The sequence below is a fragment of the Arvicola amphibius genome, chromosome 3, assembly GCF_903992535.2.
Source record: "Arvicola amphibius chromosome 3, mArvAmp1.2, whole genome shotgun sequence".
NCBI lineage: Eukaryota > Metazoa > Chordata > Mammalia > Rodentia > Cricetidae > Arvicola > Arvicola amphibius.
The window spans coordinates 44,170,923-44,295,687 of NC_052049.1; the positions used below are offsets into that span (position 1 = coordinate 44,170,923).

The following is a 124,765-nucleotide window of genomic DNA, read 5'->3' on the forward strand; positions in this document are numbered from 1 at the left end:
GGCGGGCTTTGATCATTTGGCTGTGCCTCTTTAGAGCTGGGATATGTATCAGGACAGGCTCTAATTTTTTATTTTCATTTTATTTTTATTTTTTTAAATACAAGACCTCAGTGAATAATACTGGTTGACTTTAAACTTGACATCCTACCACCTCAGCCTCTTTTTTGTAGTATTCTTGTGTCTGCATGTTAAATAGTTAGTTAAAGCTAACTTTGAAGATACCAGTATCAAAGTTAATTGAACTTATAATAATGACTTGGGAAATGACATTTAATTTTATAACATTTTTATTAAAAGCTATGCATATTTTAAAACATAACTATTTGAATTTAGGAATTTTAAACTTTTTCTGTCTGTACTACTAAATGCCCATTCTTATTTCTGTTTTCACATTTTGTATCTTTGAGTCTTCTGAGAAATTATCTATCTTTTGAACTTGCAAGATATCCCAAGTACATGTACATGCTATTAAGTTCTTGACCCACCCTCACCCAAAACAATATTTGTATGCATGTTTGATTGGAAGGGTGTTGCTGGAGTGAGCATTCTACTCCTGATTTACACTCCTAGCTCCCTCATATATAATTAATAATAATTATTATAATAATTTAAAATACTTTATGTTGTATTTAACAAAATCTCAATGGTTCAGTTTTACCAGTAAAGTCTCGGGAGTTAGATGCTAGCTCAGAGTGACAGAGAAAGCTGACCATCCTCCTCCGTTGACATCCTAGAACCTCCTCAAATTGAATATCCCTCCCTTCTACTTCTTGTGTGTTTCTCCATCCTCCTGACTCCCTCTCACTATCTATGTTTATTTCTTAATAATCCTATGTTTCTGTCAGCTGGTTGCTTGCTCTACCTTTTGACCTATGATTGACTTTATTTAATCCTTTTACAGTATTCAATCCGAAAGCTGTATGTTCTAGGGTCAAGTCACACCACAACTAAAAAAAGGTTTTTCCAGTAAATATCGCAATCTCAGGATTCATAGTATGATCAGATATCCTGCAACACACACACACACACACACACACACACACAGCTTTTTGAAATTTATTTTTGTTAGCATGATGTCCATGCTTGTGTGGGTGGAAGTGGGGGAGGAGGGAGAGTTGTTCATGAGATCAGAGGAAAATGTTGGGTGTCCTCTATCTAACTCTGCCTTATTCCCTTGAGACAGGTCTTCATCCAAGCTTAGAGCTCAGTGATCCTCCTGTTTCCTTCTTCTGCAGCTCCAGGGTTAAGGTGTGTATGGCCGATTGTCTTTTTACATGGATGCTGGACTGGGAACTCAGGTCCTCATGCTGTGCAGCATGGCCTGAACCTACTGAAACTCTCTTCTGCATTCTCCTTTCTAGTCTTCCTGTTTATATTCTCCCATAGAAATCAGAACCATTCATTCAGTTTATTCTTTTCTCTCTCCCTTCTTTCCTCCTCTTTCATTCCCCTCTCTCTTCCCTTCTTTTCTCTTTCCAGCAGCACTGGGAATTGAATGTAGGGCTTCACACATTTTAGGCAAGTGCTCTAAGCTAGGTTCCTGGATCTTTTTAAAATTTTTGCTTTAGACAGTACTGTTAACATACATCTTGATCCCATACTTGTTTTGTAGCCCAGGCTGGTCTTGAACTTGGGTTCTTCCTGCTTCTGTTTCCCGAGTACCTGAGCCTGTGCCTAGTATTCTTTCTCTTAATCATTTTAGTCCCCTTATTAAATGGGGCTGTTGGGTGGAGAGTTGTATGTGCAAGTTTTAGTTTAGAAAAGGACTCACTTTAGTGCAACTGTCATTGCTTGTGGACTGCATTGTATTCTCTTAGTTCACCCTTGACTTTTAATCTCATTCATGGGAATTGATACTATGAGAAATCAGGCTTATCTGAGGCTGGACTTCCTGTCTCAAACAGGCTTCTTTCTTTTCTTTTCCTTTCTTTCTTTCTTTTTTTCTTTCTTTCTTTCTTTCTTTCTTTCTTTCTTTCTTTTTTTTTTTTTTTTTGCCTCAATGACTTTGCTGTGGGAACCCTGGATTAGAAAGCAAGGAGGTGGTAGTAAGGAAGAGTTAAAGTCCGTAGAAGCAGTTCTGCTCCTGTCTCCCACTGAGAAGAGCAGTAGATAAGAGCTTCTTATTTATTCTCTAGGTAGAGAGTTCAGAGTAGCCTTGTGTTTTTCTATGCAGGTTTAAGGGGAACAAGCCCCTGTTCCATAATATGGAAGACTTTGATAATATATGATTCCTTGTATTGGGATTTACTCTATCCCTGCCTTACTTTTCTTGCTCTGCCAGCTAATTTCTCAAACACCAATCTTTACATGTTCTAGTTTTAGCCAATTTGAAGGACAAGTTGGAACCCAAACAAAGACAGCATTCACTTGTATTTATTGTTATTTTTCAATTAAATTACTTTTGACTGGTACACAAAAACATACAGTTGTGCATATTAATGGAGTAATATGATATTCTGATGTGGCAACACTGAATTTTGTTAAGTTGGGTTAAACATATCCGTCTCCAAACATTTATAATTTCATTAGAGTTAAAACCTAAAAAAAAAAAAAAAGCTGGGCGGTGGTGGCGCACGCCTTTAATCCCAGCACTCAGGAGGCAGAGGCAGGCGGATCTATGTGAGTTCTTGGCCAGCCTGGTCTACAAGATCTAATTCCAGGACAGGCCCCCCAAAAGCTACAGAGAAACCCTATCTTGTAAAGCAAAAACAACAACAACAAAACAACGTAAAAAAATTTTCATAGCTTCATGAGTACTTAGTATTTAGAAAATAAATAATCCAAACCTTGAAATTGAGCGATTATTCTGGTCAGGTTTGAGTACATGTAAAAGAGAAATAAGATTTGTGTTATGTGTTAAGAGGTTGATTTTAAAGAGGATCAATCAACAAGCAAAGGAGACTTTGGCATGTTCAGGTGTAGTAACAGAACTAGGATGTGTGGATAGTTTTAATAGAAATGATAAGACAAAATGTGATTGAGGTTGGATTAAGAACAATTGGGTGGCAGTGGTGCACACCTTTAATTCTAGCACTCAGGAGCCAGAGGCAGGTGGATGATATCTGTGAGTTTGAGGCCAGCCTGGTCTACAAGAGTTAGTTCCAGGACTGCTAAGACTGTTACACAGAGAAGCCCTGTCTTGGGAAAAACAAAAACAAACAACTAGGGACTAGAGAGTGCAGAGATGGCTCAATGGCAGAGTGCTTACTGCTGTTCTGAAGGATGTGAGTTCAGTTCCCAGCACCCACATTGAGTGTCTCACAGCTGCCTGTAATTCAGGATACAGGAAATCTGATACCCTCTTTGGGGCTCTCTGGCCTCTGCAGGCATGCAGACATACATGGCACATATACATACGTACATGCACAATCCTTTTAAAAAATAAATTTTTAAAAAAAGTATGACGGAAAGAATAAATGAAGATAGTAAATGTAGACAACTCCTTGAGGGATTTTGCTGTAAAGGGGAGCAGGATAAAGGTCTGAAGATAATGTAACAGTTGTTTTTGAAAGAGATTCTTTTTTAAGATGGAAGGGAAAATATGTCTTGTTTATGTTGCATATGATCAAACTCCTTTTGTCAGGTACAATTTAATCGGTTAATTTAAATGTGGTACTGAAGCGCAAATCCACAATCCAAGGTCTTATGAATGCTGAGCCTAAGATCTGCACCTGAGCTAATTCTCCTGGCTCTCTTTAAAAGTACTTCCAGTTATCGCTGGGATGATAGTCTTAACATTTTTCATGATTTTAATATAGTCATCTGGTTTTATTCTCATTGACTCTTCCTAAATCATGTTTGATGAATCTTAGAAGTGAAAACAGTTTTTGCAGGTTACTAACAGAAACAAGATTAAGAATTACCTTGGTGTTGTGAGGAGGCCGCTTTTTGTCCCTACCGCCCAGAACCTAAATAATCACACAGAAATCATATTACTTAAATCACTGCTTGGCCAATTAGCTCTGGCTTATTTGCTAACTCTTACATCTTAACCCATCTCCATTAATTTGTGCATCACCACGAGATCGTGGCCTACCAGCAAAGTTTCAGGACATCTGTCTCTGGCAATGGCTCCATGACTTCTCTCTACTCTGCCGTTCTTTCTCCCAGCATTCAGTTCTGTCTTCCCCGCCTACCTCTGCTCCACCCTGCCATAGGCTCAAGCCAGCTTTCTTTATTAACCAATCATATTCACAGCATACAGAGGGGAATCCTACATCACTTTGGCATAGATTTAAACACTAGAGTGTAAAGAAAATTGAAGGCATTTACATAAAGAATCCTGGATTTTTTACTTATCTAAGAATCGCAGGATTCTTACTTATGGAGAATAAGCTAATGTCAAGACTGTAGGAGAAGGCCATGAATAAACATCTTTCCCATGGTAAAGCATTTACTTTGTGAATACACATTTGCGATAACATTGAATAAAATGTCTCTCTGCCTAGTTGTTGTCAACTGGATGCTGAAAACTCAGTCAGCTCTGATAGGAGCAGGTGTACTGTTTCTCCTCCCCAAGTTTGAGCTGTTTACTCCCATTTATGCTTTAGGGTTGTTAGAATGCTCTGGCACAACCCTTTAGTAGCTAATTTGCTTTGAGATAGTCAGTATCGTAATTGTAGAATGAAAGACTTTGGAAACTAATTGGAAGGTCTTTTGTGCCTTAAAGTATATCAATCCTCCTAAATTGAGGTGGAGAATTCCACAGATTCTTCTACACTTGTCAGAGTAAGCCAGATAGTATTTCTCCCATTAGAGTATTTTTTTTTTCTGTAAATTGAACTGTTTCATTTGTACTGAAAATCTATATGGAGATTTCTACTTCTGATTAGGCTATAGGAAGATACAAAAGAGCATTGGTTACTAATATCAAGAAGAATCTAAAAAACAAAAAATGTAAATCACAGGTACAAAAAGTAGATCTAGAAAAAAAATTAATGGACTTAGGACCAGAAGGATGGCTTAATGGGGTAAGAGCACTAGCCATTCTTCCAGAGGACCTGGAGATTGAGCCCAGGGCCTCATTAATGCAAAGCAAGCTCTGTCTTTGAGCAATATGTATCCCCCATTCTGGGTGAATTTTAGCCAGCTAGTTACAAGGTTTCGCCAAGGGTTTATTTTGTTGTGATCCCCCCCTTTTTTTCTTTAGTAACTTTTAATGGCAGAGGTTTTGCTAGTGCAATTTATGGATGGCTACCCATATCCTATTTATAAAGTTTATAATGGGCTGGAGAGGTGGCTCAATTATTAAAATAAAAAATTAATTAAAAGTGCATTTGCAGAGGACTGGGTTCTGTTTATAGTATACACATGAGGCAGCTCACAAGTACATATGACTCCAGTTCTTGGGGGATCCAACCTTCTCTTGCATCCATGGGCATCTGCATTTACATGGCACACATAAACTTACTCAGGCATATACTGCATATACTTAATAAAAAATAAATCAAAAAGGTCTTTTTATTTCTTAAAAAAAGTTTATAATTGGCTTCTCTTGTCCAGAGCATGTATATATTTGAATATGACACAATGACACTCATTGCTTTGTACCACTAATTTGTGTTCATTTAACTAGACTTTTCTTCTTTGCCTCCAAACTCACTGTGTATCTTTTGATGCATATTCTGTTTTGCCAACTGGCTTTTTTTTTTAAAAATTCTGTTTTAAGTAAAACTGCCTGGTTGTGTTTTGAATGTCCAGTTTTGCCCCCTTTCTTCCGTGTTGGTCATTGAACATAAAGCTTTATGCGTGCTAGCAGATGCTCTACTACTGAACTAGGGCTATCACCTTCTCTTCTTTCTTAAATGCCTCCCCCAACATTTATTTTTCCAGTAAAAGTGATTTTGTTGAGATACTCAGAGATTGTTGTTTTTGACAGATTTTATTACTCCATCTACCTTGAAACATTTTTTCATTTTGCTTTTAGGCAATCACACTTTTGCCTGTGTTGTCGGGGTTTCTGTCTACCCAGTTCCTGCAATCATTAAGTCCCAAAGAAAATCACACAGAGTCTACATTAGTTATAAACTGATTGGCCCATTAGCCCAGGCTTCTGATTAACTCTTATAACTTATATTAACCCATTATTCTTGTCTATGTTAGCCACATGGCTTGGTACCATTTTCAGTGAGGCAGTCACATCTTGCTTCTTCTGTGGCAGGGTCACAACTGCCGAAAGAGCTTCCTTCTTCCCAGAATTCTGTTCTCATTCACCTCCTTCTACTTCCTGTCCAGTTGTCCTGCCTATACGTCCTGCCTGGCTACTGGCCAATCAGCATTTATTTAAATATAATTGACAGAATATAGACATTTGTCCCACACCATTCCTGGAATGCAGTCTTGTCTTGCCCGAGTTGACCATACTTCAGAGTCCTTGGCTGGTTCTTTTTCTTGACCTGTGTAGTCTCACAGTGTTGTGGAACTCAGTTATTGACCCTCTTTTCTGTCTGTCCTCATAGTCCTGATGATCTCATCTCATTTTTTACTGTTTTAAGGAATAACTATAAATAAATGTCTTACAAATTTATATCCTTAGCATGAGTCTTTTCCTTATATCTCTGAATGCCTATATCTGGTTATCAGCTTTGGGTCACATTCATGTATCTCTAAGGTACTTTAGGCCCAACTTTTTAAATACAGATACCTCATTTTTCTTATATCCAAGGACCGATGTGATCTTTGCCATTTTAGGTTACAGCAAGCTCCATTCTACCTGCTTATACTGCCACATCTGGACAAACACTGATAAGATTTAGTGACTATCTTTTTTTGTTTGTTTTTCAAGACAGGGTTTCTCTGTAGCTTTTTGGAGCCTGTCCTGGAACTCCCTTTGTAGACCAGGCTGCCCTCAAACTCACAGAGATCCGCCTGCATCTGCTTCCTGAGTGTTTTAAAGGCATGTGCCACACGGCCCGACCCATCTTTGTTAGCTTATACATAAAGGTATTGTATGTCAGTGGCATGCAATATATGAAGGTTAAGTAATTCATACCAAAACCATTTGCACAGAGATTAAATAGCTTTTTTTGAATAGAGCAATTGTAAAATTAGAGAACATACTATGGATATCTTCTGTTAGTCTTTTTTTCTTTTTTTATTTGCACTAAAATTTTTTGATTGTATTCTTCATTGATCCTTTGGTCCTACTTCCCACTCTCTGGTCATCTTCCTGTTCTTACATAGTCTCCCTTCTTACGTGTGTGTGTGTGTGTGTGTGTGTGTGTGTGTGTGTGTGTGTGTGTGGTTGCGTGCACATGGCAGAGATCAGAGGACAACCTTGTGTGTTGGTCCTCCTTGTCTTTCTACCTTGTTTGAAAATAGGGTCTCCTGTGACTGCTTATGCAGACTAGCTGGGTGGGGAGCTTCTGGGAATATTCCACTTCTGCCTCCCATCTCCCCCATGGTGAGAATAGTACAGATGCTTTACGTGGATTCTAGGGCTCTGAACTTCCAATCAGGCTCTTGCTGCAAAGTCTTGTACCCATCAAGCCATCCCCCCACCCCACTTTATTTATTTGAGAATGTTTTGTTCTATGGTTATAGTTGACAACCTGAAACTTGCTATGTAGACCAGGATGGAATTGAATTTGGGACCCATCTTTCTTCTCCCTACTGAATTTGGGGATTACAGGCTTAAATTATCATGCTTGACTTACCTCTGTATTTTGTGGGTTTTTTTTTATTCTAGATTCTGTAGATGAAAGAAAACATGCAGTGTTGGGGATTTAGATTGTGTTACTTAATCATCTTTGGCTGCATTTGGTGTCTGACAGTTGTTTAAGCAAATAGATTAGTTTCAGGACGTCCTGAGACATCTAGAAATGGTATTGGTTCAGTTACTCAGCTCGACTGACTAAAACTGTTGTTAGCCACAGAGTCGCTGAATGTTGTATAAGCCATTGATTGTACTTATGTCCTCTTTCTGTGTCCGCCTCTTTTAGTCTAGAACACTCAACCCATTTAACATCAGTGCACTGAATAGTGGAGATTCTTAAGAGCAGTAATAAATCCTTTAAGCTATTAGCAGTACTTATCGCATAGAACCTGAAGTCTGCTAAATTGAAATATAGTTGGTGATTGAAATTTATTTGCATGGAAAAAAATTTTATTTTTCAGTAAGCTCAAATGACATTTTAGTAAAAAAAATATTTGCTTTGTTTGGTTTTTTGAGACAAGGTTATTGTACACTGTAGCCGTGACTGATCTGGAACTCACTATGTAGACCAAACACTTTGAACTCACAGAGATCTGACTCTTCCTCCTGAGTACTAGGATTAGGCATGTGCTATGTCACCTAGGCATGCATATCACCTGGGCATTTATTTTGATAGATGAAGGCTCCCAATAGTTTACAAATATATGAACAGTTTTATTTAAGAAACTAGCCATTTCCTTAGAAATAAGCAAATTTGTGCATACAGATATGCCCGTGTATTTTTAAGAAGCAGTAGCAGTCTTGGTAGATACGTCTTTGTTGCCTGGTCCAGGAGGCTGTTGAAATGGGAACTTCCTCCAGCTGGGAATGAAGCCTTGTCTAAGCATCACCTGAACTGGAACTCTTAGCTCTAGAAGATACAAGCTTGACAACAGGTTAAAATGCAGGGACCAAAAGTAAGATGATTGCCAGTGGTCCTAGAAGTGTAAGCAGCCTGGACAAGTATAACCATTGGTTTTAAAAGTCGACCAATGAAAGCCTCCTTTTGTTCCTTGTTCCTTCAGTCACTTGCACATTTGATGCTGTTTGGGAGATTTTGTTTTATATGTCTAGATTTATGGATATAAAAGCAGCAGTCTTATTTAGTCTCATACAGGTTCTACTTTGAACAATAGCCACAAATCAAAGACTTAGATTTTGAAGCACAGTTGCTGCAAATAAATTTAACTGTATTTGTATAATAAAAGTTCTTGGATGTATTAAGTTTCATCCAAATAAAAACAAATAGTGAGTTCTAGGAATAGTCTTGGAGCTGTAAAAGAAAAGCAGAGCAATAGGCCTGACAGAAGAAAATAGTTGTTTTCTTGTATCACGGGAGCAGGAAACCTTGTGTTTTATAAAATTCCAGGGAGCAAGAGAAGAGTCAAGATAGGAGACATACTTAGATATGGCCACTTAGTGTGTACCAGTAGCCCACTTGTGTGCTGGGAGTTCTTTTTTGGCTGGCCAAAGCTGGTTAATTGAATGATGGCCTGTTTTGGTCTTTAGGAATACTAGGTATCCTGTCAGTAAAAAGTGAGAGCTGTTGGCCCAATGTGGTTACCTATCTGGGAAGGCTGCCAAGTCCACTGCAGCTGATGTGTTGGTTTGGTTATTTGATTATATTTTCAGTTTATGGTGGTCAGCATTTTAAAATTTCAGTTTAGCTTTTGTTGTAAATTAAGAATTAGGAAAGATGGTCCTTAGTTATGAAAATATATTTTTATTGTTAATTTTGGTTTTCTTTTGCTTTTTATAGAATGTTGGCTCAATTAAAAAACATCAGGGAGATAAATTCAACCCAGTGGTAAGTAGAATTTCTTTTTTGTTTGATTTGATTCTTTTTATATCCCCCACCCCCACCCCGCCTCCTTCACTTATCAAGCTCTGTATGGCTTGGAACTCAATAGGGAAACCAGGTTGGCATCAAAGAGATCTATTTCTACTTCCCAAGTCCTGGGGTTAAAGGCATGAACCACCATGCTTGGCTAGATTTAGTTTTTGTTAGAAAGTTGTCAGTTTCTTATGCTCTTTTTCTGCGTTAACTACTTTTCTTCCTTTATGATTAGAAGATTCTTAACTCCAAACCTGGCGGTGGTGGCGCACGCCTTTAATACCAGCACTCGGGAGGCAGAGGTAGGTGGATCCCTGTGAGTTCGAGGCCAGCCTGGTCTACAAGCGCTAGTTTCAGGACAGGATCCAAAGCTACAGAGAAACCCAGCCTTGGGGGGAGGGAGAAGGAAGATTCTTAACTCCATTGTCACCTCTGGTTTATGTAGTAGCTTTTCCTAAAATTCCCATTAGCAGTCCATCAATTTAATTGTGCATCACTTCTATTCAGTCTGGTTTGGGTGTCTTCCTTGAGGATAACTGTCTTGTCTTATGCATTATGCCTTGTATTATTATTGTATTAGGTAATTTTGCTTTCCGTTTATACCTTTCTCTCAAGGATTAAAGTCCCTTTAGTTTTTCTTTTAAATTAGTTAGCAACTTTCATTCCATGCTGTCTTATTTGTAGACCTATGTAGAATTCAGATCTATTTTTGATATTGGCTTTGTGATCACTCAGTTCTGTTTGAGGACTAAGAGTCTGACATAATGGCAAATGCTTGTAATCTTGACTTCTTTTGTCTGTGTTTGTTTGTTGTCTCGAGACAGGGTTTCACTGTAGCTTTGGTGCCTGTCCTGAAACTCACTCCAGGCTGACCTCGAACTCACAGAGATGTCCCCCTTTGCTTCACAAGTGCTGAGATTAAAGGCGTGTGCCACCACTGTTCGGCATAATCCTAACATCTAAGACTGGATGCTCACTTGACTCCAAGAGGCCAGCCTGAGGCAGAATGAGGCCTTGTCTCAAACAAAACAAAAAGACAGAAAGAAAAAAAAGTCTGAATTTAATCTGATGTTTGAATTGCTCTCTTTGTAGCTTTCATGCACAAAAGTTTCCTTTGAATGTGTACTCTGTAGCTTCCTAGAGCAAAGCACACATTTATTCTTCCTTTTCTGAATTAATTGTCCTGCTATAATTTTTTGTTTATTTGCTCTATGAAGGAAAATCTTGGGGATTTTCAATTTAACAATTACTTTATAAATTACCCTGTACCTCAAGTGACCTACATCATATACAAAATAAATATGCTTTCTTTCAGATTAACATATATCAGGTAATAACATTTCATGCCATTCATTTATTAGAGTCCTAACTCTGGAATGGTTTCTGGGACATAAATTTATTTTAAGTCATATCATTCAAGTTCTTACACACTGTCAGATTATATGTCCAGACGTATTTGTTAACATGTAGCTGGTGAGAGTCGTAGTTGAGTCACTGAAGTGGCTCTGTGCAGTTGAAGTTTCTGTAATGGTAGAAATGGTTTGATTCACTTCGGTATCCCTTGTATGATGTGGCATTTGAGCGTTTGAACTAAAATGGAATAAAGTAATAGATTTTAGATTTTATTTGATTTAATAAAAGTTTAAATAGCACATGTATCTACTGGCTACCATACTGGATAGAACAGATAGCAGGTTCGTAAGTGGCCTGACTCAATTTCAATTTAAATGAGAGATCTCTTATCTATTTTGAGGATTCATTTTTTTATTTAATATAATTTCTTTATTGATTCTGTGGGATTTTCACGTCATTCCACTCATTTTCTAGTCTCTCCATATTTGCCCTTCATCCTTGCAGCATTTCCCCACCACCCAAGAAAGTTTTTAAAAATTTCAAAACAAACAAACTCACTTTGGTTCTCTTTCTTGCCACTCTAACACCTCTTTATTCATTTTAATGGCATTGGGAGTCACAATATGTCATGCAATATATTTTTGTTTTATCAGCTTTACTTTCAGATGTTCATTGCAGTAAGTCACTGGTCTGCTTCAAGGCTTTCAGTGGCAGCTGAAGCCATGGACATCAGTACAGACCCCAACTGGTGTAGTGACACAGACCCAGACGTGGCCCTTGGTAGCAGCTCAGGCTGGAACATTATCAAGGGCCCTAGAGGCAGTGCAGGCCACTCAAGATCATCATGGCACAGCTGCAGCATGACTCTTGGACACCAACATTGCCTCAGGAGGCAGAACAGACCCCTGGCATCCCTATGGCCTTTGCTTGTAACAGGAGCCAAAGACATCAGCTCAGATCCTGACTACAGTAGTACTGTGGACTCAGACATGGCCTTCAGCTGTAATTTGGTCCTGGATGTCACCATCGCACAATGTGGCAGTGCAGGCCACTCAAGATTAGTAAGACCTCTATGGTGGCCTGGCCCTCTGACACCTGTATAACCACAGATGGTAGCCCAGACACTGGGCATCCTTGTGGCCCTTGGTGGCAACATGGGTCACAAATGTCAACATAGACTCCAGCTTCAGTAGACAATGATCCAGATGTGGCCCTTGGCAGCAGCACAGGCCTAAACTATACCATGGCCCCAGGAGGCAAGCTGGCTACCCATAATCCTGCTCCTCATCCATCACCTTTGCTTCATCTGTTCTACCTCTTGCCACAGCAGATGAACCATTCTGCTTCTCCCATTTCACCCAGTGTTAGCCCCATGTTGGGTGTTACTTTGTAAATAAAGACTGAACTTTTGCTTTCCAGCTGCCTGGATCCAAATAATCACACAGAGGCTATATTAATTATAATACTATTTGGCCAATGACTTAAGCATATTCCTAGCTACCTCTTACATCTTAAATTAACCTATTTCTATTAGTCTATGCATTGCTATGTGGCCATGGTGTTATGTCATTTTCTACATGTCTTTTTTTCTCAGGGACTGACTGGCATCTGCTTAACTCCACCTACTCTCTATCTATCTCTGTTCAGATTTCCTGCCTGGCTTTACTCTGCTAAGCCATTGGCCAAAACAGCTTTATTCATCAACCAATAAAAGCAACATATATACAGAAGGATATCCCACATCAACGTTTAATTCCTTTAGCAGTTAAATTCTTTATTGAATGAACTGTTATTTCTGTTGGTAAAAATGTACATCTCTTTAGACATAGAATTGTTAGTAAGAATTTAGTATGCTTCATTTTTTATATTTCTTTCTAGACAAAGAGTTAGATGTAAACCTTCTGGGTGTGTGATGCTGGGGTTCTAAACGAGGGTGAGCCTAACATGGCTGATAAGCAAACACTATATCATTGCACTGAACCTTCAGCCTTTGGTGACACCATCTGATGCTTGACTGAAGGTCCAAATGAGGAGCAGAAGGAGGGAAAACATGAGCAAGGAAGTCTGGACTGCAAGGAGTGCTCCCATCCACTGAGATGGTGGGGCTGATCTATTCGGAGCTTACCAAGCCCAGCTGGACTGGGACTGAAAAAGCATGGGATAAACCCTGAACATGGTGTACAATGAGGGCTGCTGAGAAGCCAAGGACAATGACACTGGATTTGGATCCTACTATGCATACTGGCTTTGGGGGGGGGGGAGGGGGCTGGCCTGTTTGGATGCACACCTTCCTGGACCTGGATGGAGGGGGGAGGAACTTGGACTTCCCACAAGGCAGGGAACCCTTACTGCTCTCTAGACAGGAGAGGGAGGTGGAGTGGAGGGGGGAGGGGGGTAAATGGAAGGTGGGGAGGAGGCGGAAATTTTTAATAAAAAATATTTTTAAGTAGACCTATTGATACTGGATTTTGAGGATCTAGTTCAAATGTATATCACGTGCTTTTACAAAAACCTATAAGTATGTGTAGTTCTAAAAAAGAAAAACTAATTACTGCCTTAAAGATCTTCCTTTAATTTTTGGCTGTTGTTTCCTAGTTTAAACTCTATTTCTCTATGAAAACAATAGGATATTCCCTAGGAAATTGTAATACAGAAAATATTAACATACTTTACCCAAAGAATTTTATCATGGTGCCTGATGATTTAGTAAAGTCATAGTGTGGGAACGACTATAAGGGGAGTGCTTACCCTGCCTATTGTCAGACATTCAAGTATCATAAAGTGGGGAGTAGAACCATTAGTGTAGTGCTTTGCAGAACCATATTGGATCCTGAGTCAAAGAAAAAATAATGCTGATTATGTCTTTACTTAAACATTGACATTTTACTCATCGATTTTCAGTAGTTAAAATTTTAAGGTTATTTGTCTTTCTTACTGAGTTTTTATTTTTATATTTTGTATCTGAAGTCTTAATGACTAACTCAGATTTGGTGCTAGTTAAAAGTGTTGTTTCTGTGCAAGAATTGTATTTTTATACAAAGAATTACTTCCCAATTGGCAGTCATTCTGTTTATATTAACTATTACTCTGCTAGTTTAATGTTTGCTTAGTTGGAATTTATACACAAATCCTTAATAAAATTGACTTCGTGACTTTTTACTAATTCAAAACCAGCTTTCTGTTAACTGAAAGACTGTATATTTGAAGTGAGTTTAACTCACATGTAATCTTAAAAAAATTTAGAATCTTTAAGCTCTTCTAAAAACTATAGGCTAATATTTGATTGAAACAAAATTATACTTGAAGTAGATGGGAATTTTTATGTAGGAGAATCATAGTGTCTTAATTAGGGTTTTCAGTGCTGTGAAGAGACATCATGAACATCGCAACTCTATTAGAAAACATTTAATTGGGTGGCTCACTTACAGTTTCAGAGGTTCAGTCCATTATCATGATGGGGAGCATAGTAGCTTGCTGGCAGTTGTGGCGAGAGACCTCAAAGCCTGCCCCCACAGTGACACTCTTCCTCCAACAAGGCCATACCTCCTAATGGTACCATGATAGGAGGCCACTTGTTTGTTTCTGGCTGTGCCCAGACCATAAAATAATCACTCAAACTATATTATTTGCAATACTGTTGGGCCAATAGCTTAAGCGTATTGCTAACTAGCTCTTATATCTTAAATTAACCCATTTCCATTATCTTACATTTTACCACGAGGCTCATGGCCTACTAGCAAGGTTCCAACAGCAGCTACATGGCTTTTCTTCATCTCCTCCTTCTTCCTCCCAGCATTCAGTTTAGTTTTCCTGCTTAGCTCTCTTCTGCTAAGCCACTGGCTGAAAAGCTTTATTCATTAACCAGTAAAAGCAACATATATATAGAAGGACTTCCCGCATGAGTACCACTCCCTTTGGAGGCCATTTCTTTCAAACCACCACACATAGGAAAGTTAAATTGGGCTTGATTCCTACTGGGTGGTTAAGAAGACCTGAAAATTTCTATGTAGTCATTTCCTATTCAGAAATTCATAGAGTCAATTCTTCCCCAAGAAACAACTCTTAGAGCCAGAAATGAGAGAGAAATCTTTTATTGTTGCTTTTGAGAGTTAAGCAGAATTCACAAAGCACGGCTTTATAAAAATATGGATGATTATTTCTTGGATTGTTTTGTAAAGTACTGGAGTGCTTGAGTTTAATTTGAAATCCAGTAGGTAATATAAATATAGATACTAAAGCAATCTTAAATAGGCTCCATTGGGTGTGTATGATGATGAGGAAGTATTTTGTCTGTGGCATATTGTTGAGCTATATGGATGGTAATTTGTTGGAAAAATTGTTATAGTGTATATAATTTGACTTGTTTTTATCTACATGTTGCAGCTTTTAAAAATGACTACAAAACGAAGTTTGTTTGTGCGGTTGGTGCCATGTCGCTGTCTACGAGGAGAAGAAGAGACGGTCACTACTCTAGATTATTCTCATTGCAGCTTGGAACAAGTTCCCAAAGAGATTTTTACCTTTGAAAAAACTTTGGAGGAGCTCTATTTAGATGCTAATCAGATTGAAGAGCTTCCCAAGGTATGCTAATACTGTTAATAATTATATTAGATAATGTCTCCATAGATGTTTACATTCTTAAATTGTTTTATATATATGTTTCCATTCACGGATTTAGTCCTACTCTAAGCACAATTCAAAAAGATACAGATTTTACTTCTGTTCAAGTTGTTTAAGTACTCGTTTTAAAAACTTTATTCTCTTTTAATTGAAGCATATTATAACCATCAAAATAGATAATGCATCAATATAACTTCTGGAGCCATTAGATTTTACTAGTCAAAGAAATGAAATTTTACTTATTGTAAATTCTATAAACCCTTTATATGCAGTGTTATAATTGGGGCTAGTTGTTATTTCAGCTACCACATCATGCATTTATGGTTATATAAGTTTTTAGAGGTGGGATTCTGCGTTCCTCCATTTTGTCTGGAATTGATTTGGAGAACATGCATCTTTGAAATCTCATAACATCTGGTGGGAAAATATTGATATTGTAAAGTTCTTTTTTACGTTACCATTTTATTAATTTTTTTAGCATACACTTACTTATTTTTCTCTTATTACCTGTATTTATTTTCATATTTTATGAAAAAACTGCAGTAGCTTTAAATAGTTTCTTAGGGGCCATTTGAATGGCTGTTTTCTGTTTGTTTCAAGGCAGGGTCTCACCTTGTAGACTAGATGGTCTTCAGCTCTTAGAGAGCTCCCTGCCTGATGTGGGAGTCCCCTCTGTATGCTGTGATTACCATTAATGAATAAAGAAACTGTTGTGGACCTATAGCAGGGCAGAACTAGGCAGGGAAAGCTAAACTGAATGCTTGGAGGAAGAAGGAGGAGTCAGGGAGAAGCCATGGAGCCGTTGCCAGAGACAGATAAGATGTGCTGAAACTTTGCTGGTAGGCCACGACCTCGTGGTGATGCACAAATTAATGGAGATGGGTTAAATTAAGATGTAAGAGTTAGCAAATAAGAAGCTAGAGCTAATGGGCCAAGCAATGGTTTAAATAATATAGTTTCTGTGTGATTATTTTGGGGGTCTGGGCAGCCAGGCGGCCAGGAAACAAACAAGCAACTCTTGCAACACCTGCCCCCTTCTTCCAAGGCTTGTGGTTAAAGGTGTGCATCACCATGCCCTTTGAAGCTGCAAATGGAGTCTTGAAATTGGTGGCTTTAAAAATTGGTTAGAGCTGAGCATGGTGGTCCCTAAAGGAGAAAGATCTCCAATTCAAGGTCAATGTGAGCTACACAGTGAGTTCTGCCTTGGCCTGGATCATAGGTTTAGTGAGACCTTGTTTCAAACTATCCAACCACATCCACCAAAGAACAATTTAATATGTGTTATCAGAATTCTGAAAAATAGACTATAATTTGGACTGTGAGATTTAGAAAATAAAATTATAGGAGACTTATTTAAATAAGAATTTCTGATGAACAAGAAATAATTAGTATAAGCATGCAGTATGTAAGATATAATTATACTAAAAAATTTATCTGAAATTCAAATTTAATTGGGTATCCTGTATTTAATCCAGCAACCCTAACTGTAACATAACAGAAAATAGAACATGTTGCTTATAAACCTTGTTTCATGAAATAGTTGGTTTAGATATTTGTATGTTTTTGAACATCCTGGATGACAATATACAAAGGCGTCTAATCTTGATGACCAATATTAGAAGCATTGGAAAGCCAATGCTATTGTAGGTAATTATTTTTTATAAATTTTATTATGACAGAATCTCACTTTGTATTAGCTTCAAACTTCACTGCAACCCTCCTGTCTCAGCTTTCTAGCTCTGATCTCAGCTTCCCAGATCTGGGGATTAAAGGCTTGAGCCACTAAGCCCAGTTTATTCTTGATAATTTTGTGAAGTCTTTAATAGCTGTGGAAAAAGGTTAAACGTTGCCAGTTACCTGATTGTGAATCACACCTACACTATAATTGTAGTGTACTTTGTAATTTACTGTGTACTCCAACAATTCTGTTACTTGCCATGGCTAGTTCTCTGACAGAATATGGAAAACCTAGGTTAGACATGGATTAGGACCTCAGTGCGGAGGCATGAATAAGAGAGATGCTGACTGTAACTGCAAGTAACTGAATACATACCTACCACAGACCCAACACTTTGATGGTTTTCAAGGAATGCTCTTCAGTATGGCTTTCTTTTTGGAATAAGGTTGTTTGAAAGACAAGCTTACAATTTGTAACGACCACTTAGCCTTTGATAGCTTCAACAAAGAATATAGCCATATATTTTATATACTGGTTCTCACTGGATGGAGGCTAGAAGTATAAATCATTCTAAGTGATTCAAGTTTATTCAGATTCACAATAACATAGAACAATGTGAAGCCTTTCTTAGTGTTAATGTAGCCCGAACTCATTCAGCTTTAATATGGATATTTATCATATAAATTAGTCCATGAAATAATGAAAGAAAATGTAAAAGATAATAGAAATCCTCTCTCTTTTTTTCCCTAGCAACTTTTTAACTGTCAGTCTCTACATAAACTAAGTTTGCCGGACAATGATTTAACAACATTACCAGCATCCATTGCAAACCTTATTAACCTCAGGGAACTGGATGTCAGCAAAAACGGTAAGTCTTCCAGATTCTCATCCTTTGAGACTTATTTCATTGGTAGGATTTCTGTTTTCCAAATGTTTAAAAGTACATTGTAATATATTAGATTCATCTAGAATCTATTTTACATAAATATAGTAACATTTTTCCCATTCAAAAGTGTTTTTTGTTGTTTTTTTGTTGTTGTTGTTTTTCGAGACAGGGTTTCCTTGTAGTTTCTAGAGCCTGTCCTCTTGTAGACCAGACTGGCCTCGAACTCAGAGATCCGCCTGCCTCTGCCTCCCGAGTGCTGGGATTAAAGGCGTGCGCCACCACCACCTGGCCCATTCAAAAGTTTTGTTACCTGCTTTATGTCAATTACAATAAAATTTAATGTCATATTTCAGTTTAGAATTGTTTATAAATATAAAATCAGTGATACCTCAAAACAGCTGGAAAATAAGCAGATTTTAAATACATTATTATAGACCATGTTGTTCAATGACCCTCTCAAATGTATTCCTCCTAACTGAAAGATTTTACTTGGATCAACATCTTAATCACTCTACCCCCTCACCCTGCTTTCTGATGACTACCATTTGGCTTTCTGCTTCTGTGAGCTTGCCCATTTAATATTCAGTATTGGAGAACTCAGGATGTTCATGTTTTTATTCATGATTTCTTTTACTTAACCTGGTGTTTTTTAGGTTCATCCATCCTGTTGCAGATGACTAGGTCTCCTTTTTTAATGACTGAAGAGTGTTTCACTATACATACATATATACAATTTTTTTCTTTATTGAGTCTTTATTTATGGAAGCTTAGGTTGAGTCCATATATTAGCTATTGGGAATAATACTGCAGTGAGTATAGACATGCAGACCTTTCTTTTTTGTCAAGTTGTATGGCTTACAAACATTTTCTCCCACTCAGATAACTGTATCCCTGACTTGTTTGGGTGTGCATAGTTTTCTAGTTTTATGAAAACTGGTTTATTTTTGTATTTGTTATTTATCTTTTTGGTGTCATATTTTTAGAAAACCATTGTATAGGAGGCTTCTCTTCCTCCCCTTTCCCCTCCCCCTCCCTTTCTCCCCCCCCTCCCCCTCCCCCTCCCTCTCCTTCTCCTTCTCCTTCTCCTTCTTCTTTTGGCTTTGTTTTGTTTTTCAAGACAAGGTTTCTCTGTAGCTTTGGTGCATGTCCTGGAACTTCCTCTGTAGACTAGGCTGGCCTCAAACTCACAAGTATCTGCCTGTCTCAGCTTCCTAAATACTGGGATTAAAGGCATACACCACCATTGCCCGACCTTTTTTTTTTTTTTAAACAATTTATTTTTGTCCATTGGTGCTTGGCCAGCTATATGTCTGTGTGAGGGTCAGATCCCCTGGAACTGGAGTTGCAACAGTTGTAAGCTGCCATGCGGGTTCTGGGAATTGAACCTAGGTCCTCTGGAAGAGCAGTCAGTGTTCTTAACCACTGAACCATCTCCCCAGCACCTGTAGCAGCTTCTTCTTAAGAGGTAGTTTTACAGTATCTGGTCTCATATTTAGAATCCTTTGGTCTACACAATGACATCTGCTTTCCCCATCCCACTGAAGAGACCCTCCTTTCCTTGTGATGTATGTAGGCAGATTTTTCTTTGAGCTGCCTGCACACAAAAAACAATATGAAGACTTTAATTATGAAAGCTCCACCTTAGCTTAGGATTGTTTTTAACTAGGTCTTATTACTTAAATTAACACATATTTTTACATCTACATTCTTCCACACACTCGTTACCTCATCTCCATTATACTTACCCTGATTATTCTGCATCTGGCTGGCGACTTTCTTCTTCCTAGAGCTCTCTCTGTCCAGAAGTTTCTGCTATACCTCCTGCCTAGTTATTGGCTGTTTAGCTTTTTGTTAAACCAATCACAGTGACATGTCTTTACATGGTGTAATCAAATATCTTGCAACAGATATGTTCTTGGTAGCATTGTTGAAATCAATTGATTCTACATATGTGGGTGTATTTTTGGCCCTCTGTTCTGTTCATTGGCATTTTTCTATTATACCAGTACCATATTCTTTTGTTGTTAGAGCTTATAAGTGAATTTTGAAGTTAAATGAGGTGAGGTCCATAGCTTCGTTCTTTTTTACTGAAGATCGTATTTGATTGGAGTCTTTTGTGATACTCTGTTAGGATTATTTTCTTCTGTTTTTGTGAAAAATGCCATTAGAATTTTGATAGTGCATTAGATCAACAGGACACTGGGAGGTTTGAATATTTTTAACAGTTCTATTCCTTCTAATCTGGAAACATTGGGAATCTATATTTCCATTTATTTACAGTTCTTGCTTCTTTCATCAGAGCTTTGTTGTTTTCAGTGTAGTTCCTTTTTTGCTGTTAGGTATTATAAATAGAATTTTGCTTTAAAAGAAAAAATGTGGATAGATTATTGTTAGCATATAAAAGTATGACTGACTTCTATATGTTCCATTTTAATGTTGATCCTTTTCATTTCTTTCTGTTGCCTAATTGCTCTAGTTAGGACTTAATACAGCTACGCATAACTTAATAACCATATATTTACAAGTTTCTCTGAGAAATATCACAGGTAATTGTGTTTTGGTAAATATTATAGAGTATGGTCTTTTAAAAATCCTTTTATATTTTGAAATTATATAATTTTCTTCCCCCTGCTTCTTCCCATGTAACTCTCCTCTCTCAAATTCATGGCTTCTTTTTCTTAATTGTTCTTACCTAAATATAAATACATACTTTCTCAGCCTATGTGTTATTTGTATTTATACAACTTCAGGACTGATTATTTAGTATTGGATAACCAATTTGGTGTGCTCTTCCCTGGGGAAGACTATTTCTCCCACTCTCCATATTCCTTAGTTGCCTGGAGACTTTTTTGTGTATGTGTGTTGCGGGAGGTGGTGTTGAGAGAGGGTCATTTTACATAGCCCTGGCTTTCCTAGAACTCACTGTGTAGACCAGACTGGTCATTGTGACCAGACTCAGTGAGGTCTGCCTGCCTTTGCCTCCCAAGTGCTGTGCTACCGCACCTGATCCCTTTAGTTCTTTGTTTTTATGAGGGGTGAGGACTGTGCTTACCTATAGGCACAAGGATAAATATTTAGACTGTAGTTCTAGATCAGGCTGGTTTATTAACCAGGTGTAGGTTCCTTCAAGATCCATGACTTAACTAGCCCTGGATAGTTGTCCGGTTTTCCATTATCAGGGATGATTTTCCTCTTGTTATGTAGGTCTTAAGTCTAATGAGAGAGTCCATACCACCAAGGTATGAGTGCTCTTGCTGCATCCTTAGAGTTATCTGCCATTCTGGTAGCTTATGTGGTCTTGATGTAATCAAGCAATAGTAGGCATAGGGTGCATGAGAATGTGACTTGGATTGTACTACAGTAAATGTTTCCTTAATAAGTAGGAAGAGCTCTGTGCTCTTTCACTGCTGACAAGATTGTTATTGACTCAAAGTTTTGCAGTTTGAGATACATATAGTTTCGCCTCATTGCTCTCTGCTGGTGGTACAGTGCATCAGAGCAGGTTGTTGGGGGTCCCATCATCCTATGGGAGACAACAAGCAGACAGAGAACGGAGGACTGGTGTTACATTTTTTTTCTTCAAACCGTGGTCCGACTACCTGACTTCCTTTTAGAAAACCCTACCTATCTGAGGGTCCCACTGTTTCCTAACAACCTTAGAAGTTGTCAATAAAACTTTTGGAAATATGTAAGGCCCAAATCATAACAAGTATTCTTTAAAATTATTACAACAAGTAACAATATATAACAGTAAATATACAAACCAGTGACGTTAAACTGGCTTATATAGTGTTTATAACTGACAGAACAGGTTTGTTTACACCAGTATCACCACATATACATGAATAAATGTATTGTACTTTTAAATACTGGAGCCTACTGCAGCATTTGAGAGTAGGTTTCAACTGCAGTGTTGTAGATAGCCATTGCTTGTGTGGTTAATAGTTGAATGAAGCATTTTGTGGTGCTGAATAGATGTAGTAACAGTAGGGATTTTTTTTCTTGTTCCTGATGTAGAAGGAAAGCTTTGAACTTTTAGTTGTTGAACATGATGTTAGTTGTAAATTTATATTAGGTCTTTATTATGTGGAGAAATAGAGCTATCCTTAATCTGTGTGACTTTTTAAAAAGTTACTAAAAGATGTTAATTTTTTGTATTTGAAAGATTTTCCTTCCATATTCTACTAATGAAGCATGCACAGATTCCTGAATAATGAATTATTAACAAATAAGGAATAAATTTGTTTTGCATTGTATACCTAGTATAGAAGATAACAATTTAAATTTTAAAATCTTTCAGAGAGGCAGGAAGAGAAGAAAAAAATGAGCTCTTAAAAATTTTTAAACATATATTTATAATTACAAAAAAGTGACTCTCATGAGAATAACTTTTTGATACCCTATGTCTCTGTCATATATTGCACATTTGGAAGCTGCTTGATTGCACTTCCTGCCTAATACTATCTCCCTTCCCAGGCCTTCAATGGTGTTGAAGATTAAATAGTCGTAGTTACCTTCCTCTTATGATCTAGCCATGCCACTTCCAGTGCAAGATTTAGACTCTTTAGGATAGAATGTTTATTAAAACATTTTTAGCACATATTTCTTACTTAATATTGTTTATGCTGGTTGTAATTCTAATTTTATATTTGATATCTGTTCCTAGTATATATAGTTTTCTATTAGGTTTGGAACTCTCTTATTTAGACAAAAGGGGGAGGTGATAGGGAACCTCCTTCAACCAATGACCTTTAAGAGGCTGGACCAGGTTGGGGTGTGACCTTTTGGGTATCCAGAGAAAACACATGGCCCACCCAGCTCACTCTGCTTTCTCTCTCGTGCGCTCTCTCTCTTTCTCTCTCTCTCTCCCTCCCTCCCTCCCTCTCTCTCTCTCTCTCCCTCCCTCCCTTCCTCCCTTCCTCCCTCCCTCCCTCCCTCCATCCTTCTCTCTCTTCCTCCCTCTGTCTCTCTCTGTCTCTGTCTCTGTCTCTCTCTCTCTCTCCCTCCCTCCCTCCTGGTGGGTGGGTGGAGCACAGACACTAAACTGAATGCTGGGAAAAAGAAGATGGAGTCAGGGAGACGCCATGTAGCTGCCAGAGGGGAAAGACGAGTTGCCAGGTGGAACCTTACCTGTAGGCCACGAACATTGTAGTAAATTATAAAATAATGGAAATGGGTTAATTTTAGATGTAAGAGCTAGCCAGTAAGAAGCTAGAGTTGATAGACCAAGCATTGATTTAATTAATACAGTTTTTGTGTGTTTATTTCGGGGCTGAGCAACCAGGAACAAACAAGCGGCCTCCTACAACACTGGTCTGCATGTATGGCTCCAGGCCAGAAGAGGGTGCCAGACCTTACTGTAGATGGTTGTGAGCCACCATGTGGTTACTGGGAATTGAACTCAGGACCGTGGACGAACAGCCAGTGTTCTTAACCGCTGAGCCATCTCTCCAGCCCGTAGAGTTTCTTGTGAGATACAAATATCTTTTTAGGTTAGAGCTGTGAACTTGGTTTTACATGTTTAGGCCGTAAGCATGATTCATGGGTATTTTAAATATTCTGTCTTTATAAAAGAAATATTGACTATGTAGATAACCATTACAGCAAAGTTCCTTAATGTTGTTGGAACTTTTGACTCTGGACTGGTTATCTTAAATCTTAAATCACAGCAAAGCAGAAGTTACTATCATCTAAATAAAATCATTGTGAAAGGGATGTTTGTCATTTTGATGACTTTGGGGTTTCTTTCCTTTGTCCCTTTAATTTTCCCTGTCTTTCTTTTCTGCTTCAGACTAGATAATACTCATACTTTGAAGGTAAACCTCTTTGGGAATGTCTTGAAAAAGTAAGGAAGTTTGCCATGTACATATCTGAAGTAAGTGCACCAGAAAGAGAAAATAGCTAGTGTACTAACATTTATAATGTTCTAGTGTCCTTAGCATGTGTGATAAACTCAGGGACAGCATAGTAAAAACAGAGTAATAAGCTAATGGATTATATTAGAAATAAAAGCAGAGGTTGGGATTTGTATAAGCTGATAATGTAGGCCTTGTGGGCATTTGTATGAACTTTCATATTTAGGTTTATGAATGTGTATGAAGAGTTTGTGACTACATGGGTGGAAAAGCAACCAATTCAAACGCAGTTTTAGTTTGTGGAGATAATAGTGGTAGAGATGAGTGTAGCAGACTATGGATATCCTTGAAGGTAGAATCAGTGTTTGGTGATGGATTGCGTTGCATGTGAGAAGAGAGTTGCAAATGACCTCGTTGATTTTATCTTGCAACTGGAAAGACAAATTTGCAGCCAGCTGAGATGGAGGAATTGGTAGGCACTGCAATTGCAATTTCAAGGGGCAACTCAGGAATAGTTTTCAATTAAATTACTAAATACCAGATTTCCTTGTAACATTTTCAAACATCCTTTTGTTTTGGTTGATCCTCCTGCCTCCAAGATACTCTTTTATCTTATTGCCCCTCCTTTCCCCTGCTTGTATTCTATTGCCCACAGTATTCCCCCTTCCACATTAATAATCTATATTCTGTTGTCTCCTCCCCTTCCCAGGCAAGGGCCCCTTTTTAGTTTCTTGCCCAATGGTCATATTTACTTCCTCCTACATGCACAGGTTTTACAACTAGAACCTAGGACTTGGCAGGTTGTAGCTGCTCACACTAATTGAATATGCTGAAGAGAAGGAAGCAAGAGGCTCACTAGTTAGAGGCCAGCCTGGCCCATTTTTGACTGGATAGAGACTTATCTCTTTTAAGAGCATTGGATGCTCTTCCAGAGGACCTGGGTCAGTGCTCACAACTGCTTTAACAACTGTTCTCAGGAAATCTGATGCTCTCCTTTGGTCTCTAGACACTAGGTATGCATGTGGTGTACATATACACATACAGGGGAAAGACACACCCACACACGTAAAATAAAAATTAAATTCAAATATGCAAGAGAACAGATGGTGCTTGTCCTTTCGAGCCTGAGTTACATCACTTAATGCTTTCTAGTTCTTTCCATTTCCTATAGATTTCCTAACTTCATTTTTTTCTGTGTGTATATGTGTGGCTGAATAAAATATCTTTGGTTTATATTCTATGTTGTCATTATCCATTCATTCATTTGCTGGTGGACATCTGGGCTGATTCTGTTTCCTTTCTGTTGTTATCAGTGATAAATATGGATTTACAAGTATCTCTGAGTATGATATAGCCCTTTAGGTATATGCCGTGGAGTGTATAGCTAGTTGTATGGTAGTTCTGTTTTCAGTGTTTGGAGAAGCCTCCACACTGATTCCTGTGGTGACTGTATCAGTGAATAAAGTTATTATTCCTTTTTCCCCATACCCTCCCCACATTTATCTTTCTTGACTGTAGTCATTCCGACTGGAATGAGGTAGATCTCAAAGTAGTTGTAATGTATGTTTCTTTGATGGCCATACATGTTTTCTATGAGAAGTGTTCAGCTCATTGACTAATTACCTTTCTGATTGCAGGTTTGTATATATGTGTGTATGTATTTAATTTTTGCAATTCTTTATATATTCTAGATATTAAAAACTTGTCTGAAATATAGCTGACAAAGATTTCCCCCCATTTTCTAGGTTATCTCAGTAACTTGGACTTTTTGTTTAATTGCTTGCTTGCTTTCTTGTTTGAGATACCAACATCTCACATAGTTATTTGTAAGAGTTTAGAGTTAAATCATAAAAACAGTTCTAGAGGAATACATTTGAAAGTTGTCACCATATGGGTGATATGTCAGGACAAAGATTAGGTGCATTCACTAAGGTCATAACTTTAAAGGAAAAGCCCAAAGAATGAGACCTGATTGTACCTTAGAACCTTAAAATATCTGCAAGAGTAAGAAAAAGGACAATAGATAAAAAAAGAACTTTACTAGAGTAGGAAGTACCAGTATGATAAAATCATTTTCTTTACTACATTGATGTGTGCGCATGCCTGACTGTGTGCATGTGCGAGTGAGTGTGTGTGTTCCAGCCTGGTTGCTTACCTGTCTTATCTTGTCTGTCTTTGTACATGTGTGATCATGTGGAAGTCGTAGGTTGAAGTCAGGTATCTTTCTCAGCAGCTCACCACCTTACTTCTTTGAGACAAGGCCCTTAAGTGAACCTGGAACTGACTGATTTGGCTAAAATAACTATATATCATACCCTTGGCTGCTTTCTTCCCCCACCTTCCCAGAGCTGGGATTACAGACATGTGGTTCCATGCCCAGCTTTTCTGCACAAGTGCTGGAGATCCAGATTCACACAACCTCATTCTAGTACTGCAAGCACTTTACTGACTGAGCCATCTCTCCAGACCACTTACCAAATTTAAATTTTGATAAAGTTCTAGTATTTGTAGTTCATGTCTTCCACTTTGTATTTGGAACATGTTTGCTGAATAATAAATATATTTTTGAATTTGAGGTACTTGAACAAAGCCTAATTTTTAAAAAAGTGTTAATATAACATTCAGACAAGGATAAGAATTATAAAGTTTTGAAGGCTAAAAGATCTCTTACATTATACAGTTTGGTAGAATTTAGCACATTTTAAATTTTATTCCACCATTACCAGTACCTATATAGAATATTTTCATTAGTCTATAAAGAATTCCTGTCTCTTTCCTAGCATCTTCCAAGTTCTCCTGTTGTGTGTCTTTTTCCTATGGAGATGTGGGTAAACATTTTTTTTTTTCTCACCTCAGATAGTGTACCCAAGACAGACCAAAGAAATTATTCCAAGGTCTAGTGTTCTAAGCCAGTGAGTTTACTGGGATTGCTTACCCAGAAGGACAGCTCTATCACCAAAAAGCTGGTGACAGCTCATCATGATTTGTCTGCTGAGCTTGTAGGGAAGCTCCACTGGAGTCTCTTCTTTCCTAGATTGTTTACTATTTATATAATCTTGGGGAGAGGTTGTGACTCTTCTGAAGTTAGATGAGCCTTCTAAATCTGTGAACCTCAATTTTAAGTTTCAATTTGGAGGAAGTAGCTGCACAATACCAGATAACCTCTTATCTGCTTTGTTTCTGCAAAGATTTGTTTATTCTTGGTTTTTCAAATAAATAAAACTTTATGACCTTTTATGTCCAGCTTCCTTCTCTTAGCATATTTTCAGTACTCATCCTTGTACCATATATTGATATTCTATAGTGTGAACATACTATATTATGTTCATTATGCTTATACATTCATTTATTATTGATGGACATCTGGGCTCTTCTACATAGTATGAGTATTCATGTATAACATTTAATTTGAACATATATTTTACATGCTCATATATATATACATACACACACACACACACACACACACACACACACACCTAGTAGTGGAACTTCTGGGTCATTTATAATACTGTATGTAACATTTTGAGGAACAACCACGTTTTCTATAGTTGGCTATGTGCTCTTATCAGCAATATATATTCTCAGCATCCATATTGGAATTTGTTACTTTCATGTGCTACCTTTAGTCAGGTCTCATAAGACAGATTCCTCTTCCTAGTTCCTCGGACTTCCTTTTCTTCCCGATAATTTTTTATTATACTGGCATTTCTTTAAAGTTCTCTCAATGTGAGTTTTTTTTCCTTTGATGCTTCCCATCATTAAATTCAAGTTGTATGCCTTTGCATTCTTTTCTCAATTGCCACATGATGAGACGAACTGGTAACTGCTAATAAGTCCAAAACATGTCATTTAGGAGGTGCTCATCACATTCAGTTATTCTTCGTTATTCTATAAAGTATCTTGTAGGGGAATCTCTTTCACTGTACTATATTTTTACCTACTAATTTTGGCATCTCTTGGTGATTTTTTTCTTTGATGATGCTGGGGATTAAACCCAGGACAACCTTACATATGTTAAGCACACATCCTATCACACCCAATTCATTGGTGAGTTTTGACCAAAATAGTATGCTAGTTGTGTTTGCATCATTCATTTTATCATGTAGAACTCCACACTTGGTGTTACAGTAAGTTTGTTGTTTGTTTTGTTTTGTTTTGTTTTTTACGTAGGATCTTGTGATAAAATTGATATGGTCTTAAATAACCCTAAAGTGACAACCCTGTTGGATCATTATGATAATGAAGGAGACTATATAAAATTCATTCTTTTCAAAAGTTCCTAATTAGTTTCCATTTAGAACAGAATAATGCAAGTAATTAAAATTGATCTGTGGTTTGCTGCCAATCACCAATTATTTCTTCCTATATTTTTGGTATGATAAATTAATGAAACTAAAATTTGACATCACAGTAATTTAAAGGTATATTACAAATATACAGGTATATAACAGATTGGAAATTTTTTTTTAAAAAAAATCCTTTACTTCACTGGTCTGAAGAACATGTAGAAACCAAAATGCCCAGTAGGTCTCTTGAAACATGATAGTGCACAGAAATCACTGTGGCCCTTAAGTAGTTACATTGTAAGTGTGTCACTGGATTATGTGAAGTAAGAAGGTTCGAAGAAGAGGGAAGTGAAAACATGGGACGATATGGGAAAACGTTTATATTAGAGGTGGACAGCACTACTGCCTTAGGGTACATTTTAGGGTATATTTTCCATCCTTTCCTCCTGCAGGTTTGTTTGCAGCTCTGTTTCTTTTGTACACATAGGGGACCAGCCCAATCTGGAACCCTCCATTTTAAAAGCTGTTTTCTTTTTCCTGAGGAAAAAAATAAAATGTTAAATGTTTTGCCTTTTGTACCTTTTATCCTTAACTAGTTCATAGGAAAGGTACTGATTTCCAGAAGTGCTAAGAAAAGGCAGAAAAACTAATCAAAGTATTTAGCAGCTATAGGGAGGCAAATGAAAGAAAATTAAAAGGGAAATAGACAAATTGTGGTGAAAGTGGCCTGATTTGCATTGATGTGTCCATTTCCTGAGTTCTTGGTTAGTTGGTAATTAGTTTCTGAATCTCCACAATGTCTTTATTATTATTATTTTGGCCTTTGTAATACCCTTCTTCCCCAAGACTTACATATCTGTAATATATCCTATTAATTTGGTTGTTTGTTTTCTAGGAATCCAAGAATTTCCAGAAAATATTAAAAATTGTAAAGTTTTGACAGTTGTGGAGGCCAGTGTAAACCCTATTTCTAAGTAAGTCTTTCAGTTAAATTATAAACTGCTTTCCTGACTCTAAACAATTGCAGAGCAGTAGTAGAATGTAGTTTGTTTCTTTAGACACTTGAAGAAAAATTGGATCAATCTTAGTTATACAGAGAGTCAGGGTTTTGTTTGTTTCTTTGGTGCAGGTGCGTGTGTGTGTGTGTATTTACCTGATTGTATGTCTGTGTACCATATGTGCTTCCCCCCCCCCCCCCCGTGTGTGTGTGTGTGTGTGAGAGAGAGAGAGAGAGAGAGAGAATATGAGTATATGCAAAAGTGTTTTGCCTGCATGGTCTATGTACCATGTATGTGCCTGGTATCTGAGGAGGCCAGAAGAGGGCTCTCAATCCCCTGGAACTGAAGTAACATAGTTTTGAGCCATCTTTGTGTTCTGGGAATCAAAACTGTCTTCTCTGGAAGAGTAGCCAGTGTTCTTAAACTCTTAAGTTGTCTATCCAGCCTCATGGAGATTCAGTTTTAGACACCTAATAATCTTTCTAACCCGTATACTACAGGTATAAATTTGAGATCCAAAAGAAAGAATGTGAGTGTTCTAGGTCTTACAATCAAAGTAAAAAGTGGACTAATATATGCATATATCATGCAATGAGGTGGAGCACTTTCAAAACAAACTAAAAGAAAACTGAAGAAAAATACAAGTGATTGGTTACAACATGTACCTGAGGTTATGTGTTCTTTTATGATAGTAAAGTCTGTAAACAGTTTTCTTTGTACCAGAGCTGTTCAATTTTGCAAAATTGTAATGTTAGTGATGCTAAAGGTAAATAGAATGAAGCACAGCTTAATCTAACCATGTTGAAAGTAAACCAGAATACTCATTCCATGTAGTTTCACCAAAAATAGAGCTGCCTTACTTGGTATTGAAGATGGTGGAATGTTGTGAGTAAGGGAAAAATAAACAGGTCAGAGTCTGATACGTCTTGCAACATGGATTTTATGCTTGTCACAATCCAGTACAAATATTTAAAGATGAAATAGATACTCATTTGAAAATATTTTTTCTAACATCAAGTTGTACATCAGTAACTTGTTTATGAGCATATGTAATAGAAGTATAAAGAACATGTATTCTTATCTGGCCTTAATCTGTCATTCATTGCTTCAGTTTCTCCTATGCTCATTATAAAGTTCTACAGCCTTAATAATTCATAGGCCAAAACTTGAAACTGAAAATAATATAAACCTAGTGGTTCTTAACGGTTGGCTCTTTAATACTAGGAAACATATGGCATCCTTGGAGATTGTGGTTTTCACAGTGGGCATGTGATTGTGTGCGTGTGTGTGTGTGTGTACTGATGCTACTGGCTTCTAACTGTAGCATCAAGGTTTATAGCTTTACATCCTACAGGACCAATTCTCAAAACAAAGAATTATTCATCTTGCTACATTATTAGTACTTAGAAATTCTTTATATAGTTCTTTTAGTTTATGCTGGATGAGATAGATTTGAAAGGTACCTGATGATTCATAGTTATGTTCTTCATTCTGTGTTTTTAGCTCATTCTAAATGTACTATTTTGTGCACATTTTATGATACTAAAACGAATTTTATCTTCCTTTGTAAAAAAACATGCAGTTACTAGTTTTACAACAGATAAGTTGTTAGAAAAAGAAAGCTTAATGTAAAGAGCACTAAAAAAAGCGAAGAAGTAACTATCTTTATTATACCAATTCTGAGTGAAGTTTTTGGCAAGAAACTGACATTTTAAATATGCACTTAATTTAATTCTTTTACATTTTACATAGGCTTCCTGATGGGTTTTCTCAACTGCTAAACCTGACCCAATTATATCTGAATGATGCTTTCCTCGAATTCTTACCAGCTAATTTTGGCAGGTAAATTACATTCTAAAGACATTTATTTATATTGTTAGCTTCTGTAAAATTCACACGACTGCAAAGTACTTTACTAACACTCATTTCATAAACCTTTCGTGATTATTTCCAAGTGTTGCAATTCTTGTAGTTCCTTTGAATTATTTCCACTTGGGTTTACTATCCCAAATAAATAGTAAATACAAATTTAAAGAGAATAAATGTTCTTAAAACTGGCAAAAACAGATGTTTTTAATGGGAGTAATGTCTCTATATTTGAGATACTGAATGCTGTGTTAGCATTTATGAAACTCTAAAGTGACATAACAGTTTAGCAGTTTTCCCTTTAGAAATCAAACTTTTTAAGAAAGGGGAATCTATTTCTGAGGTCTCTTTCATCTTTCTTATCTACCCTCAACTGTTGAGTGTTTTTCCTTTATGGTCCTTAATGTTCTCTTATTCATATAGATATGTATTATTGTCCTATAATCCTGGAGTGGTAAGTAGTTTTTTAGGTATTTTCAGTAAAAGACAGAATTTTTTTCAGAATTGAAAAATTAGGGATAACCACTTTGTTCCTTTGAAAATGTATTAAAGTGGCTTACCTAGTGCCAGTGAGAAGGCTCAGCAGGTAAAGGCACTTGCTATGCAAGCCCTGTATCCTGAGCTGGACCCCTGGCACCTATATAAAGGTGGAAAGAAGGAACTGACTGCATAGAGGTTTTCTTTGACCTTTGAAAGTGTGCTGTGGCACGTGAACACACACACACAAACACAGAATGCACATACAGTAATCAAAAGCAAAAATGTTTTTTTTAAATTGTGCTTTTTTTTCTTTCTTGATTTTGAGGAGCAGTCTGTTTTGTTTTAATCAAGATCTTACTGTATAACCCCAACTGCCCTAGAACTTTCTATGTAGATCATGCTGGCCTTGAACTCATAGAGATCCAGCTTCTGCCTCTAGAGTGCTGGAATTAAAGGCTGCACCTCTATGCGTAGCTCTATTAAAATTATTTTTCTTCTTTCACATTTAACATTACATGTAGTAATTTGTAGTTGATGCTGCTTTACTTTAGAATATGACAAATGTTAATGCAGTTCCTTATATTTGATTCTTTTGTCTTGCTTTATTCTTTGTTTTACAGATTAACTAAACTCCAGATACTAGAACTTAGAGAAAATCAGTTGAAAATGTTGCCTAAGTAAGTCAGTATGCTGCTCTTTTAAAATCCAATTAGAGTTTTTAATCCTTAGGTCATAAAACTAATTTTACTTAAAATATGAACATACATTGTTTTGAAAGACATGTTTTAATATAATTCTTGGTATTAAATATAAAAATATATGAATTTGTTGGTTTTAAGTATGGTAGTATGGTAATACTGATTTCATTCTTCTTTGAGCCACAATCTTATTTATATGTGACACAGCAGTGAAAATATCGAGTAAGGAAATCTGAATCTCTAACAGAGAGATTCTGTTTGAGAGCTCATACTTATACATCATTCAGAGTGGTTTGTGAGATCTTCATGTGACGTTTTGTAACTACAGAACTTTATTGTATGGTTATATAGTCTGTTGTAAATCTAGAAATGAACGATTGGTTCTCTAATTTAAGCTGACACCAAGAAGAAAGGGCTTCATAAGAGCAAATAGTAATATAAGAGTATTTAAAAGACCGAACTTCCGATTCAAAATAGACTGTAGCTGTTGGCCAGTTACTGAATAGAGAACCTTGAATGCATTGCTGTATAGTTTAGTAGTTAGTCTATGGTTAAATATATTATACAGTTTATATTTAGAAATAAAACTTCAGTGGAATACATCCACAGTTATTAAATTTTCTCTGGTTGCCTTTTCTTTTCCTTTTTTAGAAATTTTAATGTATCTTTATTTCTATTAGACCCTTCTCTGGTTAACATGTGTGCATCATGCATACATACCCCTACCCCCACATGATTATATGTCTTTGAGGACAGAGACCATATTTAATTTTTATTACAAGTGACTATGCCAGGGCTGGAGAGATGGCTCAGCAGTGAAGAACACTGGCTACTCTTCCAGAGGTCCTGAGTTCAATTCCCAGCACCCCACATGTTGGCTCACAGCCATCTTGTAATGAGATCTGGTGCCCTCTTCTGACTTGGAGGCATACATGCAGGAAGAACACTGTGTATATAATAAATAAATAAATCTTAATAAATCTTAAAGTGACTGTGCTAAGCCTAGTGGTTGGTTTTATTATGTGAATAAAGTTTGTGGTATGCAAATGAATGTAAATTAGAGAATAATTTATATTATGATTTTTATGGGATATATTACTGATTTGGTCCTGGCCTAGTTCAAAGTTTTTCTGGGTAAGAAGAAACGTGAAAAAGCTAGATAAAAATTGTAATAGCTAATGACAAAAGCTAGCTGTCTGTCACTGTGACAAAATGCCTGATAAAAACTTTTACTTTATTCAAATATTTTATCACAGTAATGAGAAAAGTAACTAATATAGACACTTCCTACCCAAACACTTTGACAGAAAGCAGTTGTGCAGTTTCCACTTACTGTTCATATTCTCTCTCTCTCTCTCTCTCTCTCTCTCTCTCTCTCTCTCTCTCCTCTCCTCTCCTCTCTCCATCTCTCATCTCTCTCCTCTCTCTCACATTCTGTGTGATGTGCACGCATGCGCACATTCTTGTGTTCTTTATGCCATTGATTGTGGGATCAGAGGACAGCTTACTAGAGGCTGTTCTTTTCTTCCACCATGTGGGCTATGCGAGTCAATCTCAAGTCATCAGGCTTCGTGGCAAGTGTCTACCTGCTGAGGCAATCTTGTTTCTGTGATACAACTTTTAGGGTTTATTTTAGTCTTAATGTTGTTGATCCCTTTTTGGCTTTTGGGGAGAAGCAACACGCTTTGTGAGGAGTGCAAGGTGCTCACCTTGTGACATTTTAGAATTAAAGAGAAAAACCATGAATGGAACAGAAGGGTCCTTATGGCCTCTTCTTTACTCCCCACCCAGTCTGACTTCCACTAAACCCCTTTCTAAAGCATACTTCTGAGTATACTACATGCTAGGGACCAAGCCTACATCATATAGGCCTATAGGGAACATAGAAGATGCAATCTGTAGCCTGTGGACTATCTGATACCTGATGGACCATTTGAATTTTAACTCTTTAGAGATTCAGTCACGTTGTATAAATGAATTTGTAAATATATTTTTCTTTTTTTATTTTGAAGCTATATGATTAAAATGTTTGTAACTTTATAAGATATAAATAGTTTTTTTGGTTTTTTTTTTTTTTTTTTTTTTTTTTTTTTTTGGTTTTTCGAGACAGGGTTTCTCTGTAGCTTTGGAGCCTGTCCTGGAACTAGCTCTTGTAGACCAGGCTGGTCTCGAACTCACAGAGATCCGCCTGCCTCTGCCTCCCGAGTGCTGGGATTAAAGGCGTGCGCCACCGCCGCCCGGCTAAATAGTTTTACTATTAAAATATTCATGTACATTTAGATTATATAACCAGACTTTAAATTTAAAAAAGTGTTGGATGTAGTGGCACATGCCTTTAATCTCAGTGCCCAGTAGTAGAGGCAGGCCATCTCTGTGAGTTTGAGGTCAACCTGGTCTACAGAGTATCAGGACAGTCAGGGCCACACAGAGAAACCCTGAAAAAGAAAGGAAAAAGCCATGTGTGCAGAGTGAGAGGAGCCAGTCCTCCTTTGGCAGCTGGGCCCTGGGAGTAGAACTCAGGTTGTCAGACTTGGCTGCAAGTGTCCTCACCCACTGAGTCTTCCTGCAGACTCAACTTTTTGTGATGAAAACTTGTTTTACATATACACTTAAGTGAAACTTAATATTGCATAAAGGAATCTGAAGGGCACTGACAAATTTTGAAGGGCTTTCTTAATTTTCCCTTGAATTAGCAGACATGTTCTTATTCTAGTATGCATTTTTTTCTGTGGCTTCTGAAGTATACAAATAGATCCAAAGTTGCTAATAGCAACAGAATTAAGTGGAGATTACTTGCAGTGGGTTTCCTCCTTTTGTCACGTATCTAAATTCCTCACCGTTCTAGGACAGTGTCTGTAGTGGAGCTTTTCCAATGCTCTGCTTTTTGTTTTCGTACCCTGAAATGAAAGTAGTAGGTTTATTTTCTTCAAACAGCCCTCCTGTTTATTATGTATCCTGATGCTACAAGTAAATTTCCGTCACCCTGTCGGTTTGACAGTGTCAGAACAGGACTTGGTCTGTGTTCTTCGGGTGTCTCCTCCCAGCACCCATTTTTTCTCAGATCCCCACCTGCACAGTAGTTTGAAGATAGCAACTTGATAACAGAGCATGTGATTTTATAATATGATAAAGACCCTGGAATTTCTTTGTCTGATTTATGAAGGAAACTAGAACTTGTAAGCTTTATAGACAAAGGTCAACATGAGGGAATGAGGGAAATAGATTGAATCCCCTGGAACTGCGATGGTGGATGGCTGTGGGTTCTGGGAATTGACCCCAACTGTCTTGCGTGATGAATAAGTGCTTGTAACAACTGTGCCATCTCTACAACCCATATTGCTTTAATAAACTTAATATCTAATTCTGCTTTAATTCTTAACAAACCCTTACTTTGAATTGTATTGATTTGGCTTGAGAATGTGAGGAGCAATTTAACATTTGAAAATTGCCTTTTAGAGTTATAGTTGTCTTTAAGTTTTACAAATGTATAAGCAGCCCAGAAAAAAAAGTCTTCTTGAAATTATGGTGGTAATGATTATGCATCTGCCAAATAGTCTAATTATGATATCTTATTCTATGAAAAGCTGAAATTAAAGTGACGAATTGACAGCTTATCTTATGTAGAAATTAAAAAAACTTTTTTCTTTGGAAAATAGTATGTTGAAAAGTACACACATCATATAAGTATGTTTTAAACTATGAGATTTGAAAGTGTTATGTAATTCATGTTTTTATGTTGTTAATTCTTTGTTACTCCTTGTCAATAGAACCATGAATAGACTGACCCAGCTGGAAAGACTGGATCTGGGCAGTAATGAGTTCACAGAAGTGGTAAGCCCTCACCCGCCCTCACCCGTCGCACCAGTCTTTAGTCTTGCATTTGTTCAGGGGCACAACGCAGAATTAAAATGAGGAGAAATGCACATGCTTTTAAAGAAAATTCTTAACCTGAACTTTCCAGTCCATGAGAAAAGTTGACCCAAGGGAAATCTGGAAATGGGTAGACAAAATAGGAAATTGTTTTTAAGTTTACATTGAGGTCTGTTAGTTGAATTTGATCTTTGTGTTCTGAGTGAACTGTGGTACTGGATTTATAAGGAGTGGAGTAAGCATGTAGATTTGTATCTAAGTAAGTTCTCAGAAAGTAAGCCAGATGGGTTTAAAGAAGTATTCATTAACTGAACTCACTTTTAAAATTTTTGATTGCAAGTCTGTTGTTCAAAATTAGGGCATCTTTCAAATGATAACGTTAAAAATAAGAATTTTTGTTGTGGGTTTTGTGCATTTCAACTGTAATCAGTATGATACTGTGGTATTTGACCTTATAACCTTTTCTAAAGTACTTTTGCATATCCTTTTTGAAAAATTTATTGAAATTTTTAATTTTATATGTATGGGTGTTTTGCCTTCATGTGTGACTTGTCTACCATTTGCATGCCTGGTGCCTGAGGAGGTTGAAAGAGAGTGCTAGATCCCTTGAACTGGAATTACAGCCAGTTAGAGCCAGCATGTTCTGGAAATCAAAACTCAAGTCCACTGAAATAGCCGCCAGTACTCTTAACCACTGATCCATCTCTCCAGCCAACTTTTTCATATTCTAATTTAAGATGGTTTTTGATGGATTTCACTGTATTTGCAGAGTTTTACCTTATTGTGAAAAAGTACATGCTTTGCTTCCTAATTACCCTATATGACATTATCTTTTATTTTTTAATGTATTAATTTTAATATAAGCAGTGTGAATCTTGTTTTACTAGTTTTGTGTAATTTTTAATAATCCTATTAGCTTTCAAAAATCTTTTTTCTTACCCATTTGATCTGTATTAATATCACACATGGGGAAAAATAAAAGCCAGGTGGTGGCAGCGCACGCCTTTATCCTAGCACTCGGGAGGCAGAGGCAGGCTGATCTCTGTGAGTTCGTGCCCAGTCTGGTCTACAGAGCAAGTTCCAGGACAGACTCCAAAGCCTACAAAGAAATCCTGTCTTGAAAAACCAACCAACCAAACAAACAAACAAAAAAACCACACACACCACAACAAACTTAATAGTAGAAAGACAGGCTAGGTGATGTATGCTTGTAATCCCACCATTTGGGAGATGGAGTCAGAAGGATCAATGTAAAGTCATCCCCTGTTATGAAGGGCCTCCAGTATGTCTCCAAAACAAAGCACACCCATAAAACTTACTACTGGGTTTGCAATGATAAAGACTTACAAAGATAAAAGGAAGTTTCTCTTTATTCAAATTATGCTTATATGTCTTACCTATACTTATTAATAATAGATCTGAATGTGTGACTTGCTGTGGTGAGTAGATATGTAGTACCCTTTGCCTTTGTGTACTTATTGATTGCCATGACTCTTTAGACTGAAAGAAGTAACAACTTCAAGGAGACATTCAAACCTTTAGCTCCAATGGCCAGTGCCCAAAAGCAGGTTTACCTGAATACCAAGGTTCACAGAAATATAAGGGGGTTAGTGAGTGCACCAATATAATTTCCACTATACAGTTTCCTACTAGTTCACATAATAATATACTCTTGTTATGTTCCTCTTTCAATCAAAGGACCGGTTTGTGGTTCCCAGCACCCACATTGGGCAGCTTACAGGCACCTGTAGCTGTAGCTCAGGGAGATCCTTTATGCACATATGCATGTGTCTGCTGGTGCACATACACACGCACACACATGCACATACACACACAGAGTAAATCATATGTTGCCTTTTTTTTACTTTTGAGCTTTTTTTCCTAAGATTTTCTAAAAGGCTATGTATATCTATTAATAATGAAGAAGAATACTTTTATTACACCACTTTTAAACAATGGGTCCTATTTTAGCTTTTTTTAATTAACTGTATAAATTCTTGACCCAATTGGGTAATCCAGAAATTTTACAAATCTTTCTACCTTTGTGGATGGTTTTCCCAGTGGTAACAATGGTGCTGTGCAGAAGCACACCCCTTGTGGTGCGTCCCTCTCCTCTCTCCTTTAGTGTTTTGATTAAGATTATTTTGGAATTCCTGGGCTTTTTCAGCCAGATGTAGATAGTCATGTAAATTACTGAATTCTTCTGATTCTGTCCAAACAGCCTAAGTACTTGAACAACTAGTGGATTGAAAGAGTTTTGGATGGATGGTAATAGACTGACTTTTATTCCAGGGGTATGTGAAAATTTCAGTAGCTTTCCATTTATTACTGTCTCTCTTTTTGAGTATTGAAATGCACATTTAAAGTTGTTTAGTCATTTAAATGGTGAATTTTTACTTATTTTTTTATTAAGCAAAAGTTTGAAAACAAATTGTACTTTTTAAAAATCATGCACACATCTGAAAACGTCCATAACAAATTGTATTAAAAAGTCTTTTACTACTGAGAACATATGCATTCTGTTAGTACCAGTCAGAGTTATACTAAATTCAGTCTTTCCAGGAAAGTTAAATTAAATGGTTTCTGTTTTATCACCTGAGAAATGGTATGCTTCCATATCTAGAGAAAGACATAAGAGAATTGCCATTTCATAGGAGGTGATCATATTTACCTAAGAAAACTATCATTCTGCTTGAATAAAATTATTTTACATCTCATTATTAAATATGTCTGGTGATTGAGAAAACATTCACATTCAATTATTATGGTATTATGCTTATTACTTAAATTTTAAAAATTATTTGATCCTGGCCATAGTGGTGTACGTTTTAATCCAGCAGCACTCAGGAGGCAGAACAGGCAGATCTGTAAATTCAAGGCCACCATGATCTTTTTTGGAACTTTCCAAAAAAGCCAGGGCTACACAGAGAAACAGTCTTAAAACAAACAAAAACAAAATTACTTGATATAATAATGGCATTCTCTGTCCTTTACCTCAGTTTATTGGTAGTTTGAGACAGCTGACATATTTGGATGTTTCTAAAAATAATATTGAAATGGTTGAAGAAGGAATTTCAACATGTGAGAACCTCCAAGACCTCCTCTTATCAAGTAACTCCCTTCAGCAGCTGCCTGAGACCATTGGTCTGTATTTCTTTTAAAACAATTTCTTTTAATTATTAAAGACTTCCTTTTTACTCAAATCTTTCATAGAAACTCAAAATCTTTCTATTAATGTTTTATTGTACCACCACTTACAACATATTACTTGAACTTTCCCTGATGTGCTCCATTGTACAGTTTACTACTTTACTGTTGTTACTATTTATATTTATTCTAAGGAAATTCTGTTTTATAACTTTAATAAATTCTTGACAAAGACGCTAGCCTACTCATTTTCTTGGATCCCTAGCCCTTATTTGGAAACTGTTTTCCATTACTATACTATTGATTGATTGATAGGTAAGAAAACAGGAGGCTTTTAAAAATCTATGATATATCTACAGTTCGTGCTCAATCTATTTTGAAGTTGTTTGTTTGATAAAGTATGAGGTAGATAGGTCACTTGGGATGAAAAGTCTCAATGCTTAAATCTTCAAGGTGATATAGAAAAACTAAATTATCATATTTCTCAGTTGAATTTCACCAGTGTTAAAGATATGACACATTTTACATTTTAGAATTCTAATCTAATAAGTACTTTTGATTTTTGAGTTGAAATACAGTTATTTACATACTATTTTGTTATGTAGTGACAATTCACACTGCTGTGTTTTTATTAATTTAACAGATTGTGATTAATTCTTTATGTCATGACTTTGTTTTTAGAACAAGGATATAGAAATGAACACTGGAGACAAAATGTCTGTCTTCTTAGAAAGCTTATATTTTACTTGGGAGTTGGGTAGTAAGTTAAACAGTACAATGGGGGCTGGAGAGATAGTCAGTAAAAGACTTGCCTGCCAAGTATAAGGACTTAAGTTTGATTCCAAACACTAACATTAAAAGCTGCCTTAGTGGTGTGTGCACTTCTTTCCCAGCATTGAGCAGGCAGAATCCTGGGGCTTCCTAGCCTGCCAGCCTAACCTAGTAAATGATCCCCAGGGTCCTAGTATGATAAAATGAGGATGGTTCCTTTGTAAGGACACCAAGGTTTACCTCGGGCTTTCACAAGCATGTTCATAAACCTGCACACGTACACACATGTAGACACATACACACACAGGTGAGGTGGGTGAAAATAGAAATATTGGGTGAGTAAGAGTGGGTGATGGTAGGGTGTAGTGTCTTTTGTAAGTAGGTTTTATTGGTAATGTCTTCTAAATGTTGTCAAATCTAATGTGTTTTGCATTGATTCATGAATTTGCTTTGTAATTTAAGCTGAAAATGATTTATTACTTCTTCTCAATAGGTTCATTGAAAAATGTCACAACTCTTAAAATAGATGAAAACCAGTTAATGTATCTACCAGACTCAATAGGAGGGTGAGTTGTGTGTGAATGTGGTAGACAAAGAAAGTGCTGTTATTGACTCAGCTTGTATCTCTGCATGCATTTTATTTACATAAAGAACATCAAAGCAGATTTCACAAACATTCAAAATAGTAATTTGCATAGTTTTGTTATTATATAATAGTAATAAAATATACTCATTTATTGTTGATAAAGTTTAGCTTTACCAAATTTCATTATTTGCTAATTTCATGTTGATGTGTTCTTAATATTGGGGTAAAGTGTAGATTTTAAAAACAATGTGTTTTTATTTATAATTATAGTCTCAGGTCTATAGAAGAACTGGGATTGCAGTTCAATGAAATTGAAGCTTTGCCATCATCATTGGACAGCTCACAAACATAAGAACAGTTGCTGCAGATCACAATTACTTACAACAGTTACCCCCAGAGGTACAGTATTTTACATTATGTCAGATTTTTTCTTCTTTTAAACATATTTAAGTATGTTTTATTTTCTTCTAGAACATGTTTATTATTCAATTTATAATCTGAATAATAACAGGCTAAGGCAACTTTGAAGCTGTTCCTAAACACTTTCCTTCTTAAAGGAAAGTTAATAATTTAAAGAGAGTAGTTAAGCTGGGTGGTGGTGGTGCATGCCTTAATCCCAGCACTGTGGGGATTAAGAGGCAGGCATATCTCTGAGTTGAGGTCAGCCTAGTCTCGAGAGTGAGTTTCAGGACAACCAGAACTACATAGAAACCTGTCTTGAAAAAAATCAAAGAGAGAGAGAGGGTGGGAGGAGAGAGAGGGGAGGGGCTGGGGATGGAGAGAGAGCAGGGTGAGGGATAGTGGAGGGAGAGGGAGAGAGAAGGGAGATAGAGGTTAAATTTACTACAAAAGTATACTTTTGTAAATGCAATAATTACTTTTCAACCACTTTCAGATATAGTTAAGATAATTTTGTTTATTGACCTATAGGCCAGGTTTGTGATCTCCAGTTTGTTTTTCTTTCAGATTGGAAACTGGAAAAGCATAACTGTGTTGTTTTCTCCATTCTAATAAACTAGAGACACTTCCAGAGGAAATGGGGTGATATGCAAAAATTAAAAGTCATTAAGTTAAGTGATAATAGGTTTGTAATCTTCTGTTGGCTTATAGAATACATTGACGTTAAAATTTGATATGAAATATACTATGCTAGCTGGTGTTTATTTCATTTTATATATATTTAAATTTTTTAATTGAAAAAAATAAGCAAACTATCTTATGTTACTTACTGTGATCGTCATGGTTTATTTTGAACCAACATAATTATACAACCTTTATTCTTTCATTATTATATAGCCTTTTAATTCCTATAATTCCAAATTCACCTTTGTACTGCTGCTGAACAAAGCCACTTTTAAAATCTAATCTTTGCTTATGTTTTTCTAAGGCAGAGATTCATTCATACAGCTTGGGCCACAAAAGCCAAATTACAGAGCAGATTGATTGCTCTAGATTCCCAGACTGGAGTAGTGATTGCTGGAGTGGAAAGACTAAGGTTGGTTAAAACAATAGTTGCAGAAAGTTATAGATGGAAGTTTCTGCCCCGCCCAATCTCACAGCCATTTAGTCGCAAAAAAACACACAGAGGCTTATATTACTTATAATGGGTTTGGCCTATTAGCTCAGGCTTATTATTAACTAGCTCTTATAGACTTAAATTAACCCATAAGTCTTGTCTATGTTTAGCCATGTGGCTTGGTAACTTTCTCAGCAAGACATTCTCATCTTGACTCCTCTACATCTGGATGGTGACTGACTCTCTGCCTTTCCTCTTCCCAGAATTCTCTTAGTCTGGTTGTCTCACCTATACTTCTTACCTGGCTATTGGCCAGTCAGCATTTTATTAAACCAGTATGAGTGACAGATCTTTATAGTATACAGGAACATCAATCCACAGCAGAATGTTTTTTATTTTGGGTAATACTTTACAAAATACAAACATAATCCTTTTGTAATAGTACAATAGATTTCTCTCTTATGTTGGAGAAATTTCAGGCTCACATAGTTTTGTAAAGTAGAACTTTAAGTACAGTATTCTGACTGACTTTCAAATGTCCTAACAGCTACAGTTTACTTAAGAAAAACCTCTGTCTCTGTAGTTAAGTTTGTTTCGTCTCATCATTTTTTTTTCCAAGTGAGAGTACCAACTGTTCAAACTCTATCTTCAAAGGTATGCACAGAAGTCCTAGTTAGGTTTAAGATAGCAAGGATAAAGTAAAAGTATTATTTTAAATAAAATCCTATTTTAATTTACTACTCTAATAAGTGTTTGTATCATTTATTTTAACATATTATCATCTTGAAATAGTAATAGCTCACTAAGATGTGGAGCAGCATAGTGTTGTTACAGCATTAGTTCTTTCTAAATCCAGAAACAACAACAGTTTTGTGAGTGAGTGAGTACTCAGGGTGGCCTTACCTTACTTTATGGCATTGACAGTTGTTATTTTTAACAGATTTATTTTAACATACAATAAAGATTGTATAATTATATTGGCTCAAAATGAACCATAACATTGACAGCATGATAAGTAGCATCAGATAAAGTTTGTTCATTCTTTCATTTAAAAGTATAGATGCTCATATTGGACAGGTTAATGTGCCTATCTTAAATAAATTGTCAGATAATCTGGAAAGTCTTATACTATGTTAGAGAGTGGCTTTTCGAGTCTTAGATTGTTGACAATCATCAGGAAATACAGCTGCCTTTGGGGCTGGTGCATATACTATTTTTGTTTTTGTTTTTGTTTTAATTTTCATTATTTGACTGGGTTATCCTTTTATCTGCTGAATTAAATCAGTTATAGAGAATTGTGTTTTTAAAATTAGATAATGCTTTTTGTCTTTTTCTCCTATATAAAAGTGTGTATTTGACTTTACTTTTTATGTTAACTGCATATGCCAGTATACAGCAATTGTTTAAGATGACTTATGTTTTCATTTTAATTATTTTTTGTGGTAGCTAGGAGGTAGGAAGATAGGGGTCCACGCTAGGTAAGCACTAGACCACTGAGCTACCTAATGTAATCTCTTAGTCATTTGAAATATTCTCATTTTAAGTATTAATCTTTGTCTTTCCAATCAGATTAAAGAATTTGCCTTTTTAGTTTTACAAAGCTACAACGTTGACTGCTATGTGGCTCTCAGATAAGCAGGTGAGTATTCTGAACTAGTATTTGGCTGGACTTCCAATTGTGTTTGTACTTATACCCTTTAATTTATATAGTGCCACGTAAGAGCAGTTATACCTTTGTTCACATGTAAAGATACATTTTTGTATATATGAAAGAAATATATTACCATATTTAGAACCAATGTTTAACACAGATAAAGATATATAAGTGATTTTGTTGTATTTTAGCAAGTTTTCAAATCTATAAAAGTATAGAGATTAGGAAATCAGACTCAGTTCTACCCTAACTTTTTATATGACTACTACCATTGTCACTTATTTTGAGTGCACATAAAAATCTGTTCTCAGAAATTTGTGAGCATAAGGGCATTCAGAGCGTTCTTTGCCCTATTCTTTGCCTCTCCTCAACCTTAAACCTCTCAGAAATGCCGTCCTGTTTGTTCTGAGAACAGCATAAGTGAATGCCCCATGCTCTCTATCTAGTACCCTACACCTTATCAACTTGTAATTGTGTCTGTTGTAATAGCCTGTTTTGTCAGATGTTTATTACTCTTACATACAGCAGACTTGAGAAGTTAGTGTACATACTTGTTTTGCTCTGTCTTCTGTTAGTGCTTTGATATAAAATATGTTAGTATTGATGAATGAGTGATTTTAGGTTTCAGAGGAAGAATACTAACAGGTGACATCTTGAGTTTTTTATAGCTAGAGAAATGAAGGAGTAATCTAAATTAAATGGAATTAAAGAGTAGTAGTAAGACAGTCAAGCTATGGGAAAAGCTCAGTAAACTAATTCTTTTCTCTGCCCAGATTACTCCATAAGTAGCAGTAGTTATAAATTTTAATGAAGTATAATTCATATGCCATTCATTTCACCCGTTTTAAAATATGCCAATTTTGATCTATGCAGTGGGATTGTTTAAAAGATAATAGCAGAATATTTTCAGGAAAATTGGTTTTTAAACAAATGTCCTAGATAATTTTGATACTGCCATTTAAAGGGGCTGCTTCTTTACACACTAAGAACGATTGGACCAAAAGTTTATCTATGTTCTTTATATTTTATATCTGTTGAATTACCTTTGACTGTGGAAATATTTAATATAAGAGGAGAGAGCACAGATTGAGTATCCATATTGGATGCTTGGGATAAGATATTTTGGATTTTTGGATTTTTTTTATTGTTGTTGTTTTTGGTTTTCAAGACAAGGTTCACTTTGTAGCCCTGGCTATCCTGGACTCTCTCTGTAGACCATTCTGACCTCAAATTCACATAGATTCCCTTGTCTCTACCACCCAGATTTTTTAATATTCACAATTAAAAAATAGGAACAAAAATTTAAATATAAACTTTATTAATGTTTCATATATTACATATTATGAAACTATTTTATATAGAATTTAAAAATTAATTTTTAGGGGTTTTTTAGCATAAACTTTCTCTTGATGTCAAATGTGTCCTGTTCTACTTAGGACAATCATGTCAGTGCTCAGTGTTTTCAGATTTGTAATATTTAGAAATATTTTAATTAACTATGCTCTGCCTGGGGTTGAGAGATTGGTGGATAATACAGAGATTGAATTTAGAAACCAGGATGATGTGTGCAGGACTGACTAATTTACATTTGACGATAGACCAGGGTGAGCTCTCAGAGGCAGTGTTAATACTGTCATCTCTGTCCTTCTTGTCAAAAACAGTGTTAGTGAAGAATCAGCCTGTCCTTGGAGATTTCAAGGAAGCAGATTTTTAGGAAAAAGTAGGCTTACCACTTCCATTATTTGAGGAAGTCAAGTAAAATAGAAGATTTGAGACTATAGAACAGTTTAGTTTTTAACTAGGTGGAAGTCATAAAATTTTTAAGTATTTGGGAGTAAGATTTCAGAATGGAATCAGGTTTTCACAAGAGTTTATTTGGAGAATAAACTGAAAGATAATATAGAAGAGAAGACTGGGTAATTCCTACCTACTTGGAGTTATTTAAGGCTCTATAATGGTAGAATTTTAGGTGAGTATATTAAAAATAAGAGTTAGTTTGTATTAGAACAGGATGTTGATACTATTTGTTAACAAATTAGAAGAAAGATACTAAGAATGAAGTCTGAAATACCTGTTGGCTCCACCAAGTGTCTTGTTGGTGCCATTATGGAAACAGAAGAGAAGCAGTGTTCAACTTACTGATTACTTTTAAGCACTGTCTGTTTAGCAGATAACTGGAATAAATGTTTAGATAACTAATTTTAAACCTTCTAAATGGTTTTTTCCTTAAAAAAGCAGTTTACAAAAGGATATACTAGAGACAGCAAAATAACATATAATGGGAAAACGTTTTATAACCTTTTTAGTAAAATCTCTGTAGTAAATAATTCATAGGCTATAGGTATTCTTGGCATGTTGAAATATTTTATAATTGTTTCAGTGATAAATAATACATATTGAATTTGCTTTTAAAATTTATTTTAATATTTTATATTTTAATATTTCTATGTGGTTTTCAAATGAATGCTCAAAAGTGTTGTTTTGTATATATACAAATTTGTTTTTGTAACCTGTACCTTGTGTAAAATTGGGTGGATGGTTATTTGTAGGGATTATTAGATATGTATTTTTCTTTTATTGAAAAATTAAAGGTTTATTAAAAATTAACCATTTGTTTTCTTTCCCTAGTCCAAACCTCTGATACCTCTTCAAAAAGAACTGATTCAGAGACTCAGAAAATGGTGCTTACTAACTACATGTTCCCTCAAGCAACCAAGGAACTGAAGAAGGTAGGAATTAAAAGACTTCCGACTTCCTCCCCTTCCCCTTAAGTGCCAGGAGAAGTTTTAGCTCCAAAACTTTTTATTACTTCATTGGAATTTGGAATATTGATCAGAAAGTTTTCAGGAAATAAGTGGATAAGTAACATTGTAAGTTGAATATAGAGGTGTGGAAATGTATTGTGTGTCTTTATTTATGTAACACTGATAATGTTTATCAATTGTAGCACTTCTTACTTCAAATCACACTTGACTAAATGTTAGGAATGCTTGTGAAGCATTGTGTGATTAGAAGTATTCAACCAGGACATGGTTTGTTCTATTGTATATAATACCCTTGGAGTCCACACACTAGATCAGGGTCATCTGTGAAGCTACAATCTAGTCACTACTAAGTTACTTTCCTAGGTTTTGCTAAGGCAAGTGAGAATATATTCTTAAATATACTTGTGTACTTGTGGATTATTGTGTGAGACAGAGGACCAAATTTTTAAATATTTTTGTTGTGTTCTGTGTGTGTGTAACATTTTAAAAATTACACTTAAATGCCTTTTTATATATGCATTAATCTTTCTGAAGACAGTAAGCATATCTATGGTCTAAAGTTACTTAGAAAGTAACTCAATATAAAATGTTAAAGAAAAGTGTAAATTCATTGTTAGTCTTAATGATAATTAGGGGGCTGGAGAGGTAGCTCAGTGCTTAAGAGCATTTCTATTCTTCACAGAAGATCCAGATTCCTAATCTTAGCACCCACTTGACAGCTTATAATTGTCTGCAACTCCAGTTCTAGGGTATATGGTTCTCTCTTCTGGGCTCTATGGGTCCCATGCATGCATGTAACACACAGAGATACATGCAGGTAAAAAGAACACACATAACATAAAAAATAAAATAAACATGGTAAGTTAAGTGAGTTTCCATTTTCCTCATTTTTAAATGAATTTAGCAATTCCATTTGAACCAGCTTCCAGTCTATACTTGAGTGCTAGCAACAGAAATATTTCATTATATAGCGTTTACTGTAATAGTAGGTTAGTTTGTGAATAGAAACATTAAAAATGTTTTCTTCTCTGAACTAAGAAATACTTTCCTCTCTTTCCTTACAAATGTTTTTAAGTACTATACTAACATTCTTTACTACCAAAAGGACAATTAACTTCATCACATTGTATAGCAGGTAGTAGTTACAGGACTCCTCACACCTTCTTACTGTGTCAATCAAGCTTAACATTGTTACAATTATAGAAGAGGAGAAACAAGGAAAGATGTATCTTTAGAGATCTCATTTCAAGGTGTCACAGAAGCAGAGGAAGAGGTTGGGGACCTGGGTGTTACCCTTAGAGGCATGTTTCCTCCAGCACAAGCCCAGCCCTAAGGTTTTCACAGACTCCTAGAATAGTAGGACCAACTAGAATAGAATACTCCTAGAATAGTAACTGTTCAAATGTGAACCTGTGGGAGGTATTTCATATTCAGACCAATACTTAGTGCTATTTCCTATTTTCATAAATATTCAGAGATCAGGAAGAATGAAAAAATTGAGATGAGTTCTGATGAATAAAAGCAAGCAAACAAATATTTTGTTGACATGTTAAAATATTTGGTATCATTTTCTGTACTGTTCTATTAGTACTATAAGTATATTTGCCCATTTACCTTTTCTGTCTGTTTTATGGTTTGGTGATTGAACCTAGACATTACAAATGGTAAGCAAGCACTGTACCAGTGGGCTATAGCCCCCACCAGTGTTGCACATCATTAAATTTAATTCTGTTTTGTTTTTTGAGACAGGGTTTTCTGTGTAGCCCTGACTTTCTTGGAACTAGCTCTGTAGACCATGCTGGTCTTGATCCATCTGCCTCTGCCTCCCCAGTGCTGGGATTAAAGGCATGAGACACAACTGCCTGGCCAAACTTCATTTCTAACATGCAGAATTTGTATTACGTGTGTCTTGGAGTTATACTCAAAGCACTATGACCAAAAGCAACTTTCGGCAAAGAGAAGGGTTTATTTCAGCTTACACTCAGGTTACACTCCATCACTGGATGAAATTCAAGTCAGGAACTCAAGACAGGACCTAAAGCAGAGGCTGTAGAGGAATGTTGCTTACTGGCTTGCCCTCCTGATGGCTTGCTCAGCTTGTTTTTTTTTTTTTTATAACGTCCACAGGACCCACCAGCCCAGGAGTAGAACTGCCCACAGTGAGCTTGGACCTCTTACAAACCACTTATCAATCCAAGAAAATGCAGCCTAGACATATCTGACGGGAGCATTTTTTAAAACTGAGGTTCCCTCCTTAAATGACATGAAAGTAGTCACACAACAGTTTAGTCAATGTTTCAGTACTAACAGTTTAAAAATAAGTTACACTAGTTCATTATGGAAACAGTTCTATGTTTTATAATTTTGATAAATGAAGTTAGAAGTAGATTTAAATACATGGAAAAGAGATGTATCTTTTAAGTATATTCTTAGAGCTTTAAAATATAGACCTTCAATGAATTTATTATATTTTGCATATCAAAAGCCTAACTTGGATTTCAACACAAAGTCTGAATAGCCTTTAACTGTTCCTAATAAGTGGTTACAGAAAATAATTAAGAAACAATAATCTTATCAAAGCAAGTCTTTCTTCTTATAAAGATGATAGTGTTCTCTTTGTCACATGATAGAAACAAGTTAGATGAGTTAAATTTTTAATCTGTTTAGTTATTTCCAATCTTTTCATTAAGTCTGCCCTTAAAAATCATCAGTTGGATGACTTTGAAAAAAAAGTTAAATATTTTATACCTGTAACTTCTCAACTTTACATATATACTGTGTCATTAGTTGCTTCTAGTTCATAGAGTATAGAAGTATTTACTCTCTGATCAGTTTCAGAAGTGTTCTTGCTAGCCCCTTCTCTAAGTTGTGTAAACTGTGAATGTTTTAAACCACAAATAGATATGCCTTGACCTCTTATTTTACTGTTTCCTATTTTCATGATTCAAATTCACCTGGCCTTTTTCTATCCAGCCCCTATTTAGCTGACTTCCTATTATGATTTCTTCTTTTAAAGGATGATTGTTTTAGTTAAGGAAGTGGCTGTTTAGATTCTGATAGAAGAACAGGAGTATCAGAATTATGCTGTCATAAATTTGGTTTTATTGTGAATTTGTTTTAAGATAGAGGGGAGCTAGAGTCTGGAAATTTGTAATGCATTAATTAATCAGAAAACTCTCAGGTTTCCTTGGAGTTCATTTTCCCCATAAAGTACCTTACCATAGGTATACATGAATATAATGTACTCACATCTCAAATTAGAAACTGTAGTGTTTGGGGACTGGAAGTGGGATCAGCAGGTAAAGGAGCTTACCACCCAAGTTTGATGACTTAAGTTGATTCCGATTCCGTTAATTCACTTGATGGAAGGAAATAACTTGATTCTGTAAGTTATTCTCTAACCTCATGTGTATTCCATCAGATTCACATGCATTAATAAAACTAGAGAAAAAATTACAGTAATGTTATCAAGAGGATGATGAACTACCTTTGGGCTTCCAGGAAATGTTTTTCCTTTATCCCGTACCTCTAAGAAATAGATGACTCATATAGTGAATATTACTGTTCAGTTGGTAGCTTTATGTCAGCTTGAAAGAAATTGGTGTTCACTTTGTTAAATTGGACTTAATCTGGTTTTGTCTCCTGTGAGACAGATGCTATTAGAGCTAAGTAAAACCACTTGCCGTTCAGAATCTAAAGGTGTGGCAATGATGAGAAAATTTGAAAGGCTAGGAACGAGAAATGTCAGTCTGGGTTGAGGAATTAGTATTTTTTGGAGAAAATGTTTCACTTTGTAGCCATGACTGACCTAGAATTCTTTAAATTCAAAGTGAATCACCTACATCTGCCCTCTGAGTGCTGGGATTAAAGGGGTGTACTACCATGTTTTGGCCTAGTGGAATTAGACTTAAGCAGGGAGAAGGGAATGTATGATTGTTTTTAAAATGCCTCTATTCTATTATTTAGGGTACATATTGTATATGAAAATATAGAGAACGTGGAAACAGCCTGATGGGGTAATATCAATCTGGAGTACCTCTCTGAGAGTTTTTATTACCCCCCCCCCCACCATAGTGACGTGAAGGATAACAGTAATGTGAAAGAAATTAGCTTCGGGTGGTTCAGAAAGGATATTTGAAGGAAGTGATAGGGTATCATGAAATGGAAACTTCATTAAAGAAGGAAGTAAAACCTAGAGTGGTTTTGCATGTTGGAAAAGACAGATGACTAAAAATGTGAGCATTTACCAACAATCAGGACGTGATTTAATATTTACCAGGAGGGTTCAGTGACAGAAGTGGGAATGTTTTGAGTATGACTATGGTTTGAATCCCTTATCTGATTTGAAGATAAACGTTGGCATTGAAGATGTCTAGGAACTGTAAGATTACAGAGTAGGGTGGCATCATCAGACATTCCCGTTATTCAGGATATAGCAAATCTTGAAAACGACCTGTAGTCAGATACAGGAGTGTTGAATGAATTCGCCTCAAGATTCAGATTTGTGAGACTGTAAAGTAGAAGTAGGAATCATATTACCTGGTTCCCTAAACCTTGAAAGGTAAGGGAATTTATTCAAAATACTAAGAAACATAATTAACCAGTAGCTATTGAGAGTGAGAGCCATGGTCAGAGTTACAACTCTGGGATTCTTGTATAAAATTGCTTTAACTCTTAAGCATTTGGAGGCTGGCTGGTGATTGCAGTTGCTACCCAAGGACTATCAAAGTACTTGCCAGACCAAGCATGGGTAATTATCTTCAGAATCCATGGTAAAGGTAGAAGGGAAAAATAACCCACAAAAATCGCCTACATACACACACGCCACACACATGCATGCATGCACATGCTCTAATGGCAAGAAAGATTTTTTAAAAATTATTACCTAATCTAGAGTGAGTTACTTTCATGAATCCTAGAGTAGAGCTGTTAAAAGCTGCCTGGCTCTGGTGCCTCTCTTTGTCTTCTGGACCTGGGTCTCCCATAGACCTGGTTGACCTCCAACCTGCCATGTATGTGAGGATGAACTTGAACCTACAATATTATGCCTCTCTCCCCCCAGTGCTGTGATTAAAGGCATAGTGCTACTCTGCCTGGCGTGTGGGTTCATTTAGTGCTTGAAATTGAACTCAGGGAGTCATTCTACTGAAGTATATCTGTTGACAGAGATTTCTGTCCCACCAGGTCCCGCAGTAGTTCAGTCCCAAAGAAGCACACAGGGGTCTACATCAATCATAAACTGGTTGGACTATTAGTTCAGGGTTCTCATTAATTAATTCTTACCTCTTAACCTATAATTCTAGTCTGTGTTAGCTTGGTGCCTTTCATGAGCGAGGCATTCTCATCTATGTCCTCTGTCTGGGTGACGACTGCAGAACTGAGCTTTCCTCTTCCCAGAATTCTCCTGTTCTCATCGCCTCTATTGCCTGCCTGGCTACTGGCCAATCAGCGTTTTATTAAAAATAATACAAGTGACAGGATAAAAGACCATTGTCCCACGGCATATATCTCTTACCTTTTTAATGATACCATGGAGATTTCAACAGTTTGAACCATATTCCACATTTGTTTAAACAGAAATAGTCTGTTAAGTAAATACTAAAAAACTCACCAAAATAGTTAAAATAAAAATCTCAGACTAAGTCATGAAAATAAAATCATATGTATAATTTCAACACTCAGAAAACCAAAGCAGGGGATTCAGAGAGGTCAGCACAGGCTGTATCATGAGATAGTGTTTTAAAACTAGCACGCAGTGGTCTGGAATTGGAACTCAGTGGTAGAATACTTGTCTAGCATACAAGAAACCCTGCATTAAGCCTGTAATCTCAGCACTTGGGGAGTGGAGATGGGAGAATCAGAAATCAAGGTCATCCTCAGCTACATAGGGAACTGGAGGCCCTATGTAGGAACACATACACAGAAATAAAACTATACACACACAATGTCATTCCTATTGTTCCTGTTTATTTTATGTCACTTTTAGTATGGACAAGTAATTCACAAAGGAAAAGAAAGCCCAAATTGGTCATAATTTGGAATTTTTGGTATTAATGTTGTTTCACACACATATTTAAGATGGCCATACTTGGGTGCTTGAGGCTCTTCAGGGTTAGTTTTTTGGGTTTTGGGGTGGTGGGTGTGGGGTGGTTGTGTGTTGGCATATATTTGCTTTTACTCCCCCATTCTATAATTTCTTTTTTTTTCTGAATACAAATCCTTTTTTAGGGCAAAAATCTTGACTTCATTTTATATGTATAAGTTTTGTATAATTGTGTTTTTTTGTATTTTTCATTAAATTTATTTCTCAAAACAATCTTTTCTCATTTTACATAATTGTTGAATGATTTTTTTTTTGGTTGGTTGGTTGAGTTTCTCAGTGTAACAGCCCTGGCTGTCCTGGAACTTACTTTGTAGACCAGAGATCTGCCTGCTTCTGCCTCCCAAGTACAAGGTGCACGTACCACACCCAGCTTGATTATTTTAATTAACTAATTAACTTAATTATTTTAAGCCATTCCAGAAAACTTACATAAGTCTTTGAAGATTTAATATTATAACTGGTTGGGTAAAAATGATTTGGTTTACATTAAATTTAAATTTTTCTTAAATTTTTGTGTAGAAACTGTATTTTATTTACTTAATGTAATCTATATTGCATATAATGCTTAATACAAAGAAATAATCATCACTGAAGTAATTCATTTTATTTTTTAACAAGATAATCTTATTTTGCCATTGGACCAACTCTTTCCATGCTTATTGGACTGTCAATGTTAAAAGAATTCCAGAATTGGAAGATGTGGTAGCCTACTGTCTTAAAATTTTTAGGGTTCTACACAAAAGCTATGTATCTGTATTGTTTAGATTAGCAACTCATGAATCCTTCTAGTAACAAAAGCTTCTGGGAAACTAAAGTTGCATTGGTTATGGTAAAGAAATTTTAAAACCAATGCCTGTTTCTTAACCCTGGAATTTGTTACTGTCTATCCTAGACTAGTTTTAACTGCCACAGACTTGTTTTCATAATGCATATATGATTAAGTAATAGTTTCTGTGGTTATTGTAAAATATAGCAATTTCTCTTTTACTTTGCTATAGTTATGTTCATATCAGATAATGAAAGTTTTAATCCTGCACTGTGGGAAGAACAGAGGAAACAACGGGCTCAAGTGGCATTTGAATGTGATGAAGACAAAGATGAAAGAGAGGCACCCCCCAGGGTGAGTCTGTCAGTTATTACTTCAGGTGTGCTGACTGAAGTTTGTACTGTATACCTGTATGATGCTATTTCTGGCTCCAAGTATTGGATTCATTGCATACCCTCAAAGCACTTACTACACCAAAATATTTTACCTGTGAAAAAATTTGAGAACAATACAAAATTGCCATTAAAAGGTACATTTTGAGGAGAGATATAACTCATTGGTGGAGTTCTTGTTACATAAAGGCCCAGAGTTTGATCCCCAGCACTGGGAGAAAGAAAAAAAACAGACAAAACAACTGAATTTGAAATATATATATTTTATATTTATATATAAATAGAGATAAATATATATTATATTTATATAGAGATGTAATATTTATATAGAAATAATATATATAAAGAGAAAACAGAATTTTTATGACTCTGTCATCTGTCTGTACTATTCTTTGAGTCTGATATCCAGAAGTTCTGGTGGATTCTTATATATTAAGTTGAGATTGATGTTAGAAATACTAATACTTCATTCATGTTTCTCTTACTTTTCTAGGAGGGAAACTTAAAGAGATATCCAACACCATACCCAGATGAGCTTAAGAATATGGTCAAGACTGTTCAAACCATTGTGCATAGATTAAAAGATGAAGAGACTAATGAGGAGTCTGGGAGAGATATGAAACATGAAGATCAGCAAGTTTTCAATAAGGATATGGGTGTGAAGGTTAGAATGAAGTTACCTAAAAATTGAGAGAATTGATATGATGATCTTAATTTTATACTACTTAACTTATAGTTTTGTTCTTAGATGCCTAAAGTAAACCTTTGAATTCCCCAGTTGCTTGTTTTCTAGTTCTCTGGCTACAGAATGTCTAGTTTATCAGGATAGTGTCAAGATAGCCTTTAAAAAGTCGTTACCTGAACAATTAATAAGATATAGTGATTGTCTGAGAGTTATTCTGGAAATACTCTTACCTCCTACTTTGATGATCCTGACCCACTTTATTCTGATTTTCAGTCGTTAGTGCAGACATTAACGTTTCCTTGGAATGCTTCAGAACTTTCCTCAGTGCCACCCATCCCCAAATCAAAGATTTGTCATGTCATTAGAGTCACTGTGCATTCCATAGCAGATGAAATGATTTATGATAGTAAATTTTGCTAAATTATGTATTTTAATATAATCATGACTATGGCCATCTGCCTTCCAAATGGATATTTTATCTTCAGGTCTTAATTTACATGTCCTCAGTTTTTGGGTTTTTTTTTTATTTTCTTTTTTGCTGACTTTTTTGGTTTTTTGAGGCAGGGTTTCTTTGTGTAGTCCTGACTATCCTGGAACTCACTCTGGAGACCAGACTGGCCTCAAAATCACAAATATCTGCCTGCTTCTGCCTCCAGAGTGCTAGAATTTGTAGCACGAATAATAAAACCCAGAGACAGACATTGGGGTTCAAGCTGAAGATCAAAAAAGCAAAGCAGTCAACCACTGGAGAGCTCTTACCTCTACTGATGCTCAGACAAACAAAGGGACAATCCTGCATTGCTCTCTACCAACCTCAAACTCCAATCCACTGAGTTCCTGTCTCCTCCCCTTTATATTCCTCTCTCTGCCCAGCCATATTGCTCTTGTCTCCACTTCCCCTAGTGCTGGGATTAAAGGCGTGTGATCCTAAATGCCAGGAATCTTCTTTGTGTGAGCTCTGTTTCTCTTTCAGACAAATTCAGTCTTGTGCCACCCAGGGTGGCCTTGAACTCAGAGAAATCAGTCTGCCTCTATCTCCCAAGTCCTGGGATTAAAGGTTTATACTCCCTGACCTGTATGGCTAACTAGTTTGGCTACTTTGCCCTCTGATCTCAGGCGAACTTTATTTATTAAAACACAAATAATATAACACTATAGGGATTAAAGACATGTGGCATCACTGTTTGGCAACAGTTTCTTTAGTACTAATTTAGAATTGGAGGTTGATGGATTGTTTAAAATTTATATAACACTTAATAAAAAATAAACATAAAACGTATAATCTGAGGTCTTTATCTTTTATGTAGACTTCAGAAAGTACTACAATGAAAAGCAAACTTGATGAAAGAGAAAAGTATATAAATTCTGTACAGAAGATGAGTGAACCTGAAGCTGAGAACAGTCCTGGAAATTTACCAGTGACTGCAAATAGGAAAGTGTCTGGGAACCTGAAGCATATTAACCATGATGATGTTTTTGAGGTATGACTTCAAATCTGACATAATCAGAGTTTCCCATTTAATATTTCATTGATGTTAACATTAGAAGCATAATATGATTCAGAAAATATTGCAGTCTTTAAAAAATTTAACACTGCTAAAATACCACTCATCACTTTAAGCTTAAAATTTTGTATTTGTGAGTAAATGACTAGTTGGTAAATTAGATTATGATATGTTACATAAAATTAATAATTACAAGTGCTTTTATTTATTTTTGTGGTAATGAGTATCAAACTCAAGTTCATTGTCCATAACAGGTCCATGTTTTCTTATTCCATCCCCAGACCTTGCTTTTATTTCTGTAGTGTCAAAATGAAAAGCTAAAGATGTAGATCAGTAATAGAGCAATGTTCTAGTTTGCGTACAGCACTGGATTCCGTCCCTAGCACTGTATAAGAAAAACAGAACAACAGAAGATGGCTGTTATGGCTATACTCAATCATTATGTAAATTTTCATCATTGAATTGTTACTCTTGTTCAGTGTCTAAGAACGTATAATTTCTCATATTGAAAAGTAAAAGCTATAGATCTTTTTTAAAGGCTTTATTGAGAGGTATCTGAAACCTACACAGTTAATACTTCAAAGCATATAATTCAGCAGCTTAAACAGTTTACAATGTTGTAAAGCCATTCCACAATTACTTGCAGAATATTTTTGACAACCACAAAAGAAAAAGAAATCTCCTATGTTTTGCTTCCCCCTCAACTCTAAGCAGCTAAACCTACATTGCCTGTATATATTTGCCTATTTTGTGTAAACAAAATCATACACTTAATATGTTTTGTTTTGTGTTTGTGTTTAATACTGCCAAATGCCCACTGAGCCATCTCACTGGTCTTTTATATTTTCTTTCACTTACCATATTGTCTGGAATTTCATTTTGTGATATCTCTCAGTACTGCATCTTATTCCTATTGCTGATAATATTCTATTGAATATATATGTCTCAGGTGTAGATGAGATTGCTAAACATATATGGAACTCTAATCTTTTTGAAACTACATCTCAGTTTGTGGACCCAGATGGTCTAGAGCTCACTGTGTAACACATGTTGGTATAACTTGTGGTATTCCTCCTATATTAGCCTCTTTCATGCTGGGTCTATAGGTGTCATGCCTAGCTGGAACTCCATGGTGGTTTTGGTTATCTCTTAACTCCAGTCGCAGAAGCTCCAACACCCTCTTCTGACTTCCATGGGTATTGTACACACATGGTACACAGACATACAAACAGGCAAAACACTCATACATACACAATAAAAATAAACACATCTTTAAAGATATTAATAGAGGTTAGCAAGATATTTCATTAAAATTACAGCATTTTTGTGTGCCAAAAACTGGAGTTTCTATGTGGGTGTTGGAAAATAAACCTTTGTCCTTTGCAAGAGCAACAAGTGGTCTTATTTGCTGAGCCATCTCCACTATTCATACCTTTCTTATGGCACTTAGGAAGAAATAAAAGTCCTTAGTACTGTTTTTTTCTTTTTCAGGGGAACAAGTTTTGTAAAGAATTTGCTTTAGTTTCATTTTTCTTCCTAGGAATGAATTAGCCAGCAAGAATTCTGTTTCCTGTATACTATATGATACTAAACTCTCTGTTAATAGTTGTTGGCAAGTCATTTTCTTTGCTGACACTATTCAGTAGTAGGTAATCTGGAACAACTGTGGTATATTGGTTGTAATAAACATGGACAATCATGTTTTCAAAATAAGTGAGAATTTCTTAGTTCACATTGATAGCAGTCTATCCTAGAAGATATCTTAGAAGTTAAGCATACTGAAGAGACTAGACTTGACAATTAGGGAGAGACTCTGTTGAGAGACTCTCTGTAAATTGAATCTTTCAAAGGTAGGACTGTGTTTTGGTCATTTTTGTTTATCTGTAACCTCACATAGCTCTGGCACGTAGTAACTATTAATATAGCTCCAAAATGATACAGTAAATATTTTAATATGTTGATAATAACTGCTACAGTTTTATTATTTTACTTGAAAAGATTAAGTCATGAAGATTTTTGTTAACTATTGCCATTAAAAAGCTGTTTCGTACATGTTCTTAGTTATATACTTTGTCTTCCCTGTGATGTTTTTCTGGTGTATTTACTCATTTAAAAAGTCCAAAATTAAAATTTTATATCCCCCCTTTTTTTTAAAACTAGGAATCTGAAGACCTTTCTTCTGATGAAGAAATGAAAATGGCGGAGATGCGGCCCCCATTAATTGAAACCTCGATTAACCAGCCCAAAGTTGTAGCACTTAGTAATAACAAAAAAGGTTAGATGTTGAAGGGTAAAGCATTAAGACTAGAAATTACCTAAATAAGATACATTAATTCTGTGGGAGTAAATTTTATTGAATGACAAATTATTGAAACATTTTAAAAATTGCTGTTCCAAAATGTTATTTCCTTTTTACAGGTAGATATCAGTGGGTCCTCCCTATCCCCACACAGACTTTGTTTGTAAGGTCATGGACATTAGAGGGATATAATTATAGATTATAATTCCATTTCTGTTGCTTATGTTCTAAATGCATTATTCTTGTGTGCTTAATTTTATTCATAAATATATGAAAAATTTGAATTGCAATGAGGCGTGTTAAAGATGATGTATAAAATACATAGCCTAGTACCTGATATATGCTAGGTGCACACATTTTTTAGTCTTACCTGTTCCAGAATGGGATTAAGCCCTCTTCCCTAGTTTTTGCCAACTAATTTTTATGTAAGAAAATAATAAACTCTTAGAAATGAAGTAAGTTGTAGCAAACACCTATCTTGTCGCACACCTCTTACAACTAGTGCCCAATTAACTTTGCATTATCTCTACCAAATATCTGTCCAGACTGTTGCTTTCAGCATACTAATGATACTACCATGGTGGTTTATAATGATACTTAGAAACTATTGAGTACTTTATTTACCAGTTGCTTAGGTACGACTGTGCTAGTTGGTTGTCATAATCTCCCCATAAAAAGAACTTCAAAGGCAATCTAATGGTATTTTTATAAATGAAGAAACCAAGACTCAAGTACCTTGAGGTTGGGATTTCTAGACCATTTGAACCATACTTATAAGAACAACAAACATACCTTTAATTCATATGCTGCTCTATAGCTATGTCTGGGTATACTAGTTCCTTGATTTGCTTAGAATTTAGTTTTTCAAAAAGCTTTTTTTATGGACTGTTTTCAAAACTGCTTTTTATACTTCTGCCTTAGTGGAATGTAAATACTGACTTGTTTGCTTGTTTTTTCATTGTTAGATAAACAGGCACATCACATATTAAGAGATTACCACTTTATAAGCAGTTCTTTGAAGTTGGAGAAATACAGAAGACCCATGTTGGTTTCCAGCACTCACAATGGGTGGCTCACTTTGTAACCTCAACTCCAGAGGAAGTGATACCTCTGACCTCTGTAGACATTTCACCCAAATGCACATAGATATATAAACATGCATATTAAAAATAAATCTTTAAACATTCGTAAGAAGTAAGGGAGCTGACCTTTGAAAATCATTAATTTTGTTTATGCTCAATTTTACATTGCTCAATTTTATTATAAAAATAAATTGAAAAAAATTCCATGTGCATAGGAAATAATTTCTTACCCAGATAAACTGTAGAAAGGTTGTGAATGATTAAGTATGTTTTATTATATGAGTTCTTAAAATGAACTTACCACCTTGTACATGGACTCAATACAAAAGCTTTCGATAAATTCTTAGTGAATTTATTATTGCTCTTAAATATTTTGTTGTTGTTTCAGATGATGCAAAGGATACAGATTCTTTGTCAGATGAAGTCACACACAATAGCAATCAGAACAACAGCAATTGTTCTTCTCCTTCTCGGATGTCTGACTCCGTTTCTCTTAACACTGACAGTAGTCAAGACAACTCACTCTGTTCTCCAGTGAAACAAATTCCTACTGCTAGTAACTCCAAAATAAGGTTTGTGGACATTTTAGTAATATTATTTACTTATATAATAAATAGAAATAGTAATACAGATAATAAATACAGGACTAAACATAAGCATTTTCAGAAATATTATACAAATTGCTTAGGCAATATATTTCTTTCCATTTTGAAACTTGTTGATTATTAGTTACTTACAATTCTGATTTTTTTTGGTTTTGATTTCTTTCTAGATAAGGTTTCTTTGTGTAACAGTTTGACTGTCCTGGAACTCACAGAGATCCACCTGCCTCTGCCTCTCAAGTGCTGGGATTAAAGGTATGCACCACCACTGCCTTTCACAGTTCTGTTTTAAAATAGCTTTTTTTAAGTTGAGAAACAAACAACAAAAAATAGTAGATTTTTAATTTCTTAGGTAAAATGAACAAACATTTATATAAATATTTCTAGATGCTGGAATATATAAACAGCCACTTTAAAAAGAAATTCATATTGAAAGTTATTTTTATCCTTATAAATCATGTTAATTACTTTCTCTTACTATGATAAAATGCCATGACCAAAGCAACTTATGGAAGAGATAGTTTATTTTGGCTTGCAGTTCCAGAGGGAGAGTTTATAATGGTAAGGAAGAACTGGCAGCAGGCAGCTAGAGTAAGAAGCTAAGAGATCATACCTCTAACCACATGAAGAAAGTAAAGAGGGCAAACTGGAAGTGGGGTGAGACTATAAATCCTCAAGTCCACTCCTAGTGATGTACTCCCTCCAGCAAGGTTTCATTCCCTGTCTCCCATAGGCTCATGGCCATATCATAAGGTAAAATGCATTTAAGTCTATATTAAAAGTTCTCAGGGTTTTTAAGTCTTAACACTGTTCAAAAGTCTGAAGTCTTTTCTGAGACTCAATACAGTCTCTTAACTGTGACCTCCCAACCTTTAAAATTAAAAAAAAAAAGTATACTTCCAGCATGCTATGCCATGGAATATACAATACCATTTTAAAAGGGAGGAACGAGGACATAGTGAGGGAACACTGAACCAAAACTCAGCAGAGTTGGGTGGTGTTGGCGCATGCCTTTAATCCCAGCACTCGGGAGGCAGAGGCAGGCGGATCTCTGTGAGTTCGAGGCCAGCCTGGGCTACAAAAGCTAGTTCCAGGACAGGCACCAAAGCTACAGAGAAAGCTGTCTCAAAAAAACCAAAACAACAACAACAACAACAACAAAACTCAGCAGAGCCAACTCCAAATCCTACAGCTCCATGTCCAATGTCAAGTTCTGCCTATCCAGCTTTGTGACCTGTGCGTACAACTCTCTCTTTGTATACATCTTTCTGTAGTCAGCTTTTGGCAGATGTCCCATAACTCTGGTAACTGTAACAGTTTGGAGTTTGTACTGCAACCCAGGCTTTACTTTAAGTGTTCCACGCAGTGGCTTCTCATGGCCCTTTCACAACAACTCCAACCAAAAACAAAACAAAACAAAAACCCAACAACTCCTTGCTGGACTTTGCCTGTCCTCAGTGGCTCTGAAACCATATAGGAGGAAGCCACCTTACTTTTACATTTTCCCATGGGTTCATTGACAAGTTAAACTGACAGCTCAAGTGGGCCCTTGATACCTCTCCCTACATTAGTAGCATCTTTTGTATACTGAAGCAGTTCTTCCTGAAGACACCCTTGTCATTGTTCTAGTGCAGAGCAGGGCACTGTCCTTAATGGTGATATCTCTAGAACATATCCCTTTCTAGCACTTGCATTGGCTGTAGTATTAAGTTTTCCAGTGTTTTATTCTCTCCAAACTACATTTTTCATTTCTTTTGTTCTACTTGCTGTTTTTCATTATAGACTTGTATAAAGAGTAATCGATAGTAACTAGGCCAGACTCTACATAATACTGTATTGAAATTTCATGCCCCAAAGAAAATAGTTCATTACTTTTTGTTTTGATTTTAGACAGTCTCACCACATAACCCTGAGTAGTCTTAAACTCACAGAGATGCTCCTGTCTCAGCCTTTCATATACTGGAATAAAAGGCATATATAGCCACAGCTGGCTATTATTATTTTAGCATCAGGCAAGTTCTTAGGAAAGAGAAGGCAGCCAAATTTTTTGCCAACATATCAACAAATGGCCTATAGCACAGTTGCTAAGACAGTTCTTGCTTCCCTCAAACCTCTTGAGCAGAACCTCTCCCATCTTCAGTACTCTCAGTGCTACTGTCTCCAGGTTTCTACTAGAATGACCTGTAAACTGCTTAATTTTTAGTATGTCTTTCTTTTTTTTTTTTTTTTTTTTTTTTTTTTTTTTGGTTTTTCGAGACAGGGTTTCCCTGTAGTTTCTAGAGCCTGTCCTGGAGCTAGCTCTTGTAGACCAGGCTGGCCTCGAACTCAGAGATTCGCCTGCCTCTGCCTCCCGAGTGCTGGGATTAAAGGCGTGCGCCACCACCGCCCGGCCTTAGTACGTCTTTCAACAGTCCTCCACATTCCTTCAAAAACAACCTGGTCAGATTCTTTACAGCAACAACCCACTCCCTGGTGCCAACTTCTGTCCTAGCTTCTTTTTCTTGACCAAACATGATGTATAGGGAAAAGAGTTTATTTGTGTTTATGGTTCCTAAAGGAGAGTTTTTAATGGTGGGAGAGTCATGGCAGCAGGCCGCTGAGAGATCACATTTAGACAGAGACTGCTCCTTTGCTCCCGGCTGACCAAACCTGAATAATCACACAGAAACTCTATTAATTACAACACTGGTTGGCCAATAGTTTAGGTGTATTCCTACCTAGCTCTTATATCTTAAATTAATCCATTTCTTTTAATCTGTGTATCACCATGAGGCTTACTGGAAAAGTTCCCGCGGTTGCAACGTCTTCCTCTTTCAACAGCTATGAGGTGTCTCCTTGACTCAACATACTCTCTTTATCTCTTCCAGCCTGGCTATATTCTACTCTGCTATGGGTCAAAGGAGATTTTTTCATTAAACCAGTAAAAGCAACACCTATACAGAAGGACATTCCACATCAATCACATCTTCTGCCATAGCTAGAAAGAGAGAGCAAATTGGAAATGAGGCTCTTAAAGCTGGTCCCTAGCTATGTGCTTTTTTCAGCAAGGCCCAATGCTCTAAAAAGTTTCCCCAAACAGCATCATCAACTAGAGACCCAAGTGTCCCTCCCTACACATGAGCCTGTTGTGAGGCATTTCTTCATCTCAGACCACCAGGGAAATGTGGATCATACTAGGGAGGGTGCCATTGAAGGGGTTCATTCAGATACTCTTGTTTGGTGCTGTTATTAGATATAGGAAATGATCTAACAAAAGTAAAGGTGGTAAGCAAGGAGTAAAGCAATACCTTTTACATGCTTTTTAAATAAGGAACTGGGGGTTTTTGTGTAGTGACTATAGTTTTAGAATGACACGTTTATTGAATTTGTTGCCAAATACAATATATTACAGAGTAATAGTTATACTAGTTTCTCTTTTGATTCCCTTTTGAACTTAGGTGTTTATACGGTTATTTATTTTAGTTGAACTTAATGTTTATATATTTGGATTTAATAACCCTTATTATTAATGATGTTAATGTAAAAGCTTCAGAATTTACTTGTAAAAAGTCCTATGCCATTTACTTTAATCACTAAGTTACTGTCTGACTCTCAATGTAATCTTTCCCCACCTTGAAGCATTTACAGTTTTAAGCATATATTTTGTGAAATGACAGAGAAGATACCGATTCTGTTCTTGTTCTTGGCTAGCCCTGGTAACCCTAGTTTTGTAACAAGTTAGATTGAATATGTTGATTAAAATTAATCTGTAGGCAGAGTTTTCCTGTATCCCAGCAGTTGCTTCCCAGATAACTAACACGTAGATTTAATACTAATTATAAATGCTTGGCCAATAGCTCAGGCTTATTACTAGCTAACTTTTACATTTTAAATTAACCCATATTTCTTACCTACCCTCTGTCTTGAGGCTCATGGCTTGTTACCTCATTTTCTGCACATCCTGCTTCATCTGCATCTGCTGGCATCTTCTCTGATTCCACTTCATCCCAGCATCTTTAGTTTGGTTGTCCTGCCTGTATTTCCTGCTTGGCTACCAGCTAGTCAGCTTTTTATTAAACCAATTTGAGTGACAAATCTTTATGGTATACAAAAGGATTATTCCACAGCATTAATCTTGATATTATTGATGGTTTTTAACTGTTTTACTTTTCTCTCACTTAATAAAAATCTCCACTACTTGACATTTTTTATTTAACTTTAATGTTAACTGATATAAAAACATAAAACTGTACTATCAGTAGGTTATAGTATGATGTTTTGAATACTTGTATATTATAGATTAAAGTCTTTATCTGGAGCTCCATCAATTCTTTTAATGTGGTGTTATCTACAGATCAAATAGTTATTAATGACTCTCTGTTACCAAGAAAACTTGTCTTTATTATTTTCTTCATAAGAAAGTCTTTTATTTTTAGGCAAGAAAGATGAAAATTTAACAGCCTTTTACAAAATGGAGATATTTTAAAACAATTCACCAGAAGAAAAATTGCAAAAGTTAATGATAAAAAGGATTTTTAGGTGCACCTGAGTATGATTTGAATATTGAAGAAAGATTAGTTCTGATTGAAAAAAGATGACTCAAAAATCCACATCTGATGAATCTCACCAGTTAGACCGTATCAACATGAATCTTAATAAACTTGTGACAAAATGATACGCGCCAGCCAGAATCACAGAAGAGATCAAAGGCACAAGATACAGTGCTCGGGAACAGGCTTTTTTAAGTGTTCATCCTAAAAGTGAAGCTCAACATAACAGAAAATGGAAATAAGTATAGCCCGAATTGGAATGCCATAAATAAGATAAACGGTCGTCCTGAGGAAGTCCCACAGTCCTTCTGGTAGGATAGAACCCCAGAATGGTTCTACTTTCTTCTGCTGACATGGTGTTTCTAAAAGCACTGAAGATCTCTTCCCTCAAAGAAGTGGTCCGGTGGGTCTGTCGGAAGTCTTCATAGTATAACTAACCTGGAGACTGGAGGCTTAAAAAGATCTATGACATTCTTAGGTGATGATGATCCTCAGCCACCAGTGCAAGTCAGTTAAAATGACATCCTCCGTGGATGGGGAGAACATAGTCAGGAGTAGTCTGCCTACACATGTCTCTAGACCAGCCACTGCGGTCTTCACTGCTTCTTCCTCGTCTTTCTGATTTAATGTCAGGTACAAGGCCATTTTCAGTTGTGATTCAAAATCAATACCCGGAAGATCCAAATCATATAAGAGGCCCCATAGTAACTGGTCCACAGTCTACGCCTCAACTTTATGGTCCTCCGCAGTATAACGTCCAGTACAGTGGCACTGCTGCAGTCAAAGAGACCTTGGTGGCACCCTAAACAAAGTTCACAACTAGATCCTGTCAGTTTCCTCTCAGCGCCTTCCTAGATCAGAGAGTGCCGAAAATCACAGTTACACAAAGCATTCTGCCAATATGAATTTCTCTAACCATAACAACGTCAGGAGCCACTACTGCATACCATTTACACAGAGACTTGCTCCAGCCAACATGGAGAAATGTGGGCTGTCTCCCCAAATGACCGGCTAATTCCAGCAGGAGCTCGGACCTGCAGTTCAGCGACAGAGTAGTGTGTCTTCAACAGCTTCTGTGAATCTTGGTGATCCTGCTCTCACAAGGCGTGCTCCAATTTCTGAAGGAGATTATTTGTCATACAGAGACTTACATTCAGTGGGTAAGAACGCCAGTGATGTCAGGATCACAGGAGACCACTTTCTGCACGAGCATACAGCATTGATGGCCCAAATGCTTCAAGGCCTCAGAGTGCCCGCCCCTCTATTAATGAGATACCAGAGAGAACTATGTCAGTTAGTGATTTCACTTACTCACGGACTAGTCCTTCAAAAAGACCAAATGCAAGGGTTGGTTCTGAACATTCTTATTAGATCCTCCAGGAAAAAGTAAAGTTCCTCATGACTGGCGAGAACAAGTTACTTCGACACATTGAGGCCAAAAAGTTAGAAAAGGTAATTGAACGTGAGTTTTTTTTTTAAATTCTTATGAATTTATTTCTTTTTCCTTAGAAATGGTTTATCCTTTATTTTAATCAGTGAAATAACACAGTCCAAATTATTATCTACTTACATATAAGTTGTTTTTTCATGTTGCTTAGAACCAGAGTTCTATCTTTAAACTTAAGCAGACAAATGAGATGATTGTACATACTGCTTTTTATTTCCTCAAAGTCTCTGAAAGCCATGCAGTCTCCTGATGCTTGTGTGTTCTTTTTTAGTTTGTACTCATAAACTGGATACAATATATATACACAGCCATACTCAGCATTTTCTGAACTGATTACTACCAATGATGATTGTATGAATATTGTAAGAAAAATACCGGTTTACTGTATAATTACTAAGATAATGAAAATATATTTGTAAATGTAAATATTTCATCAGAAATCTTTTATGCAGTCTATATTAAATGAACTAACATCACTGACACAGATGACTGGCAGCATAGCGTTTATTTTTTACTTTGCTGGATTACATTCTGATATTCTTGAACAACTCAGTTGAGTGTTTTTGTGGCTATAGTGCAACTTGGAAAAGTTGGTATAATAACTAATGCTTGTGTTCATCTCATAACCTTATTTATAAATCTGTGTATTTTGAAAGGATACATTGTTATGTGGCCCAAAAATATAAAATATAATCCTTAAGCCAGGCATGGTATCATACACTTGTAACTGCAGTACTTAGCCATCTGCAGGAGGAGGTTTGAAGCCAGCCTGGGCTACAAAGAGAGATCTTATTTCCCCATCCCTCTCCCAACCAAACATTTTTTGTTATTAAAACTCAGCTTTATATATCTCTCTAGGTTTTCTTTTAAAAATTACTGTTTCTCTATTATTAAAGCTATAATATATTTTAAATACACCTGAACATATGTAGTCTGTTGCTTTATAAATTCCTTAATTTATAGGAAAAAAGCAAAGTATGATTATTTCTTTATAACCAATTGTATTAAATTTATTTTTAGCTAACATCTGTCAGCTGTAGCTAACTTCATCTTCATCTTTTCTGTTTGCTATAACTAACATACTGTTTGAGGCTGTTTGAATTTGTGTTCATTTGTTGGGAATTTGAAATTTCTTCAGCTGACATGAGGAGGAACATGGCTCTAATTTATAATAACTTGTGTTGCACATGTAGAAGTAGATTTGAGAAAAAAAAGGTTGTTGTCAAAGAGGCTGTTTCAGAGACTTGAATGAAAACGAATGAAGTGTTTATTAATGGGACAGAGATAGAGGAATGAATTTCAAGAGATTTTTGAAGTAGGCATCCTCAAAGTTTGATTGTAGTTGAATACTGTATTAGTTACTGTGGATAAGGGACAAAACTTGAGGGTTTGTGCTTTGCATAGGTGACTGTTGGGAATTCCGCTATTATCAGAAAAAGGAGGGATTGCTGATACAGAGAAGTTTTTATTTGGTATAGTTTACGTCATAAGTGGCTTATTCTCCCACTATTCTGTTTGATAGAGAAGTATCTGAACTTAAGTAAATAGGAAGCAAGCAGCATCTAGCTCATTGTTGAATGTGCCTTTTAGTTTTTTTTCTTCCCATTGCATAAACTATGTATTTTTAAATTTGATACAGTTTCATAGAAAATATATGACAGTGGTTTTATAGTTGTATTCTGAAAGTCAATTTAATCAGTGGATTATGAAATAGAACACTTGTAAGAAGAAAATTAAAAGGGCTGGATTCAATTCATTGCTGATTGGAGAGAGGAAAGTTTTCTCCTCAGCTATGCACTTCTATAATCTTAGCACTAGGTGCCGTAGACAGTAATTCAAGGTCTGCCTGGAACTATGTGATATTCTGTCTCAGAAACAAACAGTGTTTCTCTGGTACGAATGCTGAGAATAGGAAGAGACAAGTCACATTGGCTGAATTAAGGATTTATTTATTTTTGAAAAAATTTGATAGTGTGTAGGTTGAGTTAGGAGAAACAGAATATTCTGATGGTTAATTTTAAATAAGATAGCATAGTGTAGCTATCTTATGTAAAATAGTTCTAAATTTAAACAGAACCTTAAGATACTCTATCACCACATTTTTTTGAGATTGCTAGGTGGTGGTGGCACAGGCCTTTAATCCCAGCACTCTGGAGGCAGAGGCAGGAGGGACCTCTATGGTTTACATATGAGTTCAAGGCCAGCCAGGTTTCCAGAGCTAGTTCCAGGCTGGCTTCAAAAGCTACAGAGAAATCCTGTCTCAAAAAAACAAACAAAATTTTTTTTAAAAAAAGTGTGTATGTGTGTGTGTGTATATATATATAATTTTTTCATTCCTGCTCCTCCCTTCAAACCTTCTCATATATTCCTCCCACTCTTTCAAATTCAAGTCCTCTTTTTAATTTTATTATTGCATGCATATAATGTATGCACATGTTTATTCATAAATAGAACCTTCTCAGTTCATAATAATGTTACTTGTAGGTATGTTTTCAGGACTGTTGGTACTGGACAGCCAGTTGGTATGCTCTTCCCTGGGGAAGACCACCTCCCCAACCCACTTCTTTCCTCCTTCATATCACCACATTTTATGAAGGAAATTGAGGGTCAAAACAGCTAAGTAATTGGCCCAGGATAATCTATATAATTGGCAGAACAGAATAATTTTAAAAATTCAGAGGAAATTTTCTGTGTGAATATCATAGGAAACCATTTTTTTTGTTTTGATCTGACGATTGATAATGATGAAAGAGGCATTTTAGGATTTCCAAAGCAGATGTGTTCAGTATGAATTGATGATTCATACTGTACCTAAGATTATGGATTCTGTAGAGATCAACTTGAAATACACTTTAATGTCATTTAAAAAATGTTTAAGTACATTTTGTGTATGTGTGTATGTACATGTGTGTAGAAGGAACGGCAGGGCTGTGACCCACCACCCCGGCCGCCGGCTAGCTTTACACAGAAACTGTATTCTTTTAAAACACTGCCTGGCCCATTTGTTTCAGCCTCTTATTATCTAATTCTCACATCTTGCTTTAATCCATATTTAGTAATCTGTGTAGCACCACAAGGTGGTCGCTTACCAGGAGAGATCTTAAACTGCATCCATCTCAGAGGAGAAGCTGGCGACTCACTATGGCGACTGCCTGAAGCGTCTCCCCAACTCTGCTTCCTTTCTCCCACAATTCTGTTCTGTCCTATCTACTCCGCCTACCTAATTTTCTGTCCTCTTAAAGGGCCAAGGCAGTTTTTTTTATTAATCATGAAAGTAACACATAGACACTCCTCCATCACATGTGTACATGTGTACATTTATCCATAAAAACTATACTAGGAATTCAAACACACATATACGGTAATCAGAGGAAAACTTGCAGGGACCCCAGGGGTAATGCTTGGTGGCACCCTATCCTCACTAACCTAAAATATATTTTAGTCCTGAGTGAAAGAAAGAAAATTAAAAACTTTACTTGATCATAACTTTGTGTTTTTTTAATTCTAAAAAATTTGAGAATGGAGTTTTTAACGCATTGTAACACTGTGAAGATTTGGCAAGATATAACTTACTTGGTTTTGAGTTAATTGAATTTGATGTGATAATAGGACATAAAATTATTTCTAACCTTTATTATAGAATAGAGACTTAATTTATTTTCTTGTGTTCAGAAATGTTCTAAAAGTATTATATAAGATTCTGAAAGTTGACATTTTTGACATTTGTATTTGTAGAAGCTACTTTATGCTTTAGTCGGGCAGTTTTTCATTAGGTGTGAAATGATAGCATACATAGGCAATAGAAGTACTTCCTAATGATGCTACTAATTAGCTACTTTAATAACAAGATTTAAACTGTAAACTCAAAGAAGTGCTTCAAGATATTGGCAGATATTAAAGGACCCTGTTCTTTCCTTGGCACTGTGCATGTGGACATGCACACATGCATAATTGACGCGGTAGAGGAGGCAGCATGGGAAAATGCTTCCCTTACCTTTTGAGGTACTCGAATTTTTTGCTTTGCATAGTGGTTTATTGAAGCATATGCATTTATGACCTTTTAGTTATAACTCTCTCCTTTATCCATAAAATAACTGTACTAAGAATTCAAACACATAAAATAGATTTTACTTTGAAGATCTTACCACTGACTTAAGTAAATTAACAAAGAAAATTTGAAAAGGAATTAAGCTGGGCGGTGGTGGTACACCTTTAACCCCAGTTCTCTGGAGCCAGAAGCAGGTAGATCCCTGAGTCCAGGGCTAGTCAAACCGTTTTCTTTCAGAGTTGAATTATCACTAATACCAGTATTTGCTGATATCCCTACCTGTATAAAAAATCAGATATAAAGTATTCTAAACCATATTAATACAAAGTGGCCATTGTCTCATTTACTTGTTCTTGTTAGATAATAGGCGTCCATCTGGTACACTGATAACCTGTGGTTACAACCCCTAGGAGGTTACATATCAGATATTTACATTATGATTTATAACAGCAAAATTACAGTTACGAAGTAGCAATGAAAATATTTTTATGGCTGGGAGTCACCACAACATGAGGAACTGTCCTAAATGGTTGCAGCATTAGGAAGGTTGAACACTCTTCCAGGGCCAGGCTAACACGGAGGTTTGTATTCAGCCCTGTTTTCTCTCTACATGATAACCATCAGGAATATTGAACAACAGTGCCTAGTACAGTGTGCCTAGCATTTAATCAATTAATATGCTAAAATCAATACTTTAGAATCCACAAAATAACTAAGGAGTAGTAATTTTGTAGATCTTTTTTCCTTTTGGAAGTCTGTTATTTTGTGGTATTAGTTACCAACTTCAAAATCAAGAGAATATATTTCTGAAGAGTAATATGTAAATGCTTGCTATTTCGTTTCTCTATTTTAGTAATGGGTTTTGCCTAAAATGTGGTTTCCCTATCTTAGCCATCAAGCCCCATCCACATTGAAAGTCTAGGAATGATGAAAATCAGAAGTGTATTTATTAAGGTGCATCTTTAATGCTTGGGTCAAATACAAGGGTCTTCATGAAAACCCAAACTATAGAAGGATCCTATCATTGGGCCACCACTAACTCCAAAATGCAATAACCATCTACTTGAATGGGAAATGTTTGTCAACATAAAGTTTTTCTAGGATTGTTTTGATGATTATAGAATGACAGACACTCTGTAGAGGACTCCCCTTTGTTTCCAGCGTCTAATGTAAGGTGGCTCACAAGCTTTTATACCCCAACTCCAGGTGATCTGATGACTCTCTTCTGCTCTCCATGGCCACTCATATACACATGTACATAAATAAAAACAATAAAATATTTTTAAAAGTTACATTGTACAATTTAAAATATTTTTCAAAATGTGGAAAATAAGTTTTTGAAAGAATGAGAATGACTGGTAACCAGGTGATTATCACAAAGACATTTTGCTGTAGCATATATATTTAAATGTTAATATTATTTAATAGTAGAATTCCTGTAGAATTAAATAGATTCTTTAGAACCTTCTTTGAGAATTACTGGTTGCAGTAAATTCATCTGATGTTGAAAAATTTGCTTATATACAACTTTATATAAATAAACACATACCTGAGTGTGTGCTCAGTTTCTGTTTCAGACATACTAATAGACATAAAGGAAATGGTAGTGTCTAATAATTAAACAAAAGCAACTGTATGTTTGTACTTCTTTGATTCTTAAGCATGTGATTAAACATGATTATAACTTTTTATGTATGTATGTGTTATATAGCTGTATGTATCAGTTTCTTTCTGGCTCTGAATTCAGTGTTGCATGATACTTGTTTGTGGTATGGGTGGGGTTACTTGTAAATAAATCTGTGTACATAACATGTCTCGTGGAATTTGCATGCTACACTAATCTTCTGTAAATCTACCTTTCTTTATTCAGAGTATGCTGTCAAGGTCCTTTAATTCCACTCTTACTGCTGTAAGCAGCTCTCACTATGGCAGCTCTAGGGATCTGCATGGCAGCCAGGGCAGCCTTGCCCTGAGTGTTGCAGACGGAAGAGGTTCTGGTGGGCACATATTTCGAGTGAGTACCCATAGTAGGCTAGTACTTTTTGCACAGGAGAACATTCAGATCTTAAGTGTTTTGACATTTCTAGGAGAAAAGGTTCTGTAAGTTAGAAATCTTTGTATTTTCTGGGCTTTTTTATGGCTTAGATCTACAACTTCTGTCTTTAATTTCTTTGGTCATAAGTTAATGATTTTAGCCAGGTGTTTATAAGTTCAGTAATTAAGAATCAGCTAATAAAAAGCACTATATGCACCAAAGTTTAATCCCATTTCACTGAATATGACTAAATATGAGACTGAAGAAGTTGTAAAAGTATAGCAAAAGTAAAAATTCAAATCTTAATTGAACACATTTCATCATGGTCATTAGTGGTGAAAGATTTATTATCTAGTGATTAAGAGTCAGTTATAAGGACTGCCAAGAATGAGCAAAAACAAGGCTGTCATGGCTTGGTAAGGACTCACAGCCTCTAAAAATCTCCCCTTCTGCCCCGAATGACCTTTCTTCTCTACCTTCTTTTATTCCTTCTCATATTTTATTTCCATTTTGACTCTTTGATTGTTCTAGGCTCTTTACTTGTTCCCCAAACCCCTCCACCCTCATCCCTAGCTGTTGTCTGTTATGTTCTAGAGCAGGAGCGGTTTTCTGGATTCAGTTTGCTGTGGCTGCTCTGAGCTGGTCTTGCCCTGTGCTCCGCCATCTGCCATTACTTGGTGTCTTTACTGTGTGCCAACAGCGGTCATCAAGTTTCTTAGTTTAGAAGAAGAACAAACAGGCTGATGACTGCTGAGTCAGCCTTTTACTTCATCATACCTGGAGTGGATTTATTAACTCAGAAATCTTTGCCATTCATAGTCACCTAGACAGTTGTTCTTTCTAAATTTGTTTTACAAAAATATTTTGTCCTTATTTTCCTTAGATTTAAAGTCTATATAGACTTTGAATTTTAGTTTTTCATTCAAAATATGCTTTCATATATGATGCATAAGCGTAGTTGTCTATTCAGGCTTGAATATAAGTTTCTAGCTTTGAGCTGTGTTGATTATATATTCTAAATGTATATCACAAAAAAGAGAAGAAAAATGAAATACATACTGTTAGTAGACAAAATTAGATCAAATCACACCAAAAATGCTAAGCCGTGCTTTGAACTAGCAACTAACTGGACATGATATGTCAGTTGCAAGTATTACTTTTTAAGATTAAATTACAAATTCTTAAAATTGTATGTGTTCCATGGTATATTATAATGGGTTGTATTTTGAGTTATTTTTCACTATAAAGTTTAATTTCTTTGCTGCTGAGCATGTTTTGAAAGAGTTAAAGCAACAGTGAAGCATACTATGCTTTATTTTCTACATCAGGTGTGCTTAGAATTAACTTAAGGTGAATATAGATGTTTTATTCTCATCATATTTATAAAAGCAATCAGGGATAATGACATTTAGCTTTTTTCTTTAAGGTTATCATTAAGTTAAACTATAATTTAGCATATGTAGGTATGAATTAGTTAATGCTAAAGCATTTCTTTAAAACAGTGCCTTTAAAGTATTGAGCCAATGTTAATATGACGGAATTATAGGACAGCAAGTTTTATACAGTGGATTTATGGGCATTGCACATCATTGTAATCAAGGAGAGTTCTTGGTGGTAATCATGAGACCAAAGCAATACCAGTTCATTTTCTTTTAATGAAAAACACTTTCTTTAGTGCTTTACAATAATTTACTAGTTGCTCTTAAAATTGGAGAGAATTAGCTAGCTTTAACCACTATACTTATTGAGTAAAGATATTAAGTTATAAGTATAAATGAAAGTAAGAGGAAAAAACATAAAATGGTATATATAACAAAGATTAAAAATGTCTATCTTTATAAATTTTTGTACACGTTACAGGAACAAATGTTTTGCCATGTACCTTTGAAGGAAGCTAAAAGACCTGATGGCAGTGATGATGATAGATCTGACTTGAGTCTTCTGTGTCTCCAGCCTAGCAGCATTTCTTAAACTTCTTTCATGCATCTCATTGTTTTGTTTAACATCTTAAAGTATATTATTTGTTTACTTTTTTCCTCCCTCATTTGAAGCATCCTCAGACATCCAGTCCAGGAGATTCTTGCCAAGATGATAGATTGATTTCAGGAGAGCAGAGCTACTCGTCAGGTGCCCTTAGTCACAAAGACCTTCCAGACAGCCTGATGAAAGTAGGTGCTCACCGCAGTAAACAAAGCAATGTCTTTGAGCTTACTGTTTTCAGTGTTTTAATTTGGAATATCATATATGCTTTGAAAATATTTTATAAGGCTTGCTTTCATTATGTAGGATTATTTTTAAACGATTCGTAAATACAAGAGAATTTGACTCTGCTGTTTCTTGGTTTATTCCGTGATTTTCACACTAGAGAATCGATTTATAGTTACATTGCTTGCTATAGTTCCACCTGGTTATTTTAGCATTTGAATCAAGAACTTTTTGGCATTCTTGACAATAAACCTACTTGGAGAGTTAGACAATGACTTTGTCTTAAATTGTGCATTCTAGAATATTTTACTGTTAATTAAAATCATTTGAAAATCTTCAGATAGAATTAGAAATCACCAAAAAAAAAAAAACAAAAAAAGAATTAGAAATCATCTTGAAAGATTTTGTATATAGTAGAAGAGGTGATCATTTTGTCTTTTTTAGTATTTTGTAGGAGTGCCAGAGATCATTCTTGTTCTCTCTCAGCTCTTTTTGTTTTACCCAATTACATGCCTCTAGTGTAACCAGGTACAATAATTATGACTCATGTTTATTATCTACAACTCTTAAGTTGCTCTTGAGGATAGGCCATCTGATATATAAGCTCATACATGCTTACTTATTTTATCCCTTTCCTTTTAATTCAAAGCTGTCATTCAATTTCTTTTTTTTTTAAACATGCACCTTACAGCTTAGTTCTTAACGCTTTTTATTTCATGAGGAATTGACTAAACATAGCTTAATATATTTCTTATGTTTAATACTGATTTAGACAAAACTGAATATCCAGGTGTCAGCAGCTTTTAAGAATAGGAGAGGCTCAGTGTAATAGCACGTTTCTGTGTCCTAGAACTTGAAACCCATGGCTGGAAGGTCAAGAGTTTGAGGCCAGCATGGGCTACAAGGTCAGGGAGGTTAAAGCAAGAAAGATGGCTCAGTGAATAAAAGCAGCAGCTGTCTTAAGTCTGACAGCATGAAGTCAATCTCTGGAAACTACAGGGTCGAAAGAGAACAGACCCCTGAAAGTAGTCTGACTTCACATATGCCATGGCATGCATGCACTGACTATAGTCAGAAGAAACTATAATATATATGTATTCTTTCTAAACAACAAACCTTTTGTATCTTTAGCAAGATAGAAGTTCACAGCATACAATTCTGAAACTTTTGTCAAACTTCTATGTTTGGATAATTTTCAGGGAAATTTTAGTTTTCTTCTAATGTCCATTGAACAGAAATTCTTTTCAGTTACCCAACAAGGAAATTTAAATGATGAATAACAGAAACAGGCTCTCTTTAGCTAGATTCTTTGTAGATTAAAATAAGCTATTCACTACAAATGTAATCCTAAGTCTAAAATTCAGGTCCAGTTTCCTAATACATGTGGGTTATTAAAGGTAGTTAGTTCATTAGCAAACTAATAATCTCACAAAAATTGTGGTGGGTTTATTTTGTGGCAAATAAAGTAGAATATCAGTGTTTTAACTCTTGTGTTTTTAAATATTCCATAGAATTAATATTTATATAGCTTGAAAATTACTGATAATACATGCATGCATAAAGAATAAATCACTTAATTTCTGTGTAGATAGCTGAACTTTTATTTCTGAAAAGTAAGAAATAAAGTTAAAATATATTCAAATTAAGAAAAAATTACAGTCATTTTTTTTTCTTGAGGAAAAACATAACTACACTCACCTTTTGTGTATGTATGTTATGATTTGGTAAGAGAAAAGGATAACCTTCTAATAGGATAACTTAGTTTAATTTTTTAGTATATAAAAAATTTGTTAAGCCAGGTGGTGGTGGCGCATGCCTTTAATCCCAGCACTCGGGAGGCAGAGGCAGGCGGATCTCTGAGTTCAAGGCCAGCCTGGTCTACAAGAGCTAGTTCCAGGACAGGCTCTAGAAACTACAGGGAAACCCTGTCTCGAAAAACCAAAAAAAAAAAAAAAAAAATTAAAAAAATTGTTTTATGTATATCAATAGTTAAAAATTTCCAGTATACTCTTTCCTACTTTTACATTGGTAAGTGTAACAGTAGATTTATATATAACAGAAAAGCAATTTAAAATATAGATCGAGGCCTTCTTTTAAAAATTTGCTGATAGATTTGATCAGTAAATATTCAAGAAATTTTAATATCTAGATATTAATAACTCTCTTTTCAAAGTTTTAAAATTAGAAGAATAAGCGAGAGTAACTCAGTATTTAATGGTGTACAATATTAAAACTCTAGTGTTTTTGTATTGCTCCAAGAAGAATGTCCAAGTACTTGTAATAAGACATTATTACTGGTCATTTTAAAGATAATTCATGTTTTTCTTAGATGCCTTTGAGTAATGGACAGATGGGCCAGCCTCTCAGGCCTCAGGCAAATTATAGTCAAATCCATCATCCCCCTCAGGCTTCTGTGGCAAGGCATCCCTCTAGAGAACAACTCATTGATTATTTGATGCTGAAAGTGGCCCACCAGCCTCCATATACACATCCCCATTGTTCTCCTAGACAAGGCCATGAGCTGGCAAAGCAAGAGGTAAGAATTATCAAGACTGTTTGAAATATGAAATTAAACTTTCCATATATTCTTATAGGTTAATAGCAATATATCCATATAGAATTTTAACAGTAGTTTTTACCATTTTGTTTTAAGTTTATAAAGTTTAGTTTTCTAAAGTGTTAGACTTTGTAGTTTTTAACTTGCCTTTATGATCATGTAACATAGGATTTAGTGTTGGGGGTTGGGTTTTTTTGTTTGTTTGTTTTTTAATTCTAAGGCAACCTGGATTGATGGTGCTCTGGTAGATTTTCTTCTGAGACTATAATAGTATACCAGTAAACTGAAGTGGTCCTGTTCTACACCAGAGTCTGAGCTTTTAGATTAGGAAATTCAACTATAGTCTCCAGACCATGTTTAGTGTTTGATCTTCAAAATGTATAGGTCATAATTTCTTATACCTTAATGGTTTATTCATGAAGTAATAACCTTAAACCCTTGGTATTGATCACATTTTGTTTTGAGCAAGTCTGAGGTAAACAGGAGCATCCTTTCACAGAACTTTAGCTTCTATAATCTGCTATACCAGCACCTTGAAGCCTGAGGCTGGAAAGTAGTGTGCTCAAGGTCCGCTTGGATGCATCAGACAATCCAGGCTAGCCTTGGCTGTTCAGTGAGACCCTGTGGTAACAAAACAAGCCAGCATTTAGGACCCAGAGGCAGGAGGATCTCTGTAAGTTCAAGCCCACCTGTTCTACACAGCAGGTTCCAGGACAGCCAGGCTACATATGTAGGTGAGCCTGTCTCAACAAAAGAAAACATTTCTACACCTTACTGCTGTTAGTCAGTCTGATCTTACAGTCCTAATTCCCCTGAACCTTATAAACAGAGGGAATGAAGGACTGAGTTCTAAAGCCAGTTCTCAGTATTAAGTATCTTATGACACAAGACAGTAGGCATGTAATTTAAGTGGTCTGTAAGTGAAGACTGTTGGGAATGTGCATCTGTGTTCTGTAGATATGCATCATGATGTTAAAAATTCAGCCTGGCTAAAAAGTAAAATAGAGCCAATGTCAGTTGATTGACTGAAGTCATAAGTAATGTTAGGAGCCACACTTTGTAATTCCGCTGTGCCTTTCCCTCACTAACTCATTAACATGAATCATGGTGTTCTGTGCTGTTGTGTCACCTCATCTGCTTGAACTTAATTCACCAGTATTTAAATATGAATATTATTGTATATTTTTCTGGTATACTGATATTTCCTTTATTTTCATATTAAATCAGATTCGAGTAAGAGTAGAAAAGGATCCAGAACTTGGATTTAGCATATCAGGAGGTGTTGGGGGTAGAGGAAACCCTTTCAGACCTGATGATGACGTAAGTTTTTTTTTAAAACAATTCCCTTGAACATTCATAATGTCTCAGTTATTAATCTCATGCTTATTGAGTGAAAATCTAATGTAAATTTTCTGGGTCTCTCATCTCTTTTCTTTCTTTATTATCTTTGTTTTCTGAAATTTGCTTATTTCATGCTGTTTGAAGTAAAGAATTTGACCTGAAATGTGAATATTGATATTACCAAGTGATTTTTAGTTTTGGTACTACTTCTCCAAAAGTCCATAGAAGTGATTCCATTGCATTGCTAAAGTCAGAATTACTAAAGGGAGAAATTATGTTGACCTGTCAGAGGGGTACTCTGAAAAGTCAGGAGACAGCTTCCACCATGTTCAAGTATTTGCATGGTATTGAAAAGGTTTTCCCTTGCTCCTGAGTCGTGCTTTCAGTTTGTGGTTTGGCCTTAAATAATATGTTTTTGTGGTTATTCATTAAAGGGTATATTTGTAACAAGGGTACAGCCTGAAGGACCAGCATCAAAAATACTACAGCCAGGTGATAAAATTATTCAGGTAATCAAGTCAACCATTTTTATTTTCTTACATTTCACAATAATTTTATTTTACAGTACTTTCTAATGTTTTAGGGTTTTAAATATTTTTACTTTACTTTTTGAAAGTCATTTTTATATGTTGGTATATCATTTTAAGTTTAGAAATGTTTTTACTAATTTAAGAGGATCTACTTGAATGCTAGTTGTCATTATATCAGATAGTAAAATTTTAAAATCTGAGAAACATTTTGGTATTTCCACTCCTTTTCTATATTACTTCAGTAACTTCATTTTACCTAAGTACACGCAGTATGACAGTCTCTTAGTTCGCAAGGCTAGTCCACTTCCTCCTTCCTACGTGAACTACTGTTGTTCAGATAATAATATGAAGAAGCCTTCAAACCAAAAATGATAGAGACATTATAGAGTTTAGTAGTTGAAAATAAATACCACATCAGAACAAATCCCTGCCCAGCCCTTTTTAATGTTAGCTCAGTGCCTACTTCAGCAACACATACACTAAAATTGGACTGATTAAAGGATTACATGCAAATTCATGATGATTAAATTTTTAATGGTTTTGATTTTTAAATAATTTCAAACTCAGAAAACTCACAGGAACTGTGTAACAAAAATGATCATGCTTTGCCATACTATCTTTAGTATCCATTTTTTCTTATTTTGTAACAGGCTTTCTTTTGGGCCACCAACCAACTCTCAAAACATGACACAGATTTATTAGTTAAGAATGATCAGCCTTAGTTTACACTTGTTTCTTGTTAGTTCTTATGACTTATTTTAACCTGTTTCTCTTCATCTATGTTTTGCCTCAGGACTTTTTGCCTTTTATTCTGTATGGCTGGTCCCGGGCATCTCCCTCTTTTTCCCTTGTTCTCACTCTCCTCTCTGGAGCCTCGATTCCTCCTCCTACTTATTCTCTCTGCCCGCTAGCCTCGCCTATCCCTCTACTCCCTAGCTATTGACTGTTCAGCTTTTTATTAGACCAATCAGGTACTTTAAGCAGACAAGGCAAAACAGCAACACATCTATACATAATTAAACAAATACAGCATAAACAAATGTAACACATCTTTACATAGTTGATCAAATGCATTATAAACAAATGTAATAACATCTTTGCCTAGTCAAACAAATATTCCACAGTATTATTTTCCCTCTATAAATACCCCCACACAAACACTCACACACATACTTTTCTGAATAACATTGGAATCCATGCTTTCAGTTTTGTGGCAGGAAGTTATTATTTCTGTTCAGACATTCCTGGGTTTTCAGTGTTCTGAAATAAGATGAGTCTATAGTGTTGCTTTTAATCTATAGTGTTCTTTTTAAGAGTGAAAGGACTTAAATCATATGAAACACTTCAACATGTATGTCTGTCTGGTCCAGAGTGAGAATTCAGTAAATGCTAGCTATCTTTTATATAACCTGTTTGTTGATCTTGAACCAATAGCTCCAATAAATAAGTCTAGACACTGCCTTCAGTTACCCTTGAAGTTTGGTAAGCCTGGATCTACCTTAACACATACATAAAACACCCTATCTGATCTTGTCTTGACAAGTACTTCCCAACATTGGAACAGTGTATTAGAATTATATGAGGGTCTGAAGAGATGGCTCAGTGGTTAAGAGTACTTGGCTGTTCTTCCAGAGGTTCCAGGTGGGTTCCTGGAAACAACAATCTGTGACTTCAGTTCCAGGGCATCTAATACCCTCTTCTGGCCTTCTTGAATACCAGGCACAGACACACATGCAGACAAAGCATCCATACACCTAACGTAGTAAAATAAAATTTATTTTAAAAGAATCATCTGATAACCTGAACAAAATACAAGTTCCTGGGTTATTTCTATAGAGATTTTATTTCTGCTAAGTATGGAATGTAGGGACTGTTGTCTGTATGTGTTTTTAATTTTATGTATGTGTGTACAATACACATGTGCTGCACTTCATGAGTGTAGAGGTCAGAAAACAACTTGAAGGGGTCAGTTTTCTCCTTCTGCACTGATGGTTCCTCAGATTCAAACTCGGCTTCCAGCATGGAGTCAGATGGAATCATCCCATCAGCTAGTGTGTTGTTTTAAATTGCTGGACTGGTTCTTTTTTCTAATAAGTTATGAATTGGCTGTCAGAAATTTACAACTAGGAATGCAGATATTTTTCTGAGATTTTTTTTTCTAAAAGTTGTTTTTCCTCTTTCTTCTAGGCTAATGGCTACAGTTTTATCAACATTGAACATGGACAAGCAGTGTCCTTGTTAAAAACTTTCCAGAACACAGTAGAACTCATCATTGTACGAGAAGTTTCTTCATAAGCACTATAGACAAAAAAAAAAAAAAAGAAGGAAAAAAAGGAAAAAGAAAAAAAATGGGGAAGATAGCAAGATTTATTGGAAGACACTTGGAGGGGAAATGACTATTTTGCTTATTTTTATATATAAAGAACTCAGACATCACTGAGATGGTAATGGAGCTCGTGGTCAGAGGGAAAGAGCCACTGTGCAGAAGACAGAAAGAGACCGTCGAGTTCATAGCACGTGAAATTTGTTGTTAGGGTTTAAACTTAGCAATTGAGGCTACAAAAACAAAATTATGTTGTTTTTGTATAGAATGTAGGTTTATTTTTGGATTTCATACACATGACTGACTATATGCAAGGCAATAGTTAGCCTTGATTGTAGCCCAGAGACAGATGGCAGAGCTATCTATCTCATAGCTTTTGTGCCCTTATTTTTATCCAACTGGTATTAATGTTTTTTCTGCCGAACTACTTTTTTCCATGTGGGTAGGAGATTTGAAGTGTTGGCTTTTGCTATGTGCATACTGAGGAGTAACTAGATGAAGTTGGTGCTGGTGGGTTCACTTTCCGAGGCCAGAATAAAACATTATTTCCTATAAAAATCTGAGGCTAACAGTGAAAAAAGTTATCTGATAATGTATTTTTATTAATAGAATAATGCAATAAAATACATAATGTCTTTTTAAAAGACAATAATTGCATTTTATGAGCTCTACAAGATCGATTCTTGTCATAGCTGTTGATTATACATTTGCTACTGGTGATTCAATTTTTAATTTTTTTAGTTACTGAAGTTTTTAACTCTAATGTAGATGCATGTCCACACATTTCCCATACTGCGAAGTTCTATGATATTTTTTTCCTTAGCAAATGGTGGTACTTGCAATCTAATTTTTATAATTAGTACTCCATAATTAATTTATAATTTTTGTTTTAAGAAGCAAATTAAACTAAACGGCCAGTTTTAAGATTGTGTCTGTTGCCTGTAATATGAAGTGTCAGAAGGTTTAGGAAAGCCTCTTGATTTTGTTTGGCCTGGGTTGCCTTGGTAAAGTGAAAGGAAGTGTGGAGTGCGCATGGAGCTAGGAAACCAAAGCAAGTCTGTGAGACTGCGCAGTGATAGAGAAGTGCTGTGGAGAACGGTAGAGCAGGGATGGTCCCTGGGGCCTGCCAGTGTGGAAAGGGTTCAAGTCAAGGGCTGTTCCTCCAGATCACGTTAAATGTGAACTCCACACTTGAGAGTCTTTAAAGGGTTTCTAAGTGTACAGTGTAATAGTGTTTTACCACCAACTGCCTTTGTTCCTAGTTACTGTAACAAATATTTGATGATAGAGGTTATTAATTTTGTTTATCCAAACCATTAATTTTATTTGCTTTTGTTTTATATAATCAAATAAAATTCAAATGCCATGCATGGTTATTTGGACCAGAGGAAAGTGCCATAGGAGACCAGCAGCTGTTTTTAGTTGAGGCTAGTCTGAAAACTTTTATTAGAGCAATATTCATTTCTCAAATTCATTTTTAAATTTCTGATATGCATAATTTGGGTATTTTTAATGTGATATGCTTTTTTCTTCAACGTTGACTTAGTTGAGAATCTCGGACTAGCTAAAACAGCACCTGCATTATTTTTACAGAATGAGTTGAAGCATTTCCATTCTAGTCAGAATAGTCAGCACTTTTAAAACATTTGAACTCAGAGATTGCACTTCTTTCAGGCTGTTATCAATTGGGTATTGTATAGTTTTCATAATTTTGATTGAAACCCTTTAACAACTCTTTGTAAATTTTAACTCATTTTAGTTGATTTTTCAGTACTATTTACATAGGAATTGATTTTTATGAATATAGTAGAAGAAATGTGCTGTATTTTGATAAAATTCACTTGTATGTGTTGTAATCTCTAAAACAAAGAATGACAAACAGCTTCTTTAATATAAGTCTCGGTGTTCCCTTTGTTCTTACTTTATGGCGGCATTGTAAGATAGTCACACTCTTCCTTTTTTGACTTCACATTTTCACAGCCACTTTTAATTAGAAATAAGTAAAATAGATATAATTGTACAGTTCTCAGTGGCCTTACCTTAAACCAAAATTGTTGATTATAGTTTTGCAAAGGGAATTAGGCTTCACAGAATCAGGGCTCCTTCAGTGATTACTCTGAATATTCCTATTGAACTCTTATGAGTACAACAGATATTATATATGGTGTCATTTTATTGTGCTGTAGTTCCTTTTCATTTTGGAGTATTTATTTATTTATTTTGGTTTTTCGAGGCAGGGTTTCTCTGTAGGTTTGGAGCCTGTCCTGGAACTAGCTCTGTAGACCAGGCTGACCTCGAACTCACAGAGATCCCCCTGCCTCTGATTCCTGAATGCTGGGATTAAAGGTGTGTGCCACCACCACCTGACTAATTTTGTAGTATTCTTGAAAATTGGACAAGAAAGTTTGTTGCCAAAGTTTGGAATAGCACATGATATAGAGTAAACGTTAAAAAAAATTAAATAGTGAAATTTTGTCCTTAAACTAATATGCAAAGTTTTCTTGCAAAATATGGGGGGTGGTTAGGGGCTTAAAATTACTCTTTGTGAGAATTTTATTACGATAACAGAATTACAGAGTTTGAATAATTGTGTTTTTTGAAGAAACACAGAAGCCACTTTTAGTTTCTTTTGTTTACTAAATTGTTGTAATGACCACGCTCAAAACTGACAACTACTGTGCAACAGGTTTTCAAAACCAGAGCCATCTTGTTTGTAGTAACTGTTTAAATGTGGTACCCCAATTAGTAGAGAATTGTACCAGTCAGGATGGTCAATGAGTGACTTAGGGGATACTCAGTCTGGAAGGTGCTTTCCACACAAACAGGAGAGCCTAGGAGTAGATATCTCTAGGACTCACATAAAAAGCCCAAGTGTGGCAGCACATGCCTATAATTCCAGCACTGAGGAGGCAGACAGACAGCTCCCTGAAGCACCCTGACCAACCAGTGTAGCAGAATCTCAACTTGGGGTTCAGTGAGAGACCCTGTCTCAAAAAATGAAAAATAAATGTAAGGTGAAGTGCTGTTGAGAAGATACCCAGTACCAGCCTTCGTCCACAACTAGTGCACATACACATTGCATACATGAACATGTACACATCGTATTCTGGTGTTCGTTAAAACTCGGTTCCTTTGCCTCTGGAGTGTGTAGAAAGTGTCAGTTACTAGGTGCCTAATTAGTTACCTCTCCTGGTTGTAACACTTAAGGGATTATTTTGGCTCTGCAGTTGAGGTGCATTCCAGTCTCTCCTGGCAGAAATTCTCAGCTGGAGCTTGAGAAGCCATCACATTCTCTCTTCTGCACTCCAGAAGCAGAGAGAATCGAATGCTTGCATTCCACTTACTTTATACTTTCTATTCCATACAGAATCCTCCTCCCCACCCCAAGGACTGTATCTTTCCTCCCTAGTTAAACTCTTCTGGAATCCTCAAAGACACATCTAGGGGTCATTCTAAATCCAGCCAAGTTGGCAATAAGGATTTGCCCATCATAGTGCCTATTAAGATTTAGCATTTTGGAAATTTCTTACTCTTTTTGACCTTTTACTTTTTTTCTACCTCTCTGAAGTTTTAAAGACGAAATTGCAGGAGTTTCTTACAGGTTTTAAATACTGATTTCTTAAATTTTGTCATAGGAGTACTTGAGACGGAGTTCTGCTATATAGCCCAGGAATTTTCAAACTCAATATATAGCTAGAGCTCTGAGTCCTGCCACAGATTTCCTAGTGTTGGAATTGCGGGCTTGTACTTCAGTGCCTGAATTTCTTACTATATTCTTATATTACAAACAACTCCCAGTCCACAGTATAGTCACCATTGTTGATAATATCTTGGATTTTTTTTTTGTTTTAAAGATTTAACATGCATATGGTGAAACCTCATTTATGCTTCATTATTTTTAATAAAATCTTCTGGCCAAGTCACAAAGCTCTTCTTCCATATTTTTGTTAACGGTATAAATTTTTCTTTACCATATAGATCCTTAGTCCCTCTTGTATTTATCACTGACTGTTGTTGTCCAACATGGTCTCTCTACATGGTCTCTCTGAATCAACTATACAAGACTAGTTTTTAAAACATTTATGTGTATGGGTGTTTTGACTACATATATGCCTGTGTATCACATGTATGCAGTGACCACAGAGACAGAACTAGAGTTAGAAATGATTGTGAGTCACCATGTAAATGCTGGGAATTGAACCCAGGCCCCATTGAAGAGCAGTCAGTACTCACAACCTCGAAACCATCTCTCCAGCCCCAAACTTACTTTTCTTACAATCTGCAATGTAAATGTTTAACATGTATCAAGTACCTGTATGTACAGGACTTCTGAGCATCCGCAAAAGTTGTAAAGTTTATAGTGAATACCTGTCCATTTTCCATAAATTACTTACATGGTACCTGTTTTTATGTGTCGTGTAAAACCTGAATGCATCTTAATATTTTATGCCAACATCTCTCCTATGTCTGAGTCACCTGTACGGGGCCCAGGAATTTACATCTCTAGTGAGATCTCGGGAGCTGCTGATGCTTACAGTCTGAGGATACCAAACTGCACTGCCTTAAGGATAATTCCTCTTTATTCCTGTTTTTGGTTGTTTTGGGCTTTTTCCATGTGTTTCACGGTAAGTTTTTGATGTTTCATTTTCTGGTCATGACAAATTCATCCTTCTGAAAATAGCTAAAATTATGCAAAATATAAAATACTGACTTTTACACTACTGAACATAGGCTAGACAGTGGAGAATGGTGGTGCTGAGGGAAGGGGTAGAGAGTGGATGGCCTATAATTATCTCTAACTACCTTGAGACAGTAAAAAGGAATAGAGACAACTTTTTTTAATGAAACTCTTAAGAATTTTTCCTATTTTGTATCTTAGAAACGTCAGTTTTGGCATACCTGCACTTTTGGTTATCCTATGAGAGTATAGACAATCAGTTCCTTTTGATACTGTTGCTTAGAGGTAGGTTTTTTTCAAAATCCCTTAAATTATACCCCTATAAAATGTTGACACTGATAATTGCATCACTTAAAACCCATTTAAGGAGAAATTACATTAGCTATTTATTTTGGTTATTTCAAACTATCTGTGAAGCCATGTCTAATGTGGAACTCATTGCAGTCCTGTCTCAGCCTCCCAAGTGCTGGCAGTACGGGCATATCCTACCATGCCCAGCCATTGATACTTTAAAGTTTATGTGTTCAGGAAAGAATGAAATGATTGAATATAAATAACTTTTTTTTTGTTTTTAAGAGAAGGACTCTCTTTAACCCAGGTTATTCTAGAACTCAGTATGATGTCCAGGCTGGTCTTGAATTCATGGCAGTGCTCCTGTCTTAAGTTACTGAGCTGGAATTATAGATATGCCAACAAACTTTGTGAGTATTATCAGCTATGAAATTACCTGGCCCAAGTGAGAAGGAAGCACACAACAAGCCCACTTAGGAGTTTATTTAGAGGAAACCTGTACAGACCTGGGGAAGTCAGTGTGCAGAAAGAGGGTTGAAGATAGCACATCCAGCTTTTAAAGGCTGCCTAGCTCATGTGCACAGGGGGATGGCATAGCTACATCATATGCAGATGACGGTGCTCATGCATGGGAGCAAGGGCTTAGTAGCTTCATCATACGTAGGTGATGCAGCCATGCTGCACATGGGTCATGCAGGGCCTTTTAAGGTCCCTGTGGCAGCTATGCATTTTTGCCTGAGGGCTTGTCTGCACATGCGTGTGCCTAGAATCTGGAAGTGCCAGCCATGCTGGTTGGCTAAAATCATAACGTTCCATCCTTTAGTTTATTTTAAATATTTGAGGAGTTTGGGGTTCTTTAGTGGGTGGGAATGGGGCATTGTAAGGTCTCTTGTGACTTCTTCCTGCTGATTTTGTGAACATCAGAGAGTTGAAGTACTTGGCCACATCCTGGAGTGGCTGATTACTTTTTGTTTTTTCGGGCTCTATGGAACTGGCTGACTGGCAGCTTGGACCTCACAAGATGCTGGAAAGGCAGAAATTTATGTCTGAAAAAAAAATTAGATCCTAGAGATTGAGGGAGGAAAGTCCAAAGATGGAAGATGGGGGCAGGAGGTTGGGATGGAGGAGGCAATTTCCCAGGGGTTCCCTAGACCAGGAATGATAAGGGGAGAATTAAGTGATACTTATTCTGGGCAAGTCTGGTCCATTTAGATAGGTCCAATTGGCTCTCTGGAGCTTATGAAAATTTGAAAAATAAATTTTAGACATATTAAAAGCTTATGATTATAATAATATAGTGTTGGAATAGAAGACAGTGGAAGGGAAGGAAGTGGAGGGAAGAAAAGGGGAAATTCTTAGAAAGGGGAATTATTAGGCCCCTCAATGTTTTACCTAAAGCAAATCTTGGCATTACTTTAACATCCAAGAGACACTGCAGCAGTCAGTGATAAATCTGTTACATTAAAGTCTGTTCTGTGAGTTTTGGGGGTCTGGGGCTGCGAATGTCCCCAAACTCATTGTTTCTTACCACCTGGGCTCTTAGCAGTCCTTGTACCTCAGGCTCTATGTTTAATGATGGTCCCTGTGATAACAGCTGAGTGGTTAACTGGAAATTTAAGTATGACATTGGAGATACAGAGAAGTTGGTAAAACAGAAGAGGAGGAGGGAGAATATATGGAGTTTGGGGCACAGGATAATTGAGAATAGTGATGAGACTTTTATTCTTCTGGAACTGGCGAAAAAGTGGCTGACCTTGGTGTCCTCTGGAACTTAAGGGAGCAGGGCCCTGTTTGAGTTACCATATACACGGGGTATCTTGAGCTGGAAGAGTAAAAAGTTTAAGATGAGACAGGTGGATCCAATGAGAGTCCCTCAAGCTTGGCAGCTGTGGGAGTTACAAGAATTACTTTAAAGGGGCCTTGCCATTTAGGGGAAAGGGTTGAGGCATGTTGGTCTGGAGGGGAAATAGTACTTGCTCTCCTATTTTAATCGGAAGTGGGCATGGATTGGCACATGGTTGAGGTAATGAGTAGTTGGAAAATCCCATAATAGGGAGCAAAGATGGCATAACAATGAGTAAGCAGGTGATCAAGAAGAGAGAGGTTTTAGGTGAGAGGCTGGGGATTAAAACCAGCTGCCCATTATACGAGATGGAAAAGGGGGCTTTTGGGGAGAGCCCTAAGCCTAAGAAGGGCCAGAGGTAAAAGTTTTACCCAGGCAAGGTGAAGCTCCTGTGACATCTTAACAAGAACATATTTTAAGGAACGGGTAGTTCGTCCTACCTTCCCTGAAGACTGAGGGTGGTATGGGATATGAAAATGCCAGGAAATGTTAAGAGCCTTAGACAAAGTTTGAGAAATTTGGGGAGTAAACTCTGGGCTATTATCCAACTGAAGATAGGTTGGGATTCCAAACGGTGGGATAATTTCTCAGAGAACAACATTGGAAAATATGTGGGCCCTCTTGTTAGTGGTGTGGAACGCTTCAATACACCTAGCCATGGTGTCCACCAAGACCAGGAGATATTTAACTTGTCTGACTGTGGGCATATGAATAAAATCAAGCTGCCATTCAAAAAGGAAAAAGGAAAGGGAGTCCCTGGCCTAGTGGGTGGGAAAAGGGAAGCTATGGTATTTGGTCTTCGGATCTGACTTTTGACAGATTTTACAAGAGGCAGTGATAGCTTTTAAGAACTCTTTAAGTCCTCGGGGGTGGGTTGGAGAAGAACCTTGACAAAATGAATCAGAGCTTTGCTATAAGGATGAAAAAGGTGATGTAGGTAGGACAGAATTTGCCGGTGTCTGCAAGAATTTGGGCTGTACTATATTAACCCCCTGAGGTGATGAGGTAGGTTTGGGCCCTGGAATGCTGATGTTCTAGCTGCTTGGTCAGCTCCATTATTTCACGTGGAAATAATGTAACTGTTGGTCTGATGAGACCAACAGTGAAAATAATTCCTGTAGCTTTGAGGAGATGGGAGGCTTTTAACAAGTTCATGATGTAACCTGAGTTAATTATGGATCCTCCTTTCATTGTAAGAAGCCTACACTCCTTCCAGATAGCTGCATGGGACAGGAGGATATGAAAGGAATATATTACATATTTAAATGTAAACATTTAAAGATTGTTGTGGGAATCCCCTTTGTGTGTTGCTTGTACTGGTTAATGAATAAAGAAACTGCCTTGGCCAGATAGGGCAGAACTTAGGTATGTAGAGAAGACAGAACCGAATTCTGGGAGGAAGAAAGCAGAGTAAGGAGATGCCATGAATCCACCAAAGACAGATGCTGGGAATTTACCCAGTAAGCCACTGCCATGTGGCAATATACAGATTAATAAAAATGGGTTAAATTAATATGTAAGAGTTAGCCAGTAACAAGGTAGAGCTAACAAGCCAATCAGTAATTTAATTAATACAGTTCCTGTGTGATTATTTCAGGGCTAAGCTAGCTGGGTGGCTGAGATGAACAAGTGGGTCCCCCTGCAACAATTGGCGCCCAACATGGGGGCATTGTCCCTTTGCTTAACTGGAAAATATGGGTAAGAGCTATTAATTGAGCCTGCTGATTGGTGGTATGGGCGGGGAGTGCCTTGCCTCCACCATCCCAGTATCTGACACTATGGCATATAAAAAAGAGCTGCCCTCTGTATACCAGGTATAAGTGGCCTGGGACAGTTTGTCCTCCTGTATATGTGAGGAGTGGGGCAGTAGATCCTCTAAGGTCTCTGTGCAGAAGTGAGATGGGGAATAATTAATGTTAGGTTGAGGTTGGAGATTTGAGATATTAAGGGGCAGGCCAGATTAGAAAGTGAGTGTGGCATCTTCTACTAGTGCCAGTTGGAGGGAAATAAGTTAAGAGATGGGACAGATTGTGGTGGGAGAAGACAGTGGTGGGTGACCCAAAGTTTAGTTTCTTTGACTCACCAATAAGAAGTTCAGCGGCTGCTAAAGCACATATGCAAGGTACCCATCCCTGAGTGGTAAGATCCAGCTTCTTGGACATGTATGCTACAGGTGCAAAGGAAGGTCCCAGCTGATGTCCTAGGACCCCAAGGGCATATCCCTTCTCTGTTACATGGAGAAAGGACAAGTTAAATCTGGAAGATGAAGAGCTGGAGCCTGTATAAGGGCCTGCTGGAGTCTCTGGAAGGGTTTAGTAATGGTATAGGGAAGGAGCTCATGCAGAGAGCCGAGAGCTTCCTTGTATAAGAGGTGGGGGAGGAGAGAGAAAGAGGGGATCCAGGAATGCAGGAAGCCAACTATTTCTAGGAACAATAAAACCTCTTCTTTTGTAGAAGGAACTGCAAGGGACTGAATTAGCTTTTTTCTATCTAGGGTAATAGCTTTTTGGATTAGGGTAATAGTTAATCCCAAGTAAATGACCTGGGAGGTAGATAGTTGGATCTTAGAAGGTGAGATTCTATAGCCCTTTTTGGACAGGAAATTTTAAAGGGCGGAGGTATCAGTTTTGCTAATCTCCAAGGATGGACTGCAAAGTAAGATATCATCCACATACTGTAAGAGTTTAGACTTAGGGAGAGACAGTGAGAGTAGATCAGAAGCTAAAGCCTGACCAAATAGGTGTGGGCTGTCCTGGAATCCCTGGGGAAGGAGGGTCCAGGTGAGCTGTTTGGAGAGGTGAGTGTCAGGGTCAGTCCAGGTGAAGGCAAAGATATTTTGAGATTGAGAGCTTCGAGAAATAGAGAAAAAAAATCATCCCTGAGATCTAGAACTGAGAAGTGGGAGATTCCTGGAGGAATAGTGGAAAGAAGTGTATAAGGGTTAGGCACTACAGAATGAAGAGGAACCACTGTGGAGTTAATGAGCCGGAGGTTTTGAACCAGGCAATAGGTTCTGTTAGGTTTTTTAACAGCAAGTATAGGGGTGTTAAAGGGAGAAGAGGTGGGGTGAAGTAGCTTTTTTCTTAGAAGGTCAGAGATAATAGGCTTAAGTCCCCCAAGGCTCTGGAGAGAGAGGAGGTACTGAGCTTGGGTAATGTACTCAGTAGGATCTTGTAATTGGATAATGATGGGGGAATGGTGTTTAGCAACAGAGGGGTTTTGGGTGTCCCAGACTTGGGGGTCTACCTGAGAGGCTGGTAGAGGAAAAGGCACATTGGAGCTGGGAAGTTGGGAGGGTAGGAGGAGGAGGAGGGGAGCTGCTGGCGAATCTGGGGTAAGGTGAAGAGAAGGAACAAATGAGATGGAAGCTCCTACTTTTGCTAAAAGATATATATATTTATATAAAAGATATATATATATATTCATTCCCATAAGAATTACCAGGCAGGTTGGCATGACTAAAAATAAATGAGTGAGATAAATACCCCCTAAAAATACAGTCAAGTGGTGGGGTCTGCTGAGGTAGATAAGGCTTTATTGTTTCCTGACAATAGAGAAACTAGGAGAGGTGGGCCCCCAGAATTCCCTTAGTGCCAGAATGGGGAAACTCACCAATTGAAGTCAGTGGTGTGTGTACAGGTCGTACTCAGGCAGATGAAACACACTGTTGTGGAAAAATACCCGGTTCCGGATCCCTACCCCAGGAGAGGGGCAGGAGAGCCTACCGAGTCTTAGCACCAATGAAATTACCTGGTGCAAGTGAGAGGGAAGCACGCAACACACGAGATGTGTACAGGCCTGGTGAAGTCAGTGTGCAGAAAGGGTTGAAGATGGCGCATCCAGCTTTTAAAGGCTACCTAACACATGCACACAGGGGGATGACATAGCTACATCATAGGCAGATGACAGTGTTCATGCATAGGAGCAAGGGCTTACATAGCTGCGTCATACATAGGTGATGCAACTATGCCACACATGGGTCACACCGGACCTTTTAAGGTCCCTGGGGTGACTAGGTATTTTTGCCTGAGGGCTTATCTACACATGTGTGGTCCTGGAATCTGGAAGTGCCAGCCATGCTGGTTGGCTAAAATCATAACAAGCTAGAGAATAGAAAAGTTAGAAGTGTTCAAGTTTGATATTCATCTAACAGATTTTGTTTAATTGAATATCCCAGTTATTCAATAGTGTTGACTACCTCCCTGTAATCTCTTAGGATAAGAGTGTATATGCAAACGTAGGAAGTTCAAATAACTCCAGCTAAAAAAAGAAAAACACCAACAAGAAGACATGCCATAATAAAGAATTACAAAGAGATCATAAAGTTAGTTGGCAGAATGCTCACCTAGGATGCAGAGGCTGAGTTCAATCCCTAGACCTCACAAAGCATGGGGGCACATGAAGATCAGGAGTTCAAAGTCATCTCTGTTACATAGCAAATAGGGAGTCCAGCCTGGGTTACATAACATTCTGTCACCGAAATAATGATGAGAAAAATAAACCATTGTAGCCAGGCATGGTGGTGCGTACCCTTAATCTCAGCACTGGGGAGGCAGCAATAGGATCTCTGAATTCAAGGTCTGCTGGTCTATAGAATTCCAGGATAGCGAAGGTCACACAGAGAAACTCTGTCTCAAAAGAGAGAGACAGAGAGACAGAGAAACACATCATTATGTACAAGGCATCTACTATTAGATAATCATCTGATTTCTTAATGAAAAACTCTTCAAAAATGAAGTTGAAATTAAAATTTACCCATATAAAAGTAAAAGTGAATCACTACTAAACCTATCCTCCAAGGAATGCTCAACAGAGTTCAGAAGAGTTCTTAAAACAGCAATACAAAACCAGATTAAAATACTGAACTCAATACAGGTAAGTGTACAGGTAAATATAGAACCTGGTAGTGTCATAATTATGTAGTTCATTTGTAAATGAGACAAGGAATTTTAAATTAATTATAAGGCCATCATAATGTATATGCAGTGAAGCAAAACATTTAAGTGCAGAGGTATACAGGAATAAGATTATTTGTGGTTGATGTTATTAATTCAAAGTATATTACTATAACTTTAAGATGTCTATGCAGTTGTAGTGATAATTATAAAGTCCAGTCTGGGCTACATAATGAGACTGTCTTAAAGAGCCAAATAAGAATTTTAAAAAGTTCCTTATGCCCTAGTATCATTCTCATATTGCCATTAGGTCTACTCTGACACACTGGGTGTGCACTAAGTTTTCTCTGAAGACTTTGTTCCCCAACAAGGGACTTTTACACTTCACCTCTGTAGTCAAGGCAGAAGGTGGTGGGAGAGAGAAGAGAGGAGAGGTCATATCAGATACTTAGTGGGGTTCATATATATTGGCTTTTAGGCCATTGTAAGAATGGCTAGAATATAAAAGGAAAATGATAAAAGGAGAAAGGCAGGAAGAAGTGCTGTGGGCTTTCACAAAGAGCCTTATGCTAACTTGCTTTCAAAACAAAATGTGCTATATACATGCTAAAGTACTCAGCTTGTGCATTCAGTACAATTTGTGAATGAATGAACACATTATGCATGTGCTCTTTGGTATGCACACTACCATAGGCAGCAGCACTGTGCTCACAAGAGTGATGTTTGTAGGCAGGAACTTGTAAATTCATTGTAAATTGACATCAGTAGATCAGAAAGTGAATCCCAAACTGGCTGGCTGGCCTCACAGGTTATAAAAGAGCTATTCTTGGCTTTGAAGAGGTAGTTAAGATGTCTCCTCACTGGCAGACTCCAGGTGACACTTTCTTAATTGCTTGAGGTATTTTAAGCACCGTATGCTAGAGCACTAAGTAGTTCCCACTGCCAACAGTCAGGCTTGCCTAATGGCTGCCAAGAATCCCATCTGCTCCCCATCCTCAGTTTCCTCACAGATCAGTACCATGTTCATTAATTCTAGGAACAAAGGCAAAAAGATCCCTGCTTTAATTATACTATTTTTTTTTAATTTTTAAAATGAATGTGTGTTTCCATGCAGTTTGTTGATCAATGAGGCAGCCACACATATGTCAGGGCATAGAACTGCCCTACCTAAATATTTTTGACGCCCCTGGTACTGTGCTGAGAAATGTGTGCAGCTGTAATTTCTTCTCTTTCACTCTTATTATTTGCACTATGCCTTGGATGTGTTGCTAACAAGCTAAGAATTTCTTTTATCAGGCATTTGTTTGTATTATAAAATACCTTGACAGGAGCCAAGGAAGTAACTCAGTTGGTAGAAGGACCTGAATTTGATCCCCAGAAACTACATGAAAAAATAAATGTATGGTAGTTTTCTTAGGGTTTCTATTGCTGTGAAGAGACACCATGACCACAACAACCCTTTCAAAGGAAAACATTTAATGGGGTAGCAAAGTTCAGTCCGTTATTATCTTAGTGAGACATGGCAGTGTGCAGGCAGACATGGTGCTAGAGAAGGATTGTACATCTTGCAGACAATAGGAAGTGAACTAAGGCACTGGGTGTGACTTGAGCATAAATGAAACCTCAAAGCCTGTCTCCACAGTAACACACTTTCTTTAACAAATCCAAACCTATGCCAGCAAAGCCATACCTCCCAATAGTGCCATTCTCTCTGGGCTTATGGTGCCAGTTACATTCAGACTATCAAAGTTGTGAATACTTGTAATCTCAGTGCTGGAAATAACAAAAATAAATTTTAAAAAAAGAGAAAGAGGCAGATCCCGGGTCTCACTAGCCAGCCAGCCTAGCCTAGATGGTGAGCTACAGGCCTGTGAGAAACCCTGTCTCAAAAGCAAATTTCAGAAGATGAACTAATGATACCTGGATTGCCCTGGACTCCACATTCACATGTACACAAGTGCACAAATAAATTGAAATGGTATACCCAGATCACGGGGATCCCCAAAAGGCAACCACAGAGACAAAATTCCATACATAAAAATGAGAAGAGCCTTTGGTCAAGCTTGAGCTTGGACTCTGTCTGCCCAACTTGGCTGCTGAGAGAGTGCCCAGCCCAGGCAGGATAGGGTTTTTGACTGACATTTGTCTAGGGGTATCTTAGCAAAAGGAGAGTAGGTGAGTCCTGGGCTCAGGGACATCTGGTGATCTTATCTAATCTTATCTGATGGTTGGAAGGTCAGGTACTCCTCTCTAGAAGCTGACCCTCCTTGGGTGGTATCTGTTTAATGTTTTTCCTGGAACCAGGGGCTGCCTGTCGTCAGTAAACTGAGAAATTCAGGCCTACTTTTTAGCCTATCAAACTTGCCATGGTAGCTATGTGGCCTGAGCCCCATATGTGTGGCCAGGCTGCCCTGAGACCCACAGGAAAAAGTCAATTTCTGTTGAAATTCTTAAAAGAGGGAAGGGTTCCATTGAATTAGTACATTAGGAAAATTAAATACTAACTTATTATTTGACCTCACTAATGGCCAGGCAACTTTTATTTTGCTCAGTAACAAAACTTATAAAAAATTTCCTTCATCTAAAAATCTTAAAGAGGCTTTAGAAAATAATATTCTGTATATTTAGAACTAGTCAAATTTCAAAATCTCGTGTTGTCCAGATTACTTTAAGCTCTACTAAGTATAAAAGGGATGAGGTGAGATGTATGTTAGAATTTTGGCTTTTTTTAAAAAAAAATTGCAGTTCTGGGGATAGAACCTAGTGTTATAGTTCTTGTCACACAGTGCTGTGGCCAGCATTTCTGGGTTCCAGGGCCATGCATGCGCTGACAAACACTCAGGCAAATTACATAGCAACCTGGGGTCCTCAGGCCCTATGTAACCTATGTGCAGCATGGTCATGTCACCTATACATGACACAGCTATGTAGGCCCTTGTGCACATATGTGAGCTCTGTCACCTACGTATGACCCAGCTCTCCAGGCAGATTCTATACTGTAGTTTTAACTTGTCTATACACGATAAACAGTTCTCAACTGCTCAGTGGTTGGGGAATATGGCATTTAAATGTTTAATTATTAAAAGACTTTTCATAACAGAGACAGGTTGGCTCCTAGCAACACTCTACTTCCTCCAAAGAAGACAGAAGACAGATTGGCACAGAACAACGTCCATTCGCAATTAGCCTCATCAACTGCCAAGCACTGACCACTGGACAAACTGTCTTTTGTCTAAACTGAAGATCTCCAGACAATGGACAGAATCGCTGGAATCAACAGCCTAGCTGCTCAGGCCAAGGTGGGCTTGTTTTCCTACAGACTTCTTAGCCCACAGGATCTTCTGAAGTCTGTCAGGCCCAGCACTAAACAGCAAAAGGCAAATACAACCCTCAACAATCATGGAGGACTCTGAGGAATGACTCTAGGTAGCCAACCAAGTAAGTTCTCTGTTGTTTTTTTAATCAATAACTCAAGTAAAATTTTATCCTTCTCAAAGATCTCTGATGCAGTTTGACAGCTGAGGTTTTGTCAGTTTAAAAGGACAACTTCACCAAACGAATTTCAGTAAAAAACAAATACAAGTTATTAAGGTGAGTGCCTGCAAGTTATAAAAGTATGAGGACAAATACAAGTTATCAAATTTCTCTCTCACTCTGCCTTTCATAGTCTTAAACATACTTTTCATTATGTAAAAATATCTTTCACAGTCATTCTGATATAAATATGCTGCTGTTTAAAGCTTATGCTTTCACAAACCCAAAAAAATTCTTGTGAGCTCCAGGTACCTAAATTTAAGGATCTACCTTAAACAGGTCAGATACACCCTTCTCAATACCCTGGTACTGAAAATTTTTTTCTTCCTAAACTTAACTTTGTCCTCTGTTCTACCAACACCTTACCAGGTCCAAGAGTCACCAGACAGTTCCATACCACAAACCCTGGACAGGAGTAAAGAGACCAGCTACCCCAGGATGTGACCAGACCAAGCTTTCTCAGGTCCTGCCCCCAGGTCGATGCCCACAAATAAGCAGAAAGCAGTCTTCAGAAACCACCATCCTGGTTCCTTTAATCTGTTTACCTAACTTCCCGCCTTTTTATTATAAAAGATGGAATGTTATGATCTGGTGGCCTATCACCTGGGTATGCTGTTCCTTTAAGAGACAAGCCACACCTACTCCCAAACCTCCCTTTCTGCCTAGGCAAGTGGGTAAGTGGATCTCTGGGCCTCCTCCAGCCTGCCAGTGCACTTTCTCTTCCTCCCTTCCTTCCTCCCTCTCTCCCTCCCTCCCTCCCTCCTTCTCTTTCTACCTCCTTCCCTCCCTCCCTCCTTCTCTTTCTCCCTCCTTCCCTCCTTCCCTCCTTCTCTTTCTCCCTCCCTCTTCTGAAGAGGTGGCTGCTGCCTTTCTTTCTCCCCTTCTCACTCTACTCCTCCTCCCCCCTCTGCCTCTCTCCCTCTTCTCCTTCTCCCCTTCCCTTTCCCTTTCCCATCCATAACCCACTAAATAAACTCTATACTCTCTCTCTCTCTCTCTCTCTCTCTCTCTCTCTCTCTCTCTCTCTCTCTCTCTCTCTCTCTCTCTCTGCATGGCATATCTGTCTGTCTCTGATGGGGTGTGGTCTCCCACCAGCTGACCCCCCCGAGGCCTCCAGTGACCCCACCACTACTTGGGTTACCTGCCACAGCCCTACCAAAGTTTCCGGTGACCTGCCATGGCCCCTTGTGGGACCTGCCTTCCCCACATCTTATCTTTAAAAAAAAATTAACACCTAGGGCCTTGTATATGTTCAACAAGCAGTCTACCATTTACCATTGAGCTACACAACTAGCCTAGAACATTGACTTTTGAATTGGTTATAATCAAAAAAATAGGATTTCTGTTTTCTTTAAGCCTTATATTTTATTAATACTTCCAAACTGGTAGCCTCACAAATAGATAATGATATGAGTATAATCAATGAAATAAACCAGATATTTGGTCAGTTCATAAAATTCTAAATGGAAATTAGGAAAGTAAAAAGGCAATGTAGAACAATGCTTGTGGGAAAACACAAGGCCAAATAGAAACCGCATCCTGTTTATATATTCTTCGTGTGTTATGCTGTGTTTGTGTTCAGGGATGGCATACACATAACACAGCATACCCCTGGATGCCAAAGGACAAGCTTGGGTGTCAGTCTTCACCTTCTACCTTGAGACTTATTCCGTCTTGCTGTTCACTCTTTCATGAATCAGGTAGCTGGCCCCTGAGATTCCCAGGACTCTCTTGTCTCTGTCTCCCATGCCAAAGAGGGGCTATGGAATTATAAATGCATGTTTCTAAATCATCTGTATGTGGGCTATGAAGAGCCAAGTCCAGGTCTCAAGGAATTTATCCACATACGAATCTCACCAGCCTGAAAACAGCGTTTAATACAAGCATAGGTACACTGAGGTTCATTCTCTCTCTCTCTCTCTCTCTCTCTCTCTCTCTCTCTCTCTCTCTCTCTCTCTCTCTCTCTCTCTCTTTCTCTTTCTCTCTCTCTCTCTGTCATTTTCTCTCTCCCTTCCCTCACTCACAGGGTCTTGTTATAGACTCCAAACTAGTGTTAAACTCCTGATCCTCCTGCTTCAGGCTCCCAAGTGCTGGGATTACAGGTGTGCACTTTCATGCAGGGCTCCTGGACTTTATTTATATGTCACGCTTTCTAAATTTTAAGGAAAAGAAGTCATCTTAAGTCAGTCATTCTTGAATATGATAGCAGATAATTAATGTCCTGGCAACCGCTAGGGATGTTTATTTCTTTAGAACACATACACATTCCACAGCACGCATGTAAAGATCAGAGAACTTTCTCTCCTTTCTGCTTAGACTGTGGAGCATGGCAGCCAGGGCCTTTAGCCACTGAGCTGTCTTGCTGGTCCCAGCAGGAAAGTTTAGATGCAGACCTTGTACATAACCAAAACCAAATATGACATTGAAAAAGCTTGAAGTAGTCTATAAGTACACCTACCTCTGAATTCACTACACCGTGAAAGTTATTTTTCATTCTAAATGGTTTCACTTGATTTTGACAGTCTTATATTTTTACTTTTTTTCTGCAGGACAATCCATATGTCTGTTCTGAAATTTAACACGATCATCTTGAATGTTTGTACAAACACACTCTGTGAGGTATAAGGTGACCTTCAGTCTCTTGCCATTTAATTGGAAGCTTAAGGGGGTTTTGCCATATGTCATTATAAAGTTGTTTCTTCTTTGATTTTCATAAGATCCAGAGTCTATGGATCTGATGGTTAAGCATAAAATGCTATACAGAAATTTCCAAACAGTAAAAGGTAATTTAGTTTGATTTAATCATGTTTGCACTGGAATCTGTAACATGGTCAGATACTAAACTATGTACTAAACTCTAAAAAGGCTCAAGTTAACAGTTGGGTTTTTTTTCTCATTGTAAAGTGTGGTACTGTTTTGTCTCTTCACACTGGGGTCAGCATGTGTGCACAATAACCATGACCTTCACAGGTACGGTAAGAACGTGGACTCTACTTTCATTTCATGTCAAGAATAAGAGTGTGACCACTTCCTGGAGAATAGTGGTGAAGACATTTCTGGGGTTTTCTTACCTTTCACTGTGGTAGATGATCTTCAGATGTAACAAACACCCCCTTTCTACTGACGTTAGTTAGGACATGATCTTGAAAGGGAAAAGTTCTGAATGGCAAGTTCCTTGAGGTCAGAGAGTTAACTTACTCTTGTCTTATTTCTCAAAAGGATTAATTAATCATGTTGGAGTGTGTCTTTGACAAAGGTTTATCTCCTCAAGGACCATGTTTCTGGGGCTCGAGAGATGGCTCAGCAGCTGAGAGGGTTTGCTGCTCTTGCAGGGAACCCAAGCTCAGTTGCCATCACCTTTATCTGTGGCCCACAACTACCTTACCTTCAGCTCTAGGGGATGTGACCTAATATCCTGGCTTCCTTGAGCCCCTGCACACAAGTGACACCCACTGACTCACACATGTATGCATAAAAAATGTTTGAAGGCATATTGCTATCTAGCCTGACACCCTCTGGTAGGAATGACTGAAATTATGTACAGGTTCTCTGCCTGTGCTGTACAATACCATAGCTGGCAGCTGCACATCACAATTGAACCTCGAAATGTGGCTAGTGTGAGAACTACATTTTAAAATTACATTCATATGAATTAATTTGAATTTAAACAGTCATGGGTGGCAAGTGGTAACTATATTAGATGGTACAGATCTCATGAACAGATTTCTCCCAAATGCTGTATCTGACTGAAAAAATGCTGTATGGTGGTTTAAATGAGAATGGCCTCCATATTTGAGTGTTTGGTCCCAATGGTGGAACTGTTTGGGAAGGATTAGATGGCATGACAGAGGTGTGTCACTGGGAATGGTCTTTGAGGTTTCAAAAGCCCATGCCATTCCCAGTTAGTTCTTGCTGCCTGGTGGATCTGAGCTCTCACCTTCTGCTGTACTCCCCACCATGGACTCTTTCATGAAGCAGGGACCACAAAGGATCATCTCACCTTTAGGCAAGTTTAGCAGTCATCTCTCTGTGGGTACTGCATGTCCAGTGAAGCAGTACAGGGAAGAGCAGTTTCTTGCCCAAATGGCTAAGGAGCCTCTTCAATGCCCATCTTCCTCTCAAAGTAATTGGTGCTGCCAAAAGCAGACATGTCTCATTGCCATGAAAAGTCCTAAGTTATTAAAGCATTTTAAATGCCATATTCTGAAGGTCTGTGAAAGATTTGAAGAATACCTATATCACTATACATCTTGAAAACCTAACTAACATGACTACAAGCTTAACTATTATAAATGATTATCTATTACCATATTTTTTAATTATACATTACATTTTTAAATGAGCTACACAATCACAATACCTTAATCAAGATCAGAAATACATATGATAAAATTAACCTTAAATTTGTATCAATAAACCAAGATCTATACCAATGCAAATTATTCATATCTATATCATATCTCCCTTTAAATGTAAACAAACATTTATAGACAATATTTGGGAATATGGGCATAGTTTTCTCCATACTGCTTCTTGCCTTTTATTGGAAAAGTAATTTTTGGGGGGTGTTCACGATGACCTTTCAGGGGGGCTTGAGCTATCAAACCATATTTGTCTGGAAGTATTCCATAGGTTCTCATCTTCTGTGAAAACAAAAGAAAAACCTCTTTACCAAAGCAACATATCCTTAGACTCAAATTTTGGAATCAAGATACATTTAGAACATATATGTTGGTTTAGCTTAGCAGCCCATACAATGAAATGTCTCTCTGTACTTAGCTCCTTCACAGTCAAAAAATTCAAAGAAGACACAATAATATACATAATCCAGACTCTCTATGAGTCTTTACATGGCTTATTTTTCTTTACTCCCTTTAATCTATGATTATCTGTACTCTGTCTCTTTAAAAACTTTACCTTTTCTTTAAAAAGCATTTATTTTATTTTATGACTATACTTCTTTTCTCTCTTCCAAGCCTACATACATTTATCCAACACTGTGAGCCATTTAGAGGTTTCTTATGTCTGAATCTGCCCTATTGTGAATCTATAATTCTTTACTGTCAAGGAGCACTTCTTAAAATGCTAAGCACTTCTTAAAAACTTCAGCTTCACCATTGTTAGGGGTAATACGATACCATCTGTTTGCCTGCCCAGACTAAAACTTAAGCTGCACTATTACTATGATATATATGATAGATTCTGCTTGCTCTGCACTGTCCAGCATAACAGAATTGCTTGTGCCTCTGAGCCAAGCACACCACCCCAGTCTCAAGCACACAGCAAGTCCATGTTGCCATTAATCAAACTGTAGCAGTCTGCTCACAAATCCCATCCAAGTGCTCAGTCTCCCACAAGATCCAGAGTTTGCACTTGCAGCATAGCCCAGAAAGCCAGCATTTTAAAACTGTGCAGCTTTTTTTTCTGCTACGGCTGAATCAGGAAAATCTCTCTTAAAGGAGCTGCAGCAAGCCACCAGCAAACAGCAAGAAGATGTGTTAAACTCTGTATTTTTTTTTTTTGGTCTAGAATTTCTTTTTAAAATCTCTCAGGTTTTAAGTGGATTTAGCTGGTCATGTGGGTACCAATTTGTTGGGGAACAGGTAGCTTGCTCGTCCTGGCTGCCCAGAACTGAAATAATCACACAGAAACTGTATTAATTAAAACACTGCTTGGCCCATTAGCTCTAGCTTCTTATTGGCTAACTTTTACATCTTAATTTAACCCATTTCTATTAATCTATATATCACCATGTGGCAAAATTTAGCATGTCTGCCTCTGGCTGTGGATCCATGGCATCTCCCTAGCTCTGCCTCCTTTCTTCCACCATGCCATTTAGTTTTCTTTGCCCACCTATGCTCTGCCCTATCAATAGGCCAAGGCAGTTTCTTTATTCATTAACCAATGAAAGCAAACACATAGACAAAAGTACCTCCCACACCAGTGGATTAAATTGTGCACCTCCTAATTTGCATGTTAAGGTCCTATTCCCCATTATGTCACAATGGGACCTTATTTGGAAATAAAGTCATTGAATAGGTAAATCATTGAGCTCATAAAAGGTGGAAAATATAGAAACATGCACACATACATATATGTACACATATATAAACATACACACTCAGCGAGACAGACAAAGACACACAGAGAAAGAATGTTGTACAAAAATTGAAGGCTCTCTCAAAGATTTTCACAAGTCAAGGAAGTATCAGAAGTGAGGTTTGAGACCTGAAACAGTTCCTTCTTTGGTGCCATTATAGGCAGCATGGTCTGGCTGACACTTTGCTCTCAGACTCTGCACCCTAGAACTGTGAGACAACAAATTTCTGTCCTTTAAACTGGCTGGTTTATAGCACTTCATTACAGCAACTTGAGCAACCTGTGCCCCAGACCAATGAAGTAGTGCTGGGAAAGCAAGGCAAAACATAAGCAAGAGGGTGCTCACTGAAGTTCCATTTTATAATTGTCTATCTTAGGAAACTAAAAGTTAAGTGAGCCTCAGCCTGAGTTTGAAATTTTACTTTACAAATAGTTTTTAGCCTTAAAATCAAAAGCTGAAGCTGTGCTCATTTTAGGGTTAGATTCAAGCACTTCTATTTAAAGGTCTTCATGGATTATACCCTACTATGCAGCAGTATACACAGACATAATTCATGATAAATGAATATTTGTAGGCTGATAGATGAGTTTGGTACAGGTCAATTTAGACACAGAGAAAAAAGTTCTGCTTTTGTTTAAAGCATATAATCATAAACCAAGAATAAATGCTTACTGTCCTTCCTAAATCAATTAGATAAAAGTTTTTATTTTCTAAACTAGTCTCCCTAGAATAAAATGTTTAAGGCGGTAATTAAATCCTAAATTTAATGCATAGTCATAGGAGAAAATATGAGAGGTGCATTATTTCTCATGTGCCAACTTTTGGGGAGAGAGTTCCTGAGCTGAAGCCAGGAGAAGAGTCACACTTGGAACAGTGTTCCTCATGGTAGGATGGCAGCCCTAGATCCAATGTCATCTTCCATTTATCTCTGAGGCGGAATATACCAAGTCAGCATCTAAGAAGCACTATGTCTCATTCCTGAAAGCCATATTCTTACCAATGAAGACTCACCAGACCCAGGCAGCCTTCTCTTCAGACTTTTCTCTCATGTCTGTTTCGCAGTTCCAAGTGCTAATTGACTCATAGGCTTCGGTTAGGAACAATGAGCTTTGGATGGTTTCAGTTCTCATACTTGTTAGTGGGGGTTCTCTAGAGGAATAGAACTGATAGCATGGATGTACATACTAAAGAGGCATTTCTTAGCTTGGCTTCTAGGGTACAGTCTGGGTAGTCTAACAGTGACTGTCTTCACATTGAGTCCCTGGTAGCTACTTATCACTAGGGATGCCTGAGCAGTCCCAGCCTGGCACTAAAGACCTAGAGAAGCCTCAGGAGTCACTGGTCCTCAGTGCACTTAGAAGAAGGAGCTGTCTTCTGAGTAGGTGGACTGGACACCAAGATGTAAAGGCAAGAAGGCCAAAAAGAGAAAAGAAAAATGAGGAAAAAATGTTCTATTGATCAAGGCTGCTGGGATGCGCCACCACATTCAGGGTGAGTCTTCCCTTCAGCAAATGTAATCTAAGCATTCCTTACAGGTATGCCCATAGGTTAGTTTAGTCTAGACTACCCCCTCCCAAGTATGACCAATCTTGTCCAGTAGATCCTGTCAAGTAGACAATATCTCCCATCACACTATGTAATACAGACATCACTGGACATCAAATATGACTAATAGCATGGCACACTGGAGTAAAGCTGGATGGGGTGTAGCACACCCTGGAGATGAGAGCTGAAGGAATGTAGACCCAGCTAGGGAACTGACAAGAGCGAAGGGCAGCAGGCTTCACATGTGGATCAGAAAATAATAGATCTCTTTGGGGAGGTGTATTAACAATGGGATATCCAGAAGTGGTGACTAGGGGATTTCTAGGTAGTCAAATCTGGCTTGGGGTACAAGTCTGGGTGGAAAGCACTAATTGTGAAATGTTGGTGTAAATGTCAAAACTAAAGACAAATATGAGCACGTAGAAAGAAAAATAAAAAGTGGGCCAACACGGGTCAATATATAAAAAGGAAAAGAAGGAAAAAGAAGTGGAAAATGGAGATGGAAAGGGGAAGAGGAGAAAAGTGATAAGATTGAAAACAGAAAACTTCTAGAAAAAAAATCACAGTTCCCAATCCTACAGAATGAGAATGTCTGATTTTATCTGAAAAGAGCTGTTTGACTGGAGTGTGGGCCATTCCTTTTGTGGCACAGTGGAAGCTGAAGTTCAACAGTAAAGGAAAAGAGAGAAGTGGGGTCCAAATATTAGAACTACTGGGTACTATGAGAAAATTGAAAACTGCCTATTACAAATACTAGGGAATTCTATACAAACCATCAAAAATATTAAGTGCATAACTAAGATCCTCCCATTCCTCTGTTCCCTCCATCCCACCCACATATGCATACAGAAAATAGCAATGAACAACTTCCAGAAATAAAGCAGGAACTAGAACTGGAGAGAAAATGGGATTCATACTGAATTTGACTAAGTGATTGTCTCAAAGACTGAGTCTTTGGAGGCTAAGGTATATCTCCAATATCCAGATTTAGGAAATCAAAAATTCTGAGGGAGGAAAAGAAATAGAAATTCATAGATAAACTCATCATAGTGAACCTCAGAAAAGCTGAAGATGAAGGTAAAATTGCTAAAATTTGCTTTTTAAAAAGTTGTCTTCACAATTGGGCAGGGATGGCACACACTTTTAATCCCAGCACTTAGAGGCAGAGACAGGTGGACCTCTGTGAATTTGAGGATGGACAGAGCTACAAAGAGAAAAAACAAAACAAAAAGGAAACATGTGTGATATACAGCTACCTTTGTTTTAATCAAAACAATAAACACCTAGACAGTTGAGTCATAGCAAGACTGATGCAAAAGCAAAGAAAAATAAAAACCTACAGAGTCACAAGAAACAAGCTGTCATTATATACAAGATAGGTGAGTCTCAAATGCATTATACCAAATAGTAAGCAGTCTTGACATGCTGTGTACTACATGGATTCATTTCTGTGACATCCTAGAGAGGGCAGACATGTAGAGATGGGAACCTGGTGAAAGGATGTCAAAGAATAGAGAGGCAAGTAGGGTTTAACTGCAGATGGGTGCTTGAAAGAATACTTTGGGTGATGGGGATACTTTTCATGTTTGTTAAAATGGTAGCTCCAGGAAACTCATTTGTTAAAACTCTTTGATGTCTATTGTAAATGGCGACTGCTTTTCTGTTTCCTAGCTGCCCAGACCCAAATAATCACACAGATTATTAATTACAACACTGCTTGGCCAACATTTAGGTATATCCCCACTTAGCTCTTATATCTTAAATTAACCCATTTCCATTTTTCTATGTATCACCATGAGGCTGCGGCCTACCAGTAAGGTTCCAGTGTCTTTCTTTTTTGGCAGCTACATGGCATCTCCCTGTAGCTGCATTCATTTTAATTTTCCTACCTAGCTCTATTCTCTCCTTCCATAAGCCAAAGCAGCTTCTTTATTAACAAATGATAATAAAACATATTCACAACATACAGTAAGGAATCTCACATCAGTCTATTCTAAAAAGACAAAGGCATTATAAGAAAATTATTGATACTATCATTATTAACATAGATGTGAAAAGTTCCAACAAAAATACTAGTACATTGAACCCAGAAGCATAGTCTAAGGATAATAATCATGAGCCACCCTTGCATTCCTGGAGTACTATCATGCTTGATCTAGAAAAATCATTTGCCAAAATCCAACACAATTTCATGGTTTCTCTGCTTCATCTTTCCATCATCTTATAGGTGTAGAATCATCTATCTGGCAATGTCTGCGTAACAAATTCTGGCCAGCTGCTACAATCAGATAGTTAGCTCCAGAAGTGAGATTCCCTTTGGATTCAATGTCCTGGTACATCTGGCCAGTGAAAAACATTTTCCCACCTGGATGTGATTCTGACTCGGAGGCACTCGGCTACAATTTCACAGATGGCAGCTTCACTTCGTTGGCTCCTCAGTCATGCACATACACCGAATGTTTAGACCTGCAGAACTGAGCTTGATTGTCATGGCAACAATACTATCAGATTACCTCATTATGATTTAAATGAACTAAGGTCTGAACATGACTAATTGATCTTACCACATCCCTGTCTTGGGCCATACGTGCCAGCAGCAGTCATGCATTTATTTCAGGAACAAAGAGGTTTCTCTTTCTGGTACTTAGTCTGACTGTTGGCTCACTGCCTTTTCTACATTGGTGGCCTTATAAGAAGATCCCTTCTACACATGAACTCTTAAGAAAACTTTCTAGTATGGGGACCCATGGAGAAATAGGACCACTTATACAATAGGTTAAAATCACACCCAATACCAGCCATTCCTTAAGGTAAGTTGATGACAAATACAAGATATATGACAGTTTTCTTAAAGAAAAGAGTAAAATAACCAACAATAAGAGGAAAATGAATAACATTAAAAGTTCTAAGTGGTATCTTCAAGTTTTTGAAGCTCATGTGTCCATAAAGAACAGAGCACTAGAACACTGCATACTTTTTGCTCTAAATTCAGCCTTAATCTTTGCAAAGATCTTGGCCTTTGCTTTCTATAGCAAGTTATTGCTTTTAGGTATCTGTACCTCTATTTTAAATTCAGTATATGTTTATCAGATGTCAGGAACTGTGCCATGGTTTGGATATGGGTAAAGGGTATCCCCCAAAAGTTAAAGTTCTAGAATGTCCCCACTATGATATAATGTTGAGGTGGTAGAAGTCCTAATTGAGACTAATTAATTAGGTAATGGTGATGCACTTCTCCAAAGGAAGTAATGCGAGTTTTGAGATGTAGATTTAAGTCACAAAAATGTGTTGGTATAAGGTAAGTTGGCTATCTCAGCTTTCTCTCTTGATTTGTGTCTTGTCATTTGATACAGGTTCCAGCTCTCAGGCCACCAGCATAAGGTCCTCATCAGAGCTGAGCTAGTTCCATGCTCTTGATCTTCCAAAATCCATGAGTTAAATAAACCTCTTTTTTCTATAAAGTATACAATGTTAAGTATGTAAGTTATACCAACACAAAACAGAGACACGACTGAAGTTTTAAGAGAGAGAGCTCAACATGAAGACACTGGTGCTTATAAAATCACTATAAGGGGGCTGGGAAGATGGCTCAGTGGTTAAGAGCACTGGCTGCTTCTCCAGAGGACCCAGGTTCAAACCCCAGCACTTAGATGGTGGGTCACAATTGTCTGTAAGTCGTTTCCCAGGGAATCTGACACCCTCTTCTTGAAACACAAAGTGCTTAAACTGTTGAAAGAGGGCATAGGCAGTGACTCTACAGGTAGGAGGAGGTCATTCTGAATAGGACCCCTTTGCCTAGGAATTAAGACCAACAATTGACAAATGGAACCTCATAAAACTAAAAGGCTGCTGGGCGGTGGTGGTACACGGCTTTAATTCCAGCACTTGGGAGGCAGAGACCGTGGCTATCTAAGAGTTCAAGACCAACCTGGTCTACAGAGTGAGTTCCAGGACAGGCTACATAGCTACTGAAAAACCCTGTCTTGAAAAACCAAAAACAAAAAAGTAAAGGAACCATAGGAAATCTTTGCCAGCTATACATCTTAGATTAATATCTAGACTATTTAAAGACCAACCAAAAAAATCAAGGAAACAAAAAGATCCAATTAAAAAATAGACTAGGGATCTAAATAGAGTTCTCAAAAGAAAAAGAATAAAAATGGCTAAGAAATAAAAAGTGTTCATCCTTAGTAATTAGGGAAATAAAAATTAAAACAACTCTTAGATTTCACCTTACCCCAATCAGAAAGGCTGAGAGTGACAGAAGAATTGGCTACAAATGCTGGCGAGGTTCTAGGGAAAGAGAAGCCCTCATTCACTATGAGTGGGGATGTAAATGTGGAGCCACTCTGGAAATCAGTATGGAGAATTCTCAAAAACCTAAAAATCAATCTACCATGTGGTCCAACTATACTACCCCTTGGATTCCACTTTTTACTCCATAGATGCTTGCCCAGCTGAGGTTGGACTTCAATCCCTTTAGCCAATGGCTTTTGAAGATTACGAACCCTGGGGCATGGTCTTGTTTGCTGGCCCTATAAGCTAAGGGAAAGGGTCTCACTCCTCCTTCCTCTCCAACTCTTTTGGGTGGTCAGAGTGGAGCAGGTGGCTTGTTGTTGGTGCTCTTCACCCCTGGACAAAACGACTGGATGAAAACAGTTGGATTAACATCGTCATCTAATTGGTCCCGTATCAATGAATGTTTAACCCTATTTTTTACCTAACTAAAGTCTTGAGAACCCTTACCAGACTCTCGTGGATTCAGGCTATACCAAGCAAATGGAAACAACTTAAATATCCTTCATCAGAGGAATGCATCATGAAAATATGATTCATATTCCTTATGGAATACTATTCAGCTATAAAGAGAAAATTATGAAGTTTGCAAGTGCTTGAACCTAGAAAAGACTATATTGAGTGATGTAATACAGATCCAGAAGGAGAAAAGATGTAGGAGGTCCTTCTGCATATGTGTTTCTTTTATTGGTTAATGAATAAAGAATCTGCATTGGCCTGTAATAGGACAGAGTAGAGCTGGGAGAGGGCACTAAACTGAATCCTGGGAGAAAGAAGGCAGAGTCAGGGAGATGCCATGGAGCCACCAGAGGGGAAAGATGCAAGCTGCCAGGTGGAAACTTTCCAGTAGGCCACGAACCTCATGGTAAAATATAAAATAAAAGAAATAGGTTAATTTAAGAGATAAGAGTGAGTTAGGAATATGCATAAGCTAATAGGCTAAGCAGTGTTGTAATTAATACAGTTTCTGTATGATTATTTTGGTTCTGGGCAGCCAGGAACAAACAACTGGCCTTCCAACAACAGAGAAATGTTAGGTGTTCTTTCTCTTCTGTCATTCCTGGTTCTGTATCTTCTTCAGATGTGAATACAGAGCCTGGAGTAACCACAAAAACCAGGAAAATATAAAGGGAAGATGGGGATAGGGCCATGAGAAGTTGTTTGATAAAGCCTCAAGGAATCATTTTATAAAACTATTCACAATACATGTGTATGCATACATACACACACACACACACACACTATATAAAGGAATTTATGACACTTGGGCTGACAGTGTTCCATACACAAACCATAGACTAACAAAAATCCTAGTACCAGACATAAGAGTCCTCCTTTTGAATGGCTGGTCAGGGTAGTCCATAGCACTCCCAAAACAACATAGATTATTGCTGTTACCCTTAGTTGCTTCTCAGAGGCTGAAGGTAAGCCCCTGTTGCTGAAGATTCCACACACTTAAGACACAGGACTTGAATGGTGCAACCCTGATCTAATCATAAACCTTCCTTATTGCAGTCTAACTTTCTTTTTTTTTTTTTTTTTTCCCTCATGGTTTATTTTTTTTTATATTTAAAAATTTCCATCTCCTTCCCTCCTCCTCCCCCCTCCCTCCCCTCCTTCTCCCCTTTCTCTCCCCTCCTTCTCCCCCTTCCCTCCCCTCCCCTCCACCCATACCTCCCCTCCCTCCCTCTCAAGGCCAAGGAGCCATCAGGGTTCCCCACTCTATGCTAAGACCAAGGTCCTCCCAACTCCCCCCAGGTCCAGGAAGGTGATCGACCAAGCTGAGAAGGCTCCCACAGAGCCCGTCCATGAAGAACAATCAGAGCCCAGAGCCATTGTCCTTTGCTTCTCAGTCAGCCCCCGCTGTTGGCCACACTCAGAGAGACGGGTTTGGTCGCATGATCCATCAGTCCCATTCCAACTGGAGTTGGTGATCTCCCATTAGTTCTGTCCCACCGTCTCCATGAGTGAACGCACCCCTCTCGTTCCTGACTTTCTCCCTCATGTTCTCGCTCCTTCTGCTCCTCATCGGGACCTTGGGAGCTCAGTCCAGTGCTCCAATGTGGGGCTCAGTCACCTTCCCCATCTGTCGCCAGCTGGAGGTTCCCTCACAGTCCTGACTTTCTTTCTCATGTTCTCTCTCCTTCTGCTCCTCATCAGGACCTTGGGAGCTCAGTCCGGTGCTCCAAGGTGGGGCTCTGTCATTTTCTTCATCTATCGTCAGGTGGAGGTTCTTCTTATTATCTTCTTAAGGATCCCAAACTTATAGGCTCGATGTCCTTTAATCATGGCTAGAAACCGAATATGAGTGAGTACATCCCATGTTCATCTTTATGGGTCTGGGTTACCTCACTCAGAATAGTGTTTTCTATTTCCATCCATTTGCCTGCAAAATTCAAGATGTCATTGTTTTTTACCGCTGAGTAGTATTCTAGCATGTATATATTCCACAGTTTCTTCATCCATTCTTCCACTGAAGGGCATCTAGGCTGTCTCCAGGATCTGGCTATTACAAATAATGCTGCTATGAACATAGATGAGCATATGCTTTTGTTGTATGATTGGGCATCTCTTGGGTAGATTCCCAATAGTGGAATTGCTGGGTCCTGGGGTAGGTTGATCCCGAATTTCCTGAGAAACCGCCACACTGCTTTCCAAAGTGGTTGCACAAGTTTGCATTCCCACCAGCAATGGATGAGTGTGCCCCTTACCCCACAACCTCTCCAGCAAAGGTTATTATTGGTGTTTTGGATTTTAGCCAATCTGACAGGTGTAAGATGATATCTCAAAGTTGTTTTGATTTGCATTTCCCTGATAGCTAGGGAGGTTGAGCATGACCTTAAGTGTCTTTTGGCCATTCGAACTTCTTCTGTTGAGAATTCTCTGTTCAGTTCATCGCCCCATTTTTTAATTGGGTTAATTGGCATTTTACCGTCTAGTCTCTTGAGTTCCTTATATATTTTAGAGATCAGACCTTTGTCAGTTGCAGGGTTGGTGAAGATCTTTTCCCAGTCAGTAGGCTGCCTTTGTGTCTTAGTGACAATGTCCTTTGCTTTACAGAAGCTGCTCAACTTCAGGAGGTCCCATTTATTCAATGTTGCCCTTAAAGTCTGTGCAGCTGGGGTTATGCATAGGAAACGGTTCCCTGTGCCCATTTGTTGTAGAGTACTTCCCACTTTCTCCTCTATCAATCTCAATGTGTTCAAATTAATATTGAGGTCTTTAATCCATTTGGACTTGAGTTTTGTGCATGGTGATAGATATGGATCTACTTTCATTCTTCTACAGGTTGACATCCAGTTATGCCAGCACCATTTGTTGAAGATGCCCTCTTTTTTCCATTGTGTACTTTTGGCTCCTTTATCAAAATCAGGTGTTCATAGGTTTGTGGTTTAAGATCCGGGTCTTCTATACGATTCCATTGGTCAACTTCTCTGTTCTTATGCCAATACCAAGCCGTTTTCAATACTGTAGCTCTGTAATAGAGTTTGAAGTCAGGGATGGTAATGCCTCCAGAAGTACCTTTATTGTATAAGATTTTTTTGGCTATCCTGGGTTTCTTGTTTTTCCATATAAAGTTGATTATTGTCCTCTCAATCTCTGTGAAGAATTTTAATGGGACCTTGATTGGGATTGCATTGAATCTATAGATTGCTTTTGGTAGAATTGCCATTTTTACTATGTTGATCCTCCCAATCCACGAGCAGGGGAGATCCTTCCATTTTCTGGTATCCTCTTCAATTTCTTTCTTCAAAGACTTAAAGTTCTTGTCAAATAAATCCTTCACTTCCTTGGTTAGCGATACTCCCAGATATCTTATGCTATTTGTGGCTATTGTGAAAGGTGATACTTCTCTGATTTCCCTCTCTGCTTCCTTATCCTTTGTGTATAGGAGGGCGACTGATTTTTTGGAGTTGATCTTGTATCCTGCCACGTTACTGAAGGAGTTTATCAGCTGTAGGAGTTCTTTGGTGGAGTTTTTGGGGTCGCTTATGTATACTATCATATCATCTGCAAATAATGAAAGTTTAACTTCTTCCTTTCCAAATTGAATCCCCTTGATTCCCTTATGTTGTCTTATTGCTATTGCTAGAACTTCAAGCACTATATTGAAGAGATAAGGAGAGAGTGGACAGCCTTGTCGTGTTCCTGAATTTAGTGGGATAGCCTTGAGTTTCTCTCCGTTTAATTTGATGTTAGCTGTCGGCTTGCTGTAAATAGCTTTTATTATATTTAGGAATGACCCTTGTATCCCTAATCTCTCCAAGACCTTTATCATAAAAGGGTGCTGAATTTTGTCAAATGCTTTTTCAGCATCTAATGAGATGACCATATGGTTTTTTTCCTTCAGTTTGTTTATATGATGGATTACATTAATAGATTTTCGTATGTTGAACCAGCCCTGCATCTCTGGGATGAAGCCTACTTGATCGTAATGGATAATTTTTCTAATGTGTTCTTGGATTCGGTTTGCCAGTATTTTATTGAGAATTTTTGCGTCCATGTTCATGAGTGAGATTGGCCTGTAATTCTCTTTCTTGGTTGAGTCTTTGTGTGGTTTAGGTATCAGGGTAACTGTAGCTTCATAGAAGGAATTTGGCAGTGACTCTTGTGTTTCTATATTATGAAATACCTTAAGGAGTATAGGTATTAGGTCTTCTTGGAAGTTCTGGTAGAATTCCGCATTGAAACCATCTGGTCCTGGGCTCTTTTTGGTAGGGAGGTTTCTGATAACAGTTTCTAATTCTTCGCGACTAACAGGACGATTTAGAGCATTTACCTGGTCCTGGTTTAACTTTGGTATATGGTATTTATCTAAAAAACTGTCCATTTCTTTTACATTTTCCAATTTTGTGGCATACAGGCTTTTGTAGTAAGATCTAATGATTTTCTGAATTTCCTCTGTGTCTGTGGTTATGTCCCCCTTTTCATTTCTGATCTTGTTAATTTGCGTGTTCTCCCTCTGCCGTTTGATTAGTTTGGCTAAGGGTTTGTCAATCTTGTTGATTTTCTCCAAGAACCAGCTTCTTGTTTCATTGATTCTTTGGATTGTTTTCTGTGTTTCTATTTTGTTGATTTCTGCCCTCAGTTTGATTATTTCCAGTCTTCTACTTCTCCTAGGTGAGTCTGCTTCTTTTTTTTCCAGAGCTTTCAGGTGTGCTGTTAAGTCACCAATGAGTGCTTTCTCCGTTTTCTTTAAGTGGGCACTTAGTGCTATGAACTTTCCTCTTAGCACTGCTTTCATTGTGTCCCATAGGTTTGAGTATGTTGTGTCTTTGTTTTCATTAAATTCAAGAAAGACTTTAATTTCTTTCTTTATTTCTTCCTTGACCCAGGTGTGGGTCAGTAGTTGACTGTTCAGTTTCCATGAGTTTGTGGGCCTTCTGGGGGTAGCATTGTTGTTGAATTCTAATTTTAATCCATGGTGATCCGATAAGACACAGGTGGTTACTAATATTTTTTTGTAACTGTGGAAGTTTGCTTTGTTACCAAGTATATGGTCAAGTTTCGAAAAGGTTCCATGAGCCGCAGAGAAGAAGGTATATTCTTTCCTATTTGGGTGGAATGTTCTATAGATGTCTGTTAAGTCCATTTGGTTCATTACCTCCATTAAGTCTTTCAATTCTCTGTTAGGTTTCTGTCTGATTGACCTGTCCATTGGTGAGAGAGGAGTGTTGAAGTCTCCAACTATTAGTGTGTGTGGTTTGATGGCTGCCTTGAGTTCTAGAAGTGTTTCTTTTTCATAAGTGGGAGCTTTTATATTAGGGGCATAGATATTCAGGATTGAGACTTCATTCTGAAGGATTTTTCCTGTTATGAGTATAAAGTGTCCCTTTCCATCTCTTCTGATTGATTTTAGTTTGAAGTCAACTTTGTTGGAAATTAGTATGGCCACACCCGCTTGTTTCTTAGGGCCATTTGCTTGATAAACCTTTTCCCAACCCTTTACTCTGAGTAGGTGCCTGTCTTTGTGGTTGAGGTGTGTTTCTTGTAAACAGCAAAATGTTGGATTCTGTTTTCGTATCCAGTCTCTTAGCCTGTGCCTTTTTATAGGTGAATTGAGTCCATTGATATTAAGTGATATTAATGACCAGTGGTTGTTAACTTCAGTCATTTTTAGTAGTAGAGTTTGTGTGTTTCCCTTCTTCTAGTTGTGCTGGTGAAGGGTCGCTAGATGCCTGAGTTATTGTCGGCGTTGTTGGACTCCTTGGTTTGTGATTTTCCTTCTATTACTTTCTGCAAGGCTGGATTTGTGGCTGCGTATTGTTTAAATCTGTTTTTGTCCTGGAATATCTTGTTTTCTCCATCAATGGTGAATGCAAGCTTTGCTGGGTATAATAGTCTAGGCTTGCATCCATGTTCCCTAAGTGTCTGTAGCACATCTATCCAAGCTCTTCTGGCTTTCATGGTTTCCATTGAGAAATCAGGTGTAATTCTGATAGGTTTCCCTTTATATGTTACTTGACCTTTTTCCTTTGCAGCTCTTAATATCTGTTCTTTATTCTGTATGTTTTGTGTTTTGATTATTATATGGCGTGGGGATGCTTTCTTTTGATCCAGTCTATTTGGTGTTCTGTAGGCTTCTTGTACCTTCATAGGAACATCCTTCTTTAGGTTGGGGAAGTTTTCTTCTATAATTTTGTTGAATATGTTTTCTGGGCCTTTGAGTTGTAATTCTTCTCCTTCTTCTACCCCAATTATTCTTAGGTTTGGTCTTTTCATGGTGTCCCAGATTTCCTGAATGTTTTGTGTTAAGAATTTGTTAGATTTGTTTAGATCTTTTATCTGTGAGTTTATTTCCTCTATAGTATCTTCAGAGTCCGAGATTCTTTCTTCCATCTCTTGTATTCGGTTGGAAATACTTGTCTCTGAAGTTTCTGTTCGTTTACTCAGAGTTTCCATTTCCAGTCGTCCCTCAGATTGTGTTTTCTTCAATACCTCCATTTCATTTATCAGGTCTTGTACTGTTTCCCTTACCTGTTTGATTGCTTTTTCTTGTTTTTCTTGTTTTTCTTGGGTATCATTGAGAGATTTATTTATTTCGTCTACCTTTTTGTTTGTCATCTCCATTTCTTTATGGCAGTTTTTTACCTCCTGTTTAAGGTCCTCTATTATTTTTATAAAGTACTGTTTAAGGTCGGTTTCTTCTATATCTTCTGGGGTAGGGTGTTCAATTCTTGTTGTTTCGGGATGTCTGGCTTGTGGTGATGTCATGTTGCCTTTCATGTTGTTGGAGGAGCTCCTGCATTGGCGCCTGCCCATCTCTTCCTTCAAAAGGAGCGCGGAGGTGTTTGGTGTCCCCAAAGAATGATGGATCCTCCTTGCTCCGGGCAGTCAAATGAAGGAGGGGACCTCCCACCGGCCTGGGTGCACTCAATTCCAGGTCCCCAGAGCCCAAACAGGCTGAGCTGTGGGATTTTGTGGCCCCAAAGACGGGAGGATGAGGCAGGGGGAGGGGGGGAGGATTCTGGGTGCAAGCTGGGAAGGGACAGGGAGAGAGAGGCGGTATCCGGGGAGAATAACCCCTGCAGGAAGAGCAGGAAGTGTGCTGGTGGCAGGGGGAGTTGTGGAGAGTCGGTGGTCCCTCTCCGGGCAGCTGCCGCGGTTCGGGCACTCACTCCTCACTCACCCCAAAGAACGATGGATCCTCCTGCAGACTTTCAGGTCCCCTTGCAGGCCAAGCAGCTCTCAGACAAAGGCCTACCTTGCTCCGGGCAGTCAAATGAAGGAGGGGACCTCCCACCGGCCTGGGTGCACTCAATTCTGGGTCCCCAGAGCCCAAACAGGCTGAGCTGTGGGATTTTGTGGCCCCAAAGACAGGAGGATGAGGAAGGGGGAGGGGGGGAGGATTCTGGGTGCAAGCTGGGAAGGGACAGGGAGAGAGAGGCAGTATCCGGGGAGAATAACCCCTGCAGGAAGAGCAGGAAGTGTGCTGGTGGCAGGGGGAGTTGTGGAGAGTCGGTGGTCCCTCTCCGGGCAGCTGCCGCGGTTCGGGCACTCACTCCTCACTCACCCCAAAGAACGATGGATCCTCCTGCAGACTTTCAGGTCCCCTTGCAGGCCAAGCAGCTCTCAGACAAAGGCCTATCTTGCTCCGGGCAGTCAAATGAAGGAGGGGACCTCCCACCGGCCTGGGTGCACTCAATTCCAGGTCCCCAGAGCCCAAACAGGCTGAGCTGTGGGATTTTGTGGCCCCAAAGACGGGAGGATGAGGCAGGGGGAGGGGGGGAGGATTCTGGGTGCAAGCTGGGAAGGGACAGGAAGAGAGAGGCAGTATCCGGGGAGAATAACCCCTGCAGGAAGAGCAGGAAGTGTGCTGGTGGCAGGGGGAGTTGTGGAGAATCGGTGGTCCCTCTCCGGGCAGCTGCCGCGGTTCGGGCACTCACTCCTCACTCACCCCAAAGAACGATGGATCCTTCTGCAGACTGTGAGGTCCCCTTGCAGGCCAAGCAGCTCTCAGACAAAGGCCTACCTTGCTCCGGGCAGTCAAATGAAGGAGGGGACCTCCCACCGGCCTGGGTGAAATGAATTCCGGGTCCCCAGAGCCCAAACAGGCTGAGCTGTGGGATTTTGTGGCCCCAAAGACAGGAGGATGAGGAAGGGGGAGGGGGGGAGGATTCTGGGTGCAAGCTGGGAAGGGACAGGGAGAGAGAGGCGGTATCCGGGGAGAATAACCCCTGCAGGAAGAGCAGGAAGTGTGCTGGTGGCAGGGGGAGTTGTGGAGAGTCGGTGGTCCCTCTCCGGGCAGCTGCCGCGGTTCGGGCACTCACTCCTCACTCACCCCAAAGAACGATGGATCCTCCTGCAGACTTTCAGGTCCCCTTGCAGGCCAAGCAGCTCTCAGACAAAGGCCTACCTTGCTCCGGGCAGTCAAATGAAGGAGGGGACCTCCCACCGGCCTGGGTGAAATGAATTCCGGGTCCCCAGAGCCCAAACAGGCTGAGCTGTGGGATTTTGTGGCCCCAAAGACAGGAGGATGAGGAAGGGGGAGGGGGGGAGGATTCTGGGTGCAAGCTGGGAAGGGACAGGGAGAGAGAGGCGGTATCCGGGGAGAATAACCCCTGCAGGAAGAGCAGGAAGTGTGCTGGTGGCAGGGGGAGTTGTGGAGAGTCGGTGGTCCCTCTCCGGGCAGCTGCCGCGGTTCGGGCACTCACTCCTCACTCACCCCAAAGAACGATGGATCCTCCTGCAGACTTTCAGGTCCCCTTGCAGGCCAAGCAGCTCTCAGACAAAGGCCTACCTTGCTCCGGGCAGTCAAATGAAGGAGGGGACCTCCCACCGGCCTGGGTGCACTCAATTCCAGGTCCCCAGAGCCCAAACAGGCTGAGCTGTGGGATTTTGTGGCCCCAAAGACGGGAGGATGAGGCAGGGGGAGGGGGGGAGGATTCTGGGTGCAAGCTGGGAAGGGACAGGAAGAGAGAGGCAGTATCCGGGGAGAATAACCCCTGCAGGAAGAGCAGGAAGTGTGCTGGTGGCAGGGGGAGTTGTGGAGAGTCGGTGGTCCCTCTCCGGGCAGCTGCCGCGGTTCGGGCACTCACTCCTCACTCACCCCAAAGAACGATGGATCCTCCTGCAGACTTTCAGGTCCCCTTGCAGGCCAAGCAGCTCTCAGACAAAGGCCTACCTTGCTCCGGGCAGTCAAATGAAGGAGGGGACCTCCCACCGGCCTGGGTGCACTCAATTCCAGGTCCCCAGAGCCCAAACAGGCTGAGCTGTGGGATTTTGTGGCCCCAAAGACGGGAGGATGAGGCAGGGGGAGGGGGGGAGGATTCTGGGTGCAAGCTGGGAAGGGACAGGAAGAGAGAGGCGGTATCCGGGGAGAATAACCCCTGCAGGAAGAGCAGGAAGTGTGCTGGTGGCAGGGGGAGTTGTGGAGAGTCGGTGGTCCCTCTCTGGGCAGCTGCCGCGGTTCGGGCACTCACTCCTCACTCACCCCAAAGAACGATGGATCCTCCTGCAGACTTTCAGGTGCCCTTGCAGGCCAAGCAGCTCTCAGACAAAGGCCTACCTTGCTCCGGGCAGTCAAATGAAGGAGGGGACCTCCCACTGGCCTGGGTGCACTCAATTCCAGGTCCCCAGAGCCCAAACAGGCTGAGCTGTGGGATTTTGTGGCCCCAAAGACGGGAGGATGAGGCAGGGGGAGGGGGGAGGATTCTGGGTGCAAGCTGGGAAGGGACAGGCTGCAGTCTAACTTTCATGAAAAAGTACCAGAGAACACTGCAAGATGCCAAGGGATGGAAATAATTACTAGTCCTACCCAGCTGTGACACCTATGAACTACAGCAATGTCCAGCAAAGCCAGATGTCTGTAAAGGTGCAAGAGTGGCACTTACATATTTGTGGCACTCAGCTGCTGTTTAATGGCCCACTCAACAGGAGAAAAATGAAGCCTGGTACTACAAAGACAGCCAACTTCCTTGGGCGAGTGAGGTCATGGATCTTAGAAAGAATCTACTACTGCCACATTGCCAGACCAGCATAATTCCTAAGCGTATTCTAAATCTGATCCTTATACCCACATAAGTGTAGCTACCACCCCTCAGCAGAGAAGCTGAGCAAATGAGACCATCACAGAAAATCATAACCAGACATAATGCAAAGATCATGGGAACCAAGCCCCAATGGCTGCATCTACATCATATTTCTTGCATCTGTGGTTCAAGGAACATCACAAAAGAGGGAGCAGAAAGATGTAAGAGCTAAAATACCAGGAAGACGGCTGCGAAATAGTCTTTCCTAGAAATGGCTGCATAAACAAGACCGGAACAAAGATAATACTAATAGGTATGCTGTTATCATACAGAAGGGGAGAAATGTCATGGGGTTCTACCCCTTGACTAAGAACTACAGGCAAACTATGACCAGTAAACCATTTTTTTTTTTTTTTTTGGTTTTTCACGACAGAGTTTCTCTGCAGCTTTAGAGCCTGTCCTGGAACTAGCTCTTGTAGACCAGGCTGGTCTCGAACTCACAGAGATCCGCCTGCCTCTGCCTCCCGAGTGCTGGGATTAAAGGCATGCGCCACCAACGCCCGGCCAGGGATAAACCCTTTATTGGTTGTCCAGTACAAAGTAGTCAGCCCTAAAACCATATACATGCAAACAATAAACACAAACTCAATAGGTTGTACTTATAGACTTATGCATACATATACATACCTATATATGTAACAATAATAATCAAAGAAAAAGCCAGACATGGTGGTGAAGTCTTTAATGCCAGCACTCAGGAGGCAGTGGCTAGAGGGTCTCTATAAATTAGAAGCTAGCCTGGTCTACATAGCTTCAGGACAATGTAGAGAGACTATCAAAAAAAAAATTTTAAAAGGATATCACCTTGAGAGTGGGAACCATGAAGGAGTTGGAGGGAGAGACTGGAAGGAGGAAATGGAGGAGGGAAAGTGATGTAACTATATTTTAATAAAATATATATGTGTGTGTGTGTGTGTGTGTTTGTGTGTAAAAGCTTATTCAAATTCTTGAAACTCGTGCACATACATACAAATCTATAAATGCGTGCACTTTTGTCTTAATTGCTTTTTTATTGCTGTGATAAAATACCATGACCAAGGCAACTTATAAAAGCAAACATTTGACCTGGGGCTCACAGCTCCAGAGGGTTAGTCCCTGATCACAACAGTTGAGGAGCATGGCAGCAGGCAGGCAGACAGACACTAGAGCAGTAGTTGAGAGTTTACATCTTTGTCTACGAGCACAAGGTAGGGGTGGGGTGCTAATTGAGAATGGTGTGGGCTTTTGAAACCTCAAAGCCAACCCCCAAGTGGCAAGTCTTCTCCAACAGGGCCACACCTCCTAACCCTTCCTAAACTGCTTCACCAATGAGGGACCAAGTATATGGGGCATTCTCATACAAACAGACGGCTGTGTGTGTGCGTGTGCGTGTGTGCGTGTGTGTGAGTGTGTGTGTGTGTCTGTGGTCCAGGGGAGGCCATCAGGCTGTTATAATTATGCTGGCTTTCCCTGTCAGTTCCCTGTCAGTTCCTGTCCTTTTAAGAGACAAGCTTTGCCCACCGAAGCAAGCTCGCCTCATCCCCCTTTCTCTCTCTCCACCCACCTTTCTTCTGAAGACCTCAACTCTCTGCCTCTCCTGCCTCCTCTTCTCTCTCTATCTCTGTATCTCTCCCTTCCTCCCCTCTACCCTCCCAAATCTTCCCAATACCCTCTTCCTAAATAAAACTTCATACTCCCCAAGCTCTTTCTGCCAGGCATATTCTGTTTCCTACACAGTCCCCCACCCACTATGGGACCTATCAAGGTCCCAACTCATGCTAAATCTTTCATTGGTGAACTCTACAGGTTCTCCCAGCACCCCTCCTCTCCTGGATCTGGGATCCTGGACCGGGTTTATTCATATCTGCTCATTTTCCATCCGCCAGGCTACTGCATCATTGTGTACAACACCGGCATCCTACTGGCGAGTTCCTCTTTTTGGTCAGCTTAACTGTTTCCCTGACATTCATCTCTGCCAATTTCCCATAGCCGATGATTGAGGTTTCATTTCTCGCTGGGACTGTTGTCCTTCGAGCTCCTCAGCCCTCGTTCCCACTCCCTGTGCCAATGGGCCTTGGATTGGTTTGTACCATTTTACTCGACCCTCACATTATTTTAGGGATGACCAAAATAAATTAGCCATTGGATCTCATTTTTTTTCTACCTTAGCTATGGGAAATAGGCCTTGACCTAAAGTAGCCGCCTAACAGCAGAAGCCAACATGGGAGCTGTAGTGTGGAGCGAGGCGGGCTGCATTCCGGCCCGGCTTTTGGCCGCCTGGCTAGCTTATGCCCGAAATAACAACACAAACTGTATTCATTTAAACACTGCCTGGCCCATTAGTTCCAGCCTCTTATCGTCTAATTCTCACATTTTGATTAACCCAATTTTAGTAATCTATGTAGCACCACAAGGGGTGGCTTACCGGGAAGATTCTAGCCTGCATCCATCTCGGAGAGGAGAGTCATGGAGACTGCTTGAGGCATCTGTCCCAGAGAGGAGAGGCATGGCAGTCTGACTAACTTCCCAGCATTCTGTTCTGTCTACTTCACCCACCTAAGGGCTGGCCTATCAAATGGGCCAAGGCAGTTTCTTTATTAATCAATGAAATCAACAGATAGATAGAAGACACACCTACATTAGGAAGCTTTCTAATTTCTGTCAGTAAAGAGTCAGATGGAAAAGTTCCAGTATATCCAGTCTCGCTAAACTCTGTCCCGCCCGCCTCCTCCTACCATGACTAAGCCTGTCTCATTGGAATCTGTCTCTCTCCTACCTATCCTGTCTGTTCACGGAATCCTGTCTCTGCCACCACTACTGCCAGTGGGTCCCTCTTCCCACCCAATTGCTGTGGGCTGGCAGAGCTGAGGAATTTTTCCAGTCTCCTTCATGAATGAAAAGAAAGAATGTGTGAATGGTGTGGTCACATGGAAGTGACTCTATTTTAAATTATGTTTTAAGCATCCTATATGTCTCTCTTGTTGTTTGTATTTGTTTAAAATTCCTGCAGCTGCTCTAAAAAAATGTGATTTCTCTGTGCCTTGCAACACATTGGCAGGCACCATCTTTGTTATGGATGACCATGTGGCCACCACTATCGTGGCTAGGGGCAGGGAGGGTAGGTCAGATGACCTGGTCACCATCTTTGCTGTGGGCGACCACACAACTGCTGTCTGCCAGCTCTCCTGGCTGCTCTGACCACCTGCCTGCTTCACCTGCAGCTGATCTGTTCTCTTTTACCTGCTAGAAATCTGTGACTTTGATTCTCCATTTTTTTCTTTGCTCCAAAGACCTACCCACATCTGTATGTTACAAACTGTGAATCAGAAATTTTAAAAAGCCAGATTTCTCTTGCTCATTTTTATTTAACTTTATGTTAACTTAAATTCAACTGCATGCATGTATACATGTACTTACTGTTTAAAAAATGTTTTAGGCAGTCCTAATTGTTAAGCACACCTGTCTGTATTTTAGCAGGAAACTTCATTAAATGTCATGGATGAAGTAATAAGTTAACAGTACCTAGGTTGTCAAATGCCATTAGACAGATCTGGGAGGGATAAATGAGCAAAATTGAGACAACTTTTTAGTTACGCAGGCCATCCCAAATCCTCTCCTAGTCCTTGGAGAACACCAGTCTTAGAAACAGTGCTTGCCATTAGCTGCTGAGTTCAAGAGGCCCAAAGATTTTTCCCGTGTGGGGAAGATTTAGTCAACCTGGCTTGGCAGGATGAGAAGATCGATTCCCGGGTGAAGCATCCAGAAAGCTGGAGAGGTAAAAGGCCACTTTTTGCTGCTGTTTGGGTTATACCAAACCCAAAGGCAAGGCGTGGATGTGGAGGGTCTTCTATCTTCTTGGAGGATCTGAAGGATGCTGTGGGAGCTGCATGCCTGTATATATACAAGAAGCTTGGCTTTTACTTTAGTTATATATATTAAATTTTTTCATACAGTATATTTTAATCCTATTCTGTTCCCTCTCCAGCTCCTTTCAAATCCTCCCTATCTCCCTACTCACCCAACTTCATGTTTTTCCCTCCCTCAAGTAAAAAACAAAAATCAAAACAAGTAATAATTAAAAAAGCGTGCACATGCATGTGTGCACGCGCGCGCGCGCGCACACACACACACACACCCACACACAAACACAGAACCCTTTTAGTGTTGGCTACTCCTGGGCATGCCTTGGATTGTGGTTGATATACCCACTGTCACTCTACTGAAGAAAGCTCATTTCCCCTTTGACAGCAGAAACAGTGCAGTTTTTAGGGAAATCATGTCATATACTTAAGGTCCTTCTTGTAAACTAAAACTTAAACTAAAGCTCATTTTTGGGGTGCAGCTCAGTGGCAGAGCACGTTCTTAACATGAAAGATGTCCTGAGTGCAATCCCAAGCCCTGGAGGAGAGGGGTGCCTCCTAGGATTCTTAATTCATATACTTTTTAAATTACTTTTTTTCTCCTTTGCCTTTTGAATAAACACAATACACCCGAATTAAACTGAGAATGTTTTAAAACTAGGTTTCCTTTGTGTGACTAATTGCAATTTAATGAGGTATGGAATGACCCAGGACACAGGCCTCTGGGAATGCCTGTGGAGGACTCCCATGGCTAGGTTAACTCCATGGGAAGACATGCCTATTGGGCTGGGATTCTGGACTGTATAAAAAGGAAAAAGTGAGCTGAGCACAGGAACCCATCTGCCTCTGCCTCTGGATTGTAGGTCTAAGGATACCAACTGCTTATTCACCTGCTGCTGTGACGTCCCCACAATTGTGGACTGTAACTTGGAACTATAAGCGGGAATAAATAATTCCTTCAAGTTTATTTGCCAAGAGTATTTTGTCACAGAAGCAGAAAAAGCAAAACACTTTGTCATTGGCTTGTGTTTTTGCTTTGATTGTTGTGCTGTGGACTGAATGCAGCTCTGGCCTCTGCATGTGTTATGGCAATACATGTATGTCTTATGGCTATACATCCATGTGTTGTGGCTATACATGCATGTGTTGTGGCTATACATGCATGTGTTATGGCTGTACATGCAGGCAAATAGCAAACCAAACCATATCTTAAAATTTACCTTTGGGATGGACTTGAAAGCTTCTTGGATTCTCGGTGTCTCATACACCCGTGCAGGTGTGTTTGTTCTTTCTCAATCCATGTCTCTACTAGACTATGCAGACAGAGGGGCAAATCCAAGAAGCAAGCTAGCACATTAAAATAAGAGTTTTATTTTTCAAGATTTGTTTTTATTGCTTTTAAGTGCGTGTAGGTGTGTCATGTGAGAACAAGGCCCATGGAGACCAGAGGGGTTGGACCCCCTGCAGCTGGAGTTTCAGGAGGTTATGAGCCGCCTGCCATGGGTGGTGGGTCTCTAACCAAGGTTCTCTGAAAGAACAGTGCTTGCTAAGCCACCTCTCCAGCCCCCAATGGAAGAGAAGAATTTTTAAAAACTACAGAGAGACATTAATAGTCACATACTGTAAAGGAGACACTTTAGTTGCTTTTCCAAATTCACCTTTGGTTTTCAGCGCTGTTAAAATGAATGTCTGATGGTGCGATATTAAACACTGTCAACAGAGGGTGCTAGAGACTCAACATGGAAGAAAAGGATTCCCCCCCCTCCCCCCACACACTATTTTGGTGGGCTTTTACTTGGGCATTCCTTGTGTAATGAATGGGTTCATCAGGAACAGCAGTGGACGTGGCCTATACCCCACCATACTTTAACAGCATGGGCAGTGTCATTAGTCTGGGTCCTACAGAACACCCCACACAAGGAAACAAGTCTTGAGCAATATTATCAAGCAGCTTGACCCAAGTGACAGGATGGCTCATTTTGGTTCTCAGCATGACACATCTGCGAAGAGGGAGTCTTAAGGAATTACGTGAACCATATTGAAACCGTGGACATGCCTGTGGGTGTTTTCTTGCTAACTGGTAAGGGAGGGCCAGGCCCACGGTGGGCGGTACCATCCCTGGGCAGGTAGGCTTTGGGGTATGTAAGGTAGCTGAACCATGAGCCTGTGAACAAGCCAGAGTTCACATGGTTCCTGTCTGCTCC

At 38.2% G+C, this 124,765-nt stretch overlaps 1 protein-coding gene across 1 annotated transcript; it reads left to right on the forward strand.

The window, feature by feature from the left end:
• The first annotated feature begins 1,183 nt into the window (after window positions 1-1,183).
• Window positions 1,184-82,899, forward strand: Erbin (erbb2 interacting protein). The gene is given in 45 exon segments (XM_042054680.1): window positions 1,184-1,248; window positions 9,453-9,500; window positions 15,264-15,461; window positions 17,929-18,046; window positions 29,104-29,182; window positions 30,959-31,048; window positions 32,173-32,229; window positions 36,018-36,081; window positions 37,620-37,726; window positions 38,363-38,414; window positions 39,120-39,264; window positions 40,532-40,604; window positions 40,895-40,950; window positions 40,953-41,023; window positions 42,016-42,119; window positions 47,763-47,860; window positions 53,661-53,782; window positions 54,314-54,484; window positions 55,813-55,986; window positions 58,171-58,285; window positions 59,780-59,963; window positions 64,409-64,508; window positions 64,511-64,562; window positions 64,565-64,641; window positions 64,643-64,705; window positions 64,708-64,746; window positions 64,748-64,828; window positions 64,830-64,923; window positions 64,926-65,023; window positions 65,025-65,138; window positions 65,140-65,316; window positions 65,318-65,358; window positions 65,360-65,493; window positions 65,496-65,557; window positions 65,559-65,684; window positions 65,686-65,712; window positions 65,714-65,882; window positions 65,885-65,940; window positions 65,942-65,974; window positions 71,888-72,031; window positions 74,104-74,220; window positions 76,587-76,793; window positions 78,042-78,134; window positions 78,590-78,664; window positions 80,873-82,899. Coding segments are annotated over 43 exon segments (4,356 nt in total). The 5' UTR covers window positions 1,184-1,248; window positions 9,453-9,500; window positions 15,264-15,272; the 3' UTR covers window positions 80,981-82,899.
• The last annotated feature ends 41,866 nt before the right edge of the window (window positions 82,900-124,765 follow it).